This window comes from Pimephales promelas, chromosome 22 (genome assembly GCF_988280905.1).
Source record: "Pimephales promelas chromosome 22, fPimPro1.hap1.1, whole genome shotgun sequence".
In the NCBI taxonomy this organism is placed as follows: Eukaryota; Metazoa; Chordata; class Actinopteri; order Cypriniformes; family Leuciscidae; genus Pimephales; species Pimephales promelas.
Window position 1 is genome coordinate 15,164,987 of NC_142790.1, and position 144,179 is coordinate 15,309,165.

Consider the following 144,179-nt stretch of genomic DNA (forward strand, 5'->3'; position numbering starts at 1 on the left):
ACATTTTTATTGAAGCGAGTATGTGGTAGTTAAAAATACATAAAGTGAGACCACTTTTTATCTCAGAAGTGTCGCAATTTGGAGAAAAAAGTCTGAATTGTAATATATAATCTAGCAATTGTGAGAAATAGTATAAATTGTGAGAAAGTTTCAATTACCTTTCATTTTTTTTATTTTGCAGCGCAACAAGCTTCCATAAAAAAAGGGAGTTAATGAGAGAGAAAATACACAAGTTCATAAAAAAACGACAAAAAAGGTTTCATGCCAGAGGAGGGCTGCATTTAATCTTTTCCATTCAATCATCTGAACTTGCATAGGTGTCAGAGAAACCAGCCTGTCATTCTTTAACAGCATTAGCAAACTGATCATTCAACTAAAAAGACGGCACGAGACTGCAAGGCCTGGTTTCGATACTTAAGAGGATATCTGAAGGATACCAAGAGATGAGATTCTTTTGTTTTAGCCCAACACCCCACCCTAATTGCAACCCGTTCCACCCCATAATTCTCTTCTATTGTTTTCCAAAGCCGTAAAATGCATACAAACTTCACAAGAACAAAGTCTCTCATAGTTTTGACCCCATGTTTCCCCACTTTCGTTAATCAACTTTACACCATCAATTATCATAGACAGTTACGCACACCCCCCCATGTGAACTGACCAATCAGATGGCCTCCTTGGCATTCACTCCCTTCCCCTCCCCTCAGAGTCTGGTTAAACAGGGTAAGGCCACTATACAAGTACACCATGTTCATGCAAGAACACATAACACACGTAACAATATAAGATGTGTGCAATTGGGCCAAAATGGTGCTTTCTTTCTAAAACATGCATACATCATGGCTATACCTCAAGTGCAATTCAATGCAAAATAACCTGTTAAACAAGTTATGAGAATTTTTCACTCAAAACACACACACACACACACACACATACGTCATTAACAATCAATTCCTGGTATCATGCATCTGCAGGGTAAAGTTTGGCTATATAGACTTTCACACTGAGCATATTTACTTGAAGTCCTGTGCTGATGTAATCACTCATTCTGTTGAGAGATTGGCAGAGTAGATACGGATGCAATAAAATGGGATTCAGAAAATGTTTGTACAACATCATTATTTTTGGTTTAAAAGAGATATGATTGAGAGCTAAATATTCCATATTACAGAGGACATATGACTCAAATACTTGCTGTGATCATGGTTTAGCTACTTGCTTATTCATAACCTGTTTTTTAGACTTATACACAACTTAAAAGAAAAAATCCAGTTCCGTGACTTAAGCTATATTTCAGCATTCCTGTACGTGACACACTCAATAACTCTAGTTTGAGATGTGCATAGTACACTATTACATAGTGAGATGTAGCCTAATATGTGGCAAATGTCAGTATTTGGCAATAACAGACTCCAGGACTTTGGATTATTATAATTTACTCTGTATTTCTACATCTATCAATAACCCTCAAATCTACCCTCAAAATAAACTAAAAAGCAAGGATGTTTACCTAGGAAAGAGAAGGGTGTGATACAGTATACTGAATATTTTGAGACTGCAGAAAATCATTACAAGTATGCCTGTTATACTCATACCTTTAATTATTTGTATTCTAACTACTATATAAACAAGGTAATAGGCAATATTACTCTTATATACAGTAATATTATTATATAAAATTATATATTATTGTAACAATATTATTACCTTGTATTAAAGAGATAATTAATGACTAAAAGAGACTCACCTCCGTAGTACTCCAAGGAACAGGCAGGACATATTTCGTGTAAGTGAAATTCGTGGAGTAAACAATAAAATAAAAATAAAACGAAATGAGAGGAGTGACTTGTTCCTCTTCAGTCCTGAGCACCTCTCATATCAGACTGGAGATAGTGATAATCCAGCTCTTGAGGTAGAGGAGAGTAAAGTAAGACCCTTGCACTGTAACACGTGTAACTTATCATCAGCTGATCCCACCCTCAGCTCAGATCCTGAACTAATAATGACGCTCTACTCACAACGAACCAGTCTGGGATGTTTCAATAATAAATTAAGGTTTTTGCTGACAAACGTCCTGGTCGACTAAAATATTTTTAGTTTATGTTAACTAAAAATATAAAATATAGTTTATGTTACTATAAAAAGCGCTCGCTTCCAATAAAACACGGCAAAGTGGAAAAACTAGCTGTTGCATTTCAGTCAAAAAGCTCTAGAGTCATTGAGAGGTTAAATGCTTGTCATTCAAACGTAGGCTACAGCGAATCCCGACTCCCTAGGCTGACCCAAGCGCGCACTGGTTCCTGTATCGACTCCGCGAAGACTCGCTCGCTGTGCTCCGCCCGGCGTCTCTGCTCAATCCCGGCTGCAAACAAAGTTATCCCGGCTACAAAGTTGTGTAGAAGTGAATCTTATTTTTTAAAGTTTTTCTTTTATCGAATTCTGAAGACACGTGAGCGTCGTCACTGTCTGCTTCGTGTCACGTCAGCAGATGTTGATAATAAATTGAGCGTTTTTTTTTTGTTTTTTTTTGTAAAGGCGGAAGCTTAAGGTTGTGACGTCGCGTCATTCATCACATCTGTGTGTCAGGCTCTAGACATTTTTAAATGCATTAAAACTGTCTCACTGTGACATGTGTATGATATTTAACTGATGTTGAAACCCGTGATTGAATTCACAACTGTATTTACCCCAGGGATCGTTTTTTAACGTGTTTTAAGCAATAAAAAGAGACATTTAAATGTAAGATGTAAATGTAAATATGGGTCAAAGCCTTTGATTTGAGTTAAAGGGATAGTTCACTTTGAAATTATTTTTTTTATATGTTTTAGCTTACCATAGGGCATCCAAGATGTAGGTGTCTTTGTTTCCGCAGTAGTTTTAATTTTGATATTTTTAGATCTGTTCTTGTCTGTCAGTCAATGGAGGTCTATGGTCACCACCTCAAAAAGCATGCACAGAGAAGTCCAAATTAAACATGATTTAATGACTTGTAAATGTAAGTACACATGGCCTAAGACACGAAACGAGCGGTTTGTGTGAGAAGTATATTATACAGTAATATCGTTTTTACGATATTGTTGTTACCACAGCCACAAAGTGCCTGCACCCTCAGATCACTTGGACGTGTCTTAGGCTATCAATGTGTAGGCTACCTACATTTATGAATCATTAAATCATGTTTAATTTGGACTTCTCTGTGCATGCTCTTCAAGGTGGTGACCATAGACCTCCATTACATGACTGACAGACAAGAACGGTTTGACCTAAAAATAATAAAATTGAAAATACTGTGGAAACAAAGACACCTACATCTTGGATGCCCCAAAAATTAATTTCAAAGTGAACTATCCCTTTAAAAATATCTAAAAACAACAACATTACATTAAGAAAACAAGGAAGCTATAAACATTTCAATGATTTTTTTAAAATGTATTCGGCTACTATATTTTGATTTTACTTATTTGTCTTTTCTTTTTATCTTAATGTATCCCCCATTTTTTTAAACATTTTTAAATACAATAACTATTGTGATTCCATTAAAAACACATTTCAATGATCATGTAGAGTAATTATCTGGTAATTACTTGAAATAAGATGGATATAAAAAAGTCTTATAGACTACTGTGTGTCTGATTCATATTGCATTCTGTTTACTGTCAAATCGATTAATCTAGCATAAAAGTTTTTGTTATAAAATAAATTTTGTTTTATATTATGCGTTTATTTATGTTGTTTATTTTTATGCATGATATTTGTTTTTTTTCTTATGTATGTTGTGATTATATTATTTTATGATTATTTTAATTCCCCAAAAACTTTTCTATTAGATGTGATTAATTGCAATTAATCAATTTGACAGCACTATTACTAACTCTGTTTTTTATTCACACAATAAGAGTTAAATTTTTAATTTGGTTATAGAGTTATAGCTAATTTCAATGTTCAATATCATTTTATTTCAGTATTTCTGAAATATATATTATTAAATATTTAATTGTTTAATACTATTTTTGAAATAACATGCTAGCCATTGTAATTGTAATTAGTCTTTGTGAGACAATCCAGTTTTTTAGCAAACCAATGTCAGTACCAACCACAGACTGCTGGTAGACACAATACATTTTCTAAGATATGGTGGAAATTTTCATGACGTCTTGACTTTTTTAGGGCACAAATCAGATGAACACTAATGAGAATGTAAAAAAGGGACACAAGTTATAAACTTTACAGTTTACACACAAAAATGACCTTGAGACAGCGACAGCCCTTTTGAAAAACAGACTCCCTTTTGGTTTTATATTTCGTTTTGACATTTTCGACAAGTATCCAAATAAGTTTTGAAGCCATGGACCATGTCACTTAGTGCACACGCACGAAACACAGCTACTGTATGTACTGCATGGTTAATTGCTTGCGAAGTCTTCAGTTCAATGACTTTGATCATTGAGACATTGAGTGAAAACGTGAGAGGGGACAGGAACACTAGGCTAAAGATCACAGTGTTTGTGTGTGTGTGAGAGAGAGAGGTAGATTAGAGGATAGTGGATAAAAAAAAATAAATAAAAAAAAAACCATTGTGGTTAGACTTTAATCTGTGTGAAGTAACAGATCCACTGAAGCCCAATAACACACTTATCATTAAACACATCCAGAGTGAAGATGACTTAATTAAAATAGTTCTGTCATATGCATTCTGGCAGCACATTTCTTGCAAAAGCGGCTCACATGTCCAGAGAGTTTGAGCTGAATCACTGTAACACACTTTTATTAGGCACTATCTGGGTACAATAAATATTTAAAACAAATGATGATAAGGTAATGAATTTGTTAAATGGCTGTGCTTGTGATAGCACTAATTACGCTCATTCACAAACACACACACTACATTTTATGAGAAAAGAGAACTTTGCCCTTTGGACTGTGCAAAAACAAAAACATGCATTACATGGGTCATTTTAAGCAAAATGATCCTATGAACTACTATGCAACTTGCAAATTGTTTTAACCCAAACAAAAGTAACATTGAATGTACTCAATTCAGTTTGACAAGATTTAGAATATGTGTTCAGTCCTTTGATATACAAACAACCCATGTAAACAGTGGATTTCTGTTTAATCAGTGGATATCTGTGACGGAAGAGAGTACTTTTCACTGGATGAGCGGAAAGTTACGAAATAAACAGTTTTTTGATGATTAAATCTAGTGGTGTGCACATAACTGCAGTCTATTTTTGTTTTTATTTATGAGAAACAGCATGCAGTGTATACTCTTGCAGTGTTGTCTCTGTCCTTTGTTGATATCATAACTTTTAGGAATAAATTAGGGAGTCTCTTACATACAAGGTTCTTTGTTCGGCCTTTCCAGTGCACAAAACGTTACTTAGTGGAAAAAGATTATTCAAATGTTCTTCACTAGTTCTGTGGAGAACTCCGAATGGTTCTTCTAACTATGGCATTACTGGAAATACCTTTTGAAAACTGATTTGCACAGACTGTTTTTTTTTTTGTCAGTTACAAATGCAATGGTGCTGACGTCTCCTCTAACTCCTCTACCTCAGCATATGACAGTGTTCAATGTGAGTTGTGGCTTACGATCAGGAGTAATAATGCTGTTGGGTTCCTATGGATTTTTTTTTACTCATGTAGTGTAAATTTAAAAATATTTTTTCCAAGTTTTGTTTAAACTTTCATTTTTATAATATATTACTAAATGTAATTCATGGGCAATGAAATAAGCAGCATTAAAGTCATGGGTTCAGTTCGGAACTCTACAGTAGGTTGCTGATGTAGTGTCTCGCAAATGAATAAGTGAAATAAGTTGAATAATATTTGTAGATTTTCATTCAAATATCAGAACAAATAACTGAATTATAGGCTATCCCAAATATGTTTTAATTGTTGTTGTCATTTATTTTACAGATATGTTTGTAAATACATAAACAGCAACAAAATTAATAAATAAATAAAATAAAACAACATATTTTACATATATTTTACAATATATTACATATACTATTTTTATCTATATATATATATATATATATATATTTTTTTTTTTTTAATTTTTATATTTATATTTTTATATATATATTTTAAAATATGTCAGGATAAATAAATTGAATGCCAAATACATTTATCTTTGTCCTTTACCATTATGCATTTATGCATGTATTTATTTACAGATATATTTAGTTTTTCCCTTATGTATTTTAAATATCTTAGCAGTATTTTAAACCTTGTTCTATACTTTAAAAAAATATTAAATGTATTTTATTTTGTTTATTTATCGGTTTCATTTGAGTTTTTTCTCATTTATTTGAATATAAGTAATATTCTGAACATTTTCTACATTTTTAAAATACATAATATAAAGGGAAAAAATGGCATATAAAACAAATTCTCTTGCATTCCTCATTTACACCATTGATCAGTCCAGTGTTTATATTATAAATAAATATTATGAGTGACAGAACAAAAGCTGCAAGAGTACAAAACAACAGGACTTTTATTCTATTTAGCAAAGCAAAGCCTGTTTCCGTAACTCGCTGAAAGTTTTTTTGATTGTTGTTGCCCTCTTTCGGTGACATAAGGAATTATTCTTTTAATGCGTAATTCACTTTCATTTTCATTCTTTGTGCTGACTAACTGCGACTTCTCGTCGTTTCGTCGAGAACAAGTGCATTTGATCGTCTCTTTTCAGACTAAACCCCACGTTATCCAGTGGGATAAGAAATTAAACGCGTTTGTCTGCAAACAGGTTCAATAAAGTTTTGCCATAGGACAAATCGAAACGAATATCTGCAATAATGACTTCCTTAGACATGAGCCCCGCATCTAAGAAACAGGTAAGCCGCCTAATTTAGGCCCGAAACCTAATTAAAACTCATTTATGACTGTTTATTGAGCAAAAAATGAAGGAATTTGATTTTAACCTGCATATAAATATCACCAGCATAATGAACGCGTGCGTGTTAGTGTAAGTTTGACAAACACTTCCTATCTACTTTTCAGTTGGATGGATTCTCCCAAAAAATCACCAAGGAGGTAATTATAAAAACATTTAGTCAATCTCTTCCATCGCCTTTACAAATGTACCACAGTCATTTTACTTTATGCTAGTTATTATAGAAAATAGTATTACTATAAAAGGAATGAACCAACATGATAAACAGATTCATGAAGCAGTTTGAAGGAGAACCCATATTAATGTATTATGATTTTACACTAGTAATATAGTGAAAGTTTGTTATATGTCAATGTTTCTTTTAAACAGGCTGAACAGTTGATCTCAAACGTCTTCCCTGAGAAAATTGCAGAGATGGATAAAATATTACAGGTATGAAGAAGTCATCCAGCAGGTGCATCTTAAACCATCATACTCATTGAGTCATTGAGAATATGTTTTATTTTTTTAGGGTTCCTGTAGCCTGAAGGATCTGTCTGTCGTCAGGGCTCCTCTGGACATCCCAATCCCAGACCCAGTCAAAGAGGAGCTTAAGAAGAAGAAGAAGAAAGAGGAGGTCAGTAAAACACATTATTTATAATAGACATTTTCTATTTTTACAAACTGTACTATACATGAAAAATAGCATACATTTAGATGAAGGCATGGTAGAAATGAATGACATTCACTTTCAGTTGATCACTCTCAGTGACACTATTGTTCAGTTCAGATTTACCAAAAAATGACACTGATTATCCACATTAATGACTTATTAAATCAATTTAATCACTGCACTGCACCTTCAAGCCAGTTTGTGGTTTAGTTAAAGTAACCTATCAGACTTTAATGAGATCTTATTCACACAGAAAGAGGCCAAAGACGGAAAGAAGGGTGGAGAGAAAGGAGAAGAGGAGGATGAAGGTAAATGTTTTGATAGAATTTCGAAAATGAAACTGAAACTGTTAATTGATCGGTTCCATTTTCCCTGGATCTGAATTCCCCCAAATGCAAAATGACAGTGTGTAATTCACAGCATGAACACAGGCTGGCACTGTTGGACTGTTAATGTCATAGAAACTGTGCAGAACCTAAAGATTTTGAGATGTGCATACTCTCTTGAGTAAATACTAGGGCTGTCAAACGATTAATTGCGATTAATCGCATCCAAAATAAAAGTTTGTGTTTACATAATATATGTGGGTGCACTGTGTATAATTATTTTGTATATATATATGTATATATAAATACACATACATGCATGTATACTTAGGAAAAAATATTATTTATATATGAAATATTTATATTCATACATAATATAAATTATATATAAATCTATATACAGTATATACATGAAAATTATTTAAGTACAATATACAAGCACATTCTTAAATACAAGCATGTGTGTGTATTTATATATATAAAATAATTATACACAGTGCACCCACATACAGTATATTATGTAAACAGATACTTTTATTTTGGATGCGATTAATCGCGATTAATCATTTGACAGCCCTAGTAAATACATATTTTGAATATTGAAAAAGTAATTACTTCACAACCGCTTGTGAATATAATCCGGACATTTTCCATTCACCATTTTGTCATTATCATGTATCCTACAACGTCACCGCCATTCATAAATCCTCTCCCATGGCCTTGTGGGATAGGGAGATCGTATGCTTCGTATACACTTCAAAATCTTGTCAGAAGTTGTAGGTCATCCGGATACTTTTCGTCTTCTGTTTTATGAGAATTTGGACATACTCGTTTTGTCACATACTGTTTTTTCGCATGCTACTGTATATATAGTAGGGAAGTATGTGATTTCGGATGCAGCCAAAGTCTTCCATACATCTCTATCCTTACAAACTGAAGTGGTGATTTGGGGAGCACAACTTTTACTAATGAAATTATTTGTGAACTGAAAGGTCCTCCCTGTGGTCCCATCGCCTGCAATGAGACAGTAGAGAAACTCTTCAAGCTCATCAAGCCTGAGATTCAGATCCTAAAGGAGTGTCTTAACACGGTGAGGGGGTGATATCATGTGGTAGCTATGCAGATCTGAACTTTTACATTTGTCAAAAAGTTAAACCCATCAAAAAAAATAAAAAAATAATAAAATAAAGGTAAAGATGATATTCAAATTTCACTTTTTTGATGATTTGACTTTTTGACATATGTAATATGTATTTTACATAACATATGTAATTACTCAACTGGTTCTATAATTTACTACTTTTAATACTTCCAATACTTTAATTTATAGTTCATTTAATACTGCATGTAGACTCTGCTGGCATCGAGACATTTAAAGGGATAGTTTACTTTGAAATTCATTTTTGGTATGTTTTGACAGCATTATCAATTTCGATATTTTTAGGTCAAACCGTTCTTGTCTTATCAGTTTTATAATGGAAGTCTATGGTCACCACCTCAAAAAGCATGCACAGAGAAGTCCAAATTAAACATGATTTAATGACTCGTAAATGTAAGTACACATTGATGGCCTAAGACACGAAACGAGCAGTTTGTGTGAGAAAACAAACAGTATTTATATCGTTTTTACCTTTACCGTTTTTTTACCAAAAATTAATTTCAAAGTGAACTATCCCTTTAATAAAGCATTTTGGTAAATTGTTGTACATTTTGTTACAATTTGACACCTTTGTGCAGGTATCAATGTGGATACAGCTACAGGTCCCCAGAATTGAAGATGGGAACAATTTTGGAGTGTCTGTGCAGGTCAGTTAACCCTAGATTGTGACAAAATCAAACAACATTTGTTAGTTTAGATTTAAATGTCTGCATATTTGTAAAAGAGCTGAAAGATTTTGAAGAAAAATGTGATAAGTGCTAAATGCGATATAATAATGCTTTAAGTCTGTAAAATCTATTTAAATTATATTTAAAAACAATTACAAACTGAAAAGTTCTGAAAGCGAACAGCAGTGTCTGTACTCTTACAAAGTTCTCAATGCTTCGTTTTGCATGTATGGACCCTCATTATGTTACTGCGTTAGTGTGGGGCTATTTTGAGCCTTGTTAGTGGTATTAACTAGCGATTTCTTTTTACTTAGTAAATGCCCCCATTACTAGCTTTATACAGTAAACAGTTTTTAGAGATAAAACTCTTTACATTTGATTATCATGAAAACAAATCTCAGAGAACGATCAACTTGGTACCGATGTTTTATTAGACCAAAGGTTCATTTTGTGCCGGAGTTCTCCTTTAATATAATTCTAAAGTTGTAATACACTTTTGGCTAATTCAAATATTTTCAAGCAAATAAAATTGTCTGAAGACTGGAGTAATGATGCTGCAAATTCAGCTTTGCATCTCAGGAAGTAAAACATATTGTACTTGAACATATTGATGAGGTTGTGGTACATAAGATAGAAAGGTTGTACTCATTTATATATAGCATGTTGTTTGAAATGTGAAAAAAATAGTAAAAATGTTCCCACAGGAAAAAGTTTTTGAACTGCTTACCAACACCCGCACCAAGATCGAGGGATTCCAGACACAGATTTCCAAGTAAGAGACCAGACAGCATCACGCCACAGTCAAACATTAACCTCACGACGTCTCTATTATTATATGAATGTATTTTCAATGTGTTATATTTCTCACTGTTTGTGTTTACTCAGGTACTACAGCGAGAGGGGAGACGCTGTAGCCAAGGCTTCCAAACAGCCACATGTGGTCAGTTTATTTTGTGTTCGATTTAGACATGTTTTCAAAAATCTTTGCGCTTCTGGTAATTTGATTGTTTTGTTGCTTGGAAACAGGGAGATTTCAGGCAGCTCGTCCATGAACTGGATCAGCACCAGTACTGTGAGTTACGCATCGTAGCACTGGAGATTCGCAACACTTACGTAAGTTCAGTCTCAGCTTGCCCTGAACAAAACGTCTCAGTTTTAATGTTAGTCGGTGCTTCTGTGTGACTGATCCATTCTGTTCAAATCTAGGCCATGCTGTATGATGTCATCATCAAGAACTTTGACAAGATTAAGAAACCCAGAGGAGACTTATCTTCAAAAGCGCTTATCTACTGAGAACTGCTGCCGACACACAAACACACACATTTGCTGAAAAGTAAAACATGTCGTATTGAGTTTCACATCACACGGTCACAGTGCATTGGCTTGAGCTTCAATTACATCAACAGAATCAACTGTAGGAGTTTTTACTCAATAAAGAGTTCTGCTTAATGTGGCATCACTCATGTTTTCATTCATAATGTCAAATAAAACATTATCTTTACAGTTTGACAAAACAGGAAAACAACTATAAATAATTGTTTTAAGTTAAAGAAATTTAGATTTTTATTCAACAAGGTAGCAATAAATTAATCAAAATTGACAGCAAGGAAATTTAAAGATTTTTGTTTCCAGTGCTGTTCTTTTAAACTTTCTATTCATCAAAGATCCTGAAAGAAGTGGATCACGGTTTACACTAAAGCATAAAGCACAACAGATTAATAATAATAAATGTTTTTGATTTCTGAAGGATCATGTGACTTTGAAGACTGGAGTAATAATGCTGAATATTCAGTATATTTAAAATATATTCAGACAGAAAGCCTTTTTTATTTATTTTTTCAATTTCATTTATTCAATTTTACTTTTATTCTTTTTACAGTTTTTTTATCAAATAAATGCAGAGAGTAATCAATTTTAAAAGTTTTTATAAACTGGTAACAATTTACAACAAGGTATTATTAATTAACTTTAGTTAATGCAAGAACCAACATTAATTAATAATGAGCGAGCAACACATTTCTTTGCTGGACCTCTAAATTCAACACAGATACAACTTTTAATTTAAAAAAAATGTATTAGTTAATTTTGAAAATAACACACACACACAAACCAAAAATTATTCAGACACCAGATATAATTTTTTTAGTGGGTGCAGGACTATATTTCATTTGTGTAAGTGAGGATAGCAAAATAAAGTAAACTATGACATATTTAATCCAAAAATTCTTCATACAGTAATATATATAAAAAATCAGAATAGAAACATTATTCAGACACTTTGACCTGTCCATGGCTTGCTTAAGTGTTTTTCCCCCCTTAATTTCTAAAGCGACCTTTGATTGAACAAAATTAAGCATTGCTTGATAATTGGTTGACCTAAATCTGATTGTGTACTTAAATCTAGCTATTCAGCCTATAATTCATTTGTGATAACTCTGAGTTCTAGTCATATGTTGGTTTATATTATGTATATATATATATATATATATATATATATATATATATATATATATACACTGTATATATGTGTGTATATATATGTGTATATATATATATATATATATATATATATATATATATATATTATTCCTGATTTCCTTTACATGCTATTACAGCAGTTTTACTTGTGATGTCCAAATGCAAAGCTCTTTTACTTCCAAGACAGCACCAGCCAGGCTTTAAAACATTACAGCTCTTATAAAGTCCCTTCCACCCCAAATACCCAAGAGCTCCTCCAACCAGCTGGGAAGGGAACTGTGGGAAGTGTGCTAGCAAGCAGAGAATCAGGAAGATCCAGAGACTCATCAACAACACACACAGCATGAAGAGAATCCTCAGTGGCGCTCCCGGAGGCTTTCCTAGAGCCATGCAGGGCCCAAAAACGGCTATTTCCTCAACAAGAATCAAACAACATAAACTTAGAATCAGAATTTCATCAGACACCTCACATCCCTGCCATTGTAGCCCGGCCCTAAGGCAGGCTGCTTTACCCTTCTCCTCTCTCAGTAGTAATAAGGGGCCCGTATCAGAGTCCAGGAGCTCCCCGGGGTTCCTGCAAACTTCTGTGCTGCTTTGTAGTGGCTCAAAACAGCTTCCTGAGGCGTCCACTAGGAAGGAGAGAAGACGACGGAACAGTGTCCACAGGGTCCCGGTCACAGCGAGCCGAGAGAGGTGACGGACTGAGTGAACGAGAGAGTTACTGATGCAGTATGACAGAAGAAAGACGAAAGAGCCGCATAATATGCAGGTCCAGCCCCAGCATGAATGCAGGAATACCCTATGAGATCACAACAACCAGAATCAAATGAGACATCTCAGAATACAATATGTATGCAATATTTATTGTTTATTTTTGCCATGGAAATATATATATATATTTCCAAATATTTTTTTGAAGAAAATTAGCACCATCTGGTTACAGTATGGAGAAAAAGAGTAGAATCATGGTGTAACCACTATGGCATGTACAGCTGAGGCATGTGAATTCCCCAGCTGTTTATGAACACATTTTGTTGTTGTTGTTGGTGGATTTGAATATATAGTTGAAACAATCTCAAAAACTATTTCTTATAAAAAAAAATTGACAAAAAACAAAAATTCACAATTTTTTCAAAAACATTTTTTTTCCATTTTTTTCCAATTTCCCATTCATTTCCTATGGGGGTCATTTTTGACCAAAGACCACAAGTGTGACTATTTTTTTAAGACCACTTAGCATGCTCAGATCATGACCTCAATTTTTTGTGTGTGTTCACATACATAATGCCATAAAAGTCACCAAGTTTCGTAACATTGCGATGAAGCTGTGATTTTTAAAAATTCAAAACACACTTTTTGTAATCAAAATTTATTGGTGTGTATGTATAAAAGTGTGTTTGTGTGTGTGTGTTGGTGGGTGTGTCTGTTTTGCACTCTAGATGTTGTAGAGTGTCACCCCTTTCCTGCGGTGTACTTTTTTTTTTTTAGAATTGTGTCCGATTTGTAGATTGTACATACAAATTTTTTTTTGTCAATTTCCCATTCATTTCCTATGGGTCGGCCATTTTTGACACAAGAGCAAAAGCGTGACTCATTTTTTCACGACCACTTAAATTGCTCGAATCATGACCTCAATTTTTTTGTGTGTTCACGTACCCAATGCCATAAAACTCACCAAGTTTCGTAATTTTCTGGAGAAGCTGTGATTTTTAAATATTCAAAACAGATTTCTTTAATCACTATTTATTGGTGTTTTTTGTGTATAAAAGAGTGTGTGTGTGTGTGTGTGTGTGTGTAGGGGTGGGTATGTCTGTTTTGCACTCTTGATGTTTTAGAGTGTCACCCCTTCAATGCTGAACACTTTTTTTCTGCATCGTGGCCGATTTGTAGATTGTAGCTACACACAAAAATTCTCAAAGTTTTTGTGTTTTTGTCAATTTCCCATTCATTTCCTATGGTCGGCCATTTTTGACCGAAGAGCACAAGTGTGACTATTTTTTTTTACGACCACTTAGCCTGCTCGGATCATGACCTCAATTTTTTGTGTGTGTGTGTTCACATACCCAATGCCATAAAAGTCACCAAGTTTCGTAACATTCCGATGAAGCTGTGATTTTTAAAATTTCAAAACAGAAAATTTTTCGGTCAGAAATGACCGAAGAGCACCTGAGGGTTAAGTGAGATTCCAATTCGAAGGGAACAAACATGTTCAGTTCGAAGGGCACTGCAAACAGCATAGGGAATAAGGGAACATCGATACATCACTTCACAGGAAGTCAGTGAATTCCACTTCAAATGATAAACCGTGTTCAGGGAGTACTGCGTAGGGACCCTGTCGAATGGAACGCACCTTCAGATGTCCAACTCATAGACAGTAAAAGAAATGGACCTAGCGACCCCGTTGATTTCAACGGAGAGAGCTGAAGCTCAACATGGGCACTCACTTCCTGATAGCCAAGAGTTCTGCGCAGGCTCAAACTGAGCTTGACGACGTAGATGTCACGTGAGCAAACTGACTGACTTATAGTAGCTGTGCCAAGAGAAATTTTAATCCTGTACAGAGATGGCGAAGCGCGACCTGGAGCAACTTTTGGTAAGTATTCTGATTAGTTATTTTGTCATGTTGCTTCTATTTATGCCATGGGCTGACTTTAGACAGTAAAAGATTGCCTGCGAGGCTGTGCCAGCTTCTCTTCCTGTCTATACGGTAATTCTCTACTGTGCGACGGACAGTCGAGTGGTTATGACGCAATTTTTAGCCTATTTTTACAAGAACGGCTTCTACGTGGCCATAACGTAACATACAAAGTAATGAAGCCTTTTATACATTGTCGTGTTTCTTTATAAATAAATAATGGGGAGTCTTTGGACGCCTCAGATGTAAAGTTATTCGCTGTCAGAGTGACGCCAAAATGAATGGGAGTCAATGGGATGCTAACAGCAGGCGATAGTATGGATGCTACAATGGCGGCCCCCGGAGGCAGCTTCAGCTTCCGGCTGATGGATTACCCCCTAGGTCCAACTGCTGACCGAACTGAACCGTCTCCAACATTACGCCGGAAGTAATCCCTGAAATGGTGTAAAATAAAAAAGCCCTAATTTTTCATGAATACTTATGCAAACTTATTTCCTAGTGTCTATTGCTGAGTCTCTTGGTTTCTTTTTATTTATTTATTTATTTATTTTGTTTTATTATTATTTAGTTATTTTTATTATTGCTATTTTTTTTCTTTTACAATGTTGTACTCCATGTTCAATTCATGTTGTAAGATTGTCTGAAGATGGTTGTGATGTGCCTTGTTGTATGTTTGATATAAGATTCAAAATAAATAAATAAATAAATAAATAAAAATAAAAAAACATTACACCGGAAGTGATCTTTCGCGCGTCTACATCACGCAATGTTTACATGGAGATTTCGGGAGTTTTATTTACATATATCGAAATCGTCTTCCATTGCCATTTCCCGTATATCTAAATATGTTTAGTGAAAGGTAAAACTTCCGAAATCTCCGTGTAAAGAATGCGTGAGCGAGAGATCACTTCCGGCGCAACGTTGGAGACGGATCAGTTCGGTTCAGTTGGACTTCTGATTCAGATCAGTTCGACGGCTCTTAACAAGAGGTAACAACTATATAAATACTGTTCGTTTTCTCACACAAACCGCTCGTTTCGTGTCTTAGGCAATCAATGTGTAACGTTACTTACATTCACGAGTCATTAAATCATGTTTAATTTGGACTTCTCTGTGCATGTTTTTTGAGGTAGACCCCCCCATTCCTGCATTATATGACTGACAGACAACACCGGTTTGACCGAAAAATATCAAAATTGAAAATGCTGTGGAAACAAAGACACCTGCATCTTGGATGCCCTTGAGGTAAGCTAAAACATATCAAAAATTAATTTCAAAGGGAACTATCCCTTAATAAAAGCTTCATTAAAGTCAATAAGATCTACAATACATTTATAAAATTTACATTAACCAAAGCAAATGCTAAAAAAATATTCTTTACCGGTGATGCATGTTAATAAACAGATCAATTTAATAGGGTCCTCACACAATCATAATTTAATCTTAGTGTTAGTGTTACTAATGGGGCGGCAGTGGCTCAGTGGTTCAAGTATGTCTAACTGGAAGGTAGGTGGTTCAAACCCTGGTTCCACCTGACCAAGTGTCCATGATCAAGACAACTAACCCCAGCTGCATGGCTGACACTGCCGTCGGTGTATGAGTGAATGGTTGGGTGAATGTGTGGCAATATGTAAAGCGCTTTGGTGGCCATTGGGTCTGTAAAAGCACTATATAAATGCAGACCATTTGATAATATTTACAACAAAAATAAGAATTTCTTTTATTATAGAAGAACTAATACATTTTTTATTAGATGAAGAGTTGATGGAAATTAAAAGATAAAATTCACACTTCACACAAAATCTGCAATAAGGTCTCATAATTAAGGAATTTCTAAGTTAACTGAGATCTTGCCTGTACAGGTAGTGATTCTTGTTGGCAAATATGCTGTACTTGGATACCCAAAGACTCAGAACAGGTCCACACAGCACCAGCAGAGAGAGGAGGCAGTGAAAATGTCGTCTGAATAACAAATGACCAAGTATTCCAGCTGTGAGATCAGTAAACAGCACCAGAGCTGAGGTCAGAAGCTTGTTGGCAGAGTTATGGATCTTAAAAAATATCTCCTTTAGTCCACAATAGTCCATCTTGGTTTGCTCAGGGCAGTAGTTCCAGTGAATGTCCAACAAATCCCAAACAAGCACGAATTGAGAGAAGGACAGAAATGAGATTGTTCTACCGTCAGTAAGACCTGTTCAACCAGTTCAACCTGCTGGTATGTCACACTTCTCACCATCTCACTGAGTCCCTGACAATATCCCCAACAGCTCCGAACATTCCCATCTTATCAGCTTGCTGCACACCTCACATGTGTGTGTGTGTGTGTGTGTGATCAGTGTTGGGAGTATCGCGTTACAACAGTAATACATTACAGTAACATATTACTTTTTGCTGTAACACATGCATGTAACTGTGTGCATATTCAGTAAGGCTTGCGTTACAACAGACTTTTACAAGTTTTAATTGTAAAACGATAGCGCCAACCAGGGACGTGCACCGAGATTTTGTGAGGCAGGGGCTCAATTGAAAAAAGGGCACTTCTCATAATTACATTTTTTTTTTAAACAAAAAAGTATATTAACACAACTGTTTTAAAAAAGTTTATTAATTTTACCTTCCTCAAACTCACGTAATTGTTTCATTTTCAAAAGATGTCTACAAAATAATCAGTTCACACAGAAACCATGATCTCCTCAGTATTCATAGGTTTATAGAGCAGCAAAGGACCGTATATACAAAATACAGTAGATTAGAGTTACCTAACTCTATAGGATAGTGATTAAATCCGGTTGGAGAATGAATATTCAGATGCATATACATATAGTTGTTTACATTCTTATTTGTTTTATTTTTCATCCTTTTCTTGTTGTTTTTCTAGCTCGGTAAATGTCCAATAGCTTACCAAATAAACAAAAGTTAATATAAGTATGATATAATAACTCATAATATCTAGAGCTGCAACTAACGATAATCAATAAATCTGTTGATTATTCCTTCACGTAATCTGATAAAAAGTTGGATTTTATTCTATATTTTTTTATCGAAAAAAAAATTGTATTCCACAATCCACATCTAGCTCCAAGCACTGAAAGTTTTTAAAGCAAATAAATTTGTAAATGTGGTGCTGCATAAAGAAAATTGTCATCATCATCTGATAATCAATTTATTATTATTATTTTATTTTTATTTTTTGCAAATTCTTTATAAAGTTTTCTATTTTTACTATTTTCATTACCTTATGAAGACTGATCTGCATTTTGATGTTTGGCCATTGTCTTTCACAAACAGATATTTTGGGTCTATTGACCTTTTCATCTTCACACTAATAATTACTAATAATTAATTCCCTGCTTGTCTTTTTAATCCACCAGCTGTTGTGTAAGTCGAGGTCTGTGCTGTGAACTTACACATATACTTTTATTCTACTACAGTGTCAATTGCCAAATATATATAACATATGACCTGATCAAATCTCTCGTCTTGTTAAAAGACAAACAGTAGAGGGCGCTGCTCACTCAATGCCAGTGCTTCTCTCAACTTCTATGACTCCTTCAGTGTATGCTGACCATTTAAAAATCGGAAGAAAAAACATTATGATCCTTCATGTGAGAACACACAAATGTAAAAAATGAATACGTCAACAATGCGTGAGTACATCATAAAGACATTTTCCATACCGTGTTTTAGGCCACCTAACACTAAACCACAATGGTGAGCCTATAATAGTTATAGGCTGGGCCCGATAGAGCACGATTTTTTCTTTTCTACTTTAGAAAATTTTAGATTCGAAAATGTTTTATACTGATATTTACAGTTATGTCTCCTTAAACCCAGGACTAACACCTAGAATAAATATAACTTGCGGAATAAGGCAAGGGTGTCCAATAAGTCCCAAATTGTTCATTTTATGTACACAGCTACTAGCATATCTGATATTAAATCATCCAAATTTTCAGGAACATTTAAAATAAAGTGGTTGAAAGAGTTTCGACTGAAGCCGGATTCAATATGGTTTCACATTCCAAAAAGTATTTTCAAGATTGGTATTGTGTTGTTGAATTCTGGTGTTCTTGATCTTGATGCAAGTTCCTTTATTACATCTTTAGTTTTGGGGATTAAGTACTTGCCTAATTGGAAAAAGTTCTCTGTATTGCAGCTATTTTTATTTTTGTGCAGGCCATTTTAAAATACTGATTGGTTTTTTTCCCATTAGACAATGATTGAGGCCCATGTTGATGTGAAGACCACTGATGGCTATCTATCTTCTCCGCCTGTTCTGCGTGGGCTTCACCAAGAAGAGCACCAACCAGATCCGAAAGACCTCCTATGCTCAGCACCAGCAGGTCCGTCAGATCAGATCCGCTTGAAGATGATGGAAATCATGACTCGTAAGGTCCAGACCAATGACCTCAAGGAGGTGGTCAACAAACTGTACGTATAAAGTTTTCCATCTCTTTTATGGCATGCAATGTTGTGTTAGGGGAGTCAGGCTCTTCTCCTGGAGGCCCATCTTCCTGTGTAATTCAACATCAGCCCTTATTTAACACTTACAGAACCAGCGACTTATGGTCTTCAGTATCAGTGGGAGATTCCCTCTGGTTCAAATACTTTATACTTAGTACACTTTAAGTGCATATGTGAAAGTACACTAAATACACATAAAGTTATATATTAGTATAATTTTATTATAATTAAAATACATTTACTACAAAAAATTATCCAAAATAGCACATTTCAAGTTAACTAATCATTAACACACTGGAAGTATACTCAGCATATTTTTTTTCGCTAGGGTTTTTATGAAGCCGTTTTATTCAGTATTTAAAATGGTATATTAAACGTGCAAAGATAATTAAATATAAGCATACTGTCATATAATATAAGTCATATAAATTAAGACAAAGAGATTTTGAAAATCAAGAAAACTTTAATATAGTATATCTTGTGTAAATTACATAAGAAATGAAATAAAAGTAAATTAGAAAGATCAGTAAAATGCTATGGCAGAGCTATATTTATACAGTTTGAATTTTTATTACTGAAAAGTACACTATGAATTTTACAACACTAAATAAGTATCACAATGCAATTTTCTGAAAAAATAAAAGTAAGTCTTAGAAAAATAATTTGCAGAAATGAATAATAAATTATTTACAAACTTAGGCCTAAAAATGGCTGAACCAAAGAAACAGAAAAGTTTGAATATCAGATCTTCATCTTCATGTGGACGATCACTTCTTTGAGTTCGACTCATCTTCTACAACTGGGGCTTGTAGTATTTGAAGACCGCTTTATCAGAGGATCTCTGAAAGGGAAGAATAATTAATATCAAATTAACCAATGATTAACATTTTTGTATCCATGTTTTATATACAATTATTTGCATAGAAATGCATTAGAATTCTGTTGACTTCTCAGTTTACCTTTAAAAGCTTTGGCTATATCCTCCTCATCAAGCTTTATCCTCTTGTCTGTCATCACTGTACAGCGCTCTACGAGTTACATCAAACATGAGATTAGAAGAAGCCCAACACAATTTACAGTGAGCAAAGTCAAAGAGTCACTGATGTAGTTATTTGCAGCAATGAAGCAACCTGTGAGTATTAGAGGATATGTTTTATATTGATAATTGTGGTTCATTTAAAACCTAGGGTATTTCCCATGAACCTGTCTATTGTAAAGAAAGATCTAAAGATTTAAGGAAATTAGAAATTGTTCAAAATATTGTATGCCAGGACAACTTGGACAATTGAATTATAGCTTTACTAAAAAACAAAACAATTAAATAAAAGGATTTTTCCGTGAATGACTCAAAGGCAGCACAAATTCGACACCTGAAATGGACACGTTGCTAACATTTTCCTAACTGTCACCCGCCGTTCAATAGGCCTGATTCAAAATCTCCATAACAGAGGTGATATGAGATCAAAACATACTTACTACTCTCTTCTTCCCTTGTCTCTGCACTCAGATTTCAGTTTTTCTTCTGTAGCAGCTTTCTGAAAAACAACTAATGTAAATATGAAGAAAAATAAAAGAGTTATATATGCACGGCAATAAGGTTGTCGAGCCTGAACTATAAACGCCAATCAACACACACTACCATTATTGGTCAGCTCAAGACAAAGTAACTTTGTTCATAAAATGTATTTTGTCCCCCAAACTTTTCAAAGAAAGATCATTTACATAACGGAGCCAATTTATTCAGGAAATCAGAAATAAAGACACAGCTTTATTTTACAAATAAAAAGAATGTTAATGCATTGTTGTACATGTTATAATGACTAATTATGTTTTTTTTTTTTGCAGATGCATTGGACAATGTTTTGTATTTGTTTTAAGACAAAAAAATGTCTCCACATAGATTTTAAAAAGATTAAGATGAAAAAACTAAACAGTGAGCTTTTTATTTATGCAATCAGCAACTAAACTTACTAGTAACTTCTGAGGCAGCATCTCCATCTCCTCTGCATCTCCATCTTTTCTTGCATCTCCATCTCCTCTGAATCTCCATCTCCTCTGCATCTCCATCTTAAGAGATTTGACAAGATACTTAGCCTGCCGATGGTCATCTCCTCTGCATCTCCATCTTTTGTTGCATCTCCATCTTCCCTGAATCTCCATCTTAAGAGATTTGATAAGATACTTAGCCTGCCGTTGGTCATCTCCTCTGCATCTCCATCTTTTGTTGCATCTCCATCTTCCCTGAATCTCCATCTTAAAAGATTTGACAAGATACTTAGCCTGCCGATGGTCATCTCCTCTGCATCTCCATCTTTTGTTGCATCTCCATCTTCCCTGAATCTCCATCTTAAAAGATTTGACAAGATACTTAGCCTGCCGATGGTCATCTCCTCTGCATCTCCATCTTTTTACTTGCATCTCCATCTCCCCTGAATCTCCATCTCCTCTCCATCTCCATCTTCCCTGTATCTCCATCTCCTCTGCATCTCCATCTCCTCTCCATCTCCTCTCCATCTTCCCTGTATCTCTATCTCCTCTCCATCTCCATCTTCCCTGAATCTCCATCTCCTCTGCATCTCCATCTCCTCTCCATCTCCATCTTCCCTGTATCTCCATCTCCTCTGCATCTCCATCTCCTCTCCATCTCCATCTTCCCTGTATCTCCATCTCCTCTCCATCTTCCCTGAATCTCCATCTTAAGAGATTTGACAAGATGCGTAGCCAGCCGATGGTCATCTCCTCTGAATCTCCATCTCCTCTGAATCTCCATCTCTTCTGAATCTCCATCTCTTCTGAATCTCCATCTCCTCTGAATCTCCATCTCCTCTGAATCTCCATCTCTTCTGCATCTCCATCTCCAGCTACTAGACTGAGATCTTCTGCCAGAAACATCAGGTCAGTCTGCTCTTGTCCAGAATCAGGTGGTTTGTCTTCGTCTGGCACCTCAGCTGAGACCTGTCCTCTATGGGTGACCCTACCAGTAGTTGTGAAGTACCAGAGGCGTAGCTCTCAGCATCACTGATGCACACAAGCCCTCACAGCACGTCAAGCTGCAAACCGAGTGAGGGACCTTAACCTACCCTAACCAACAACAGCAACCGCATATCAACCAACCACTCTAAACTTCCTGACAACGACATCAAAGCATGAACAACTACTCGGAAAATCCAGCAACCGTAAAACAACACGCTGACAACCGCACAAAAATCCTTCAAACGCATGACAACACACAGGAAACCGTCCAAAACATCCCGACGCCTACAGAGCAAAGCACCAAAAACCACTTCGAACAACCCGTGAACCGCAAATCAACGCAATTGACAACGACCGAAAACATCCGAACACCCGCACAACAAAACACCTCCAGAAAATAAAACTTACTCATAAAACTCTAAAATTACTGTACAAAATAAAACTTACTCCTAAAACTCCAAACTTAAATGAAACTTATAAAACTCTAAACTTACTCTATAGTAACTATTTACATTCAGTGGTCCCGCTGTGTGATACTCCGGGCTCCATGTGACACTGTGATGACTCAGTGTCTGGGCTTCTTTCTTCGGGGCTCCTCAGGCAGGGGCTCTTCGCTGATGTCCACGTGGAACCGAGGAGCGAGGCGTCTGCTGGGTGTGGAGAAGCTCTCCGTGATCAGGACACGTCCGTCAGGCTGCTCCGTCTCCTCCACTGAAGGGCAGTTGAGGGCCTTCCACAGTCGCTGCTTGATCTTCAGTCCCAGCTCAAGGCTGTAGGGACGGCGCTGACCACTGGGTGTCTTCAGCATGGGCTCCACCACAGAGCGGTAGATGTCCTGGTACGCCTCGATGCTGTGGCCGTGGATGGTAACGGGATCTTCCTCTTGACAGGCGTCCACTGAAGACACTGAGGCGGCTGGACAGATGTCGGGAAGGACAGCGACGGCCGGACAGATGTCGGGAAGGACAGCAGCGTTGTTCAGGTAGCGCTCTTCCAAAACTGTGGGTCGTGGAGCTCTGGCAGAGCTGCAGCTGTAGGTGTGGTCCAACCTGACTGCCAGCTGTGAAGGCTCACATGGGTCTGATCGCGAAGAGACGTCCTCCACCACGAATCCCCTCAGGTGTGCGGGAAGAGTCCTGGATCTTCTTGACCGACGCTGCTCCATGATACTGGATCAAGTACAACTACAAAAACTGGACAAATCACTAAGACTTACCAATTTCGTAAGTTGTGAAGAGCTTGATCGAGTTGTGAGGAGATTGATCGAGTTGTGAGGAGATTGATCGAGTTGTGAAGAGCTTGCAGCAAGTGTGTGCAGGCTTCAAGGCTTCAGAAAGAGTTGTGATGATTTCAAAAATCAACACAATCTACTGGACTGACATGCAGTGCTGAGGATCATTTAAATGTAAACAACACTTGATATCAGCAGAAGTCAGCTAGAGCTCTATGTTACATGTATTATATAATTCTCCAATTATCGTTATCATCTTCATTTATTCCTCTATGTATATATACACTCATTACTCATCTTTGTGTGTATGTAGTGGTGTTTGTTAAGGCCAGCATCACTGTTAGGAACTGGGTTCATGAATGAATCTGTGTTGAAATTCATCTTTAAAGTGAACACACCATTCTTCCATCGCCTCATTTCTTTTGTTCACTAAAGTGTCTTATTTTTGAAGAGCTCAACTGCTTTGGTGGCTTTTCCTTCCTCCACAGAATAGAGCACAAGCCAGTTTTATTGGAGTGCGGCCTGTGAGGAAGCATTTGGTTGGTTGTGAATCTACTAAATAACTCTGTATCTGATTAAATCCAGTTGGAGAATGAATATTCAGATGCACATACATATAGTTGTTTACATTCTTAATTGTTTTATTTTTCATCTTTTTCTTGTTCTTTTTCTAGCTCTGTAAATGTCCAATAGCTTACCAAATAAAACAAAAGTTAATATAAGTATGATATAATAACTCATAATATCTAGAGCTAACGATAATCAATAAATCTGTTGATTATTCCTTCACATAATCTGATAAAAGGCGATTTTATTCTATATTTTTTATCGAAAAAAAATTGTATTCCACAATCCACATCTAGCTCCAAGCACTGAAAGTTTTTAAAGCAAATAAATTTGTAAATGTGGTGCTGCATAAAGAAAATTGTCATCATTATCATCTGATAATCAATTTTTTATTATTCTTTTTTTTTTTTTTTGCAAATTCTTTATAAAGTTTTCTATTTTTTACTATTTTCATTACCTTATGAAGACTGATCTGAATTTTGATGTTTGGCCATTGTCTTTCACAAACAGATATTTTGGGTCTATTGACCTTTTCATCTTCACACTAATAATTACTAATTAATTCCCTGCTTGTCTTTTTAATCCACCAGCTGTTGTGTAAGTCGAGGTCTGTGCTGTGAACTTACACATGTACTTTTATTCTACATAACATATGACCTGAACAAATCTCTCGTCTTGTTAAAAGACAAACAGTAGAGGGCGCTGCTCACTCAATGCCAGTCGCAACTTCTATGACGCTTCTTTGTTAATTCTAGGACAACATTCCCATCAACCAGTCAAGTTTTGAGGGACAAGTTTAGGTTTAAAAATCCAGTTTGAGCAGGCGCAATTCAAAAGTGTAGTTTTTTTGTCCGTGTATTGTATGGCCCTAACCCATCCTTGTGTTTTCCTACAGTACAGTGTAACTAATTAAGTTAATCAATGGTTCTAGGAGTATAGGGCCGTTTGTGCTTTCAAACGATGGTGTCCAGTTTTAAAATGAAAGACGTTTTTCACCATACGTTATAGAACTAGATCGTATTTTAAACGTATTAGTTGGATTAATGCTTGATTTATGTTTTTAAAAGTTGTTTTTGCGATAGGCCTATTTCATAAAATGGCGACCGAGACCGGAAGTAAGGTAGCACTCCATGTCTATGTGATTGGCTCGCCGCGAAGCAATCAGCCTGACAGCCCCATTCGTGTCAACAGACAGAGAGATATTCATTAAGGTAAGGTATCATCTTAAATTTGATCAGACATAACACGATTCATCTTTTAATAACCTTTTAATGACTTAATAGTGACTTAAAATGGCGACCGAGACCGGAAGTAGGGTAGCGATACTTGTCATCGTGTTGAATGGATTGTGTCGATAAGAAACAGTGAACTCCTCGTTGTAAATACAGCTGCTATTTTAAGAGTATCTTTGTTTGTAAAGGTGAATGTTTCATCATAATCTCTAACTATGTTTAAAATACATGTTAACGGTGCAGTAAGATGCAATGTGCAGTAGAAAGGAGGACCAATTAAAAATGAACGAATTAATGAATAAAAAGCTAAATAAATAAATAAATGTGGTAATAGGAAAATAAATAAAGGAATAAACGACTTGATAAAATATGATTTATTTTTAATCAAATGTATTTTTGTATAATTTTCCCCTTAATTTTTTATTTAATTGTATTTATTTATTATTTTGTTTATTTGATTGTTTGTATATTTATTTATTCAGATATTTATATATTTCCAGATATATTAGTTTTAAGTTTTGACCGTTAACGTTTATTTATTTCAATTTACTTCCTTTAGTTCTATTAGTTCTATTTATTCTTGCTTTTATTTTTTTTGATGTGCATGATAATTAGGTTGGTTGGTCTTGTTTACTAAATATAAATATTAATGAACAAATAATTAAAAGCAGGGGGGGGGGGGATTAAAAATATTTTGATTAAAAATAAATTATATTTATTTATAATATATTATTTATTAAGTCGTTTATTCCTTTATTTGTTTTCCTATTATCAAATTTATCTTTTAGTTTATTTACATATTTATTTGTTGTTATTTTTTTTATTTCTGCTAGTTTGGTCCTCCTATAATATAATTAATATCATACACACATATATTACATTTAAATTACAATATATATATATATATATATATATATGTGTGTGTGTGTGTGTGTGTGTGTCTGTACAATTTATTGGTTTAATTGAATGGATTTATTGGAATACTTTAACATTTTTATTTTAGTTAAACTTGTTAACTTAATTTAATGAATGAGTATTAAATAATACAAATTCAATAAACACTACTTGCTCTAAGGCTGCATTTATTCAGTTAAGAAACAGCAATATTATGGAATATTATGGGATTTTAAAATAATTTAAAATAAATTTTACTTTGCTACTGTAAGTATTTAAATGGTTTTGCTGAGACACTAATAAATACATTCTGATTTTAGAACATCAACCAGTCAAGATGAATCAGAACATCAACCAGTCAAGTTTGAGGGACAAGTTTAGGCTTACGACCAGAGTTAGGTGCTTCTACATGTTATTCATCTATCAATTCCCTCTGATTTTAGGGATAATTATGGGAAGGGTTAGGTTTAGGGGTATGCATTGCCTACATTTTCAGACAGAAATGAAGAAAAATCCAGTTTGAGCAGGCGCAATAGCTGGGTTTCAGTCACATGATTGTGATGACGTGCGGAATTCAGATGGAGGGCAGGGAGTGAAGAGCGCAATGGACGAGATGGAGGAAAGTCCGTATTGTACTACTTTATACGCTATTACAAGAGAAAGATATAAACAAAAAATCAAACATATGTTGGACCTTACGTTCCTTATGTTATGAAGAGGAGCGATTTTTCAACTGAATTGAAATATTTTCTTGCAATCGAGGCTGTGGATATCAGCAACTACCTCGCCTTACAGACATACTTTGACTTTACAAAGTTCGGAAACGTTACACAAACAGACAGTTATTTAAGTTTTATTAACACACCTTTGACGAAGTGATCACTAACGTTACACACACAGGCATTTTTCCATTCGGCTCCTCCCGACCGCAGATGTAGGTTTGCAAGCCGTTTTTTTTTTTTCGAGTTTTTCGATCAATTTCTTGCATTTCCCCCCCTTATGAACAACAACTTTTGGTACAAGATAAAAACTCCTTGTGTTTTGATCGATTTAAGTAACCATAAATGACTCAAAACACAGGCATTTTGAGTTTGTTATAGTGCTTTCTAAATACAGCAAATCACTTCCTGCCCTCCATTTGTATTTCGCACTATGGCAATGCAGTGGCGTGACGTCATATGAAAACAAGCTATTCAAAAGTGCTGATAAGAGTCATATGACATCTGAAATGATGTGAGCAATACACTTTATTTCACATAAAGCTCCTGCACAGTTTGAAAAATAACAATATTATACTGCAATATTATATAGAAAAATGTAAGGAGATTTTTAACCAATGCAGTGTATGCTGACCCTTTTAATGCATGCTAATAAAGTTGATCTGTATCAAAAATCTGAAGAAAAAAAAAAACATTATGATCCTTCATGTGAGAACACCACACAAATGTAAAACATTAATAAAATGTCAACAATGCGTGAGTACATCATAAAGCCATTTTCCATACCGTGTTTTACCTTACACTAAACCACAATGGTGATCCTATAATAGTTATAGGCTGGGCCCGACAGAGCACGATTTTTTCTTTTGTACTTTAGAAAATTTTGGATTCGACAAAAGTTTTTGTTCAGTGATCAAAATGTTTTATACTGATATTTACAGTTATGTCTCCTTAAACCCAGGACTAACACCTAGAATAAATATAACTTGTGGAATAAGGCAAGGGTGTCCAATAAGTCCCAACTTGTTCATTTTATGTACTCAGCTACTAGCATATCTGATATTAAATCATCCAAATTTTCAGGAACATTTAAAATAAAGTGGTTGAAAGAGTTTCGACTGAAGCCGGATTCAATATGGTTTCACATTCCAAAAAGTATTTTCAAGATTGGTATTGTGTTGTTGAATTGTGGTGTTCTTGATCTTGATGCAAGTTCCTTTATTAGATCTTTAGTTTTTGGGGTTAAGTACTTATAATTGGAAAAATTCTGTGTACTGAAGCTATTTTTGACATTTTTGTGCTGGCCATTTTAAAATACTGATTGGTTCTTTCCCATTAGACAATGATTGAGGCCCATGTTGATGTGAAGACCACTGATGGCTATCTTCTCCGCCTGTTCTGCGTTGGCTTCACCAAGAAGAGCACCAACCAGATCCGAAAGACCTCCTATGCTCAGCACCAGCAGGTCCGTCAGATCCGCTTGAAGATGATGGAAATCATGACTCGTGAGGTCCAGACCAATGACCTCAAGGAGGTGGTCAACAAACTGTACGTATAAAGTTTTCCATCTCTTTTATGGCAAACAATGTTGTGTTAGGGGAGTCAGGCTCTGCTCCTGGAGGCCCATCTTCCTGTGTAATTCAACATCAGCCCTTATTTAACACTTACAGAACCAGCGACTTATGGTCTTCAGTACTGAGACAGTACAGTGGGAGATTCACTCTGGTTCAAATACTTTATACTTAGTACACTTTAAGTGCATATGTGAAAGTACACTAAATACACATAAAGTTATATTTTAGTATAATTTTATTATAACTAAAACACATTTAGTACAAAAAAAATTATCCAAAATAGCACATTTCAAGTTAACTAATCATTAACACACTGGAAGTATACTCAGCATATTTTTTTTCGCTAGGGTTTTTATGAAGCCGTTTTATTCAGTATTTAAAATGGTATATTAAACGTGCAAAGATAATTAAATATAAGCATACTTATATAAATTAAGACAAACAGATTTTGAAAATCAAGAAAACTTTAATATAGTATATTTTGTGTAAATTACATAAGAGTAAAAAATGAAATAAAAGTAAATTAGAAAGATCAGTCAAAAATGCTATGGCAGAGCTATATTTATACATTTTGAATTTTTATTAGTGAAAAGTACACTATGAATTTTACAACACTAAATAAGTATCACAATGCAATTTTCTGAAAAAATAAAAGTAAGTTTCAGAAAAATAATTTGCAGAACTGAATAATAAATTATTTACAAACTTAGGCCTAAAAATGGCTGAACCAAAGAAACAGAAAAGTTTGAATATCAGATCTTCATCTTCATGTGGACGATCACTTCTTTGAGTTCGACTCATCTTCTACAACTGGGGCTTGTAGTATTTGAAGACCGCTTTATCAGAGGATCTCTGAAAGGGAAGAATAATTAATATCAAATTAACCAATGATTAACATTTTTGTATTCATGTTTTATATATAATTATTTGCATAGAAATGCATTAGAATTCTGTTGACTTCTCAGTTTACCTTTAAAAGCTTTGGCTATATCCTCCTCATCAAGCTTTATCCTCTTGTCTGTCATCACTGTACAGCGCTCTACGAGTTACATCGAACATGAGATTAGAAGAAGCCCAACACAATTTACAGTGAGCAAAGTCAAAGAGTCACTGATGTAGTTATTTGCAGCAATAAAGCAACCTGTGAGTATTAGAGGATATGTTTTATATTGATAATTGTGGTTCATTTAAAACCTAGGGTATTTCCCATGAACCTGTCTATTGTAAAGAAAGATCTAAAGATTTAAGGAAATTAGAAATTATTCAAAATATTGTATGCCAGGACAACTTGGACAATTGAATTATAGCTTTACTAAAAAACAAAACAATTAAATAAACAGATTTTTCCGTGAATGACTCAAAGGCAGCACAAATTCGACACCTGAAATGGACACGTTGCTAACATTTTCCTAACTGTCACCCGCCGTTCAATAGGCCTGATTCAAAATCTCCATAACAGAGGTGATATGAGATCAAAACATACTTACTACTCTCTTCTTCCCTTGTCTCTGCACTCAGATTTCAGTTTTTCTTCTGTAGCAGCTTTCTGAAAAACAACTAATGTAAATATGAAGAAAAATAAAAGAGTTATATATGCACGGCAATAAGGTTGTCAAGCTTGAACTATAAGCACCAATCAACACACACTACCATTATTGGTCAGCTCAAGACAAAGTAACTTTGTTCATAAAATGTATTTTGTCCCCCAAACTTTTCAAAGAAAGATCATTTACATAACGGAGCCAATTTATTCAGGAAATCAGAAATAAAGACACAGCTTTATTTTACAAATAAAAAGAATGTTAATGCATTGTTGTACATGTTATAATGACTAATTATGTTTTTTTTTTTTGCAGATGCATTGGACAATGTTTTGTATTTGTTTTAAGACAAAAAAATGTCTCCACATAGATTTTAAAAAGATTAAGATGAAAAAACTAAACAGTGAGCTTTTTATTTATGCAATCAGCAACTAAACTTACTAGTAACTTCTGAGGCAGCATCTCCATCTCCTCTGCATCTCCATCTTTTCTTGCATCTCCATCTCCTCTGAATCTCCATCTCCTCTGCATCTCCATCTTAAGAGATTTGACAAGATACTTAGCCTGCCGATGGTCATCTCCTCTGCATCTCCATCTTTTGTTGCATCTCCATCTTCCCTGAATCTCCATCTTAAAAGATTTGACAAGATACTTAGCCTGCCGATGGTCATCTCCTCTGCATCTCCATCTTTTTACTTGCATCTCCATCTCCCCTGAATCTCCATCTCCTCTCCATCTCCATCTTCCCTGTATCTCCATCTTCCCTGAATCTCCATCTCCTCTCCATCTTCCCTGTATCTCCATCTCCTCTCCATCTCCATCTTCCCTGCATCTCCATCTCCTCTCCATCTCCATCTTCCCTGTATCTCCATCTTCCCTGAATCTCCATCTCCTCTCCATCTCCATCTTCCCTGTATCTCCATCTCCTCTGCATATCCATCTCCTCTCCATCTCCTCTCCATCTTCCCTGAATCTCCATCTCCTCTCCATCTCCATCTTCCCTGAATCTCCATCTCCTCTCCATCTCCATCTTCCCTGTATCTCCATCTCCTCTGCATCTCCATCTCCTCTCCATCTCCTCTCCATCTTCCCTGAATCTCCATCTCCTCTCCATCTCCATCTTCCCTGAATCTCCATCTCCTCTCCATCTCCATCTTCCCTGTATCTCCATCTCCTCTGAATCTCCATCTCCTCTCCATCTCCATCTTCCCTGCATCTCCATCTCCTCTCCATCTCCATCTTCCCTGCATCTCCATCTCCTCTCCATCTCCATCTTCCCTGTATCTCCATCTTCCCTGAATCTCCATCTCCTCTCCATCTCCATCTTCCCTGTATCTCCATCTCCTCTGCATCTCCATCTTCCCTGAATCTCCATCTCCTCTCCATCTCCATCTTCCCTGTATCTCCATCTCCTCTGCATCTCCATCTCCTCTCCATCTCCTCTCCATCTTCCCTGAATCTCCATCTCCTCTGCATCTCTATCTCCTCTCCATCTCCATCTCATCTGCATCTCCATCTCCTCTCCATCTCCATCTTCCCTGTATCTCCATCTCCTCTCCATCTTCCCTGAATCTCCATCTTAAGAGATTTGACAAGATGCGTAGCCAGCCGATGGTCATCTCCTCTGAATCTCCATCTCCTCTGAATCTCCATCTCCTCTGAATCTCCATCTCTTCTGCATCTCCATCTCTTCTGCATCTCCATCTCTTCTGCATCTCCATCTCCAGCTACTAGACTGAGATCTTCTGCCAGAAACATCAGGTCAATCTCCTCTTGTCCAGAATCAGGTGGTTTGTCTTCGTCTGGCACCTCAGCTGAGACCTGTCCTCTATGGGTGACCCTACCAGTAGTTGTGAAGTACCAGAGGCGTAGCTCTCAGCATCACTGATGCACACAAGCCCTCACAGCACGTCAAGCTGCAAACCGAGTGAGGGACCCTAACCTACCCTAACCAACAACAGCAACCGCATATCAACCAACCACTCTAAACTTCCTGACAACGACATCAAAGCATGAACAACTACTCGGAAAATCCAGCAACCGTAAAACAACACGCTGACAACCGCACAAAAATCCTTCAAACGCATGACAACACACAGGAAACCAAAAACATCCCGACGCCTACAGAGCAAAGCACCAAAAACCACTTCGAACAACCCGTGAACTGCAAATCAACGCAATTGACAACGACCGAAAACATCCGAACACCCGCACAACAAAACACCTCCAGAAAATAAAACTTACTCATAAAACTCTAAAATTACTGTACAAAATAAAACTTACTCCTAAAACTCCAAACTTAAATGAAACTTATAAAACTCTAAACTTACTCTATAGTAACTATTTACATTCAGTGGTCCCGCTGTGTGATACTCCGGGCTCCATGTGACACTGTGATGACTCAGTGTCTGGGCTTCTTTCTTCGGGGCTCCTCAGGCAGGGGCTCTTCGCTGATGTCCACGTGGAACCGAGGAGCGAGGCGTCTGCTGGGTGTGGAGAAGCTCTCCGTGATCAGGACACGTCCGTCAGGCTGCTCCGTCTCCTCCACTGAAGGGCAGTTGAGGGCCTTCCACAGTCGCTGCTTGATCTTCAGTCCCAGCTCAAGGCTGTAGGGACGGCGCTGACCACTGGGTGTCTTCAGCATGGGCTCCACCACAGAGCGGTAGATGTCCTGGTACGCCTCGATGCTGTGGCCGTGGATGGTAACGGGATCTTCCTCTTGACAGGCGTCCACTGAAGACACTGAGGCGGCTGGACAGATGTCGGGAAGGACAGCGACGGCCGGACAGATGTCGGGAAGGACAGCAGCGTTGTTCAGGTAGCGCTCTTCCAAAACTGTGGGTCGTGGAGCTCTGGCAGAGCTGCAGCTGTAGGTGTGGTCCAACCTGACTGCCAGCTGTGAAGGCTCACATGGGTCTGATCGCGAAGAGACGTCCTCCACCACGAATCCCCTCAGGTGTGCGGGAAGAGTCCTGGATCTTCTTGACCGACGCTGCTCCATGATACTGGATCAAGTACAACTACAAAAACTGGACAAATCACTAAGACTTACCAATTTCGTAAGTTGTGAAGAGCTTGATCGAGTTGTGAGGAGATTGATCGAGTTGTGAGGAGATTGATCGAGTTGTGAAGAGCTTGCAGCAAGTGTGTGCAGGCTTCAAGGCTTCAGAAAGAGTTGTGATGATTTCAAAAATCAACACAATCTACTGGACTGACATGCAGTGCTGAGGATCATTTAAATGTAAACAACACTTGATATCAGCAGAAGTCAGCTAGAGCTCTATGTTACATGTATTATATAATTCTCTAATTATCGTTATCATCTTCATTTATTCCTCTATGTATATATACACTCATTACTCATCTTTGTGTGTATGTAGTGGTGTTTGTTAAGGCCAGCATCACTGTTAGGAACTGGGTTCATGAATGAATCTGTGTTGAAATTCATCTTTAAAGTGAACACACCATTCTTCCATCGCCTCATTTCTTTTGTTCACTAAAGTGTCTTATTTTTGAAGAGCTCAACTGCTTTGGTGGCTTTTCCTTCCTCCACAGAATAGAGCACAAGCCAGTTTTATTGGAGTGCGGCCTGTGAGGAAGCATTTGGTTGGTTGTGAATAAATACTAAATAACTCTGTATCTGATTAAATCCGGTTGGAGAATGAATATTCAGATGCACATATAGTTGTTTACATTCTTATTTGTTTTATTTTTCATCTTTTTCTTGTTGTTTTTCTAGCTCTGTAAATGTCCAATACCTGACCAAATAAAACAAAAGTTAATATAAGTATGATATAATAACTCGTAATATCTAGAGCTGCAACTAACGATAATCAATAAATCTGTTGATTATTCCTTCACATAATCTGATAAAAAACGATTTTATTCTATATTTTTTATCGAAAAAAAAAAATTGTATTCCACAATCCACATCTAGCTCCAAGCACTGAAAATTTTTAAAGCAATTAAATTTGTAAATGTGGTGCTGCATAAAGAAAATTGTCATCATCATCATCTGATAATCAATTTTTTATTATTATTTATTTATTTTTTGCAAATTCTTTATAAAGTTTTCTATTTTTTACTATTTTCATTACCTTATGAAGACTGATCTGAATTTTGATGTTTTTCACAAACAGATATTTTGGGTCTATTGACCTTTTCATCTTCACACTAATAATTACTAAGAATTAATTCCCTGCTTGTGTTTTTAATCCACCAGCTGTTGTGTAAGTCGAGGTCTGTGCTGTGAACTTACACATATACTTTTATTCTACATAACATATGACCTGAACAAATCTCTCGTCTTGTTAAAAGACAAACAGTAGAGGGCGCTGCTCACTCATGCCAGTGCTCCTCTCAACTTCTATGACGCTTCTTTGTTAATTCTAGGACAACATTCCCATCAACCAGTCAAGTTTTGAGGGACAAGTTTAGGTTTAAAAATCCAGTTTGAGCAGGCGCAATTCAAAAGTGTAGGTTTTTTTTTTTTTTGTCCGTGTATTGTATGGCCCTAACCCATCCTTGTGTTTTCCTACAGTACAGTGTAACTAATTAAGTTAATCAATGGTTCTAGGAGTATAGGGCCGTTTGTGCTTTCAAACGATGGTGTCCAGTTTTAAAATGAAAGACGTTTTTCACCATACGTTATAGAACTAGATCGTATTTTAAACGTATTAGTTGGATTAATGCTTGATTTATGTTTTTAAAAGTTGTTTTTGCGATAGGCCTGTTTCATAAAATGGCGACCGAGACCGGAAGTAAGGTAGCACTCCATGTCTATGTGATTGGCTCGCCGCGAAGCAATCAGCCTGACAGCCCCATTCGTGTCAACAGACAGAGAGATATTCATTAAGGTAAGGTATCATCTTATATTTGATCAGACATAACACGATTCATCTTTTAATAACCTTTTAATGACTTAATAGTGACTTAAAATGGCGACCGAGACCGGAAGTAGGGTAGTGATACTTGTCATCGTGTTGAATGGATTGTGCCGATAAGAAACAGTGAACTCCTCGTTGTAAATACAGCTGCTATTTTAAGAGTATCTTTGTTTGTAAAGGTGAATGTTTCATCATAATCTCTAACTATGTTTAAAATACATGTTAACGGTGCAGTAAGATGCAATGTGCAGTAGAAAGGAGGACCAATTAAAAATGAACGAATTAATGAATAAAAAGCTAAATAAATAAATAAATTGTGGTAATAGGAAAATAAATAAAGGAATAAACGACTTGATAAAATATGATTTATTTTTAATCAAATGTATTTTTGTATAATTTCCCCCTTAATTTTTTATTTAATTGTATTTATTTATTATTTTGTTTATTTGATTGTTTGTATATTTATTTATTCAGATATTTATATATTTCCAGATATATTAGTTTTAAGTTTTGACCGTTAACGTTTATTTATTTCAATTTACTTCCTTTAGTTCTATTAGTTCTATTTATTCTTGCTTTTTTTTTTTTTTGATGTGCATGATAATTAGGTTGGTTGGTCTTGCTTACTAAATATAAATATTAATGAACAAATAATTAAAAGCAGGGGGGGGGGATTAAAAATATTTTGATTAAAAATAAATTATATTTATTTATAATATATTATTTATTAAGTCGTTTATTCCTTTATTTGTTTTCCTATTATCAAATTTATCTTTTAGTTTATTTACATATTTATTTGTTATTTTTTTTATTTCTGCTAGTTTGGTCCTCCTATAATATAATTAATATCATACACACATATATTACATTTAAATTACAATATATATATATATATATATGTGTGTGTGTGTGTGTGTCTGTACAATTTATTGGTTTAATTGAATGGATTTATTGGAATACTTTAACATTTTTATTTTAGTTAAACTTGTTAACTTAATTTAATGAATGAGTATTAAATAATACAAATTCAATAAACACTACTTGCTCTAAGGCTGCATTTATTCAGTTAAGAAACAGCAATATTATGGAATATTATGGGATTTTAAAATAATTTAAAATAAATTTTACTTTGCTACTGTAAGTATTTAAATGGTTATGCTGAGACACTAATGAATACCTTCTGATTTTAGAACATCAACCAGTCAAGATGAATCAGAACATCAACCAGTCAAGTTTGAGGGACAAGTTTAGGCTTACGACCAGAGTTAGGTGCTTCTACATGTTATTCATCTATCAATTCCCTCTGATTTTAGGGATAATTATGGGAAGGGTTAGGTTTAGGGGTATGCATTGCCTACATTTTCAGACAGAAATGAAGAAAAATCCAGTTTGAGCAGGCGCAATAGCTGGGTTTCAGTCACATGATTGTGATGACGTGCGGAATTCAGATGGAGGGCAGGGAGTGAAGAGCGCAATGGACGAGATGGAGGAAAGTCCGTATTGTACTACTTTATACGCTATTACAAGAGAAAGATATAAACAAAAAATCAAACATATGTTGGACCTTACGTTCCTTATGTTATGAAGAGGAGCGATTTTTCAACTGAATTGAAATATTTTCTTGCAATCGAGGCTGTGGATATCAGCAACTACCTCGCCTTACAGACATACTTTGACTTTACAAAGTTCGGAAACGTTACACAAACAGACAGTTATTTAAGTTTTATTAACACACCTTTGACGAAGTGATCACTGACGTTACACACACAGGCATTTTCCCATTCGGCTCCTCCCGACCGCAGATGTAGGTTTGCAAGCCGTTTTTTTTTTTTCGAGTTTTTCGATCAATTTCTTGCATTTCCCCCCCTTATGAACAACAACTTTTGGTACAAGATAAAAACTCCTTGTGTTTTGATCGATTTAAGTAACCATAAATGACTCAAAACACAGGCATTTTGAGTTTGTTATAGTGCTTTCTAAATACAGCAAATCACTTCCTGCCCTCCATTTGTATTTCGCACTATGGCAATGCAGTGGCGTGACGTCATATGAAAACAAGCTATTCAAAAGTGCTGATAAGAGTCATATGACATCTGAAATGATGTGAGCAATACACTTTATTTCACATAAAGCTCCTGCACAGTTTGAAAAATAACAATATTATACTGCAATATTATATAGAAAAATGTAAGGAGATTTTTAACCAATGCAGTGTATGCTGACCCTTTTAATGCATGCTAATAAAGTTGATCTGTATCAAAAATCTGAAGAAAAAAAAAAACATTATGATCCTTCATGTGAGAACACCACACAAATGTAAAACATTAATAAAATGTCAACAATGCGTGAGTACATCATAAAGCCATTTTCCATACCGTGTTTTACCTTACACTAAACCACAATGGTGATCCTATAATAGTTATAGGCTGGGCCCGACAGAGCACGATTTTTTCTTTTGTACTTTAGAAAATTTTGGATTCGACAAAAGTTTTTGTTCAGTGATCAAAATGTTTTATACTGATATTTACAGTTATGTCTCCTTAAACCCAGGACTAACACCTAGAATAAATATAACTTGTGGAATAAGGCAAGGGTGTCCAATAAGTCCCAACTTGTTCATTTTATGTACTCAGCTACTAGCATATCTGATATTAAATCATCCAAATTTTCAGGAACATTTAAAATAAAGTGGTTGAAAGAGTTTCGACTGAAGCCGGATTCAATATGGTTTCACATTCCAAAAAGTATTTTCAAGATTGGTATTGTGTTGTTGAATTGTGGTGTTCTTGATCTTGATGCAAGTTCCTTTATTAGATCTTTAGTTTTTGGGGTTAAGTACTTATAATTGGAAAAATTCTGTGTACTGAAGCTATTTTTGACATTTTTGTGCTGGCCATTTTAAAATACTGATTGGTTCTTTCCCATTAGACAATGATTGAGGCCCATGTTGATGTGAAGACCACTGATGGCTATCTTCTCCGCCTGTTCTGCGTGGGCTTCACCAAGAAGAGCACCAACCAGATCCGAAAGACCTCCTATGCTCAGCACCAGCAGGTCCGTCAGATCCGCTTGAAGATGATGGAAATCATGACTCGTGAGGTCCAGACCAATGACCTCAAGGAGGTGGTCAACAAACTGTACGTATAAAGTTTTCCATCTCTTTTATGGCAAACAATGTTGTGTTAGGGGAGTCAGGCTCTGCTCCTGGAGGCCCATCTTCCTGTGTAATTCAACATCAGCCCTTATTTAACACTTACAGAACCAGCGACTTATGGTCTTCAGTACTGAGACAGTACAGTGGGAGATTCACTCTGGTTCAAATACTTTATACTTAGTACACTTTAAGTGCATATGTGAAAGTACACTAAATACACATAAAGTTATATTTTAGTATAATTTTATTATAACTAAAACACATTTAGTACAAAAAAAATTATCCAAAATAGCACATTTCAAGTTAACTAATCATTAACACACTGGAAGTATACTCAGCATATTTTTTTTCGCTAGGGTTTTTATGAAGCCGTTTTATTCAGTATTTAAAATGGTATATTAAACGTGCAAAGATAATTAAATATAAGCATACTTATATAAATTAAGACAAACAGATTTTGAAAATCAAGAAAACTTTAATATAGTATATTTTGTGTAAATTACATAAGAGTAAAAAATGAAATAAAAGTAAATTAGAAAGATCAGTCAAAAATGCTATGGCAGAGCTATATTTATACATTTTGAATTTTTATTAGTGAAAAGTACACTATGAATTTTACAACACTAAATAAGTATCACAATGCAATTTTCTGAAAAAATAAAAGTAAGTTTCAGAAAAATAATTTGCAGAACTGAATAATAAATTATTTACAAACTTAGGCCTAAAAATGGCTGAACCAAAGAAACAGAAAAGTTTGAATATCAGATCTTCATCTTCATGTGGACGATCACTTCTTTGAGTTCGACTCATCTTCTACAACTGGGGCTTGTAGTATTTGAAGACCGCTTTATCAGAGGATCTCTGAAAGGGAAGAATAATTAATATCAAATTAACCAATGATTAACATTTTTGTATTCATGTTTTATATATAATTATTTGCATAGAAATGCATTAGAATTCTGTTGACTTCTCAGTTTACCTTTAAAAGCTTTGGCTATATCCTCCTCATCAAGCTTTATCCTCTTGTCTGTCATCACTGTACAGCGCTCTACGAGTTACATCGAACATGAGATTAGAAGAAGCCCAACACAATTTACAGTGAGCAAAGTCAAAGAGTCACTGATGTAGTTATTTGCAGCAATAAAGCAACCTGTGAGTATTAGAGGATATGTTTTATATTGATAATTGTGGTTCATTTAAAACCTAGGGTATTTCCCATGAACCTGTCTATTGTAAAGAAAGATCTAAAGATTTAAGGAAATTAGAAATTATTCAAAATATTGTATGCCAGGACAACTTGGACAATTGAATTATAGCTTTACTAAAAAACAAAACAATTAAATAAACAGATTTTTCCGTGAATGACTCAAAGGCAGCACAAATTCGACACCTGAAATGGACACGTTGCTAACATTTTCCTAACTGTCACCCGCCGTTCAATAGGCCTGATTCAAAATCTCCATAACAGAGGTGATATGAGATCAAAACATACTTACTACTCTCTTCTTCCCTTGTCTCTGCACTCAGATTTCAGTTTTTCTTCTGTAGCAGCTTTCTGAAAAACAACTAATGTAAATATGAAGAAAAATAAAAGAGTTATATATGCACGGCAATAAGGTTGTCAAGCTTGAACTATAAGCACCAATCAACACACACTACCATTATTGGTCAGCTCAAGACAAAGTAACTTTGTTCATAAAATGTATTTTGTCCCCCAAACTTTTCAAAGAAAGATCATTTACATAACGGAGCCAATTTATTCAGGAAATCAGAAATAAAGACACAGCTTTATTTTACAAATAAAAAGAATGTTAATGCATTGTTGTACATGTTATAATGACTAATTATGTTTTTTTTTTTTGCAGATGCATTGGACAATGTTTTGTATTTGTTTTAAGACAAAAAAATGTCTCCACATAGATTTTAAAAAGATTAAGATGAAAAAACTAAACAGTGAGCTTTTTATTTATGCAATCAGCAACTAAACTTACTAGTAACTTCTGAGGCAGCATCTCCATCTCCTCTGCATCTCCATCTTTTCTTGCATCTCCATCTCCTCTGAATCTCCATCTCCTCTGCATCTCCATCTTAAGAGATTTGACAAGATACTTAGCCTGCCGATGGTCATCTCCTCTGCATCTCCATTTCCTCTGAATCTCCATCTCCTCTGCATCTCCATCTTAAGAGATTTGACAAGATACTTAGCCTGCCGATGGTCATCTCCTCTGCATCTCCATCTCCATCTTCCCTGAATCTCCATCTTAAGAGATTTGACAAGATACGTAGCCAGCCGATGGTCATCTCCTCTGAATCTCCATCTCCTTTGCATCTCCATCTCCTCTGAATCTCCATCTCTTCTGCATCTCCATCTCTTCTGCATCTCCATCTCCAGCTACTAGACTGAGATCTTCTGCCAGAAACATCAGGTCAATCTCCTCTTGTCCAGAATCAGGTGGTTTGTCTTCGTCTGGCACCTCAGCTGAGACCTGTCCTCTATGGGTGACCCTACCAGTAGTTGTGAAGTACCAGAGGCGTAGCTCTCAGCATCACTGATGCACACAAGCCCTCACAGCACGTCAAGCTGCAAACCGAGTGAGGGACCCTAACCTACCCTAACCAACAACAGCAACCGCATATCAACCAACCACTCTAAACTTCCTGACAACGACATCCAAGCATGAACAACTACTCGGAAAATCCAGCAACCGTAAAACAACACGCTGACAACCGCACAAAAATCCTTCAAACGCATGACAACACACAGGAAACCAAAAACATCCCGACGCCTACAGAGCAAAGCACCAAAAACCACTTCGAACAACCCGTGAACCGCAAATCAACGCAATTGACAACGACCGAAAACATCCGAACACCCGCACAACAAAACACCTCCAGAAAATAAAACTTACTCATAAAACTCTAAAATTACTGTACAAAATAAAACTTACTCCTAAAACTCCAAACTTAAATGAAACTTATAAAACTCTAAACTTACTCTATAGTAACTATTTACATTCAGTGGTCCCGCTGTGTGATACTCCGGGCTCCATGTGACACTGTGATGACTCAGTGTCTGGGCTTCTTTCTTCGGGGCTCCTCAGGCAGGGGCTCTTCGCTGATGTCCACGTGGAACCGAGGAGCGAGGCGTCTGCTGGGTGTGGAGAAGCTCTCCGTGATCAGGACACGTCCGTCAGGCTGCTCCGTCTCCTCCACTGAAGGGCAGTTGAGGGCCTTCCACAGTCGCTGCTTGATCTTCAGTCCCAGCTCAAGGCTGTAGGGACGGCGCTGACCACTGGGTGTCTTCAGCATGGGCTCCACCACAGAGCGGTAGATGTCCTGGTACGCCTCGATGCTGTGGCCGTGGATGGTAACGGGATCTTCCTCTTGACAGGCGTCCACTGAAGACACTGAGGCGGCTGGACAGATGTCGGGAAGGACAGCGACGGCCGGACAGATGTCGGGAAGGACAGCAGCGTTGTTCAGGTAGCGCTCTTCCAAAACTGTGGGTCGTGGAGCTCTGGCAGAGCTGCAGCTGTAGGTGTGGTCCAACCTGACTGCCAGCTGTGAAGGCTCACATGGGTCTGATCGCGAAGAGACGTCCTCCACCACGAATCCCCTCAGGTGTGCGGGAAGAGTCCTGGATCTTCTTGACCGACGCTGCTCCATGATACTGGATCAAGTACAACTACAAAAACTGGACAAATCACTAAGACTTACCAATTTCGTAAGTTGTGAAGAGCTTGATCGAGTTGTGAGGAGATTGATCGAGTTGTGAGGAGATTGATCGAGTTGTGAAGAGCTTGCAGCAAGTGTGTGCAGGCTTCAAGGCTTCAGAAAGAGTTGTGATGATTTCAAAAATCAACACAATCTACTGGACTGACATGCAGTGCTGAGGATCATTTAAATGTAAACAACACTTGATATCAGCAGAAGTCAGCTAGAGCTCTATGTTACATGTATTATATAATTCTCCAATTATCGTTATCATCTTCATTTATTCCTCTATGTATATATACACTCATTACTCATCTTTGTGTGTATGTAGTGGTGTTTGTTAAGGCCAGCATCACTGTTAGGAACTGGGTTCATGAATGAATCTGTGTTGAAATTCATCTTTAAAGTGAACACACCATTCTTCCATCGCCTCATTTCTTTTGTTCACTAAAGTTGTCTTATTTTTGAAGAGCTCAACTGCTTTGGTGGCTTTTCCTTCCTCCACAGAATAGAGCACAAGCCAGTTTTATTGGAGTGCGGCCTGTGAGGAAGCATTTGGTTGGTTGTGAATCTACTAAATAACTCTGTATCTGATTAAATCCGGTTGGAGAATGAATATTCAGATGCACATACATATAGTTGTTTACATTCTTAATTGTTTTATTTTTCATCTTTTTCTTGTTCTTTTTCTAGCTCTGTAAATGTCCAATAGCTTACCAAATAAAACAAAAGTTAATATAAGTATGATATAATAACTCATAATATCTAGAGCTGCAACTAACGATAATCAATAAATCTTTTGATTATTCCTTCACATAATCTGATAAAAGGCGATTTTATTCTATATTTTTTATCGAAAAAAAAATTGTTTTCCACAATCCACATCTAGCTCCAAGCACTGAATTTTTTTAAACCAAATAGAATATGTATGAATGTACAGTATGTGTTTGTACATGTGGTGCAGCATGAAGAAAATTGTCATCATCATCTGATAATCAATTTATTATTATTATTATTATTATTTATTTTATTTTTTTTTTTTGCAAATTCTTTATAAAGTTTTCTATTTTTACTATTTTCATTACCTTATGAAGACTGATCTGCATTTTGATGTTTGGCCATTGTCGTTCACAAACAGATATTTTGGGTCTATTGACCTTTTTTTATCTTCACACTAATAATTACTAATAATTAATTCCCTGCTTGTCTTTTTAATCCACCAGCTGTTGTGTAAGTCGAGGTCTGTGCTGTGAACTTACACATATACTTTTATTCTACTATAGTGTTAATTGCCAAATATATATAACATATGACAATATACCTGAACAAATCTCTCGTCTTGTTAAAAGACAAACAGTAGAGGGCGCTGCTCACTCAATGCCAGTGCTCCTCTCAACTTCTATGACTCCTTCAGTGTATGCTGACCATTTAAAAATCGGAAGAAAAAAACAATATGATCCTTCATGTGAGAACACACAAATGTAAAAAATTAATACGTCAACAATGCGTGAGTACATTATAAATCCACTTTCCATACCGTGTTTTACCTTACACTAAACCACAATGGTGAGCCTATAATAGTTATAGGCTGGGCCCGATAGACCACGATTTTTTCTTTTCTACTTTTTTTTTCTAAAGTTTTTGTTCAGTGATCAAAATGTTTTATACTGATATTTACAGTTATGTCTCGTTAAACCCTGGACTAACACCTAGAATAAATATAACTTGCAAGGGTGTCCAATTAGTCCCAAGTTGTTCATTTTATGTACTCAGCTACTAGCATATCTGATATTAAATCATCCAAATTTTCAGGAACATTTAAAATAAAGTGGTTGAAAGAGTTTCGACTGAAGCCGAATTCAATATGGTTTCACATTCCAAAAAGTATTTTCAAGATTGGTATTGTGTTGTTGAATTGTGGTGTTCTTGATCTTGATGCAAGTTCCTTTATTACATCTTTAGTTTTGGAGATTAAGTACTTATAATTGGAAAAATTCTGTGTACTGAAGCAATTTTTGACATTTTTGTGCTGGCCATTTTAAAATACTGATTGGTTCTTTCCCATTAGACAATGATTGAAGCCCATGTTGATGTGAAGACCACTGATGGCTATCTTCTCCGCCTGTTCTGCGTTGGCTTCACCAAGAAGAGCACCAACCAGATCCGAAAGACCTCCTATGCTCAGCACCAGCAGGTCCGTCAGATCCGCTTGAAGATGATGGAAATCATGACTCGTGAGGTCCAGACCAATGACCTCAAGGAGGTGGTCAGCAAACTGTACGTATAAAGTTTTCCATCTCTTTTATGGCAAACAATGTTGTGTTAGGGGAGTCAGGCTCTGCTCCTGGAGGCCCATCTTCCTGTGTAATTCAACAGCAGCCCTTATTTAACACTTACAGAACCAGCGACTTATGGTCTTCAGTATAAGTGGGAGATTCACTCTGGTTCAAATACTTGATGGGAAATTGTATTGATTGTGGTCAAATGATTTCTTAACTGTTTTAAATTGTGATTGGTGACTATATTATATAGGAACTTACCCATAAAGTATCTTTAGCATAACTTTGGATTGCTGATGTCATGAATACCTGGGTTTTAAACCTGAAAGCTGTGAAAGCTGGTTCTCTCTGATATTGTTGCGCAGTATTCCTGACAGTGTTGGCATAAGGACATTGAAAAGGCCTGCCAATCCATCTATATACCTATGGAGGAGTGATTCAGCTTTAATCAAAAATATCTTAATTTTTGTTCTGAAGATGAATGAAAGTCTTAGGGGGTTGGAATCAGTCTTTCAGTCACGAATAGTTACAGACGTGTAACTATTCGTGGACATCTTGCTCTGGAGGCAGTCATATGCAAATATATTTGCCCGTGCGATGTCACAGATTCTGCAATATCCATACAACCTGTTTTTGGAGCTTGATTAGGCTGTTTTAAATTATGAAAATTGCAGGATGTTTTAATGGTCCAAACAAAGACCTCTTTAGTTTTTAGGGTTCAGTTCTCACTATTAACACATTTAATCGGTTATAAGCATGCACATTACTAGGATATTGGTTGTTTATTAGTACTTACAAAGCATATATTAATGCCTTATTCTGCATTACCATTTTCTACATCCCTTAATACTATTCCTACCAAATACATACGTTTATCAACTACCTTACTAACTATTCACACACAGTATTTAGGAGTTTATTGAGGCAAAAGTCATAGTTACAATTGGAACCTAATCTAAAGTGTAACCCACCTCTAATATGTCAAAAGACCAAGGCAATTTTGATTTTAGTGTTTTTAAAAGAAGTCTTTTTTGCTCACCAATGCTGCATTTATTTGAAGCAGAAATACTGTGAAATGTTATTACAATTTTCTAATTTCATATTTTTTTAAATGTGTATGTTTTTTGTAACTTTTGATTAATATTACGGACTCCACGTTTGAACAGTATTGTATGTGTTCACAGATCAAGTTAAGAAAAGAGCATGTTCTCTTTAGTTTTACCTACAATCATTTCAATTTAGCAAACTCTTGAACAGACAATGTGAGACACTGTGGCAATGCGAGTACATAAAATCTGACCTCCCCATAAATTGTTTGAAAAATTATTTTGATTGCATGTAGGACATGAGAAATTGGCTTAAAATGCAACCCAACTGTATTGCTTGCTGATTTATAGTCCAAACAAACAAAGTTGTGCGCATACGTTTAATTATTCTTGTAAAACAATTCTGAGTGTTTCAATGAATTCTAAATGCACGTGAATCATACACAAATCAAACATCCACGCATAAAGAAACACACTCCCACACCCATAAACCCACGACTATATCTCCACACACACTTTTAACACACATTCAGTTTTGACAAAGTTTTTTTTTTTTTTTTTTACATTGTACTACAAAATCAAATCCTGAACATTAATAGCAATAAAATATCGTACAATATTTAGAATTATTCCCAGAATTCTTTTTGCACTTTTAGAAACATGTCCATTTTGTCTAAATTATTTTGCTATATTACCGTACAGCAATTTTTCAAGCAAAGCAGTTGTTTTGTGCCTGTCTGAATTCATGCGTCCTGTATATCGGTGAAATTCACTTTCACTAAAGCTTAAACCTGCAGTTAAAAGCTCACCTCCGAGCTGAAAAAGAGGTGTAACAGTAGGCGTAAAAGAAAAACGCCCTGTCCATTAATTAAATGTCAATGATTCTTTTAGCTTAAGCACATTTGTATCATCTCTTGTGCCGGTAGGAGGAGCAATGTGGAATCAAACAAAAAACACTTGAAGATCCTGCCAGACACTATATCAGTGTGATTTTACTAAATTCTCTGCTCAAAATTAGTTGTCTTTTGTGATTTATTTCCCGTTTCTCTTTATTCCTTCATCATCTCATTCCCGCTGTGACGGCACCATCTAACTCTGATGTCATCAATGGCCTTTTGCTTTCATCTCCGTCACATCCACGTTCATCCTCTCTCTGTCTTTGTCCAGAGGAAGGTTCTGTGTGTGTTCCCACAAACGTATGGCGCCATCCCACTGAGCGAACATGAGAGAAAAGAGTGCCAATGAGTACAGTGTTGATGACGCACTTACATTTTTTTTGTATTTAGGGCTGCAACTAATGGTTATTTAGTGGATTCATCTAATAATTATTTTTGTGATTAATCCATTTATGATTTTCTGATGGTCAAATAATCCTAAAGCATTTCATCTGTCAGATATTTTAACACCCAACAGAAATCTTAAAGGGTTAGTTCACCCAAAAATGAAAATTCTGTCAGTATTTACTCACCCTCATGTTGTTCCAACCCCGTAAGACCTTCGTTCATCTTCGGAACACGAATTAAGATATTTTTGATGAAATCTGAGAGCTGGATCACTCCTGCATACTAGTCCATAGGCTTCTTGAGGGATTGAAACTTGCCGGCCTCAAAGTTATTAGAGACATCGTTAAAATAGTCCACGTGACTCCAGTGGCTCAATCTTAACTTTATCAAGCGACGAGAATACTTTTTGTGCGCAAAAACAAACAAAACAATTCTCTTCCTTCTCTTTGGGCAGTTAGTCAGTTAACGTAGTGTGATAGTACGTCACTTGTATGCTCACTGTTGGCCCACGCTGGTCATGTGTGTGATGCGTGTGACGTACAACAACAGATCAGACGCTGTTAAACTAGTGAACTCACTCGAGGCCCACAGAGAAGGATATGAATAGTTGAAATAAAGTCGTTATTTTTGTTTTGTTTTTGCCCACAAAAAGTGTTCTCGCCGCTTGATAAAGTTAAGATTGAGCCACTGGAGTCACTTGGACTATTTTAACGATGTCTTTAATAACTTTTCCAGGCCGGCAAGTTTCAATCCCTCAAGAAGCCTATGGACTAGTATGGTGGAGTGATCCAGCTCTCAGATTTCATCAAAAATATCTTTATTTGTGTTCCAATAAAAAAAAAAGTAAATACTGACAGAATTTTCGTTTTTGGGTGAACTAACTCTTTAAACGCTTTGTAACTGAGTGTAGAAAGTACGTCTGGCAGCTCTGGTGAATCTTCGGATAATTTCTTGCTCTCCGTGAGTAATTTACCCCTCAAGCCGCCTTTCCCCTGCACACGACAAAAGACCGCCGTCGGACCGGAAGTCATTAATTTCCAATGGAGAGTCGTATGGGAGCTCCGATCATATGCGTATGCGGAAAATTCGGATCCGTTTTGAGCTTTGGATCCGTTGAAATATCTGAACATCTGCGGCTAGACCGTATGCGACCGGCCAACCGGAAGTGATGTATTCTAATAAAAACTATGAGCGCGAGGCTAGAATTACCAATATTTTAACTCTTTAATGTTTTTCTGTAAACGCTCGCTCTGTAAAATGTTGGTTATAATTAACTATAGCAGAAAATATATTTTATAATTATTAAACCAATATTTATACTACTATATTTTTATTTCAGATGAATTGAGGGTCATTTGTTTTGTGTAGATATATTCATGCATGCATTACATTTATTAAAATCATTAATTTTACCATTGTGAATATCCTAGGGTAACGGTTGCTTCACGACCAATTTCAAAGTTCTGTGCGACTGACACTAGGGGGCGAAATGCGACAATCGTATGCGAATGTCGTGTGCAGTGGAAAGGCGGCTTCATGATTATACAGTCAGTGTGTCTCTTACATTATATGAACTTGACAGACAACTATTTGACGTGGTATACAACTATTTGCATTCCAAGCAAATCGACACATCAATTATGTCCACATGTCGTAACAGCCCTTATAGTATTAAACGGTGCTTTTACTTACAGAGCTGCTGACCATGTTGTTGTGATACGGGTGCCAGCTGACGTCCCTCACACATGCGTCATGATTAGACAATTTGCACTCGACGGCTCCCGTCAACACGTTGTAGACTACCAAAAAGACGAAAGGAAATGAAAACAGGCACATTTGAATAATACGACTGTTTCGCACCTTGTTGTGCATTTTGTTATCAACTTACTGACGATTTTGCCTGTTGAACAGCCTGTGTAAATAAACTTCTGTCCAGTTGTGAATTCCGGGGAAAAACGGCACCGAATGAGCGTGTGCAAAACCCCGTGACCCCTGTAGGTCATCACAGAGGTGTCACCGCTCAGCTTATGCCTCTTTAGTGCTGCAGGGCAACAAAATAACGAGTGAAAACAGGTGCTTTGTGTTTATGTGTACAATTAAGGTTGTAAATAATTAAGGTTGTCTATTAAAGTTCCTCTAGCATGCTACTGTAACACACCTCTCTGGGGAACCTGCTGCCAGCGGTAGTCCCAGTTTTGTTGTGTGACAGCGAGTCGTGATGCCGCGAGTCCTTCTTTGGGTGAAAACTTCCTCACGTCCCACAGCTTAATGCTCTGATCTTTGGAGTTGCTAATCAAGTATCGAGCGTCGCCCTACAGGACAACATGTAAAAGCTGCTTAAAAAGTGCTTGAAGGGAAGCAACTAATGTATTGCAATTATATTCAGAGGGCAATAGTGGATTTTCTGCAACTGTACAACAGGATTTGATGCTTTTTGAGAACAGTTCTGCTCTTTAACTTTTTAATTACCTTCATCTTGTTCGCTGTGACATATACTATATGGCCAAAACTGTTTGTTTTTAAGCAAATGGGTGCAGCTGGAATAGTAAAAGCCATTAAATAGAAGTGTGTATCCACATATTTTTGGCATGTAGTTTAAATAAATACTTCATATAAGGTAGCTACACAAAAGGCTTCTCTGATATCTTGAGTGTACGGTTATGGAGGACCAGGACCACTTAACAATACAATACAGAAATCAATCAATCAATCAGTGCATTCATTTAAAAAAATAAATGTAAATTTTGTTATATTATTAATAATTACATTAGTAATAATATCCATGTTTTAAAATGTAGTTAAAATGTATTTTAAATTTAAAAATTTAAATTTTGACACGAAACGAGCAGTTTGACTGAGAAAACGAACAGTATTTCTATCGTTTTTACCTCTTGTAACCAGTCACGTCCAAGTGATCTGAAGGCATGGGCGTTTTGCTCTGCGCAAGCGCCGGAAGTGATCTCTTGCGCGGTTGCGAAGAAAAATCAACGTTGTCTGTTGATATATCGAAATCGTCTTCCATTGCAATTTCCTGTACATCTAAATATGTTTAGATCTACACAGTGAAGGGTAACACTTCTGAAATCTCTGTGTAAACAATGAGTGACGTACACGCACGAGAGATCACTTCCGGGGCTTTCCGGCGAGGACGTGAATATGATTACAAGAGGTAAAAACGATAGAAATACTGTTCGTTTTCTCACACAAACCGCTCGTTTCGTGTCTTAGTCCATCAATGTGTACTTACATTTACGAGTCATTAAATTATGTTTAATTTGGACTTCTCTGTGCATGCTCTTTGAGGTGGACCCCCTAAACCTTCATTATATGACTGATAGACAACGGTTTGACCGAAAAATATCAAAATTGAAACTACTGCGGAAACAAAGACACCTACATCTTGGATGCCCTTGAGTTAAGCTAAAACATATCAAAAATTAATTTTAAAGTTAACTATCCCTTTAAACTAGAACTGTAGAGCGTATTGCACTGTGGTGATTTATAACAATAATTTAGCTTACATTTACACCTGTAAAAGAATTGTGCAATGGAATAACTGTATTGTAAATCACAGTGTCTGGACAATGACAGTATGGATTGCTATTACACCTTGCTGTGTATGAAGGTGATTCCATCTCTGTGTCCAGCCAGTTGACCCACAGGCTGTGGTCTGTCTTCTCTGAGTGTACGTCTGTCCCATACTTTACAAAGAGCATCATCACTGCCTGAGAACAGCAGCTGCGATGAACTGTCTGCAAATGCCACAGCATTCACGTCATCCTCATGAGCATCAATCTGAAAGATTAAGAGATAAAAAAAATAAAGAAATACATATGAGTCATTCTACAGAGGGCAATGTCTGGATAATGTTCTCACTAAATCTGTCATGCTTTATCAAAGATCACATTCAGTTTAGAGGCGAAAGACCTTTGCTTTGATGCACTGAGACCGGGAAGCTGTAAAGGTTATGCAAGGAATAAGATCACAGGATGGCTGAGATTTATAACAGATTGACAGTAGAGCTAACTTATTTTGAAAAAGAAATAACGATCCATTAGAAGGTAAAAATCACATTAATCCAAGGGGAAAAAAGCCCACAAATATAGTAATTCAGATGCCAATGGAAGAGAACAAGTGAAGCAGGTGAAAGGTGACAAAACCTTTTTGGGTTTTCATTTACTGATGATAGGGTTTTTGTCACTTTTTAATACTCTAAATACAATTTTTATCTGTAATGCGTGTTTTTCTTTTTCTACGACTTTACAACATGTGAACCATACCTTTAGAGTTCTCTTGTTTTGTTCACGATCAAACACATACAGGCAGCCATCGTTTGCACTGTTTGATAGAGATAAAGGTATTTCAGGAAGAGTAGAAGAGTATTTTAGACATACACTTTATTTTTTCGAGTTAAGGTAGGTAGTTATTATACCTGTTGATAGATAGATGGATAGATAGATAGATAGATAGATAGATAGATAGATAGATAGATAGATAGATAGATAGATAGATAGATAGATGGATAGGTGGATAGATGGATAGATAGATAGATAGATAGATAGATAGATAGATAGATAGATAGATAGATAGGTGGATAGATGGATAGATGGATAGATAGATAGATAGATAGATAGATAGATAGATAGATAGATAGATAGATAGATAGATACAGACAGACAGACAGATAGATAGAGACACAGACAGATAGATAGAGACACAGACAGACAGACAGATAGATAGATAGATAGACAGACAGACAGATAGATAGAGACACAGACAGATAGATAGACAGACAGACAGATAGATAGACAGATAGATAGATAGATAGAGACACAGACAGACAGACAGATAGATAGATAGATAGACAGACAGACAGATAGATAGATAGACAGACAGACAGATAGATAGATAGATAGATAGATAGATAGAGACACAGACAGATAGATAGACAGACAGACAGACAGACAGACAGACAGACAGACAGATAGATAGATAGATAGATAGATAGATAGATAGATAGATAGATAGATAGATAGATAGATAGATAGATAGATAGATAGATAGATAGATAGATAGATAGGGAAGTTGAGTTATTAAAGGACAAGTATGATGGCCATAGTATAAGATACTGACCCGCCTAAAATCTCTTTTCCATCTGTGGATGCTGTCAGTGAGAAAACACAGAACCTCCTTTCATCAGGACTGAAAGAAGAAAAGACTCATGTCAGCATCAGCAACATTGAACATGAAAAACTACAGTCATTTCTTTGGCAGTTAAATATACCTGATAGGCTATCTTGAAACAAATACAAATCTTTGAACATAATAAAGTATTTCCATTCACACAGCTCTACCTGACTTGGGGATGAACAGAGCAAGACCAAACCTCTAAAAGCATAATATTACAATTATGACAGCATTATCACAGCATAGTCACTAAATGTCATGCAATGCAGAGAAGATGTCAAAATGGTTATGTGAATTTAATGGGAGAGGCAAAAAGACACGCTGGAAAAGTCATCAATTGGCATTATTAGCATAGTTATGACAGTTTACTTAATTTAAATATAGGAGGGTTGCTGTTCTTACATATCGAGAATCGAGTGTTACTTTTGCAACACTTCCTTCAGATTTCACTTTGCCAGCGTGTTCGATTTTGGTTAGCTCACAGTCATGTGATGTTGTTGTAATGAACGGTTATGGAAATCTAATCTACTGTCTGTCATCCACATGAAGAGGAAGCGTACCGGTGATTACCTGAATTTTAATGCTATAATGTACTATGAGGAAACACTAACTTGAGGTCCAGAGCGGTGTGTGTTTCATTGTCCCCATCTACACTGCACACATGAACTAAAGAAAGAGAGAGCACATACACATGTGCATTAGAACAGTCAATGACAGCAGTGGCAACAAGACAGCTTAAGTGACCTGTCCCTGTCTTACTGTAGTCAGACCAACTGGAGTAAAGCACACAACGTGCATCAGGTGTAAAACACACATCCAGAATGCTCCAGCCCACGTCTCTGGCCTTCACTGTCTTCTTTAGAGCAAAACGACCCCTGCTAGTATCATATAACCTGATATTCTGGTCTATAAAAACAGAGACAGAAAAAATAGGTTATAAGTCATGGACTATCATTCAAAAGTTTGGAGTCAGCAAGTTATGTTTTTGAAAGAGGTGTCCTAAGCCTGGGCCATCGTTTCACAATAGAAAACTAAACTAAAGAGACTAAACAACAAAATAGTTTGCAACTTAAATAGACATTGAAAAGTGCTTGTGTATTGACACAATTTTAGTTTAAAAGAATACAAAGACATTTTATCAGTAATTACTTATGGTGAAAAATAGCACACCCTGGACAAAGATTAGACTTTCTAGAGTGCATGTGTCGATCGCCCGCGTTCACAGAAATATTTTCAATTTTAATATATTTTATAAAACGATTAGTTCCAATCCTTGATCCTCATTGGCCGATAGCTGATTCTAATGGGCTCTATGCACGGCTGCTCGATAACTTCCGCCGATCGTAGAGTCCAATACAATATCCAGAATTTATATTGAATTTTATACTCCATGGTTATACTAAAGAAACGTTAGTCACAAAAACAGACAAAACAGACACCCCTCGTTGTGTTTATGCTTCTTTTTAAAATTATATTAAATAATCATAACTATATATAAAATTACATCTAAACATATAAAAGTTTCGTTTCAAAGACTGGAGGACAGTAAATTTTGAAGACTCTGCCATAATCCTGTTTTCCCCGGTTTTCCTCCGCTTTAATCTCCACAACCGGAAACTGACGAGCATCCTTACGTCAAATGTGGAACTTATGCGTGCATATAGCCCATTGGTCGATATTCATGATAAAGCACGACTATGACCGCTTCATCCAAAGGTTCTATTTATCACTGCGCAACACTGCAGTTCCTATGTTGTTTTTATTTGAGCTTTCATGGATATTACACATTGAAACGTTGTTGCTGTTCACGGTCAGGAACTATTTTTTTCTCGAGGAAAGAAGGCTTTTAGTGGTTTTACGTTATGAAAGTTGCACGAATACATATTATTTTTACTTTAATATTTTTATTGTGTGGTAACCGTGTTATAAAAGCAAGGCAAGTGCTGTATCGTGAATAAGTAACGGCTGTAGGGGTTACTCCACTTCACGTCGTGCCTAACAACGCCCTTCAGCCGTTACTTATTCACGATACAGCACAGCCTCTCACCTTATTGCTTTTATAAAATGCATTTTATTCCTGCAAAGCTAAATTTTCAGCATCATGACTATTTCTTATTATTATCTAAGTTGAAAACAGTTGTGTTGCTTAATATTTTGGAGGACTGTTCAAGATTATTTGATAGGTATAAAGTTAATTTGAAATAGAAATCTTTTGTAACATTATAATTGTCTTTATTGTCATCAATTTCATTGTTATTTAATTTAATTGTTCAATTGTTAACAATTTAAGTTAACAAAATTAAAATGAACAAAACTAACATTAAAGACAGAAATGTTTACACCACAGGACTTTAGTAGAGCTTTGTTATGTACTTGAACATGTCTGAGATGTGCATTTGGAAAATACTAAGCATAAAAACAACACTAATAACAAAGTCTTGATTTGCAATTTCACCTTGGCATGCAGACAGGAACATGTTTCCCTCATCACTGTAGACTCCACAAAAAACTTTCTGCTGATAAGTGTCCTTGTAAACCACATGATTGGGCAAGAAACTATGAAGAAACAAATATGGATTACTACATGTTTGCAAAGACTGATTTTAGGTTTTAGAAGGAGAAAGAATTCGAAATGTGAAAATATCTGTGCCAGTGTATCTCTGAGTATCTATGCCCGGTTTCATAAAGCACCTTAAAACAATATTAGTGACTCCACTGACACAATTGAATAATAAAATAAGCACTATTATTGTTGTAGCACAGCATTTATATTACACTTACTGTGAGCGGATACGGCTGCACTCTCCATGAGAAAAACTTGACCCACGACAACGTCCCTGTTCCCGCTTTAGAAAGAAATACACAGATAAATTATAGCAAATTGTACACTTCTGAACTCAACTATGCATATTTTTTGATAATTTGGCTGCAGCCACATGTGAAAATATAAATTTTCTGAATTCCTTATCATAGCTGATAACTCAAATAACTCCGACTCATTGTATTGTTAGTAGAAATATCCTGTAAATGAAAGATACACAAGTATAAACACATCTTACCTCTGCCAGCATATGTGTGAAACTGTATCTGCCCTTTAAGCCTGAGGAAGCAGTGGCAAGCATGATCTGAGTGTGGATCTCACTGCGGTCCACTTCCTGTGTGTCTGGTTGGGCATCCACTGAGTGAGAATAAATAAGGCATAGTAAATTACCACAGAAGTGTGTATGCAGAGGTATTCATGGCACCATTTCTCACTTTTATAGACAGAAAACTAGGCCAAAGAGGCTGTTGATTCTTTTAAATTATTTTTTTTTCTTTTACTTGATTATTTTAGATTTTTTATATTAATGGTTGAATATATCCTTGTAAATGATCCTCACTTTTCTAAATAACAACGAAGGCAGGAATTGAGTCTGTGCACACCGAGTTTCTACAGAATATTAAAACAAAGTGTTAATAATGAGTCCCAGAAGCTTTAAATACCTTTAGCGTAAGCATGGATTGCTTTGTCCTGCTGTGGGACACTTCCTCAAGATTTAATTTAGAGCTTAATTTTCTTACAGTTTCCATACACTGAGCTAGTAGCAACTAAGGGCTAAATGTGTTGGCAATTGTGCATAGAGTGAATTATACTTACCTGGAGGATCATATCGATGTCCTAACCGCCCATCCCAGGCCCCATCGCTGTCCTCATCAGAGTCTGAATATGACTGCACAAGCTGCAGGCCTGTCGCTCCACTTCCATGGACCAGGCGCACCTGGCCCCTATAGTAGAGGAAAAAAAAGAAACAATTTGAAATATCAATTTGAATAAAAAAAGAGGAAGTGGTAGGGTTGCAAAACGTGTATAAAATGCAGCCGAGGAAAGGGTATCTCTAAATAAATGTCATGTGGGTTTTTTACCTCCGCAGTAGGTACGCCAGAACTTGAGCTAAGTCAACGTCCTCTTCAGATTCTGCCTGTCTCTCTGCCTGTGTGTTACCCGTCTGATTAGAGTTCTGGTTGGGTTCGGGTTCTGACTGGTCTGGGTTGTTACCAGAGCCCCGACCGGACATCCCAGAACTGGACTGAGAGCCCATAGACTGATTGTCTGGAAAAAAAAAAATACTTATTTAGTCATAAGCAATTCAGAAATTCACATTCATGACATTATAAAAAAGCAAAATACAAGGCTAGAATTTCCTTAAAGACATTGAACACCAGTAATTAAGTGAATAATATGACATACGCTCAAACAATAAAACATTTTTAGCATCATTATTCTTCAGTGTCACATTATCCCTTTAGAAATCATTTTAATATACTGATTTGCTGATTTAGAAACATTTCCTATTATCAATGATGAAAATGGTTGTGTTGCTTAACATTTTTCAGGATTCTTTGATGAATAGAAAGTTCAAGAACAGCATTTTTTTGACGCAAAAATCTTTTGCAACATCATAAATGCCTTTACTTTCACTTTTGATCAATTTAATGCATCCTTGCTGAATTAATATCTTTCAAACAAACTTCTTTCTGGACAACAGCGTACTTTAAATTAGTGCCAAAAAAGATAGAAAGATGGACTTTAAAATGGCTTTGTTGTGCATTTTAACATGTCTGAGATGTGGATTTGAAAAATACTAAAGCATAGATAATTTAAAGAAAAGATACGAAGCATTTATTATAAATAAGGCAAGGATTATTAAGATATTGAACATCATATTTTAGTATTACTGCAAAAAAAGAGGATATACACCCAAGATATACCTGTCTGTCCATAAAGTTGTGATTAACATGTCACAATGCATTTTATATCACGAAAAAAACACTGATGTTATGCATTTATTGAGGGAGTGCGTCAGTACTTTTGTCTTGAGAAATTTTAACACGAAAGAGGCGATTTAAATTAGGTAACGTTAAACAAATGCTGACATGCAGCTGACAAAAGTCTGTGATATAACTGACAGCCGACCATGCTAAAATGACAGGCTAGAATTGCAAACAAACAGCAATTGACATGGGGCGAACACTTCATATAGTGGTAGTATATTTACAAACTAAGAGTTTAAAAGAGCAAAATACGTAAAACCATCCTAATTACAGTAAATATATATCCAAAACAACATTTTGTTTAAAAGTTAGCGCTCACGCTAGCACACTGTAAGCGACCTACAAAAGAGAGACACCTACCAATTTATTTGATAACAGCGCTTTGACAGCTCTTTTACTCCTTTGTTTTCTTCCTGCAAAACCTCGGTAAATAACCACAAAATAGTGTTGTCAAAAATGAAGCTTGTAAACGTGGGAGTTCAGTATCCCGAGCGATTCTATTTCCCTGAGTTGTTTTTAAGATTCTCCTGGTTCGTAACGCGCCATGTTGTTTACGATCTCGAGAATCGCCTTCCTCTGGTCACATGACCCACTCAGAGCACACACACACTAAAATAATAGAAACAGTACATTGACATAAGAGAATGTGGGTCATTGACAGTGAAGCCGTGTACTTTTTTTAAAAATATTTATTTTCCAGCCAAAAAACCTTTAGCACTGTACTACAAATAGGCAGAAATAGCCTGCTTTGTCATGGCCTTGCTCCCCAAAAAATCCAAATGTGCTATAGTGTCCTTACTAAAATGTCAACTGCTAAACTACGTTTAGAAAAAAAAAAAAAAAACTAGCAACAATACACTAAGCTATATTTGACAAAAAAATTGCTAACTTTCTTAAACTACCATATTTGTAGCTTTAATAAATTGGCTTTAAAAACATTAAATTTAGCCTTCTGTATGTTCTATAGAAAAATAACTACATAGAACAGAAATAAGTTTTAGCTTTCATGAGCCTAATTACCAAAAAGAAAATTTGATATTATTTATAATTATTAATTATTTATTATATTATAATAATTATTATATTATAATTATTATAATTATTATTAAATAATTATTATTAAGGACCTATAGTAGCAAAAGTCAAAAGATAAGATCTTAAAATACCATTTCCTGTTTTGAAAGAAAAAGACCTGTGGATGACTCAAGCAAGACCTAGCAAGACTCAAATCATCAGTCACCATTATACTGAGCACTGAGCAGTGACTCCATCAGATGCCGTCAGTCTTGACGATTTTGGTTGATAGTTGTTGACACAACCAGAAACAGAGGGAAAGTTTGCATTCCCAGACAGTCCTGTTGACTCTGGATACACTTTTAAGTTCAAAGCAGCAGTCCACAACAGATAATCTACAGGGAAAATGTTACTTTAAAAAATATTAATCATTGTCATGAATAAAAATCGTTATTTTGTGTGGAAAATGTATGCCTTTTTTACTTTTTGTCCAAAAATTCACTGAAATTCATATGACCCACCCCACAGTCATGAAAATGCAGTACTTAATTATGACCAATAATGCTATGGAAAGAGAAATCATATCAAAATTTTGTATTTTCATATCAAGATTTTATATTAGGGCAATTTTTTTTTAATGGATGTTAGTTCTGTTTCTAGTATGGGTACAATTTGCACCTGCTGTTGGCCTTTTTTATTTTTATTATTATGTTGTTGTTTTTTTGTGCTATTTATATGTAGAATGCAACTAAACTAAGAACTAAATCTGCAGTGTGAGTTTCTGCGCTTACCTTTGTTAGAATAACTTGTATCAGTATATTAGAATTACATAATTATTTCAAGTTATTTAATTAATTTCTAATGTTTCCGAAGATTGTGCAAAATTAAATCCCATTTTTGAATTTCACACGCCATGGTTCAATTACACATAGGGGGACTTTTATTTATGAGGGACATTTTTGAACCGGAAGTGTTCAGTTGTACTCAGCGCCTGTGTTTCTCAACTTGTTGTAAATTCGTGGTAAGTGTGACAGTTGTACATTTTTTATTCACAATAATATAGATTGGTATTAATTGATCCACTCAGAGAAGAAACGATGTGATATTGCGATTTATCGTTTTCAAAATTATTCGTCAAACGCCCCCTGCTATTTACTGTTTTGACCGTGACAATGTTCACTTATGAGACTGTTTAAAGAATAAGAACACATGAAATGGCCAAGTACAGCAAAAGAGAATAATTACATAAAATAACTAATATTTCGAGAAGACTTTCGCGGTTTTGGTTACTGTTCACGCGTTAATAAGTAAAAAAACCCTAAGGTTTCGTTTGTTAACATTAGTTAATGTATGTTAATGTTACGAACTAACCATGCGCAATACATTTGTTACAGTAACTTATCTGTTAATCTTTGTTAAAGTTAGTTCATAAAAATAGTGCTGTTGTTCATCGTTTGTTTATGTTTCTTAACTTTTGATTTGAATAATGTATTAGTAAACGTTGAAATTAACAAAGATGAATAAATGCTGAAGAAGAGCAGTTCATGTTAAGTAATGTAGTTAATTTAATATGAACTAATAAAACCTTATTGTAAAGTGTTACCAAAAAACCTAATAAGGATTCAACCTGGTCATCATATAATATCTCACAATTTTGTTTGAAATTCATAACTTTCTATTTCTCTCTCCTTCACATATGCTGACTAATAATAATTGATTATTCTGTTGTTTGCAGGAATAACACAGTGCCTGTGAAACAATGGGTTTGTATTGGACTGTTATTTATTTGCAAATAGGAAACTGTACTGTCTTGATAAGCTTGTGTACTATTTGCAGAGATGCTTTTAATGGTTGGATCCTCATCAATTCATTATTCATCCATTCATTCTTGTCAAAATGATCTGTTCTGGTAAATGTGAGTCGGTTTAGCTTTCATTTACCCCTAAAGTGTTCATATAACATTTTCCAGCAGATATTGAAGAAAGGACTTTTGGTGGTTGTGAGGGCCCAGATGCCATGTATGTAAAGCTGATCTCTTCAGACGGGCAAGAGTTTATTGTGAAGCGAGAGCATGCGTTAACCTCTGGCACAATCAAGGCTATGCTGAGTGGACCTGGTGAGTATGGAACATGTTCAAAGTCCTGCTGTGCTGAAACAGCATTTGTTTATTGTGGAATTCTTCCATCACTTATTTTTTTGTGATATTTGATTAGAAGGAGGACGTTCTAACATTTTACATGTTTACTTCAAGGTCAGTTTGCTGAAAATGAAACCAATGAAGTGAACTTCCGGGAGATCCCGTCTCATGTTCTCTCCAAAGTTTGCATGTATTTTACCTATAAAGTGCGTTACACAAACAGCTCAACAGAAATCCCAGAATTTCCCATTGCTCCTGAGATTGCCTTGGAACTCCTCATGGCTGCGAACTTCCTGGACTGTTAGATTGGAATAGGAGTATGTGTTATGCCGTGACCAACATTCATGCCATTTGGTTGCCATAATGTTTCAGTGATATTTGAGTTTGTATTTATAAATGATTCGCTTTATTGGTCAATTTAGTTTTTTGTTGTTATGTTGTACTTTGAAATAACTAGAGAGTTTGTTTTGTATGCAGAGTTTTTAAATGTCTTACATTCATTTTGTATTTGCAAGTCGTTTGCAGTTGTCCTCGTCTCGCAAAAGGAATAAATGTGGATGAACCAACACCTCAGAGTCACACCTCTTTTTGTTTTGGCTGTGTCTTTCTGTTTTACAGCAAAAACCAAAAATACATAATGGTGTGCATCTGAACACAGGGTAAAGGAAATAATTTAAATATTTTACAAATATTTATTATGTCCTTCAAATTATGACATGATTATGGCAACATTAAAAGGATGTTGATAAAAAAGTTACCCAAAAATGTTAAAAGTCGCTCCAAACCCAGGTTACTGACTTTCTTCATTCACTGAATAATTAATTAATAGACTTAATATGTATTAATAGATAATAATATTAATGAATTAATATTTAATGAACAAATTAAAAAGATAATACACCAGAAATAATAAAATCTTAAAAATAAATAAATAAATATTGAATACTTCGCCTGAAAAATAAATCTGTATTTTGAAAGTTGTTCAAAAATGTGGCCTTCTTTGCTCTGACAATTTTTTTACAGAATAATTAAATAATGTACATTTATATTTATCAAAAAATTATATATGTTTATTAATTATAACTATTCAATATAATAAACCATTATTAATGAATTAATAATAATTAAAAAGTGTAAAAAAAAATCTGTTTATTGAAAGCAAGTCATTCCAAATGTGACTTTCTTCTGTGACAGACTAATAAAAAAGTAATATACATTTATATTAAAAATAACAATATTTATGAATTACAACTATCCATAATGAATAAACACACGATTAACTTATTACGATTAAAACGAATACTTAAACCGAAAATAAAATTGTTGATATTGAAAGTCTGTCGAAACCCGTGACTTTCTTCTGAATAGTGAAATAGGTATTTATTATTTATTATCGCTATGATTATTTAACATTTAACTAGTATTCAATTATTAGCGTAATTTTGGACTATCATACCTTCAGAGCGTGTTTTCAGAAAACAGGAGCTCTCGTGTGTCACGTGACGGTGACGTCAGTCGCTTTGCGTTACTGTGCGCCACTGATGCAGGGGGATCCATCATGGCGTCGATGCAGGTAAGACCACAGCTGACAACTAACCCTGTTTAATCTATCAATCACTTCTTGATCAGGTGTCGAGTGTGTCGTCTCTGATAGTGTAAATGGTGTTTTTTGGATACGCCTAATAAGGGGATCGAATATTGCTGTGTTATTTCTGAAATCATAACTTGTCCTCCTCGCTGTTTCTGAGCTGTCAGGGTGAGAATTATCGGTGCTTTAAAAGCAACAGCTGGCGAGCAGGACTCACATAAACTACTGATTTACCACAAACACAGTGGATGTAATGAGTAGAATCAACGCTTTCTTACTACAACTTTCAGGTGTTTGCTATTTTAACTGCTTGAAATCATAATATCAATGTCTACTTATTTTTATCCAGCCTTGCAAGGTTATTTGTGACTGCAGACATGACGTTATATTTTCATTCAACTTGACTTAATATTATTCAGCATCACTGTTTTATGTTGAATAGAATTTTGGCAATTACAAAAAATAGGCTATGTTTGTTGCCACACTTCTCAGTGGTTATTATTGCTGTCAAATCGATGAATCGAATCTAACTTAAAAGTTTACACACACACACACACACACACACACACACACACACACATATATATATACACACTCAAACACACAAAACATATATTTATAACCTTTTGTGTGATGGGATTAATCAATTTGCAAATATAATATCTACATTCAAATTAATGTTTTGAAACTGTGAATTATAATAGTTTTACAATACTGTGATGTTGCAATGCACAAATTAGTGCTATTAAATCAATCACATCTAATATAGTTTTTGTTTATGTAATATTTGTGTAGTTAACATATTATTATTATAATTATACACAAACTTTTATGTTAGATGTGATTAATCTTATTGTAATAATATTTTCTTAACAAATATTCAATAAATATTTTTTTTATTTTTCTATTACTTAATGTTTAATTTGAAGAGCTATTTTGGACTGATATATTCCTGGCATATTCTTAAGATTAAGGTGTTTTATTTAATTAATAACCTCTGCTTTAGATTCTTTTTTTTTCTTTCCTTTCTTTGTTCAATACTTTCTCTCAATTTCTCAACAGAAAAGGTTACAGAAAGAACTGCTAGCCTTGCAGAATGATCCACCCCCTGGAATGACCCTAAATGAGAAGAGCGTACAGAACACCATCACACAGTAAGGCCAACACTTCCCGACCCTTTGTTTAATCTTATACCCATGTGTGTGATCACGGTGTACTTATTAACAGGCTGGATTTCTCATCTCAAGCCACCCTGTATCAGGGATTGTCATATTTTAAAGTGAAAAATGACACTTTGCATTATGCTATTGTTGTTTTGTCTCACCCATTGTGGGCATATGTTCTAAATTTTAAACAAAACATTTCCCATGTGGTGTCATGTGTTAGGCTGCTGTGCCCGATGTACAGTGATGTCTGCTCTGACTAATCAAAAATTAAAGCTCGAGAGGGTAGTATTGCTGTAACAAACCTTACTGACCTCTTTTTGGCTTGTGCATGGTCGTATCTGTGTCTAGAAATATATATATAGCAGTCTTTTGAGAAAAAACTGTCACAAGGCAAAAAAGATGCATCACATTGTTCCAGAAAGGATTACATATCTGAATCTCAAATATAATCTAGTCTAGTGCACAGTGGTGCATCTATGTGGAAACGAGCTGACTTCACGTACAGTATGCGTTTATGTCTTTCTGTGCTGCAGTAATAATGAGAATAAATGATTGACATAATTACTCGGTTTCAGAAAGCTAAACTTTGACAGCCAAGGGTTATAAGGTTTTGACAGCCAAGGTTTTCTTTTACGTAACTCTGGTCGGTGTTACGGGAACATAATGTAATGTGGGTTAGCCTATTTTATTCAGCCTTGTAGCCTTGTCTTGGTTCGTGTTTTGTCAAAAAAAATGTCAGGTATGAGCTAAAGTTTAGCAGCTTGCCAAACGTGTTTGTCCTGTCTAATTGGTGTAATTGTTCTAAGTTTTTTGGAGGATGTTATCTGTGATGTAGATTTGATTTGAGAGCAGTTGTGGTGGGTTGAAGCAAGCCCAACCCAATCCAACCTTGTTTTAAGATGCATTTGAACAGTATTACCTGTAGCGATTTGATAACATGTTTCATCATGGTTATACAATTTAATTGCAAATATTTTAGATAACTGCAATAATTGTGCTGATTAATTTCAATCACATATTGGAGGGATGCTGCGATCGATCGGTATCAGACGATAATCACGTTCTATGGGTGTATGGATCGCGATCCTCTCCCTAGTTCAGTAGTCAGGGCACTAATTAGGGCGTCGGCCATTAAAGGGCTGTCTTAATCGCAAAATCCTTCCAGTGCACTGGAACATTCCCTAAAAAATCCCACAATGCATCTTAAAAACCAAGGAGCATCAATACTCAATATGCTCCCTTAACGTAAATTACGTCAAATTTCTGAATCTAAAACCCATGAGCCAACTCAATAAATATAATGAAAGGCAATAGAAGGTTTGTTGAAAAGAACAGGAATCATATTGGACTCCAGGTTTAGCCTATTTCTTGGGGAAATCTTGTTAAAGCCAAAATTTATTGAAGACATTTAATTCGGAATAAAATGTAGCGTCACATTCTTTGATGAGCAAACATTTACCACACTATTTAGATTTTAATTTAGGTCAAATACATGCTATTTTCTTGCATGCATTACTTTAATGACAAGACAAGGGATGTAGCTGTTGTGGAAAAAACTAATAAATAAAATCAGTCACAGCAGCAATCGTTCTCCCCTCTGCTATATTTAAAGGTGCAGTATGTAATGTTGACAGCTAGTTGTTGAAATGGGTACTGCAATTCAAATTAAAATATTGGGCAGAGTTTTTTTTCCCGGCCCCTCCTCAAAAATGGATACAATTTATGTTTAATTATGTTCCTGAAAATTACAATCGTAATTTAGCTCTCTGTGCTGCGCATTTTAGGAAGACAGCTTCCAGAATCACCACGAATTCAACACCTGATTCAACAAGAAACTGTTACTAAAACATGAAGCAGTTCTAACTTTAAAACTAAAGGCAGCTGTTGTTGGGCCACAACCTATAAGTAGGCTAAGATTTAATCATTTTAAATGTGTTTGCATGTTTCAGACGTAATGTTTTAGTTTTATCAAATGCCAGTGCTGGCTTTATAGCCACTTATTTATACTATTTCGTGTCTACAACAAACGCGTACAAACATTTTAGACCTGAAATTGTATATGTACTAATTTTGTAAATGTATTTTTTATGTATATATACTTTGTGGTGTTGTTTTTCGATTTGATCCAAAACGTAAACCAATGCCAACGCTGTTTGTGTGTATAGTAGCCAGTCAGTTTGATGCTATTGTGTAAAACAAACGTGTATAAAGTTGAAAAATATAGGCAAATTACCATTCAGAAATGTTTTGTAAGAGCCGTGTGTGGTGAGGTTCTGCTTGTCTCTCTTCATCGCCGCTTTCTGATTCTGCCTCATACTAGAGATTGAAACTGCAGTATCGACACCATTATTTACATTTGACAGGAACACATGCAACTTTCGCCCATAAAGGTAATGGGCGTGACTTTTCCGGACAACCTGAGCTACAGTTTAGCCAATCACAACAAACCCGCCCAAACTAACCAATCTGAGCCCACTGCCTTTTTCTGAGGGAGTGGTTTCATAGACTCAGGAAGTCAATCAGTCGTTCAAATGACAGAGGAGAAAGCGGCTAATAATAAAGGTGAAATTTATGAAAAATTACTTTTTAAAAAAGAAAAATCACGAATACATGTTATATTGCACCCCATAAACACAATCATGCAAAGAAAAAAAAAAGTAAACCACCCCTTTAAAATTGAAAAGTTATATGAGATATATTATTACTTTTCAAGCAATAGAATATCTCATTACAATATTAAAGTGTGTGTAATTCTGATATGAAGGCAGCATTAGTTTGAAGCGCTTTATGTAAAGCACCTCTCATGTTTAAGTTAACATGGATCGTGCACTTATCCGCCACCAGCTCAATTTGTGTCCTTTTCAGATGTGGTCGCAGCATCAATGTGTACATCGATATAAACGATATTGTCCGATCCTAGGGGAAAACTTTGAAGTTACGTTCCACACAGAGAAGTTCTCTACATATGTGTACTATATATATGTGTATAATGTTACAACAAATTCGCAACTTGTTTGACAAAAACAATGACAACTTGACTGATGTTAGAGAACGTTTCCCAGTTAATAAGTATCAGTCTGTAGACAACAGTTTTACAGCCTGACAACACCTGCTCAGAACAAGTAGTCTAGGCCTAGTCATATTTTCCTTAATACACGATGACTGACATATTGTCACATTATAAACATCTCTCTCTCCAAATAGGCTTAATACTTTTATTAGCACTAGATAAATTAAAGTGTATTGCATTGTCGATTTTATAGGTCACTTTTAAAATCATGTCATATTTTATTATATCCTGGCCAAGGATGCATTAATTATTGCTTCTGTCTTTCAAAGATGTTCGGAAAAAAAACAATTATGAAAAAGCTCATTCACCTTGAGAGGAAAGCCCCCTTTTTGCAAAAATAAACAAAAACACAAAAATCGTAGATTAGAGTTAATGTGACTGATGCTGAATATATATATATATATATATATATATACTGTATATATATTTAAATGTAAAAAAAAATATAATGGAAATTCAAATACAGCTACTGTGACTGATACTGAATATGTAATGCAAATGTAAAAATATAATGGAAATGCAAATTGTTGGATAATTATAAACATGGTATTTTGCTTGTTTATGCCTTCAGTGCAGTGCAGAAAATGATAAGGTCTAAATGTAACTGGCCTCTCTAACAGTACAACTGGCCCCAGCTTGGACCCCCCCCCCCCCCCCCCAGTTGAAATGGTCTAGAATCGCCACTGATCACACCCCTACCATCTATGAAGGCATCTTCTCTCATGTGAAATAATGTTCCATTCAACTAAGGCAGAAATGTGAGCTCCTGTGCCGACGCAGCACTGATGGTCCAGGAATATTTTCACTTTGCCTCTGGAATGTTCTCACTCTTCTGAAAACAAACTGCTGCTGTTGAAATGATAATGCTGTGGCAGGAAAATGGCCTTGTGGATGTCACTTGACTTTATCTGACGCTGCGGTTACTTACAAGAATTTTCTATTTCCAGTTGTTCTGACATTGATATCGCCAATTTAAATGTATGCTTGTATTAGGGGTGTGCTTCTACTAAATTAAGTTGTGATTCATTCATTAAATATGGGTAAATCTGTCGATAATATATTTTTAAATGCATATATATGTATTTGTTACATTTTAGGCTAACATGTCAACATGAAATTATCTGCATTTCTGTTCCCAAAAACTAAAGTTTGTCCATTTAACCAAATTTATATGGCTCTCTGTGCCAGATGTTTCCTCCAGTGATATCAGGCCTTTTATGCTAGTAATCTCTATGCTTTTGCATTAGTGAAGGACACACATGTGAGCTGTGAGCACACAGAGATATTATATCCCAGTGAGTCCCATGTGTCGAGTCAGGAAAATCCCCTCCCTCTTTAGTTTTCTGTCCATTTTCACTCTCACTTAAATACCTTTGTCGCTAGGAAGGCTTGTCTAATTGCTCTCTATAAGTTTATGATAGCCAAAATGACTGAAAATTGACCTGAATATCCCAGAGTGTCTTGGGTCAAGTATTTTCTGCCAGGAAGAGCCATCATCTGTTTGACCGCTGACATAGTGGCACTTCCCTTATTGTGTATATCTGGATATTTAATGGTTGTCTTGTCTTTCATTGCTCATTATTTTGCTACTTCCTGTCTCTCTCTCTTTATGGCTGAAGTTAAAGGTTGTATCAGCGATTGTGGGTAACATCACTTCTGTTTGTGTTTGGAACGAGATCCCAAACAAACCAAATTAGCTCGCCCCTCCCTCTCGTTTCGTGCATCATGAAAAAAACGATCATGCACACGCATTTCTTAAAGCGACAAAAACACACTATTTTCAGATTGACGGTCTACCCAGCCCTCATCCTTTAGCGTCATATAGGTGATTAACAATATTAATGATATTAATTAACAATAACGGGTTCCATGTGTGTAGTATTTCACTGTTTTTTCATATAGCGTCACCTATATGATGCTAAAGGATGAGAATGCGTTGGTCTACTTCAATGATGGCTCTTTCTGTGAGCAGTAAAATGTAAACTTGGCTGCTTTGGATTACAAAGTTTAATGATGTATATAAAATCTGCAGTCGAGCCACGTCATATCCAGCCCGGTCTCATCCCCAAGGCATCATATAGGTGACGGTTTTGACATTGCGTCTACATCTGACACACATGGATGGCACCCTTTATCATCAATGTGAAACAGATTTATATAGGCCAGAAGGCGCGTCCTAGTCACTACCCCAGACCTAAACCTACCCATATTGCAATAATCTTGTGTTTGAAACGATAGTGGACTGAAATGTGTATAGCTGTTATGAACGCATGGGATCAGGTTTTGAAAGAATGACTAGCTGTGTTACAAGTGTAATCAGTTTGGATTTTTTTTTGGCTAAATGTGCACCTAAAGTACCAAAGCGAATAAACAAAGTGTAATGTCTTTCTGCTTGTCTTTACAGATGGATTGTGGATATGGAAGGAGCATCTGGTACTCTTTATGAAGGGGAGAAATTTCAGCTTCTATTTAAATTTAGTGGTCGTTATCCTTTTGACTCGCCTCAGGTAATTCTAAATATTTTTTATTAACTTTATTTGATTCTAAATAAAGTGGATATAATATAACGTAGTCTAAATATATATTTTTAGAATATTTCTTTATTTGCAATATTAATTTTTTTCTGGCCAGTGTTATTTATATACTATTATAGTTTTTTTTTATTAACATTTTGAATTGGCTTTTATTTTCTTTCAGTTTTCATTTAGTAGTTTAGTAGTGCTTAAGTATCTTTTTTAAAAATATATATTTGTAAATGATTTATTGAAATTTTAGATTTATTGGTTATTTTAATATTTTAACCAATACTTATTTCATTTAAAAATCCATTTGGTTTTTCATCTAATAATATTTATATTTTATTTCATTTAAGCTTTCGGTTAACAAAAAATGTAGACAGAGACAACTCAAGTACACAAGTGTGATCGCTCATGGTAACATTAATTTCTCACCCATTTGCTTACACTCAACTACAATCACTCACAGTAGACGGATGTACCTGCTCATTTGCATAAAATCAAACTTTGTGCATTGCTATACTCACTTTAATATTCATTTGTAGTAGCTAAGTTTACATTATAGGGTCAACTAAAGTCTGTTTTGCACCTACAACAGTAAAATAATAGGATCAATCTGCACAAGATTGAACTTGTAGACTGCGGATTTAAAGGCCACATTTGAAGGGATTAGCCCTGATCTTATTTTACATATCAGTCCCACTATAAATAACAGACCGGTAGACCAAATTAGATAAACAAGCGCACATGCCACTTTAGAGTTAAGAACTGCATGACTCTATGGAGGCAGGGACTGTTATAGTCGAAAAAAATCTATTAGAACAAGTGACAGAAATGCTGTTAATGGTTTAGAGCTGATACAAAGTCTAAATGGAGCTAAGGTAAGATGACTTTTACATGTGATAAAAGAAGCACTTAAGATTAAAAGTGACTGATGAACAACCTTTTTGTTCCTGAAGTAGCCCTTGCAGAGTTTGTGTGCATTAAGTGCATTTAATCGGAAGTGAGACACCGGCTGTATTATGATCACGAGCGCTCTATGCTTTTCTGTATGTAAGTCCGGATCTGGCGCCGGCTTCTCATTCAGCCGGCTGTCTCTGTCTCCACCTCCTAATCTAGTGGCCTCATGCCAATTGTGAGGACTAAGCACTGGCTTATGATTTAAAGGGATAGTTCACCCCAAAATTAACATTCTGTCATCATTTGCTCGTCCTTGTGTTGTTCCAAATCCAAACGACTCTCTTTGTTATGTGGAACACAAAAGGAGAAGTTTTGAAGAATGTGCATGCTGCTCTTTTCCATGAAGTGAATGTGGACTGAAGCTCTCAAGCTCTGAAAAGGACAAAAATGAGCATAAAAGCATCATAAAATTATAGTCTATACTAAATGCACTAAATATCAAGTCCTCTGAATTTATATAATAGCTTTGTGGGAGGAACACGTTTTTGTTAATGGAAAATATTGCTTAACCAACATAGTCAAGTCAAATCACCGCTTTATACAATACAGATTGTTTCAAAGCAGCGAAAAAAAAAATCAATGATGCAAACTTCATTAAATATGAGACATTTTAAATTCTGCTGTCATTATTCAGCTGAAACACTTTCTCAGTTCAGTTCAATGACTCTGTAAAGGCCATAATGAAATTAGTTAGCAGAAGACTATAGTGTTATTCATTTGAGTCAGTTCAATGTTAATTCAATTTAGTTCAATTCAATCTGGGTTGGGTACAAGGCAGCTCTCCAGTAAACTGTGGTGTCATCGTCGTTCAAGTTTTCTTCAAGTGTCTATCAATTATCAGATGGTCACCATTTATTGTCATTGTATTGAAAAGAGCAGCTTGGAGCAAGGTAAGCACATATGGTCATATAGTGTACCATATTGAAAGATTTTTTTGTTTTTTGACAGGTAATGTTCACAGGAGACAATATACCTGTCCATCCCCATGTTTATAGCAATGGCCACATCTGCCTGTCCATCTTAACGGAGGATTGGTCACCAGCTCTTTCGGTGCAGTCTGTTTGTCTTAGCATTATTAGCATGCTGTCTAGCTGCAAAGAGAAGGTAAGTGTCTCGCGCTACAATGCAATAGTTTTCTTGATTTGTACTAGAACTGGATAAATTGAGAATCACAGTTTAAATAGAGCTCATGGTTCTCCCACTATTTTGGCAAAAATGTTAATTGCTATAGTTAAAAATGTATGATCTAAATGGTATGATTGTATGACTTTTCACCTACTGTTTTATATTATTACTAAGAATTCTGACATACTTTTACTACTCAGTTCACATGCCTACCATAAACTTTGGAAGCATATTCAGACACAGCGAGCGTTTTTGAACGAATCTCTTGAATGAATGTTTCAATGACAAACACATGTTTTTAACTTGTCGCCATCTACAGGTGTAATATAATTAATACAATCTTTATTTGAAGCATCAAATTACTTTCAAAAGGTGGTTTCTTCTATTTATCACTAACGTAGATATCAGTGTTTATATCCGAACTATAAACCTTTATCCCAGTACTTCTGTGATCATTTAAATTACTGTAACACAGAAATAATGATACTGTCTGGTTGAAAAGCTTGTTTGTGACGCTGTTTCATACCTATACAAATGCTGTCTCTGGATTTGAGTGTTCCCTGTGATCGTACTTGTCAAATGTTTAATACACAAAGCCAAATCGTTGTCATTTAGGGATAAAATCATGTGGGTGTTAACATTGAGATTGCGATCTTTTAGCTTTTGGTTATTGTATCTTTTTTGGATTCTAAAGTTACAGTGCAGATAAATGTGTAAAGATGGCACATTAATATGGGACAGATATGTTTGTTCATAAGTTACAATAGTAAGACATTAACCGCATCACACAGCTATATTTGGTGCCTTTCTGAATCAATGGCTTACTTATTATAAACGTGTCTTAACGCTGACTTTTTGACCGTTTATACGACCTTAGTGACAGGAATTTTTTTAGGCATTTGTAATCGGTTCAATTCGCCCACTTATTCAAACATTTTTCTTGACAAAATGTAAAAGAAACTCCAAAATGCTTAAAAGCTTCATACATTCGCATTGATTTTTGCAAACATTGTCTCTGTAAACTAGTTTCGTATATGTAGTATATACACTACCATTCAAAAGGATATATATATATATATATATATATAAGAAATTAATAATTGATACATTTATACTTTATACTGCAAGGATGCATTAAATTAATTAAAAGTAACTGTAAAGACATTTATAAAGTTACAAAAGTTTTCTATTTTAAATAAATGCTGTGCTTTTGAACTTTTTTTAAGTCATTAAAGAATCATGAGAAAAATTCAGCACAACTGTTTTCTGTGGAAGCTTGTTTCCGCCACTGAATAAAAAAAAGAAAAAAATAATTGCGACTTTTTATCTCACAATTGCGAGATATGAAGTCAGAATTGTGAGAAATAAAGTCGCAATTGCGTGTTATAAAGTCAGAATTGCGGGATACAAAGTCAGAATTGCGAGATATAAAGTCACAATTGCGTGATATAAAGTCGCAATTCTGAGAAAAAAAGACAGAAGTGCGACTTTTTATCTCACAGTTCTGACTTTTTTTCTCACAATTATGAGTTTACATCTCACAATTCTGACTTTATAACACATAATGGCGAGTTTATTAGGGTTAGAGTTATTCAGGCCAATTCTAAGGGGGAAAAAATACTAACTTTTTTCCCCCTCAGAACAGTTCTAAATCTCACAGTTCTGACTTTATATCACGCAATTCTGACTTTATATCACGCAATTCTTTCTGACTTAATAACATGCAATTGCGACTTTATATCACGCAATTGTGACATTGTATATCGCGCAATTGACTTTATATCACACAATTGTGACTTTATATCACGCAATTTTGACTTTATATCACACAATTGTGACTTTATATCTCGCAATTCTGACTTTACATCTCGCAATTCTGACTTTATTTCTCTGAATTGCGAGATGTAAAGTCAGAATTCTGAGAAGAAAAAAACGTGCAATTGTGAGAAGAAAAAAAAGTCAGAATTGTGAGAGAAAAAGTCCTTTTTTATTTTTTATTCTGTGGCGGAAACAAGCTTCCATAGTTTTCAAAATTGATAATAATCAGAAATGTTTCTTGAGCATCAAATCATCATATATGAATGATTTCTGGTTCACGGGACACTGAAGACCGAAGCAATAATGTTGAAAATTCAGCTTTCGGGAGTAAAAATCCATTAAAATGTAAAAGGTTATGTTAAACAAAACATATATCACAATATTACTGTTTTTACTGTATTTTTGATCAAATAAATGCAGCTTTAGTGAGCATAAGAGACTACTTTCAAAAACATTAAAAAAGCAAGCCTTCCTCAAACTTGAATGGTAGTTTATATAAAAATATATATTTATTGTAATTATTTTTATTTATTTATGCTTTTTTCTTTCCAGCGGCGGCCACCTGACAACTCCTTTTATGTACGGACATGTAATAAAAATCCAAAGAAGACAAAATGGTGGTATCATGGTAAGAACTAATGTTTAATTTTAAAATTGCTACAACATTTCTAGTGGAAATGCATTTTAAATGTATTTAATACATGCCTTTTTTCACAGATGATACCTGTTAATATGAACTTTCTAGAACTCCCAGAGGGAAGAAGTCCTACTGACCTATAAAAGCACTTTTTTTTAAATCATATGGTCTCTGAACTTTAACCTTGGACTCAAACTCAAGCATGGACTCAGACCACAAACATGGGAGATGATGTCAGCTGTGTTACCGGTAACCAGTTGGATGCATGTTTAGGGGAGAATAAAAAAAACGATGAAGAATGGAAATACATTTTAGAGAGGATGGAAACGGACCCATCGTTTGTTTGGTGTGGAGAACTTTAAATTTATCCAGGAAGAGTGAATTCTTTTCATAGTGAGATTATTGTTGTCGTCTTGGATCACACATGTTCCTGTTCTGATTCATCATTGGTATATTTTAAGGTCCATGTGTCACGTGCAATAACAAGAATGGCTGCATAGCAGGGCCAATAATGAGAAATCCAAATCATTGTAGAAATCCAAAACAAATCTGGATAAGATTGTAATGTCCCTTTGATTTTCTTTTTCCTTTTATTCCTACGGAAATAATGTGCACTGTGAAACAATCTAAGAAAAGGACCGTTTATTGTTCTGCAGTTCTATTGATGGCGAGCCATTCCAGCAGGGAGAATTTGGATGCTCCACTGTAAATAGTTTAATTATCTCCAGTTCTGACATCACTGCATATGGCGGTTTCATTATCACTTATGGTTGTTGGAATTATATTTGGTCTGCATGAGCGTTAGAATCAATCCTGACCATCCATAACTCATATTTACCTCTACCAAGTCATATGGGATGGAACCAGTGTTCTGTGTAGTTTTGGCATTAAAGCTAAGCTAGGTAACCCAATATATTGAATGTTGGCAAGAACGTTCGGTTTTCTTATTTGTATAAAATGTTTTGTATTGAGATGTAAGCTCAAATCTCTTTAAACTATTCCATCTTTAAAGTTTTCTTCCACATGCTTTTACTTTTTTTGTGCAAGTAATGAAAAAGAGTTGACGAATGGCAGTATGTTTGGGAGTGTATGTCTTATTTAATTCTGGGTACTTTATTTTCTGTAACCTCAGATGGTTTGGAAGTTATTGTGGTTATCCTTATTATCCTGGTCATACTTGTCTGGCTCAGGTCTTTTTTTTTTCAAGAAAAATCACAAATATTCCGAAATATTTTCCATTCGCTTATATTTTCCCTTAAAGGACTGTTACATAGTTTAATAAAAATGTATGCATAATATTACTCTTAAAAGTGATATTAACTAAACTGGCAGCATGGTCTACATGTAGATAGACAAATCATATAAATGCAGAGCACATATTTGATAATGTTTGGATCCTGCAATTTTCCCGCAAAGATTAGTGTTATAGGGTCAAAAGATTATCAGTAGTTTGACATTTGTCATCTGGAATAATAATAATTAATAATAAAGAAAATCTTCTGTCCCCAAGTTATATATGTTTGATGTTAAGGTTTTATTTTACACTATTGAATAACTTCATACACTCCAAAGATGTATTTTTTAGCCATGATGTATTCAGAAATACTTGAATATCGAAACCTGGTTGGCTTGTCTTCTTTCCCATTGTCGGTGATACTTCCAAGTGAATGTGTTGGAGTAGAAAAAAAATGGAGATGGCCATGATTCTTCCCTCTGCACACAATATCAGGATACTTTATTTTGTGTTAACACATGTAATTGTCCTTACTACTGAAAGAAAATGTGTAACAATAGGGCTAAACTTGAATGTGTGATTGGTGGTTGAGAATTATATTGGACACCTGTCAACATTTGAAAGGATGCCAATAAATGTACACGGTTAAGTCGAAACTTTTTTTTTTTGTTTTGTTAAAAAAGGGTTCTAATTAAATTTTGGGTCGCAAGTTATAGGATGTAATAGGAGTTATTGTTTTTCTTATTCTTTTTTTTTGTATGTACAAATTATGTAAGTTGTCCCTTTTAATTTAAAAATAAAAATACAGGTTTTGAGTGAGTCTTTATCATTTACTCTGCATAACCACAGACTGTAAAAAATATTGTTGGTTTAACTTAAAAAATTAAGTAACCTGGTTGCCTTAAAACTTTAAGTTGATTGAACTGCAAAAAAGTGAGTTAATACAATGAAGGAGGATAATTTAATCATTAGGAACTTAAAATAATAGGTTATCTAAACTAAAAAAAAATTATTTAAGTTGATTTGACAAAAGAAAAAATGTTGTGACAATGAATCTTTTGAACATATTTTTTTAGTCAAAATATTAGTAAAAATAATAGTGCAGTAAATATTTTTTTTTCAGATGCAAAAGCCTTCAAGTGCCATTTGAATTTTTCTTCTAAAATTAACATTTTTATCAAGCTCGTACACTGTATAAAAATCTTTTCATGATTAGTAATCACGCCATTTTTTCTTTTGTCAAATCAACTTAAATAATTTATTTAGTTTAGATAACATATAAATTTGAGTTTCTGATGATTAAATCAATCTCCTTCATTGTATTAACTCACTTTTTCCATTTCGATGAACTTAAAATTTTTTTCTTACGGTGAAATTACTGTACTTATATTTTCATGATTTGTAACCACAACATGTTTTCTTTTGTCAAATCAACTTAAATAATTTATGTAGTTCATATAACTGTTTTGAGTTTCTGATTCTTAAATCAATCTCCTTCATTGTATTAACTCAATTTTTCCATTTCAATGAACTTAATTTGAACTTGTGTGTATTTATATATATATATATATATATATATATATATATATATATATATATACTATATATTATATGTACTTGCAAGTGTATGTATCCAATCCAGCACTTCATCACAACATTACAATTTTAGCTGGGTTCGTCAACCATAACTCCATCTCAGTCAGGAACCTTGGAGTTGTGACTGACGATAAATCACATTGCTAGAACTGCCCCGTCCTGCATATTTGCCTTTCACAACTTTAGAAGGATCAGGCAGGCCCTTCCTATTCGGAGCATGCTACTCCATGTCCAAGCTCTTGTTCTATCCAGACTGGACTATTGTGAATGCTCTCTTAGCTGTCCTAATTCCAGCATCAACTGTCAAACCTCTGAAACTGATCCAGAATGCTGCATCACAGAATCCACATCACACCTCTCCTCGTAAAATTGCGTTGCAATTGCCATTCGCATCAAATTAGGTAGCCTATGTTTGCAGAACAGAACAACCACTGGCTCTGCACCCCTGTATCTTAACTCATTATTCAGACCAACGTGCCATCCAGAAGCTTGCGTTCTGGAACCCATCCCAAAGAGGCACAAAATCTCTTTCACAGACCTGTACCTGCACTCTTCCAAGCTGGTGGAATGACCTACTGAGACTTGAGCCATCTTCAAGATTCTGCTAAAGACACATCTCTTTTGCCAACATTTGACTCAATAATACTACCACTTATTATTCTATATTTTTAAAAAAATCCTTGCTACGTGTGTTGTGCTGGTTTAGCTGAGACTGGTGATGACATTTGCATATTGTTGGCCTATTGTTGATTTAACTGCTTTTTATTACTCTCTTCATTTGTAAGTCGTTTTGGATAAAAGCCTATGTTAAATTATTAAATGTAAATATATAATGACTATTAATATATAATTAGGCTATATAATAATAATATAATAATAATTATTATTTTTTTAAAAATTAGTATGATTCATAGGCTGTTTTGGGGGACCAAAAATGTAGCCATAAAGAAAACAGCTGATGAATAAAGGTGACTAAATTGTTTCTTTTTTTAAATCATCAACATTATACATGTTTTTACTGTTACTTTTGATCAATTGAAAACAAGCAAACAAACACAAATACACACACGCGCGCACAGACTCTCTCTCTCTCTCTCTCTCTCTCTCTCTCTCTCTCTCTCTCTCTCTCTCTCTCTCTCTCACACACACACACACACACACACACACACACTCTTTTAAACACGATTTAAAAAGTCATGTAGTGTGGTATTTAAATGTACAGAGCATGAATTCATCCCTAGTCGGTACCAGGAAGCCGGACTGTACCATCTGTGCGATAGGGAGGGGTGCACTCTTTTCGCTGTCCTCAAAGAACTAAATATAAAATTGACCAAAACTGTGCTTATTATAAGCTTAAACACATACAAATCACAAAGTAGTGCTGTGCCGTCGTCATATTTGTCTATTTCTAGGAAAAAAACGTGTAGTTAATATGTTGGTTTGGTCCTGGTACCATCAGTTCTCTTTAGTGTTTGCCAATGTTGGAGGTGTAACTGGGGTCTGGCCCTGGACGAAGGTAAACTATTATTATTGAATGCGTTATGATTTGAAGAAGCGGTGAATTCAGAATTGCACTTGAAACTGCGCTCTGTCGTTTGGTTGTTTAGCGGCAGCTCAGGCACCGTGCATCGATGAGATGGGGTATTTAGTCGTTCAGCCATGATGTCTGCACATTCCCAGCTGAGTTCAGACCGGTGGCCTGTGTGCTGGAAAGGAAGGTTGTGTTTTCAATACCCAGATTAGGGTTTGAGACAGCCCTAGCCTTGTTTATGTTATTGTTTAAGAAAGAATAACACATCCTAGCATCGTGTGTTGTTAATTATAACAGACCTTTGAAAATGACAATCTCAGTGAGTGCATAGTCAGAGACAACTGGGAAGAGAGTGACCTCACTTTTGAGAGTCAGGTTTACAAAGAAAGCTGTCTTGTGATTCTCTGCCTAATAATGTCCAGGATCAGGATGGATCCTAGTGGTCAAATGTCACTCCACTGTCTTGATGCTGACTTGCTTCCAGTCCGTCATTTGTCACACTAGGTTTGCTTGTTAAAGGATGGATGTCATGCAGTAGCATTTGATTTGTAGTGTTAAAATGTATAGTACATTATGGAAATATACAGGGCTTTTTAAAGGGTGATTTCCCTTTTTAAAGAAGTGATAAAAACACCAGTAAAGATTATTGTGGAAGTCACTGACATTTATTTAGTAAAAATATGTTTTCCTATGACACATTTAAAATGCCTAGAATTTGGTCTTTTCATTAATTTATTAACTTTTTTTTTTTCATTTTCATTATTAGCATTTTCATTCATAATTGTTTCTGGAGCTGGTAGTATATCCAGCACATTTCTCTTATGCAGAAGTTTTATTTTAGTATTATTTATATGGTATTAGTTTTTATTAATATTTTTTTAAATTAGCTTTTATTTATTACTTATGCTTTATATTTTCAGTTAGCATTTTAATGTTAGTTTAAAGGGTTAGGTCACCCAAAAATGAAAATAATTTGCTCCAAGTTGTTCCAAACATGTAGGCCTATGCATTTCTTCTGCTGAATACAAAAGATCTTTTTGATGAAATTGAAATCCGAGAGCTTTCTGTCTCTCTATTTACAGCTACACAACTGACACTTTGACACTTCAAAACGTTCATAAAGAGGTTGTAAAACTAATTAGGGATGCACCGAATATTCAGGCACCGAACATTTTATCACCGAAAAACAATATGGCTGAAATGTTGTGAGAAACTGCAACCTGCACGTGCTTGTCTGAAGCAACATGTCTGCAGTGTGGACGTATTTGCCCGCGAGGACACGAAAGCCTTCCTCCAGATACTTTCGCCTACCTCCACAGCGAGAGTCTCCACAGACAGCGCACGCACCTCTCCAAACGGTCGAGGCGTTTATACTTTATCTATACGCCCTTGCTGTTGTACTATTCTTTGAAACGACAGGGGACGACTCAAGTAACTGTCCTTTAACCATCAGGAATCGGTGAGAAGATAAAGATAAACGTGACAAATTGACAATGTTTATTTTTTAGTATACCACCACCAATACAAAAATAATCATGTATAACGTCTCCGGTTACTTTTGTAGCCTTCCCTTCCCAGGGTTCCCTGAAAGGCAAGGAACGAGATGTTACGGATGTCGTATATGGGAACTCCTCCCCTTCTTCACTTCTGCTGAAATCTTATAGGCTACTGTTGCAGTAATAATGCAGATGCAGCGTGAATTTCCTAGAATCGAACAAACGCTAAAGATTAATACAGGATAATACTAATCATAGCAGGATAATACGCCACTGATGACAGAACCCAATACCGAGACCGTCTCCCCAGCGAGCAAGCATCTGAGGTTGACCAATAGCGAACCAGTAAGCTCTGATAGGTCAAAATAGGCCACCGAGGGTATCCAACTTGTAAAATCTGGCAAACGTGTTCTGAAAAGACCAGCCAGCTGCAAGACATAAATCCTGAATAGACATACCCTTAGTCCAGGCCCATGAAGAGGCGATCGCCCTCGTCGAATGGGCCTTGATGTTAAGGGGGCATTCCTGCCACAGGCAATCATAAGCCAAAACAATAGTGTCCACAATCCAGTGAGCAAGCCTCTGCTTAGAGGCCCCCCTGTCCTCTGTTGCATCCACCAAAACACACAAACAACTGGTCTAATTGTCGAAAAAGTGGCCGAGCGAAAAATGTATTCCCGTAGCGCTCTAACCGAGCAAACGGCACTCTGAGCATCCTAAACCTGAGAGGTTGATGGCTCGGCAGACAGGGCAGGCAGAGAAACAATCTGCACTTAAACAATCTGGATATAACCTAGCCTTGGCATGAGAGTCACATTACAGTTTCCCGGTCAGGGGCTCGAAAGGCAGTCGTGACAAAGCCTCCAAAACCAAAGCCAAATCCCACGGCGGCACCGAAGTTGGCCGTGCGGGGCATAACCTCCTGGTCCCCTTGAGGAACCCGATCACCGATGCATGTCTGCCGATAGACTGCCCGTCAACAGGGGGATGAAACTGGGCGATAGGGGCCACATACACCTTCAGAGTGGATGGAAGGCTCCCCTCTTCCATTCTGTACTGAAGGAAGTGCAGAATATCTGACACATAACAACTCCTTTGCTTGACTCCATTTTGAAAAAACTCCCCACTTCAGGGCATACAGACGCCTGGTGGACGGGGCTCGCGCTTCTGCGATAGTGATCAAGGCTCGAGAGTGCAGCACATCCAGCGACCCTGCAACGGCCACACATGGAGGCTCCACAGCCCGGGGTTGGGATGCCAGATGGATCCGGTCGCCTGAGACAGCAGGTCCTTCCTGAGCGCAATCTCCCATGGCCACCCTGTCAGTAACTCCACCAAGTCCGCAAATCATGGTTGGTTCGGCCAGTTTGGGGCTACCAGAGTCACTGCCACCCTCTGCTCCCTGATTTTGCACAACATCATGGGCAGAATTTTCACCGGAGGAAAAGCATAGAGGCAAACTTTCGGCCATCACGCGGTCAGCATGTCCTGCTCCCGTGAATAACCGGACAGCGAGAAGAACGTCTGACAATGCGTTGTGAAGAGGTCGACCTCCACTTTTGCCGAAACGCTTCCATATCAGCTGAACCTGGGTGAAGCCTCCATTACCCTTGAGAAACCCCGCTTCTCGAGAGCATGTCCGCCCTGCGATTCAGAACACTGGGGATGTGAGCCGTATTCACCGAGAGGAAAAACCGGTCCGCCACAGCATAAGAGGTTCTGCCTGCTTTAATAGGGCTCTGGAATGTACGCCTCCCTGGCGCTTTATGTACAAGACCACAGATGTGTTGTAGGTCTGAATCAACACATGCCGCTGCTCCAGCTGAGACCGAAAGGCTTAAAGAGCTAGAGAGACCGCCTTTAGTTCCAAACGATTTATATGCCACTCTGCCTGCTTCTCTGACCACCGACCCGAAGCAGGCTTGCCCAAGCAGACCGCTCCTCATCTGGTGGTCGATGTGTCCGTCAGGCCCTCCACACGCCGTGTCACGATGCCCAGAGGGACACCCGATCTGAAAAGCTCCGGGTTCTTCCACAGAGCCAGAGCACGTACGCAGCCACGAGTGACCATATTGCACTTGTGGCCGGAATACCACGCCTCGAAGGGACTCAAATCTCTTTCAATTGGGCGAGAAAAACAGCCGGTCGGCTAGACAGTTCAATTGCGCGTGCATTCCGCTAGACCTCAGGGGTGAATGCATCGCGTCCACACATTTTGAAAAAGGTTGGGGCCTGAGGGCTAGTCCAAACAGAACCACTGTGTATTGGTACACCGAATTCTCGAACGTGAACCTCAGGAATCGCCTGAGACTCTTTACTATCTGGATATGAAAGTACGTGTCCTTTAAATCCTCTGAATTGAACCAATCCCCAGGACAAATTTGCACCAGGCTTTACTTCAGATTTACTTACATTCTGATGGCACACTTGTGGCACGCTCTGTTGATAGGTCTCAGATTCAGTATGGGGCGAATACCTCCTTTCTTCGGCACTACAAAGTGGCGGCTGTAAAACGGGGGAACTGATTCTATTGCTTTCTTCTCGAGCAAGTTGCACACTTCCTGCCTCAGTACATCGTGTTTTGGAGAAAAGTTAATGTCTGGATTACGCCACGGAAGCAGGGTGGTCTGCGTTTGAACTGATGTGTGTACCCGTGCCGAATTACTGCGTACGTGCCGATTATATTAATTTATGCAATTGCAATGCCTTGATTTTAGTAGCATTTATGCGCAGTCATAGCCATATAAATGCAATGGTTCTAATAATTGGCATAATTTATTTCGGTGTTTTGGTTTTCGGCCTTGGTCTCCTCTTTTTCGGTTTTTGGTTTCGATTTCAACCTGTTTGACGTGTGAGAACAAACCTCTTGCAGAAGTTCAAACGTGCTGCGTAACACAAGAATGTGCCTTATTTGTTCTTGAGGAAGCTCACATGTGCTGCGTAACATGAGAATGAACCTCATTGGTTCTTGCGGAAGCTCACATGTTCTGCGTGACACAAGAATGATCCTCATTTACCCCTTTTCCACCAAGGCAGAGCTGGTGCTGGTTCGGAGCCAGAGACTAGTTTCAAATCGGTTCTTTGTTTTTCAACCACCAAAGCACCAGCTCCGAACCAGTATGAGTGGTTCTTAAGTAGCACCAAATCATTGCTGGTCTCGATGTAAGAACCACTTACGTCAGCGGCTGTGGGCGGGGTTACCGTGACCAACAAGACGAATAGAAACTTGTGACTGCCATTTTTTAAATAGCAGCTAATCATGCTAATAGCAAATCGATTGTAATCTCCGTTAATGCAAGTTTCGGCGAGCAGCACAGACGTGCTGGATTTGCCGTGTTTGGATACCGATGTAGGTTTGCAAAGCCATGAGCATAAATGGTAACGCAACAACCCCGATTGTCGAACCAACTCCGAACCAGCACTAGCTCTAGGTCTGAACCAGCACCTGGTTCTTGTTGGTGGAAAAGGGTTAAGAGTTTCTCGCTGAAGCTTGCATACTGCGTACCACAAGAATGTGCCTGATTGGTTCTTGCTGAACCTCGCGGCATAACACAAGAATAATCCTGATTGGTTCTTGCTGAAGCTCACATGTTCTGCGTAACACAAGAATGAACCTCATTTGTTCTCACACATCAAGTGAATTTGCTTGCGCTTCCGTTTACCATATCTGATGAGTGAGTTGACGAATGTTTATGAATAAAAGTTCAGTTAGTTCATAATTTAAAGCTATCGTGTCTCTTTAGAAAAAGTAGGACTAAACCACTCGATTTATATGGAATTTAGGACTAAACCGCTCTATTTACATGGATTAGTTTTACGATCTCTTTTTGAACTTTTTGAAGAGTCAAAGTGTCATTTGCGTAGCTGTCAATGGAGGCACAGAAAGCTCTCAGATTTCATCAAAAAGATCTTCATTTGTGTTCGGAAGATGAACGAAAGTCTTGCGGGTTTGGAACAACATGAGGGTGAGTAATAAATGACAGAATTTTTGGATGAACTTAACCCTACAAGGCTTAGTAATTTTATGTTACTTTAATCATTTTTCAGTTTAGCTTTAATTTATAAAAAATGTTCATGTTATATTTATATTTAATTTCTGCTTTCTCAATGACAAAGATACTTTAATAGTTGTGGTCTTAGTTTTAGTTAACAATAACACTGAAATAGTCATATTTTACAATGATCGTATCCATTTTAGTAGTTGTTCAGTTTGAATAGACCCCAATGTTTGTACTGTCCCTTTGTTTGACATCTACTTAGACATAATACTGATCTGACAGCGTGCCACGGAGTTAACTTTAAGTTAAAGAAGTTACAGCCTTGTTTGTTTTAAAAAAATAGTGTGCTTGGCTTATCCAGTTTGAAATGATTTCATGGCCTTGACCACGTCTGTCCTATAAAGGGCTTTTGACTTGCAACCTACAATACTACAGTTGACATAGTTGATGTTGAGATTGTTTCATGTTGAATCATGTTGTTTTAACAGCGATAGAGCATGGCTCAAGTGAAAGTGCAGACCTCAGCCCCCTTGTCTGGACCTGGCCTGACCGCCGTGGTGCCCGCTGTGGCCATGCCCAGCCCAGGAGCTCTGGGTCTGCAGCCCACCATCAATGGCACAGTGCCAGCCACAACGCCCACCTGCCCCAGCCCTGCCTCTGGCTTTGTGGACTCCACTGTACCATCCAGCCCAACAGGTACCAGGATGCTGAGTGCAAACCAATCTGATGCATTTTGCCTGTTTAGCCAAAGTACCTTTAAAGGCCTCGATGTTGTTTGAAATTACGTCATATCAGTTCGTTCTTCAATTCTGCTTGAAGAATATCGGGGCCTTTAGAAGGTTCACTTCATAATTAAAATTTACTCATAATTTACTCACCTCCATGTCATCCAAGATGTTCATGTTCTTAATTCTTCAGTCGAAAATAAATTAAGATTTTTGAGGAAAACATTCCAGGATTTTTCTTCATACTGTATATTGGTCCAAATTTGCAGTTTCAATGCAGCTTCTAAAAGCTCTCACATCTTATCTAGCAAAACAATCCATCATTTTCAATAAAAAAAAAAAATGTATATAGACTTTTTAACCACAAATGCTCTTCTTGCACGTCCACGACTTTACGCATAACATATTCACATTGTAAAGGTCAGGCGGTAACCTGACATAGGTGGAAAATATAGAGTAGGGTGAAAAACTCCATCTCATTTCCTTCTCCAATTTCAAAAATGTGTCCGAATTCATTGTTTTATCCTTTTTTTTTGTTGTAAAGGGCGATTGACTTAAGCCCTATTTGTACGGCATTAGTATTATCTGGGGACCTCATGTGAATTTGGAATTACCACCCCACATCTAAATTTTGTGTGGCGCATTCGCATGGGATAAGCAAAGCCTGTGATTTTACACAAATTTACTGACTTATCTCCTGGATGATGTCATTAGGCTATTGCTTGGAAATGTCTTGTTGTTATTATGTCTAGCTGTATCATATATAATAAATGGAAGAATTGTCCTCACCACATGCTGTAATACATGTCATTCATCTCCATAATCATTCCTTTTGTTTTTGCTCTTCTGATGGTTTTCAGCTTTCTCGTTCTGCAAACTGTATAGCGATATGCTATCCAAAATATAAATGCTATCCAAATATATAGCCAAAATACTATCAAAACACTCCAATGCAGCCCCTATTCTTTGTGAAAGATGTATAAAAAAGTGCACAGGAAACAAAAACCTTGAAAAAATTATAAACGACCCCCGCCAAATCACAGAGATGCCGATTCACAAGGGACTAATATTATCACAGGACCTTGGTGTTCGGCGAAATATGGTAGGTCATTTGCGGGGGAATTTTTTATTTACAAATTAGACATGGCCGAATCGCGCGGGATTAAGATCGCAGACAACCTCTGCAATTATTACAAATGACTAGATGTCGCCAGGTAATACTTATCTATGTGACCTTTCAATGTGAATATGGCGCATCACAGCTAGTGCAAGATGTATTTTATATATACAAAAAAAAAATCCTGGAATGTTTTCCTCAAAACCCTTCAATTCTTTTCGACTGAAGAAAGAAAGACATGACTTTAAAACTAATAATGAAATAAAAAATAAAAAAAGGAGATAAAAACTAGGCCTTTTTTCACTACATATGCATCAAAATGATAGGTGCATAATATGTAAACAATTACGGTCAGACCCACTGTGCTGGTTTAAATTATGCTGCATCACACTTAAACAGTTAAAGTCGAGAAATACAAATAATCCAATTAAATAAAATAAGTATTTTACCAACCAGAATCGAAATGTGTAACGGTACACTATATATTGCTATTTGCTTAGTATCCATTCTTCTCACTTCACTGCTGCAATCCAGGTGCGGTTTTCGAAAATCTAAACGCTTTGATTTCCGAGAGCATAATAGTTCCGGATCTGAGAGAACATACAACCACTGAACAATATGCTACTAATTTTAATTTTGACATGTTTTATTCGCATGAATAAGAAAATTATCACACAATTGCGGTAAATAAGCGCCTCCCGCCGTTGTTTTCGAATGTGCGCGCTAACTAACCGTAAACGTCTGAGGGCCAAACACGTCACTTCCTTACATGTACAAATAGCCGTTAAAATGGTCTATACATGGCTGTCAAATACTTGTAAAATACTGTGGAAAAACTTGACATGCATTTGTTCATTCTTTCTGACAGGCCCTCCTCAAGAAAACATGGCAAACCCTAAAGAGAAAACTCCCATGTGTTTGGTGAATGAGTTAGCCCGTTTCAACAGGATTCAACCTCAATACAAGCTGCTGAATGAGAAAGGGCCTGCACATGCTAAGGTACTGTGAAATGGTCATGAAACCCCAAAACCCTATTTTTTTTGTACAGGATGCACATCAATGAAAAAATCAATAGCACTCATTATGTTTATTATTGAGGGAAAAAGTGGCTATTACGTGTATATATACATTCATTCGAAGTGGTGAGGGGCTGGATCAGTTTTTGAGCATTTCTCTGCATTATTCATAAGAATGAACTATTTTAATCCAATCACTGCACTGTATTAAGCATAAGGTTGCCTTACAGTGGAGAAATCAAATGTCACCTGCCTGTATATTAAGTATACAAAGTAGAGTATACTGTATGGATACTGTAAATATACAGTTGAACAAAAGTGTTGTTTGCATTTTTCTCATGATGCGGTCAGAGCTGCAGTTTGACTGCCAACATATGGAAAATATGGCTAACAATATTTAACACGCACATGAGAACGGTTTCTGCATGGAATGCTATGATGAGTTTAATATAGCCTAACTCGCAACACAGATATCACAGTATGGATTCAGACCGTTTTTTAATGGACACATTTCTTATACTCTAGTGCTCTAAACATGAATCACATATTTCACGTGTCTTCTTCAATTGAAATAAATTAGTGCAAAAAGGACACTGATGCAGCGGTACGTCTGATCATAAATGCAAATTATTCTGATACACAGAAGAAAATGTAGACTGAAAATTAACTAACTAACTATTCTGTGTGTGTCATTTGTTCAGAGATTTTAGTGCTTGTAAATGTAATTCAAATATTTTAGACCTTCCTAATTTTTCATATAGACAAATATCTCTGCCAATTTATAATTCTGATTTTTTGATATTTCGAAGAATAATAATTATCATAATGTATTTGATTTATTAATAGTTGTTAGTCTGTTAAAAGATTTTTGTGAGTTTGTTGTCATAGAGTTACAGTATCTTTCTAAAATACATGGGTGGCTCCAACTCTGTTGTTTGTTTTCTCTGCTCATATTTTAATATTCATTTGTCTGTATTAGATTAGATTAGATCAGCCTTTATTTGTTGAGAAATTTCATCATAATAAGTTTGCTGTAGGTCTGTGTTTGTTATTGACTCACCTCTTTCCACCCTTTACTCTCCCATTTTTTCCACAGCTTTACACGGCTGTTTCTTGAGTCTTTTTCAAATCTGAGGTGTGACGACATACATTTTGATGATTAAATATGTATCGACTTAAACTAATGAAAAATTTGTTGACTTGAATAGTGAAAATATGTTCTATTAATAATGTAACATGTTTTTTGACTGAGCACACAATAATCAGCATATAGTATGTATGTACAGGGTAAATATAAAGTGTTATATTAAGGCCAAAAAGGGTAAAAAAAAATTAGCAAGAAGGATATGTCCTATCACAATTCAATATGCAAATGATGTCATCATTGCTTTTACTGCATTCTGAATGGTGAACATTTTATTAATGGAGACAGTGGGAGATTTTAGTCTTAAACTGAATATATATAACCTGAATATAATTAATCGGTAACACTTTAGAATAAGGTTTTATCTGTTAACTTTAGCTAATCACATTAAAAGCCAAAGTTGTATTTGTTTACTTTAGTTAATGCACCGTGAACTAGCATGAACAAACAATGAACAATTATATAGCATTAACAAAGATTAATAAATGCTTTGTTAGTTCATGTTAGCTAATATGCTAATGTTAAACTTTAGCGATAGCAAGTTAGCTTTGACAGCAAAAGATCTCACCCTCCCTTCAAAACATCTCCAAAGCCAGGCCTTCTTCAAAACACATGAACACATTGAGCAGGGAGCAAACAAAAGCGTCACGAGACGAGAGACGGTGTTAAATTACCTCATGTCTCAAAGCACATAACATTAGAATAACAATGAAAAAAGACAACTTAAAGAGCACTGAGCTGTACCACCTGACTACTACAGATTCATTTAGGTGTCAATAGTGTTGCCATTAAAATGCATAAATTAGAGTCACTAAATGCTTTGAGTACAACGTCACAGGTTTCTATCTTTCCAGATTATAGTGGTTATGGCAGGAGGGCAGCATAAATCGTTGTTTTGGATCAGGCTTTTTCAGTGCTCGGTGACTAAAGCTATTCGGACAGGATTAGTTTTACATGGAGAGGTGGGGTAAAGTTATTATTACGAGAGCTTCTCTGTGAATTTTGTCCTGTCTGAATGTGCCATCTTAGCAATCATTACGGACAATGCCAGTTAAGATTACGGTGACTTTTACCTTTTGTAAAATGGTCTGGAAAAATTACCTCAGGTAATGCCAGTCCAGTCTGAATCCGAATGTCTTGAATGTTATTGCTGATTGTTATTTCTATTGTATTATCCTAATGCTTCCTCCTCGTGTGCTTTTTGACCTGACCTGAGCTACCGTTTGGACACCAGTCTTCAGCATGCTTTCATTTAATTTCAATATGGATGGTATCTGATGAAATTATAATATTATCCAAATTGCAAAAAAAAAAAAAAGGTCAAGTAAGAGTAAGATGCTTGTCTAGCAAGGTCTGCACATGACGTTCTGTAACGCCCACTTCTAGAAAAACACACACTCACACCTGTAAAAAACACAGAGAAGTCCCGTCCAAATTGGTTCATGAAATCAGAGACGTCAAGTGATAATAAATTGTCGTTTAGAAAACTAGTTCCATCTGAATAGGGCTTTACTTCGCATAACGTGAAACACTGATGATGTGAGATGTCTGCTTGAGTAGGTACGCGGAAGTATGGAAATACATACGTTGACGGGCATGTAGGACATCATATCATTGCATTGCATTCGGACCGAATACAAAGACTGGATGAACATTTTATGGTCCTACACCTTCATATACTGTATATATACATATAAATCCATTTAGACCTTAACTTCGTGATTGCTATCAGGATATGAAGACACTTTCAACCGGCATAACAAAAAAACAACAACAAAAAACAAGAACAAATCACATACCCTGCCTTTAACAAATGAAAACTTATTGTAAAGTCTTACCAATACATTTAATGCTAATTAATTTAATTAGCACATTAATGTAATATATTCAACTTAAATAATTGTATTTTGTTGTCTTGCAAGAACTCAAATCATGTCACTAAAGACAGTCCCTCAGGTGATCCATCTTGAAAAAGTTAGGTGCTTTGCTGCCAAAAGCCCAAATCTGTAAAAAATGCTAATCAAGTATGGGATAATGTGCAGTCATTGATATAAAATAAAACCTGACATGGCAATCAGGATCTTGCATAATCTTGAATGATTTTGTAACTTGCTGACGGTTCATTATCCCACTTATCACATGGCTACTTAGCTAAATTAATAAATACCAAGATGTGAAATTGATTTAAAGTTATTTTGTTATCTGTAGACAATGTCAATATTAGATAAGAACTTTCACTAAGAAAATAGTCCACTATAACAGAAAACAATCAGCCTAGCTCTCCTGCTGGATTGTGTGTGCAGATCTTCACGGTGCAGCTGTGCTTGGGGAACCAGGTTTGGGAGTCAGAAGGCAGCAGCATCAAAAAGGCCCAGCACTCCACAGCTACCATGGCCCTGACAGAGAGCAGTCTCCCCCGACCTCCTCCCCGCTCCCCTAAAGTCGACAGCAACAGCAACCCAGGTACACGCATCTCTCAGGGACATTATATTATACTGCACAGATGCGTTCTTCACCGGTGACCAGGGTGGGATTGTAGGTAAAGCATTTGAAAGTGTTTATCTGCTATAAATATTTAGCCAAATGTAGGATAAAACAAAAAAAAAACAAAAAAACAAACTCAGGGGCACACTACAATTGATCATAATAATAATAATTATAAATATAGCTGCGAGCAGCGATGGCGGGCCCAAGCCGGTGGCACCGCAACCCCGGTTCCTTTAGTTACCTAAAGGCACCCGGGTGGCGGTGCCGAAGGCTTTGGCCCTTTTATGATTAAAGGTTAAAACGGCTTGCCATACTCTGTCATTTCGACTATAGTAACAATTATGTTACAGATATCTTAAATGATAATACAAACTATCCAAAATGTAATTACGAATAGACAGAAAGACGTTGTTGATATCTACAATGTTAATTCCGGACAGGCAAACTTAGCTTTTAAATGTTAAAAGGGCTTGCCATACAGGGACGTAGGCTCAGAGAGAGGCTCACCATATTCAAACCAAAATATCGGACTTCCTCTTGGTCCGAGCTAATGACTATGTATTAGAAAGTTGTCCGGCTTGAGGAGTACAATGTATATACCGATTTTTGTAACTGTAGATAAAACTAACAACCCCACTTTTAAGTATATATATGGTGCCTTTAGTGTTATTCTGCACGACGTGCAAAAACTTAACCTCCGCATTGACTGTCGAAGAGAAGTGTGCAGAAGAGCTTGCATCAGTGAGGGCTTTGCAAAATATATATACATACAAACACACACACACACATATATAAATGAGGTTAGTGTTTTACAATATTAAGGAAAGCAAATGTATTGAAATATAGCACATTAATTTTAAATTCATTCAGCTTCAATTACCAATTTGTAGTTTACCAATTTATCTTACTTTTATTTAAAGCAAACTATACATTTAAAAGATTAGGGTTATATGCATATTTTGTCATTTAAAAAAATACAAAATTGTTATGCAAAAAGATAAGGACTTGCAGAAAAAATCTACAGTCAGCAACACACACACACACACACACACACACACACACACATAAACGCAGACACCAGCCACCCCCCCCCCCCTCCCTCTTCCCCACACAGACACTGATAGAGACAAGATACACATCCAAACTGCAATATCTGACTTTCTTTTGGTCTGAGCTTCTTACTGTTAATTAGAAAGTTGATCGGCTTGACAAGAACAATATACGTGGCATGTTTTGTAATTGTAGGTAAAACGAGCAAAGTTAACACATTTTATGTGTCCTTTTTTAGTCATAAAATTATTTTCCTCGCCACGGCCAAACCGTTCGAGATATCAAAAATCCGTCCGGAATTGAGCATCCTCAATGTCTTGACTTCATGCACACCGAGTATGGTGGTGATTGGTAAACACATGCGTTGTAATTTGATGTATTTCTCCTAGGAGATTTATTCAAACGACACATAATTCCCAACTTCCATTTGAACTGTCTTAAAACTTAGAGCAGAGATGGGCGCAGGTCACGCAAGTCTCAAGTCTTAACCGTCAAGTCTCAAGTAAGTCCCAAGTATTTTTTTTTGGGGGGGGGGGCAAGTCAAGTCAAGTCACAGGCTATGTCAAGTCAAGTCAAGTCTTGTAGTAGGTTAAGTCAAGTGCAAGTCAAGTCACCTTATTATTTTAATTTTACATGCAGAATCTGATCTTAATAAAATGAAAAGACAAGATAAGTATTTGCCAGTAAATTACAATAATTTGCATTGTAAATACTCATGTTCAGTAAAATACACCATGGAATCAAACAAAATTGTAACTTCTTAAAATTATTTATTTTTCACTTCTGCCAACAGTGTGTTTGAAATGTTTTAAATTTTCAACATTGAGTCCATAAAACAAATAACAGCTTAACATCCTACAGACTCTCTGAACACCTTCCTCTCTCTCAAACACAGTTTACAAACAATATTAAACTTTGTTACATTTCTCCTCTCTCTCTCTCTCTCTCTCTCTCTCTCTCTCTCTCTCTCTCTCTCACACAGTGGCGGTTCTAGACCATTTCAACTGGGGGGGCCAAGCTGGGGCCAGTTGTACTGTTAGAGGGGCCAGTTACATTTAAACCTTATCATTTTCTGCACTGCACTGAAGGCATAAATAAGCAAAATACCATGTTTATAATTATCCAACAATTTGCATTTCCATTATATTTTTACATTTGCATTACATATATCAGTCTGTATTTGAATTTCCATTTTATTTTTTTACATTGAATATACAGTATGTATATATATATATATATATATATATATAATTTTTATAAATTAATCTACGATTTTTGTGGGGTTTTTTTTTTTTTTTTTGCAAAAAGATCAGCAAATTATCCTCTAAACTGGCCTTTTTAGGGGGCTTTCCTCTCAGGGTGAGTGAGCTTTTTTATAATTGTTTTTTTCCTGACATCTTTGAAAGACAGAAGCAATAATTAATGCATCCTTGGCCAGGATATAATTATAAAATATGACATGATTTTAAAAGTGACCTATAAAATCGACTATGCAATGCACTTTAATTTATCTAGTGCTAATAAAATTATTAAGCCTATTTGGAGAGAGAGATGTTTTAAAATCGACTATGCATTACACTTTAATTTATCTAGTGCTAATTAGGGATGGGTACCGAAACCCGGTATTAAACGGGCCCCGGTACTGAATTTTGAAAGACCGCTGTATCGATAAGCTCGGACGTTAACGGTTCTGCTGTCGGTACTGGAGAAATTATTTATCATTCCTATAAATACGTTATCTTGAACATGTTTATATCGCCAGCCTTTTCTATATATAAACTATATTTTAATTAAACCATTTGTCTGTGATGCAAATTTGAAATTCGCAGTTCAGAAGAGAGAGAGAGGAGAGAGAGTAATCTCTCACGCAAAGCCACAGCACGCGCAACACGACAGCCCTGCTTAATGAGTGACAACGAGGACAGAACTAAACATTCAACGTGGTTACACTTTAGATCTGGGATATTATTCTAATATATTTTGTATTTCGGCTTCCAAAGATTATATAAAGAAGATATTTGAGATAAAACCGTTAAAAAACAAGACGCATGATCTGTCCAGCTTAACTTCCTTTACTTCACAGCACTGCGGAGCGCTGTACCCAAACGTACCGTCAGAATCAGCACGATCGGCGATTGTTGCAAAATGCTGTCTTCTGCTGTTGCAAGATCAAAAATGGCTATTAAAAACACAAAAGCCTGCGCAAGAGACGCTGTTCACAAGGCGGTGCGCGCTCCGAAACGGACTGCAACGAGACAAGAAAAGTAGCCTATACTTTGGGCTTCGTGTGTCCTCCTTAACTATCAAATATACATACAAATGTCAAAATGACCAGCTCTGAGATTCGCTTAAACACAGTTTATTCACTTAAACACAATTATGTCTTAAATGGACGTAAATAATAGGGAGAAAATGATGGTGCTTCAGTTACCGGTTACCGATTAGATTTGGTCTCGGTCTTAAAGGGGCAGCAGTCTAATAGCCTAAACTTGCTGACGATTCAGCCATTAATGCAAATCAAACAACAAAAGGCAGAGAAAATCACTCACAGCTTTTGAATAAGTAACTTTAGATTTAATAAGCATTAATCTATCTATGATAAACTAGTGCTATTTTATATTTGATTACTAAATTAGGTTTCTTTTCAGACAGAAACAATTACCTGAAAAGATATGTTAGTACACCTTCCTGAAATTAAAGCACTTTTGTATATAATTTGTATCTTTGATTGATTTTATTCTTGTGTTTGTACTTGTTTTTTTTTCTTATGTGTCCTTTTTTTATTAACAAAAAAGCCTGCACATTGCTGCATAACAAAAATATATTTTTCTTCGTTTTGCTTTTTCTATTTTACATTTCAAAATATAGAGTTTAATTATGTTCTTAATTCTTAAAAAAAAAAAACACCAAAAAGAACCGATAAGAATACCGTTAAAGTACCGGATCGATAAGCGGTATCGGTAAGAGTAGTAATACCGATAAAACCTTAACGATACCCATCCCTAGTGCTAATAAAATTATTAAGCCTATTTGGAGAGAGAGATGTTTATAATGTGACAATATGTCAGTCATCGTGATTCGTGTAATAAGATGACTAGGCCTAGACTACTTGTTCTGAGCAGGTGTTGTCAGTGAACAGGCTGTAAAACTGTTGTCTAAGTTACAGACTGAAACTAATTAAATAGGAAACGAATCGATTACCTAACGTAACCTCGGTTCTCTCTAGATGAGGGAACGAGCATTGCGTAAGCTAGCTTACGCTACGGGAAAGATTCATCTTACATCAGTCAAGTTGTCATAGTTTTTGTCAAACAAGTTGTGAATTTGTTGTAACATTAAAACAGGAGATCATGACTTACTCCGTGCTCCAAGTGATGTTCGGAGCTCCAGTGATTAGTTTCATCTGTGGGACGGGTGAAGAAACTTTCGGAAGATGTTGTAACAGAATCATATGAACAATTCCAGGATATGCTTTTTTTTATTGGTTGTTGCGTTAAATTTTACCCAGATACAATAGTGCCCTTTTCTGATTGGCTATTAAGTAGCACTTCTCTTTTTTTGATTGGCTGATGCGTAGCAGGGTCGACTGCTGAACTCCAGGCGAGACGCGCTTGATTCTCACGTGAGAGCGGCGCGGCCAGAGAAATTGCGTATATTAAATATATTATTAATAGTTTTTCCGCATGAGAAATACAATGTGTGACGGGAGTGTGAGACAAAAGACTGAAACGAGTGACTGTCATGCTCAATGCGTGACACACTATAAAAAAAAATATTTCACACTGACTCCATATTTAGGGGGGCCACAAGGGGGTCCAAGCTTGTTGTCGCAGGGGCACTGGCCCCCCCAGCCCCCCGCCTAGGACCGCCACTGCTCACACACACACACGCACACACACACTTTCTCTCTCTCAAGAAGCAAAAACATGACTGCTAAAGGTTGTATCAGCGATGGCGGGGTAACATCAATTAACATCACGAGTGATATTCCCTTAGGCCACGCCCCCTTGTCTCCCCAAAGTATTATAAGCAATCATGCGCATCCCGTGTGCAGAATGATGCACTTGAAGCAACACCAAGTCACAGCACGCAACGCTTCACATTGAAAAGAACATAGCGAAGGGATGGTATCTATAATCTATGCTTAGTAGGGCTGCACTATTTGGGAAAATGTCATATTGCCATTATTGAGCCAATATTGCAATTGCGATTTGCGACTCCGATATAATAAAATGGTTTCATGAGTCCAACTTGCTTGGTTCTAAAGTAAAATGCACACACAGATTAATGTTTATTTCTCAACTCAAACTAAAAACAACAACAACAATAAATGATTGATAACACCTATAATGATCAATAAACCATCAACCAAACCAACATTACAGTGATTCCATCAATTGAAAGCCATCAACTTTTTAAAAAATTATTAGGCTTAAAAAAATATATAACAGCTTTTAAATTAAGTGAACTTCAAACAATCCCCACATAAACCCATAATAAAAAACATATGAATAAAGTTATCAAACAGTCTGCGCTGCCTGAATCATAAATTATATATATAATAATCCTTATTAAAGCTACAAAAGTTCTTTACTCAAGATCAGTGAGTAATTTTCTAATTTCCCTTTGTTCTTTTAACTTTCCTGAAAGAACGCTTTATTCGCTGCTGGCCCTTTAAGAGAACCCGTTGCCGAGACGCGGATCTCACGCGCCTCATAGCACAACTCTTTTCATCCAGACTTTTCTTATGTTATGAAGATACTAGACAAAACCACATTTTGGCATAATTGTGTGTGCTATTGTTCGTTCAAGCTCGAAAGAGAACTGTTTATTCTGGGCTGGCACACGGTCAGTGCATGCGCATTATGCGAGTATCATCTATTCTAATCTAGGGCACTCACAGGCAGCTTTTCACTTCTTGTCGTGCAAAATGCGAAAAGGCATTTGAACCAATAAGAGGGGGATCTTGTAACACTAGTCAAAGGATGACATTAGCTGCGCTAATAGCCCTACTTTGTTTATTTCATATAAAATCGCGGCATTTTGCGTTATATAATTGCATAGGTTTGAGATCGCTATTACGACTGCGATATAATTAATCGTGCAGCACTAATGCTTAGTGTATTCTAAAGGGCAATAAACTCCACTCCAGCAAGATAGTCATTTTATGCAAATCATAGACCTTTATGCTTTATCTACAAATAAAGTATAATATTGGGAACATTGATCTTGAAGAGAGTGTCGTCGTGTTACTGTCGCAACCGAATGCGACGCGCTGTGTGAAGCTGATGCATGGAGAATGACTGAGGCGAGATGACTTTCCGTTAACTTTAACTTAGAGACTAAAATATTAATTTTACCACACATTAAGCTATTGAATGACTTTAGAAGTCTTGGAATATAGTGTGAAAACTTGATTGTGCTTTACAGTTTTTTATGCTTTTAGTGGGGCTTAACAAAATAACACAATATGCAGAATGTCGGACGTCACTTATAGGCTAAACTGTTTTTATAGATAAAACTATTTACATTCGGCAGTCATGAAAACAAATCACAGATAACGGTTGACTAGGTAACAATGTGTAATTTTGCGCCGGAGTTCTCCTTTAACTTACATTAGCTAGCTAACTACGAACGAGCTAACCAGATAACATTAACAAATTGACAAGCACTTACTGGGCAGAATATGGCTCTTCAAATGACGGACGAAATTGGAGGTTGTCATCTGACTGTCCGCGATCTTAACGTTGCATGTCTTGCAAAGCGCTGTTCTTTTGCCATCTTGTTGTAAGAAATTCTTGAATCCAAAAGCGACGACGACCCTCGTTATCCCTCCGGCTGACATGTTGATGTGATCTGATGTAAGTGGGCGTGGTGTGCGCGTAAGGTATGAGAAGGCATGACTGATGATCTCTGATCCAGTCATGACAGCGCTATTCTCAGCCTGCGCTCCAGCTGGATCAACTTTATTTTTTTTACATAATTTATATATTTTATATTCAAACTGAAAACATGATGTGATTAACACTCAAGTCATATTATTACATGCAAGTGTGTTTGATTTATGGACCAAATTTTCAGATCAAGTTTATGGACCAAGTTAATTTAATTAATAAACTAATTATATAAAACTATTAATGCACTACAATTAAACTGGTTATATGCCTTTACTTATAAAAAATAAAAAAACTTATTTAAAAAAATACCAGGCTTAAGGCATTTATTTTTTATGCAGGCCATACACACAGGAGTGAAATGGTTAAGCCCCCTCCCCCTACAAACACACACACATACACAGACACACACAGACAGGCAAAGACAGAGATGTAGGCTCACATTGAGCAAGACCACATTCAAACAAACATATCTGACTTTCTGTGGGTCCTAGCTAATGAGTGTCGATTAGAAAGTTGTCCGGCTCGAGGAGTACAATATACATACCGATTTTTGTAACTGTAGATAAAACTAACAACCCCACTTTTGTCAAAAGGTGGCGCTACTGAGCCCTCACCACGCCCGTTTCTGAAACTTTGCACGTGTCTACTGGCTAATAAATGTGATGTGTCTGTCGAGTTTCATGCAATTTCAAGCATGCTAAGGGTCTCAATAGCATCCTAAAAGAATGGTAACGTTTGATGCGTCGCCACGGCAACAGTTTCAAAGATATCAAGAAACCATTCACAGGTCTACATCTGCCGTATGTTTACATTATACAGATGACGTTTGAAGCAAATCGGGTAAAAATAAAAGGGTGATATCAAAGCATTTTGAAAGTGACACACTTCCTGCTGCCAGTTGGTGGCACTATAACTTTGACTCACAATAGTCACATCCATGTGATCGTCCTCTTACAGCGAACACACTGCTGAAGTTTCATCAAGATCAGTTAATGTATGCTGAAGTTATAACACACTTCCTGGTTCACGTTTCTCGCCATGATTTCGTTTCCTCGCCACGGCCAAACCGTTCGAGATATCAAAAATCCCCTCGCAAACTTTCATCCTCAATGTCTTGACTTCACGCTGACCGAGTTTCGTCGAATTTGGATCAAAGCTCTAGGAGGAGTATTTAACATTCCATTGCGAGCGTTTTACAAACAAACCTCAATAGCCGACTTCCTGTTGGGCTGGGGTAAAAAGTAAGAGTGTGAGGTATAGATGAAACGATGAGATCAACATGTGCACCGAGTTTCATATTATTACATACAAACGTGTTTGAGTTATGGACCAAGTGTTCGGACCCCGTTCCAGGGGGCGCTGACGAGCCGCCCTGCCACGCCCGGGTACCAGCTTCAGCCCGGCTCTGATGGCCGCGGGTTCTGACCCGTGTGCAAAGTTTCAAGAGTTTTCGAGCACGTTAAGGGCCCCAAAAATGCCCAAAAGGTTACAAAATAATAATAAATATAGCTGCGAGCAGCGATGGCGGGCCCAAGCCGGTGGCACCGCAACCCCGGCTCCTTTAGTTACCTAAAGGCACCGGGGTGGCGGTGCCGAAGGCTTTGGCCCTTTCATGATTAAATGTTAAAACGGCTTGCCATAGTCTGTCATTTTGACTAGTCACAATTATGTTACAGATATCTTAAATGATAATACAAACTATCCAAAATGTAATTACGACTAGACAGAAAGACATTGTTGATATCTACAATGTTAATTTCCGGATAGGCAAACTTAGCTTTTAAATGTTAAAAGGGCTTGCCATACACGGACGTAGGCTCAGAGAGAGTCTCACCATATTCAAACCAAAATATCTGACTTCCTCTTGGTCTGAGCTAATGACTATGAATTAGAAAGTTGTCTGGCTTGAGGAGTACAATGTATATAACGATTTTTGTAACTGTAGATAAAAATAACAACCCCACTTTTGTCAAAAGGTGGCGCTATTTAGTCCCTGCACCATGCCCGTTTCTGAAACTTTGCACATGTCTACTGGCTAATAAATGTGATGTGTCTGTTGAGTTTCATGCAATTTCAAGCATGCTAAGAGTCTCAAAAGCATCCTAAAATAATTTCAAAGTTTGAAGCTTTGCCACGGCAACAGTTTAAAAGATATCAAGAATCCATTCACAGGTCTACATCTACCGTATGTTTACATTATACAGATGAAGTTTTTCATCTGTTTTTCATCATTATACAGATGAAGTTTTTCATCTGTTTACATTATACAGATTAAGTTTTTCATTCATATTATTACATGCAAGCGTGTTTGATTTATGGACCAAGTTTTCGGACCCCGTTCCAGGGGGCGCTGTCTAGCCCCCCTGCCACGCCTAGGTACCATCTTCAGCCCGGGCCTGATGGCTGTGGGATATGACCTGTGTGCAAAGTTTCAAGAGTTTTCAAACCCGTTAAGGGCCTCAAAAGCCATTAAGAGTCTCAAAATCATCAAAAAAAAGAATTTTAAAGTTTGATGCGTTGCCATGGCAACAGTATCAAAGATATCAAGAATCCATTCACAGGTCTTTATCTGCCATGTATTTACATTATACAGATGAAGTTTGAAGCAAATCGGGTAAAAATAAGAGGTTGATTTCAAAGCATTTTGAAAGTGACACACTTCCTGCTGCCAGTTGGTGGCGCTATAACTTTGACTCGAAATAGTCACATCCATGTGATCGTCCTCTTACAGCGAACACACTGATGAAGTTTCATCAAGATATGTTAATGTATGCTGAAGTTATAACACACTTCCTGTTTCACGTTTCTCGCCATAATTTCGTTTCCTCGCCACGGCCAAACCGTTTGAGATATCAAAAATCCCCTCACAAACTTTCATCCTCAATGTATTGACTTCTTGCACACCGAGTTTGGTTGTGATTGGTAAACACATGCGTTGTAATTTGATGTATTTCTCCTAGGACAACTATTCAAACAACCCATAATTCTCAACTTCCATTTTAATTGTCGTAAAACTTAGAGCACGAAAGTTGTTTGGCCTGATGTGATCTATAATTGTACCGAGTTTCATATTAATTCACGCAAGTGTGTTTGATTTATGGACAAATGTTCGAATCCCAGTCCAGGGGGCGCTGTCGAGCCGCCCTGCCACGCCCGATGACCAGCTTCAGCCCGGCCCTGATGGCCATGGGTTCTGACCCGTGTACAAAGTTTCAAGAGTTTTAGAGGATGTTAAGGCCCCCGAAAATGCCAGAGAAGTCGCACACAGCAAATAAAGGGTTAAAATTAACCTGACAGGCGCCCCTCCTCTCACTCACACAGAGAGACACTGAGAGACTGGCAAAATTCTAAGATTTTCTCTACATTCAAACAAAGATATCTGACTTTCTGTGGGTCCTAGCTAATGAGTGTCAATTAGAAAGTTGTCTGGCTCGAGGAGTACAATATACATACCGATTTTTGTAACTCTAGTTAAAACTAACAACCCCACTTTTGTCAAAAGGTGGTGCTACTGAGCCCTCACCACGCCCGTTTCTGAAACTTTGCACATGTCTACTGGCTAATAAATGTGATGTGTCTGTCGAGTTTCATGCGATTTGAAGCATGCTAAGGGTCTCAAAAGCATCCTAAAAGAATGGTAAAGTTTGATGCGTTGCCACGGCAACAGTTTAAAAGATATCAAGAATCCATTCACAGGTCTACATCTGCCGTATATTTACATTATACAGATTAAATTTGAAGCAAATCGGGTAAAAATAAAAGGGTGATTTCAAAGCATTTTGAAAGTGACACACTTCCTGCTGCCAGTTGGTGGCGCTATAACTTTGACTCACAATAGTCACATCCATGTGATCGTCCTCTTACAGCGAACACACTGCTGAAGTTTCATCAAGATCAGTTAATGTATGCTGAAGTTATAACACACTTCCTGTTTCACGTTTCTCGCCATAATTTCGTTTCCTCGCCACGGCCAAACCGTTCGAGATATCAAAAATCCCTTCGCAAACTTTCATCCTCAATGCCTTGACTTCATGCTGACCGAGTTTCGTGCCGTGTGTTTGAATTCTCTAGGAGGAGTATTGCACATTCCATTGCGAGCGTTTTACAAACAAACCTCAATAGCCGACTTCCTGTTGGGCTGGGGTAAAAAGTAATAGTTTGAGGTATATATGAACGATGAGATCAACATGTGTACCGAGTTTCATATTATTACATGCAAGCGTGTTTGAGTTATGGACCAAGTGTTCTGACCCCGTTCCAGGGGGCACTGTCTAGCCCCCCTGCCACACCCAGGTACCATCTTCAGCCCGGCTCTGATGGCTGTGGGATCTGACCTGTGTGCAAAGTTTCAAGAGTTTTCAAACCCGTTAAGGGCCCCAAAAGCCGCTAAGAGTCTCAAAATCATCAAAAAAAAAGAATTTTAAAGTTTGATGCGTTGCCACGGCAACAGTATCAAAGATATCAAGAATCCATTCACAGGTCTTCATCTGCTATGTATTTATATTATACAGATTAAGTTTGAAGCAAATCGGGTAAAAATAAGAGGGTGATTTCAAAGCATTTTGAAAGTGACACACTTCCTGCTGCCAGTTGGTGGCGCTATAACTTTGACTCACAATATTCACATCCATGTGATCGTCCTCTTACAGCAAACAAACTGCTGAAGTTTCATTAAGATCAGTTAATGTATGCTGAAGTTCTGACACACTTCCTGTTTCACGATTATCGCCATAAGTTCGTTTCCTCGCCACGGCCAAACCGTTCGAGATATCAAAAATCCCCTCGCAAACTTTCATCCTCAATGCCTTGACTTCCTGCTGACCGAGTTTCGTGCCGTGTGTTTGAATTCTCTAGGAGGAGTACTTCAAATTCCATTGCGAGTGTTTTATGAACAACCCTAAATAACCGACTTCCTGTTGGGATGGGGTAAAAAGTAATAGTTTGAGGTATATATGAACGATGAGATCAACATGTGTACCGAGTTTCATATTATTACATGCAAGCGTGTTTGAGTTATGGACCAAGTTTTCGGACCCCGTTCCAGGGGGCGCTGTCTAGCCCCCCTGCCACGCCCGGGTACCATCTTCAGCCCGGCCCTGATGGCCGCGGATTCTGACCCGTGTGCAAAGTTTCAAGAGTTTTTGAGCATGTTAAGGGCCCCAAAAGTGCCCAAATAGTCGTATAAATAATAATAATAATAATAAATATAGCTGCGAGCAGCGATGGCGGGCCCAAGCCGGTGGCACCGCAACCCCGGTTCCTTTAGTTACCTAAAGGCACCGGGGTGGCGGTGTCGCAGGCTTTGGCCCTTTCATGATTCAATGATTAAATGTTAAAACAGCTTGCCATACTCTATCTGTCATTTCGACTACTCACAATTACATTACAGATATCTATTAAATGATAATACAAACTATCCAAAATGAAATTACGACTAGTCAGAAAGACGTTGATATCTACAATGTTAGTTCCGGATAGGCAAACTTAGCTTTTAAATGTTGAAAGGGCTTGCCATACAGGGATGTAGGCTCAGAGAGAGGCTCACCATATTCAATCCAAAATATCTGACTTCCCCTTGGTCCGAGCTAATGACTATGAATTAGAAAGTTGTCCGGCTTGAGGAGTAAAATCTATATACCGATTTTTGTAACTGTAGATAAAACTAACAACCCCACTTTTGTCAAAAGGTGGCGCTATTTAGTCCCTGCACCATGCCCGTTTCTGAAACTTTGCACATGTCTACTGGCTAATAAATGTGTCTGTTGAGTTTCATGCATTTTGAAGCATGCTAAGGGTCTCAAAAGCATCCTAAAAGCATCCTAAAAGAAGGGTAAAGTTTGATGCGTTGCCACGGCAACAGTTTAAAAGATATCAAGAATCCATTCACAGGTCTACATCTGCCGTATGTTTACATTATACAGATGAAGTTTGAAGCAAATCGGGTAAAAATAAAAGGGTGAGTTCAAAGCATTTTGAAAGTTACACATTTCCTGCTACCAGTTGGTGGCGCTATAACTTTGACTCACAATAGTCACATCCATGTGATCGTCCTCTTACAGCGAACATACTGCTGAAGTTTCATCAAGATCAGTTAATGTATGCTGAAGTTATAATACACTTCCTGTTTCACATTTCTCGCCATAATTTCGTTTCCTCGCCATGGCCAAACCGTTCGAGATATCAAAAATCCCCTCGCAAACTTTCATCCTCAATGCCTTGACTTCATGCTGACCGAGTTTCCTGCCGTGTGTTTGAATTCTCTAGGAGGAGTATTGCACATTCCATTGCGAGCGTTTTACAAACAAACCTCAATAGCCGACTTCCTGTTGGGCTGGGGTAAAAGTAAGAGTGTGAGGTAGAGATGAAACAATGAGATCAACATGTGTACCGAGTTTCATATTATTACATGCAAGCGTGTTTGATTTATGGACCAAGTTTTCGGACCCCGTTCCAGGGGGCGCTGTCTAGCCCCCCTGCCACACCCAGGTAGCATCTTCAGCCCGGCTCTGAGGGCTGTGGGATATGACCTGTGTGCAAAGTTTCAAGAGTTTTCAAACCCGTTAAGGGCCCCAAAAGCCGCTAAGAGTCTCAAAATCATCAAAAAAAAAGAATTTTAAAGTTTGATGCGTTGCCACAGCAACAGTATCAAAGATATCAAGAATCCATTCACAGGTCTTCATCTGCTATGTGTTTACATTATACATATTAAGTTTGAAGCAAATCGGGTAAAAATAAGAGGGTGATTTCAAAGCATTTTGAAAGTGACACAGTTCCTGCTGCCAGTTGGTGGCGCTATAACTTTGACTCACAATAGTCACATCCATGTGATCGTCCTCTTACAGCGAACACACTGCTGAAGTTTCATCAAGATCGGTTGATGTGTGCTGAAGTTATGATACACTTCCTGTTTCACGTTTCTCGCCATAATTTTGTTTCCTCGCCACGGCCAAACCGTTCGAGATATCAAAAATCCCCTCGCAAACTTTCATCCTCAATGTCTTGACTTCACGCTGACCGAGTTTCGTCGAATTTGGATCAAAGCTCTAGGAGGAGTATTAAAAATTCCATTGCGAGTGTTTTACGAACAACCCTAAATAGCCGACTTCCTGTTGGGCTGGGGTAAAAAGTAAAAGCACGAGGTATAGATGAAACGATGAGATCAACATGTGTACTGAGTTTCATATTATTACATGCAAGCGTGTTTGATTTATGGACCAAGTGTCCGGACCCCGTTCCAGGGGGCGCTGTCTAGCCCCCCTGCCACGCCCGGGTACCATCTTCAGCCCGGCCCTGATGGCCGCGGGTTCTGACCCGTGTGCAAAGTTTCAAGAGTTTTTGAGCATGTTAAGGGCCCCAAAAGTGCCCGAATAGTCGTATAAATAATAATAATAATAATAATAATAATAATAATAATAATAATCCTAAGGAAAACAATAGGGCCTTCGCCCTTTCAGGGCTTGGGCCCTAAATATAGCTGCGAGCAGCGATGGCGGGCCCAAGCCGGAGGCACCGCAACCCCGGTTCCTTTAGTTACCTAAAGGCACCCGGGTGGCGGTGCCGAAGGCTTTGGCCCTTTCATGATTAAATGTTAAAACGGCTTGCCATACTCTGTCATTTCGACTAGTCACAATTATGTTACAGATATCTTAAATGATAATACAAACTATCCAAAGTGTAACGACTAGACAGAAAGACGTTGTTGATATCTACAATGTTAATTCCGGACAGGCAAACTTAGCTTTTAAAAGGGCTTGCCATACAGGGACGTAGGCTCAGAGAGAGGCTCACCATATTCAGACCAAAATATCTGACTTCCTCTTGGTCCGAGCTAATGACTATGTATTAGAAAGTTGTCCGGCTTGAGGAGTACAATGTATATACCGATTTTTGTAACTGTAGATAAAACTAACAACCCCACTTTTAAGTGTATATATATGGTGCCTTTAGTGTTATTCTGCACGACGTGCAAAAACTTAACCCCCGCTTTTTTAAGTATATATATATATATGTGTATATATATATATATATAAAGAGGGTTATTCTGCACAACGTGCAAAAACTTAACCTCCGCATTGACTGTCGAAGAGAAGTGTGCAGAAGAGCTTGCATCAGTGAGGGCTTTGCAAAATATATATACATACAAACACACACACACACACACATATAAATGAGGTTAGTGTTTTACAATATTAAGGAAAGCAAATGTATTGAAATATAGCACATTAATTTTAAATTCATTCAGCTTCAATTACCAATTTGTAGTTTACCAATTTATCTTACTTTTGTTTAAAGCAAACTATACATTTAAAAGATTAGGGTTATATGCATATTTTGTCATTTAAAAAAATACAAAATTGTTATGCAAAAAGATAAGGACTTGCAGAAAAAATCTACAGTCAGCCACACACACACACACACACACACACACATAAACGCAGACACCAGCAACCCCCCCCCCCCCCTCCCTCTTCCCCATACAGACACTGATAGAGACAAGATACACATCCAAACTGCAATATCTGACTTTCTTTTGGTCTGAGCTTCTTACTGTTAATTAGAAAGTTGATCGGCTTGACAAGAACAATATACGTGGCATGTTTTGTAACTGTAGGTAAAACGAGCAAAGTTAACACATTTTATGTGTCCTTTTTTAGTCATAAAATTATTTTCCTCGCCACGGCCAAACCGTTCGAGATATCAAAAATCCGTCCGGAATTGAGCATCCTCAATGTCTTGACTTCATGCACACCGAGTATGGTGGTGATTGGTAAACACATGCGTTGTAATTTGATGTATTTCTCCTAGGAGATTTATTCAAACAACACATAATTCCCAACTTCCATTTGAACTGTCTTAAAACTTAGAGCAGAGATGGGCGCAGGTCACGCAAGTCTCAAGTAAGTCTCAAATCTTAACCGTCAAGTCTCAAGTAAGTCCCAAGTATTTTTTTTTGGGGGGGGGGGGGGCAAGTCAAGTCAAGTCACAGGCTATGTCAAGTCAAGTCAAGTCTTGTAGTAGGTTAAGTCAAGTGCAAGTCAAGTCACCTTATTATTTTAATTTTACATGCAGAATCTGATCTTAATAAAATGAAAAGACAAGATAAGTATTTGCCAGTAAATTACAATAATTTGCATTGTAAATACTCATGTTCAGTAAAATACACCATGGAATCAAACAAAATTGTAACTTCATAAAATTATTTATTTTTTACTTCTGCCAACAGTGTGTTTGAAATGTTTTAAATTTTCAACATTGAGTCCATAAAACAAATAACAGCTTAACATCCTACAGACTCTCTGAACACCTTCCTCTCTCTCAAACACAGTTTACAAACAATATTAAACTTTGTTACATTTCTCCTCTCTCTCTCTCTCTCTCTCTCTCTCTCTCTCTCTCTCTCTCTCTCTCTCTCTCTCTCTCTCGCTCTCTCTCTCTCTCTCTCTCTCTCACACACAGTGGCGGTTCTAGACCATTTCAACTGGGGGGGCCAAGCTGGGGCCAGTTGTACTGTTAGAGGGGCCAGTTACATTTAGACCTTATCATTTTCTGCACTGCACTGAAGGCATAAATAAGCAAAATACCATGTTTATAATTATCCAACAATTTGCATTTCCATTATATTTTTACATTTGCATTACATATATCAGTCTGTATTTGAATTTCCATTTTATTTTTTTACATTGAATATACAGTATGTATATATATATATATATATATATATATATATATATATATATATCATTTTTACAAATTAATCTACGATTTTTGTGGGTTTTTTTTTTTTTTTTTGCAAAAAGATCAGCAAATTATCCTCTAAACTGGCCTTTTTAGGGGGCTTTCCTCTCAGGGTGAATGAGCTTTTTTATAATTGTTTTTTTCCTGACATCTTTGAAAGACAGAAGCAATAATTAATGCATCCTTGGCCAGGATATAATTATAAAATATGACATGATTTTAAAAGTGACCTATAAAATCGACTATGCAATACACTTTAATTTATCTAGTGCTAATAAAATTATTAAGCCTATTTGGAGAGAGAGATGTTTAAAATGTGACAATATGTCAGTCATCGTGATTCGTGTAATAAGATGACTAGGCCTAGACTACTTGTTCTGAGCAGGTGTTGTCAGTGAACAGGCTGTAAAACTGTTGTCTAAGTTACAGACTGATACTAATTAAATGGGAAACGAATCGATTACCTAACGTAACCTCGGTTCTCTCTAGATGAGGGAACGAGCATTGCGTAAGCTAGCTTACGCTACGGGAAAGATTCATCTTACATCAGTCAAGTTGTCATAGTTTTTGTCAAACAAGTTGTGAATTTGTTGTAACATTAAAACAGGAGATCATGACTTACTCCGTGCTCCAAGTGATGTTCGGAGCTCCAGTGATTAGTTTCATCTGTGGGACGGGTGAAGAAACTTTCGGAAGATGTTGTAACAGAATCATATGAACAATTCCAGGATATGCTTTTTTTTATTGGTTGTTGCGTTAAATTTTACCCAGATACAATAGTGCCCTTTTCTGATTGGCTATTAAGTAGCACTTCTCTTTTTTTGATTGGCTGATGCGTAGCAGGGTCGACTGCTGAACTCCAGGCGAGACGCGCTTGATTCTCATGTGAGAGCGGCGCGGCCAGAGAAATTGCGTATATTAAATATATTATTAATAGTTTTTCCGCATGAGAAATACAATGTGTGACGGGAGTGTGAGACAAAAGACTGAAACGAGTGACTGTCATGCTCAATGCGTGACACACTATAAAAAAAAATATTTCACACTGACTCCATATTTAGGGGGGCCACAAGGGGGTCCAAGCTTGTTGTCGCAGGGGCACTGGCCCCCCCAGGCCCCCGCCTAGAACCGCCACTGCTCACACACACACACACACACACACACTTTCTCTCTCTCAAGAAGCAAAAACATGACTGCTAAAGGTTGTATCAGCGATGGCGGGGTAACATCAATTAACATCACGAGTGATATTCCCTTAGGCCACGCCCCCTTGTCTCCCCAAAGTATTATAAGCAATCATGCGCATCCCGTGTGCAGAATGATGCACTTGAAGCAACACCAAGTCACAGCACGCAACGCTTCACATTGAAAAGAACATAGCGAAGGGATGGTATCTATAATCTATGCTTAGTAGGGCTGCACGATTTGGGAAAATGTCATATTGCCATTATTGAGCCAATATTGCAATTGCGATTTGCGACTCCGATATAATAAAATGGTTTCATGAGTCCAACTTGCTTGGTTCTAAAGTAAAATGCACAAACAGATTAATGTTTATTTCTCAACTCAAACTAAAAACAACAACAACAATAAATGATTGATAACACCTATAATGATCAATAAACCATCAACCAAACCAACATTACAGTGATTCCATCAATTGAAAGCCATCAACTTTTAAAAAAATTATTAGGCTTAAAAAAAATATATAACAGCTTTTAAATTAAGTGAACTTCAAACAATCCCCACATAAACCCATAATAAAAAAACATATTTACCTGTGCCCTTCCTGTCTTAACAGGTACAGAAATTGAATAAAGTTATCAAACAGTCTGCGCTGCCTGAATCATAAATTATATATATAATAATCCTTATTAAAGCTACAAAAGTTCTTTACTCAAGATCAGTGAGTAATTTTCTAATTTCCCTTTGTTCTTTTAACTTTCCTGAAAGAACGCTTTATTCGCTGCTGGCCCTTTAAGAGAACCCGTTGCCGAGACGCGGATCTCACACGCGCCTCATAGCACAACTCTTTTCATCCAGACTTTTCTTATGTTATGAAGATACTAGACAAAACCACATTTTGGCATAATTGTGTGTGCTATTGTTCGTTCAAGCTCGAAAGAGAACTGTTTATTCTGGGCTGGCACACGGTCAGTGCATGCGCATTATGCGAGTCTCATCTATTCTAATCTAGGGCACTCACAGGCAGCTTTTCACTTCTTGTCGTGCAAAATGCGAAAAGGCATTTGAACCAATAAGAGGGGGATCTTGTAACACTAGTCAAAGGATGACATTAGCTGCGCTAATAGCCCTACTTTGTTTATTTCATATAAAATCGCGGCATTTTGCGTTATATAATTGCATAGGTTTGAGATCGCTATTACGACTGCGATATAATTAATCGTGCAGCACTAATGCGTATTCTAAAGGGCAATAAACTCCACTCCAGCAAGATAGTCATTTTATGCAAATCATAGACCTTTATGCTTTATCTACAAATAAAGTATAATATTGGGAACATTGATCTTGAAGAGAGTGTCGTCGTGTTACTGTCGCAACCGAATGCGACGCGCTGTGTGAAGCTGATGCATGGAGAATGACTGAGGCGAGATGACTTTCCGTTAACTTTAACTTAGAGACTAAAATATTAATTTTACCACACATTAAGCTATTGAATGACTTTAGAAGTCTTGGAATATAGTGTGAAAACTTGATTGTGCTTTACAGTTTTTTATGCTTTTAGTGGGGCTTAACAAAATAACACAATATGCAGAATGTCGGACGTCACTTATAGGCTAAACTGTTTTTATAGATAAAACTATTTACATTCGGCAGTCATGAAAACAAATCTCAGATAACGGTTGACTAGGTAACAATGTGTAATTTTGCGCCGGAGTTCTCCTTTAACTTACATTAGCTAGCTAACTACGAACGAGCTAACCAGATAACATTAACAAATTGACAAGCACTTACTGGGCAGAATATGGCTCTTCAAATGACGGACGAAATTGGAGGTTGTCATCTGACTGTCCGCGATCTTAACGTTGCATGTCTTGCAAAGCGCTGTTCTTTTGTTCTTTTGCCATCTTGTTGTAAGAAATTCTTGAATCCAAAAGCGACGACGACACTCGTTATCCCTCCGGCTGACATGTTGATGTGATCTGATGTAAGTGGGCGTGGTGTGCGCGTAAGGTATGAGAGTGCATGACTGATGATCTCGTGATCCAGTCATGACAGCGCTATTCTCAGCCTGCGCTCCAGCTGGATCAACTTTATTTTTTTTTTACATAATTTATATATTTTATATTCAAACTGAAAACATGATGTGATTAACACTCAAGTCATATTATTACATGCAAGTGTGTTTGATTTATGGACCAAATTTTCAGATCAAGTTTATGGACCAAGTTAATTTAATTAATAAACTAATTATATAAAACTATTAATGCACTACAATTAAACTGGTTATATGCCTTTACTTATAAAAAATAAAAAACTTATTTAAAAAAATACCAGGCTTAAGGCATTTATTTTTTATGCAGGCCATACACACAGGAGTGAAATGGTTAAGCCCCCTCCCCCTACAAACACACACACATACACAGACACACACAGACAGGCAAAGACAGAGATGTAGGCTCACATTGAGCAAGACCACATTCAAACAAACATATCTGACTTTCTGTGGGTCCTAGCTAATGAGTGTCAATTAGAAAGTTGTCCGGCTCGAGGAGTACAATATACATACCGATTTTTGTAACTGTAGATAAAACTAACAACCCCACTTTTGTCAAAAGGTGGCGCTACTGAGCCCTCACCACGCCCGTTTCTGAAACTTTGCACGTGTCTACTGGCTAATAAATGTGATGTGTCTGTCGAGTTTCATGCAATTTCAAGCATGCTAAGGGTCTCAAAAGCATCCTAAAAGAATGGTAACGTTTGATGCGTCGCCACGGCAACAGTTTCAAAGATATCAAGAATCCATTCACAGGTCTACATCTGCCGTATGTTTACATTATACAGATGACGTTTGAAGCAAATCGGGTAAAAATAAAAGGGTGATATCAAAGCATTTTGAAAGTGACACACTTCCTGCTGCCAGTTGGTGGCGCTATAACTTTGACTCACAATAGTCACATCCATGTGATCGTCCTCTTACAGCGAACACACTGCTGAAGTTTCATCAAGATCAGTTAATGTATGCTGAAGTTATAACACACTTCCTGGTTCACGTTTCTCGCCATGATTTCGTTTCCTCGCCACGGCCAAACCGTTCGAGATATCAAAAATCCCCTCGCAAACTTTCATCCTCAATGTCTTGACTTCACGCTGACCGAGTTTCGTCGAATTTGGATCAAAGCTCTAGGAGGAGTATTTAACATTCCATTGCGAGCGTTTTACAAACAAACCTCAATAGCCGACTTCCTGTTGGGCTGGGGTAAAAAGTAAGAGTGTGAGGTATAGATGAAACGATGAGATCAACATGTGCACCGAGTTTCATATTATTACATACAAACGTGTTTGAGTTATGGACCAAGTGTTCGGACCCCGTTCCAGGGGGCGCTGACGAGCCGCCCTGCCACGCCCGGGTACCAGCTTCAGCCCGGCTCTGATGGCCGCGGGTTCTGACCCGTGTGCAAAGTTTCAAGAGTTTTCGAGCACGTTAAGGGCCCCAAAAATGCCCAAAAGGTTACAAAATAATAATAATAAATAATCCTTAGGAAAACAATAGGGCCTTCGCCCTTTCAGGGCTTGGGCCCTAATAATCGTTAGGAAAACAATAGGGCCTTCGCCCTTTCAGGGCTTGGGCCCTAATAAATAATCCTTAGGAAAACAATAGGGCCTTCGCCCTTTCAGGGCTTGGGCCCTAATTATAAATATAGCTGCGAGCAGCGATGGCGGGCCCAAGCCGGTGGCACCGCAACCCCGGCTCCTTTAGTTACCTAAAGGCACCGGGGTGGCGGTGCCGAAGGCTTTGGCCCTTTCATGATTAAATATTAAAACGGCTTGCCATAGTCTGTCATTTCGACTAGTCACAATTATGTTACAGATATCTTAAATGATAATACAAACTATCCAAAATGTAATTACGACTAGACAGAAAGACATTGTTGATATCTACAATGTTAATTTCCGGATAGGCAAACTTAGCTTTTAAATGTTAAAAGGGTCTGCCATACACGGACGTAGGCTCAGAGAGAGTCTCACCATATTCAAACCAAAATATCTGACTTCCTCTTGGTCTGAGCTAATGACTATGAATTAGAAAGTTGTCTGGCTTGAGGAGTACAATGTATATAACGATTTTTGTAACTGTAGATAAAAATAACAACCCCACTTTTGTCAAAAGGTGGCGCTATTTAGTCCCTGCACCATGCCCGTTTCTGAAACTTTGCACATGTCTACTGGCTAATAAATGTGGTGTCTGTTGAGTTTCATGCAATTTCAAGCATGCTAAGAGTCTCAAAAGCATCCTAAAATAATTTCAAAGTTTGAAGCTTTGCCACGGCAACAGTTTAAAAGATATCAAGAATCCATTCACAGGTCTACATCTACCGTATGTTTACATTATACAGATGAAGTTTTTCATCTGTTTTTCATCATTATACAGATGAAGTTTTTCATCTGTTTACATTATACAGATGAAGTTTTTCATTCATATTATTACATGCAAGCGTGTTTGATTTATGGACCAAGTTTTCGGACCCCGTTCCAGGGGGCGCTGTCTAGCCCCCCTGCCACGCCTAGGTACCATCTTCAGCCCGGGCCTGATGGCTGTGGGATATGACCTGTGTGCAAAGTTTCAAGAGTTTTCAAACCCGTTAAGGGCCTCAAAAGCCATTAAGAGTCTCAAAATCATCAAAAAAAAAAGAATTTTAAAGTTTGATGCGTTGCCACGGCAACAGTATCAAAGATATCAAGAATCCATTCACAGGTCTTCATCTGCCATTCATTTACATTATACAGATGAAGTTTGAAGCAAATCGGGTAAAAATAAGAGGTTGATTTCAAAGCATTTTGAAAGTGACACACTTCCTGCTGCCAGTTGGTGGCGCTATAACTTTGACTCGAAATAGTCACATCCATGTGATCGTCCTCTTACAGCAAACACACTGATGAAGTTTCATCAAGATATGTTAATGTATGCTGAAGTTATAACACACTTCCTGTTTCACGTTTCTCGCCATAATTTCGTTTCCTCGCCACGGCCAAACCGTTTGAGATATCAAAAATCCCCTCACAAACTTTTATCCTCAATGTCTTGACTTCTTGCACACCGAGTTTGGTTGTGATTGGTAAACACATGCGTTGTAATTTGATGTATTTCTCCTAGGACAACTATTCAAACAACCCATAATTCTCAACTTCCATTTTAATTGTCGTAAAACTTAGAGCACGAAAGTTGTTTGGCCTGATGTGATCTATAATTGTACCGAGTTTCATATTAATTCACGCAAGTGTGTTTGATTTATGGACAAATGTTCGAATCCCAGTCCAGGGGGCGCTGTCGAGCCGCCCTGCCACGCCCGATGACCAGCTTCAGCCCGGCCCTGATGGCCATGGGTTCTGACCCGTGTGCAAAGTTTCAAGAGTTTTAGAGGATGTTAAGGCCCCCGAAAATGCCAGAGAAGTCGCACACAGCAAATAAAGGGTTAAAATTAACCTGACAGGCGCCCCTCCTCTCACTCACACAGAGAGACACTGAGAGACTGGCAAAATTCTAAGATTTTCTCTACATTCAAACAAAGATATCTGACTTTCTGTGGGTCCTAGCTAATGAGTGTCAATTAGAAAGTTGTCCGGCTCGAGGAGTACAATACACATACCGATTTGTAACTCTAGTTAAAACTAACAACCCCACTTTTGTCAAAAGGTGGTGCTACTGAGCCCTCACCACGCCCGTTTCTGAAACTTTGCACGTCTACTGGCTAATAAATGTGATGTGTCTGTCGAGTTTCATGCGATTTGAAGCATGCTAAGGGTCTCAAAAGCATCCTAAAAGAATGGTAAAGTTTGATGCGTTGCCACGGCAACAGTTTAAAAGATATCAAGAATCCATTCACAGGTCTACATCTGCCGTATATTTACATTATACAGATTAAGTTTGAAGCAAATCGGGTAAAAATAAAAGGGTGATTTCAAAGCATTTTGAAAGTGACACACTTCCTGCTGCCAGTTGGTGGCGCTATAACTTTGACTCACAATAGTCACATCCATGTGATCGTCCTCTTACAGCGAACACACTGCTGAAGTTTCATCAAGATCAGTTAATGTATGCTGAAGTTATAACACACTTCCTGTTTCACGTTTCTCGCCATAATTTCGTTTCCTCGCCACGGCCAAACCGTTCGAGATATCAAAAATCCCCTCGCAAACTTTCATCCTCAATGCCTTGACTTCATGCTGACCGAGTTTCGTGCCGTGTGTTTGAATTCTCTAGGAGGAGTCTTGCACATTCCATTGCGAGCGTTTTACAAACAAACCTCAATAGCCGACTTCCTGTTGGGCTGGGGTAAAAAGTAAGAGTGTGAGGTATAGATGAAACGATGAGATCAACATGTGTACCGAGTTTCATATTATTACATTCAAGCGTGTTTGATTTATGGACCAAGTGTTCGGACCCCGTTCCAGGGGGTGCTGTCTAGCCCCCCTGCCACACCCAGGTACCATCTTCTGCCCGGCTCTGATGGCTTTGGGATCTGACCTGTGTGCAAAGTTTCAAGAGTTTTCAAACCCGTTAAGGGCCCCAAAAGCCGCTAAGAGTCTCAAAATCATCAAAAAAAAGAATTTTAAAGTTTGATGCGTTGCCACGGCAACAGTATCAAAGATATCAAGAATCCATTCACAGGTCTTCATCTGCTATGTATTTACATTATACAGATTAAGTTTGAAGCAAATCGGGTAAAAATAAGAGGGTGATTTCAAAGCATTTTGAAAGTGACACACTTCCTGCTGCCAGTTGGTGGCGCTATAACTTTGACTCACAATAGTCACAGCCATGTGATCGTCCTCTTACAGCAAACAAACTGCTGAAGTTTCATCAAGATCAGTTAATGTATGCTGAAGTTCTGACACACTTCCTGTTTCACGATTCTCGCCATAATTTCGTTTCCTCGCCACGGCCTAACCGTTCGAGATATCAAAAATCCCCTCGCAAACTTTCATCCTCAATGCCTTGACTTCATGCTGACCGAGTTTCGTGCCGTGTGTTTGAATTCTCTAGGAGGAGTACTTCAAATTCCATTGCGAGTGTTTTATGAACAACCCTAAATAACCGACTTCCTGTTGGGCTGGGGTAAAAAGTAATAGTTTGAGGTATATATGAACGATGAGATCAACATGTGCACCGAGTTTCATATTATTACATGCAAGCGTGTTTGATTTATGGACCAAGTTTTCGGACCCCGTTCCAGGGGGCGCTGTCTAGCCCCCCTGCCACGCCCGGGTACCATCTTCAGCCCGGCCCTGATGGCCGCGGATTCTGACCCGTGTGCAAAGTTTCAAGAGTTTTTGAGCATGTTAAGGGCCCCAAAAGTGCCCGAATAGTCGTATAAATAATAATAATAATAATAAATATAGCTGCGAGCAGCGATGGCGGGCCCAAGCCGGTGGCACCGCAACCCCGGTTCCTTTAGTTACCTAAAGGCACCCGGGTGGCGGTGCCAAAGGCTTTGGCCCTTTCATGATTAAATGTTAAAACGGCTTGCCATACTCTGTCATTTCGACTAGTCAAAATTATGTTACAGATATCTTAAATGATAATACAAACTATCCAAAATGTAATTACGACTAGACAGAAAGACGTTGTTGATATCTACAATGTTAATTCCGGATAGGCAAACTTAGCTTTTAAATGTTAAAAGGGCTAGCCATACAGGGACGTAGGCTCAGAGAGAGGCTCACCATATTCAAACCAAAATATCGGACTTCCTCTTGGTCCGAGCTAATGACTATGTAATAGAAAGTTGTCCGGCTTGAGGAGTACAATGTATATACCGATTTTTGTAACTGTAGATAAAACTAACAACCCCACTTTTGTCAAAAGGTGGCGCTATTTAGTCCTTGCACCATGCCCGTTTCTGAAACTTTGCACGTCTACTGGCTAATAAATGTGATGTATCTGTTGAGTTTCAAGCAATTTCAATTTCAATTTGACTGTTGAAAAGAAGTGCGCCGATTAGATACTCAGGATCGGTATCGGCTCTGACACTGCCATCTTTGACGAGGCTGATTCAAATTCTATATTGTGCATATACTATTCTATGTAAGGCACAAAGGCACAAAAACTTTCTAAAGTACCATAAAGTTTTTGTGTACTGTATTATAAGTGTTCTGAAGCTATTATGTGATACAGAAATTAATATTTAAGTCATTAAATTCAAGAACACGTAAACTTTTCCCTCTCTGCGCCTGTCAGTCATTCTCCATTCAGCATTCAAACAGCACGTCGCATTCGGTTACAGTCAATGATGAAACGATCTTCAAGATGATTCAATGTTAATCCTATTATACTGGGTCTTTAAGATAAAGGTCTAAAGGTCTATATTTTCGAATGAAGAAACTTTTTCTTGCTGGACTTTATTGCTGTAACTTAATCGTGTTACTTTCTACCGGGTGTCGGACGCTGTCGGTTAGATCACAACACTAGAGTCAGAGCACTATAATTGTTCTTCACGCACACAGTAACTGAAATTTAAAACCTTTAAAAGAAAAGGCTCAATAAACTATTGCATAGATAGATAATGTATAATACACTGTTCATAAATATGTATTTCCTTTGTGCTTTGAACTTTTCAATACGGACTCAATGCGCTGTAACTTCAAGTGGCTTCAAGCACATCATTCTCCGCTCGGGATGCACATAAGTGCTTTGTGCTGCACCGTATTAGAGCCGTAATATCATAATGCAGTGACGTAATGACAGATTATTAATTGCCTTTCAATTATATGTTGCTGCGTCATTAAACATCTGTCCTATGCATTTCAAACATTTATAGCAGCCATGGCTATATCTTTTTATGTTTTTTGTTATCTTGTTTTTCATGAATGTATTTTTTAAAAATAAGAGCAATGTGTATTATCTATTATTAATATAGTTTATAACAGCATTTTTGTCATAGATTATGACAAAGTAATCATATGATCCACCAGCGAGGAACCAGCAGAACAGAGTGAACATTCTTTCTGTTTAGTTCAATCCTACTTAATAGGAATTTATTTAAAATGCTCGCTCTACTCCACACCATTAATGTCTTGTGCGGACATCCGTATTTTGACTTTCGGTTTTAAGTAAGCGATTTAAAAGCTCCCAAGTCCCAGCGGAGTCACACGTTGATTAACCGGTGGGAATATACACAATAGGCCTACCTGATATTGAACACAAGAGGGCAGTATAGCACTACGTATGACTCAGATTATTATTTTTTTCTGAATTTTACAACAATTCTGGCTGTTTTTGAACGTAAACATAATTCTTAAATGAAAAAAGGGAAAAATTGGGGAAGTTATAATATTTGTATAATTTAATTTAGAAACAAATGATGTATAATTACATTTTTAGAAGATATGAGGCTTTTAGTGTTTACTTTTTTGACATTACTTTAATATTTTGCCATAGTTGCACATGTCTACTGGCTAATAAATGTGATGTATCTGTTGAGTTTCAAGCAATTTCAAGCATGCTAAGAGTCCCAAAAGCATCAAAAAAGAATGTTAAAGTTTGTTTCGTTGCCACGGCAACAGTATCAAAGATATCAAAAATTCATTCACAGGTCTACATCTGCCGTGTATTTACATTATACAGATGAAGTTTGAAGCAAATCGGTTAAAAATAAGAGAGTGATTTCAAAGCATTTTGAAAGTGACACACTTCCTGCTGCCAGTTGGTGGCGCTATAACTTTGACTCACAATAGTCACATCCATGTGATCGGTCTCTTACAGCGAAAACACTGCTGAAATTTCATCAAGATCAGTTAATGTATGCTGAAGTTATAACAGACATCCTGTTTCATGTTTCTCGCCATAATTTCGTTTCCTCGCCACGGCCAAACCGTTCGAGATATCAAAAATCCCGTGGCACTTTTTTCATCCTTAATGTCTTGACTTCACGCTGATCGAGTTTCGTCGAATTTGGTTCAGTGCTCTAGGAGCAATAATTTAAATTCCATTGCATGTGTTTTAAACACAACCCTAAATAGCCAACTTCCTGTTGGGCTGGGGTAAAAAGTAAGAGTGTGAAGTATATATGAAACGATGAGATCTATATGTGTACCAAGTTTCATATTATTACATGCAAGTGTGTTTGATTTATGGACCAAATTTTCAGACCAAGTTTATTGACCAAGTTAATCTGATTAATAAACTAATTATATAAAACTATTGTCAATTCACTACAATTAAACTAGTTATATGCCTTTACTTATAAAAAATAAAAATAAAAACTTATTTAAAAAATACCAGGCTTGAGAAATGTATTTTCTTTATGCAGGTCATACACACAGCAGTGAAATGGTTAAGCCCCCTCCCCCTGCACACACACACTCAGACAGATACACACACACATAGACAGCCAAAGACACAGAGACACAGAGACATGTAGGCTCAGAGTGACCATATTCAAACAAAAATATCTGACTTTCTGTGGGTCCTAGCTAATAAGTGTCAATTAAAAAGTTGTCCGGCTCGAGGAGTACAATATACATACCAATTTTTGTAACTCTAGTTAAAACTAACCACCCCACTTTTGTCAAAAGGTGGCGCTACTGAGCCCTCACCACGCCCGTTTCTGCAACTTTGCACATGTCTACTGGCTAATAAATGTGATGTGTCTGTCGAGTTTCATGCAATTTGAAGCATGCTAAGGGTCTCAAAAGCATCCTAAAAGCATCCTAAAAGAAGGGTAAAGTTTGATGCGTCGCCACGGCAACAGTTTCAAAGATATCAAGAATCCATTCACAGGTCTTCATCTGCCGTATGTTTACATTATACATATGAAGTTTGAAGCAAATCGGGTAAAAATAAAAGGGTGATATCTAAGCATTTTGAAAGTGACACACTTCCTGCTGCCAGTTGGTGGCGCTATAACTTTGACTCACAATAGTCACATCCATGTGATCGTCCTCTTACAGCGAACACACTGCTGAAGTTTCATCAAGATCAGTTAATGTATGCTGAAGTTATAACACACTTCCTGTTTCACGTTTCTCGCCATGATTTAGTTTCCTCGCCACGGACAAACCGTTCGAGATATCAAAAATCCCCTCGCAAACTTTCATCCTCAATGTCTTGACTTCACGCTGACCGAGTTTCGTCGAATTTGGATCAAAGCTCTAGGAGGAGTATTTGACATTCCATTGCGAGCGTTTTACAAACAAACCTCAATAGCCGACTTCCTGTTGGGCTGGGGTAAAAAGTAAGAGTGTGAGGTATAGATGAAACGATGAGATCAACATGTGTACCGAGTTTCATATTATTACATACAAGCGTGTTTGAGTTATGGACCAAGTGTTCGGACCCCGTTCCAGGGGGCGCTGACGAGCCGCCCTACCACGCCCGGGTACCAGCTTCAGCCCGGCTCTGATGGCCGCGGGTTCTGACCCGTGTGCAAAGTTTCAAGAGTTTTCGAGCACGTTAAGGGCCCCAAAAGTGCCCAAAAGGTAGTAAAATAATAATTATTATAATAATAATAGTAAAGAAAAATAATCCCAAGGAAAACAATAGGGCCTTCGCCCTTTCAGGGCTTGGGCCCTAAATATAGCTGCAAGCAGCGATGGCGGGCCCAAGCCGGTGGCACCGCAACCCCGGTTCCTTTAGTTACCTAAAGGCACCGGGGTGGCGGTGTCGCAGGCTTTAGCCCTTTCATGATTAAACGAAATGTTAAAACAGCTTGCCATACTCTATCTGTCGTTTCGACTAGTCACAATTACATTACAGATATCTTAAATGATAATACAAACTATTCAAAATGTAATTAAGACTAGTCACTTTTGTCAAAAGGTGGCGTGTTGATATGTACAATGTTAATTCCGGATAGGCAAACTTAGCTTTTAAATGTTAAAAGGGCTTGCCATATAGGGACGTACAGTAGGCTCAGAGAGAGGCTCACCATATTCAAACCAAAATATCTGACTTCCTCTTGATCCAAACTAATGACTATGAACTAGAAAGTTGTCCGGCTTGAGGAGTAAAATGTATATACCGATTTTTGTAACTGTAGATAAAACTAACAACACCACTTTTGTCAAAAGGTGGCGCTATTTAGTCCCTGCACCATGCCCGTTTCTGAAACTTTGCACATGTCTACTGGCTAATAAATGTGATGTGTCTGTTGATTTTCATGCAATTTCAAGCATGCTAAGAGTCTCAAAAGCATCCTAAAATAATTTCAAAGTTTGATGCGTTGCCACGGCAACAGTATCAGATATATCAAGAATCCATTCTCAGGTCTTCATCTGCCATGTATTTACATTATACAGATGAAGTTTGAAGCAAATCGGGTCAAAATAAAAGGATGATTTTGAAGCATTTGGAAAGTGACACACTTCCTGCTGCCAGTTGGTGGCGCTATAACTTTGACTCACAATAGTCACATCCATGTGATCGGCCTCTTACAGCAAACACACTGCTGAAGTTTCATCAAGATCAGTTAATGTATGCTGAAGTTATAACACACTTCCTGTTTCACGTTTCTCGCCATAATTTTATTTCCTCGCCACGGCCAAACCGTTTGAGATATCAAAAATCCCCTCGCAAAATTTCATCCTCAGTTTCTTGACTTCATGCTGACCGAGTTTCGTGCCGTGTGTTTGAATTCTCTAGGAGGAGTATTGCAAATTCCATTGTGTGTGTTTTATGAACAACCCTAAATAACCGACTTCATGTCTAGCTGGGGTAAAAGTAAGAGTGTGAGGTATATATGAAACGATGACATCAACATGTGTACCGAGTTTCATATTATTACATGCAAGCGTGTTTGATTTATGGACCAAGTTTTTGGACCCCCTTCCAGGGGGCGCTGTCTAGCCCCCCTGCCACGCCCAGGTACCATCTTCAGCCCGGGCCTGATGGCTGTGGGATCTGACCTGTATGCAAAGTTTCAAGAGTTTTCAAACCCGTTAAGGGCCCCAAAAGCCGCTAAGAGTCTCAAAATCATCAAAAAAAAAAAGAATTTTAAAGTTTGATGCATTGCCACGGCAACAGTATCAAAGATATCAAGAATCCATTCACAGGTCTTCATCTGCTATGTATTTACATTATACAGATGAAGTTTGAGGCAAATCGGGTCAAAATAAAAGGGTGAGTTCAAAGCATTTTGAAAGTGACACACTTCCTGCTACCAGTTGGTGGCGCTATAACTTTGACTCACAATAGTCACATCCATGTGATCGTCCTCTTACAGTGAACACACTGCTGAAGTTTCATCAAGATCAGTTAATGTATGCTGAAGTTATGACACACTTCCTGTTTCACGTTTCTCGCCATAATTTCGTTTCCTCGCCACGGCCAAACCGTTCGAGATATCAAAAATCCCCTCGCAAACTTTCATCCTCAATGCCTTGACTTCATGCTGACCGAGTTTCGTGCCGTGTGTTTGAATTCTCTAGGAGGAGTATTGCAAATTCCATTGCGAGTGTTTTATGAACAACCCTAAATAACCGACTTCCTGTTGGGCTGGGGTAAAAAGTAATAGTATGAGGTATATATGAACGATGAGATCTATATGTGCACCGAGTTTCATATTATTACATGCAAGCATTTTTGATTTATGGACCAAGTTTTCGGACCACGTTCCAGGGGGCGCTGTCTAGCCCCCCTGCCACGCCCGGGTACCATCTTCAGCCCGGCCCTGATGGCCGCGGTTTCTGACCCGTGTGCAAAGTTTCAAGAGTTTTTGAGCATGTTAAGGGCCCCAAAAGTGCCCGAATAGTCGTATAAATAATAATAATAATAATAAATATAGCTGCGAGCAGCGATTGCGGGCCCAAGCCGGTGGCACCGCAACCCCGATGCCTTTAGTTACCCAAAGGCACCGGGATGGTGGTACCGCCGGCTTTGGCCCTTTATCGCTGCTCACAGCTATATTTATATTTAATATAAAGCCGGTGGCACCGCCACCTTGGTGCCTTTAGGGTTATTCTGTACGACGTGTAAAAACGTAACCCCCGCTTTGACTATCAAAAAAAAGTGTATTGTAGAGCTTGCATCAATGCAGACTCGATGCGCTGTGCGCTGTAACTCCATGTGGCTTTAAGCGCATCATTCTCCACTCGGGATGCGCATAAGCGTTTTGTGCCACACTGTACTGAGCCTTTCATATCATAATGCAGTGACGCAATGACAGATTATTAATTGCCTTTCTTGTTCTGTTCCATATATTATATGTTGATAATAGATAGGACAGAGCACTAAAAACCTCAAACAAAGCACTAAAAACTTAAGCTGTTTGCTGTGTAGTCTGAGAATGAGCTGTTTGATTTGCACCCTCTTCCTCTTCACTGTCCTCCATAAAAACCAGCTATCCAGGTCCATGTTGTTCTAGAAAGTTTGTATGTTGCTGCCTCAATTAACATCTCTGCTATACATTTAAAACATGGCTATATCTAAAATAATTTATCTTTTTGATTTTTGTTATCTTGTTTTTCATGAATATTTTACAACAATACAAAGAGCAATGTGTATTTTCCATTAATATAGTTTGTAATGGCTTTTTTTTGTCATAGATTATAATCATATATTTTTTGGATTTGTTATTTATCTTTATAATAAAGTTGTCTGTATTAAGTAGATTGTGTTTAACACACACAAGAGTGATTTATTAGTTCAACACATAGTTATAGAAATTCTACTTTATCTAAAAAAACCCTGCACTTTATACACACACACACACACACACACACACACACACACATAAATACATGTAAATAAAAATACCACATTTGATGTGTTTTTAGTCAGAGTATTATTTTATACAGAAACAAATATTTGTAATTCAGATAAGAATGAAGTTAGTGTTTTAAAATCTTAAGGAAAACAAATATATTGAAATATAGCACATGAATTTTAAATTGATTCAACTTCAATTACAAATACAATCTTACTTTTATTTAAAGCAATCTATACATTTAAAAGATGGGGGTTATATGCCTATTTTGTCATTTTAAAATATTGTTATGCAAAATTGTTATGCAAAAAGACAAGGACTTAGAGACAAGGACTTGTAGGAAAAATCACAGCCAGCCACACACACACACACACACATAAACACAGACAACAGCCCTCCCCTCCCCACACAGACACCCACACCCACACCCACACACACACAGAGAGAGAGAGAGAGAGAGAGAGAGAGAGAGAGAGAGAGAATCGCAGGGGAAATAAATCCATTCAAACTACAATATCTGACTTTCTGTTGCTCAGAGCGAATGACTTTAAATTGGAAAGTTGATCGGCTTGACGAGAACAATATACGTGGTAAGTTTTGTAACTGTAGGTAAATTGAGCAAAGTTATAACACACTTTATGTGTCCTTTTTTAGTCATAAAATTCATTTCCTCGCCACGGCCAGACCGTTCGAGATATCAAAAATCCGTCCGGAATTGAGCATCCTCAATGTCTTGACTTCATGCACACCGAGTTTGGTTGTGATTGGTAAACACATGCATTGTGATTTGATGTATTTCTCTTAGGACAATTATTCAAACAAACCATAATTCATAATTCATAAATAACTTCCATTTGAACTGTCATAAAACTTAGAGCACGAAAGTTGTTTGGCCTGATGTGATCTATAATTGTACCGAGTTTCATATTAATTCATGCAAGTGTGTTTGATTTATGGACAAATGTTCGAATCCCAGTCCAGGGGGCGCTGTCGAGCCGTTCTGCCACGCCCGGTTACCAGCTTCAGCCCGGCCCTGATGGCCATGGGTTCTGACCCGTGTGCAAAGTTTCAAGAGTTTTCGAGGATGTTAAGGCCCCCGAAAATGCCAGAGAAGTCGCACACAGCAAATAAAGGGTTAAAATTAACCTGACAGGCGCCCCTCCTCTCACTCACACAGAGGGACACTGAGACACTGGCAAAATTCTGAGATTTTCTCTACATTCAAACAAACATATCTGACTTTCTGTGGGTCCTAGCTAATGAGTGTCAATTAGAAAGTTGTCCGGCTCGAGGAGTACAATATACATACCGATTTTTGTAACTGTAGATAAAACTAACAACCCCACTTTTGTCAAAAGGTGGCGCTACTGAGCCCTCACCACGCCCGTTTCTGAAACTTTGCACATGTCTACTGGCTAATAAATGTGATGTGTCTGTCGAGTTTCATGCATTTTGAAGCATGCTAAGGGTCTCAAAAGCATCCTAAAAGCATCCTAAAAGAAGGGTAAAGTTTGATGCGTCGCCACGGCAACAGTTTCAAAGATATCAAGAATCCATTCACAGGTCTACATCTGCCGTATGTTTACATTATACATATGAAGTTTGAAGCAAATCGGGTAAAAATAAAAGGGTGATATCAAAGCATTTTGAAAGTGACACACTTCCTGCTGCCAGTTGGTGGCGCTATAACTTTGACTCACAATAGTCACATCCATGTGATCGTCCTCTTACAGCGAACACACTGCTGAAGTTTCATCAAGATCAGTTAATGTATGCTGAAGTTATAACAAACTTCCTGTTTTACGTTTCTCGCCATGATTTCGTTTCCTCGCCACGGCCAAACCGTTCGAGATATAAAAAACCCCCACACAAGCTTTCATCCTCAATGTCTTGACTTCACGCTGACCCAGTATCGTCGAATTTGGATCAAAGCTCTAGGAGGAGTATTTCAAATACCATTGCGAGCGTTTTACAAACAAACCTCAATAGCCGACTTCCTGTTGGGCTGGGGTAAAAAGTAAAAGCGCGAGGTATAGATGAAACGATGAGATCAACATGCGTACTGAGTTTCATATTATTACAGGCAAGCGTGTTTGAGTTATGGACCAAGTGTTCGGACCCCATTCCAGGGGGCGCTGACGAGCCCCCCTGCCACGCCCGGGTACCATCTTCAGCCCGGCTCTGATGGCCGCGGGTTCTGACCCGTGTGCAAAGTTTCAAGAGTTTTCGAGCATGTTAAGGGCCCCAAAAGTGCCCGAATAGTCGTAAGAAAAATAATAATAATAATAATAATAATAATAGAAAAGAATAATCCTAAGGAAAACAATAGGGCCTTCGCCCTTTCAGGGCTTGGGCCCTAATAATCCTAAGGAAAACAATAGGGCCTTCGCCCTTTCAGGGCTTGGGCCCTAAAAATGTATTACATTTATATAGCGCTTTTTCTCTGTACTTAAAGGAGTAGTTCACTTTAAAAAAAAAAACTTTAGATAAAAGATGCCCATGTCATTATTTCTTCAGTTGAAAAGAAATTAAGGTTTTTGAGGTATTTTTAAGGTATTTTTCTTCATATAATGGACTTCAATGGGAACCAAACGGTTCAAGGTCCAAAAGACAGTTTCAGTGCAAACTGTTCAAAGGACTTTAAACGATTCCAGACGATGAATAAGGGTCTTATCAAGCGAAACGATCGCTCATTTAAAAAAAAATTAACAAAGTTTAATTTTTATAAGCACAAATGGTCGCCTTGCTCTGTTCTGTGATGTGCGTTCGTTACTCTCCTGTTCGAACTCGTTTATCAAAATGAACGAATCTTTTTTCGTATCATTTGATTCATTCAAAGAACGAAATAAACGAATTGACTCGGAAAAAGATTTGTTCATTTTGATGAACAGGAGAGTCACAAATGTGCGTCACAGAACAGAGCAAGGCAACCATTTGAGGTTATAAAACTTAAACTTATTCATCGTCTGGAATCGTTTGAAGCCCTTTGAACAGTTTGCAGTTTGCACTGAAAGTGTCTTTTGGACCTTGAACCGTTTGGTTCCCAGTAAAGTGCATTATGTGGAGAAAAATCCTGGAATGTTTTCATCAAAAACCTTAATTTCTTTTCGACTGAAGAAAGAATGACATGGACATCTTGGATGACATGGGGGTGAGTAAATTATCAGCAAAAGTTTTTTTTAAAGTGAACTACTCCTTTGGATGAACGTCAGCCATATTGTGCCAGAACGCCCACCAAACACTAGATTATTAGTGGAGAGCAGACAGAGTGATGAAGCCAAAAAGTATGGGGATGATGAGGAAGCCATGATGATGGACAGAGGCCAATGGGCCAATTTGGCGAGGATGCTAGGGTTTCAAGGACATCCTGGGATTTTTAATGACCACAGAGAGTCCTCATTTTAGCATCTTATCCAAAGGAGGACATTGTCTTTTGAAAGTATAGTGTCCCCATCACTATACTAGGGCGTTAGGACTCACACAGACCACAGGGTGAGAACCCCCTGCTGGCCTCACTAACACCTCTTCTAGCAGCGACCTGGTTTTCCCAGGAGGTCTCCCATCCAAGTACTGACCAGGCTCAACCCTGCTTAGCTTCAGTGGGCAACCTGGGCTACAGGGTGAAATGGCTGCTGGCGCAAACTAATAGGCTGTAAAGTAGTGGAGTGTTCTTCATTGGGGGTCCAGCATGGATTTTTATTATTTTAGGTTAACCTGCAGAAAGGGTATAACCATTATAAATATTTATCCAAATGCACGATAATACAAAAAGAAAAAAGAAAGAAATAGAAATCAGGGACTAATTTGTTGTTGTAAGCTGTAAAGTAGATCAGCATTCTTCAGTCGTGGTCAGGATGGTAGTGAAATCAATTGAAAGGGTTTAATTTTAATTGTTTGACCACTATAAATATTTAGCCAACTGTGAGATAATAAAAATACAAAAACACACACACAAAAAAAGGTTGTGTTGAGTACAACAGTGCCCACTCACTTTTTTTCCCAGTCATTGGTTCTGGAAGTATCTTTTCCATTCAGTTCTATAGGGATTTTAAAAAGTCTTTGTTAAAGAGTTATAAGCCATGAACCAAAGCAACCTAAACACACTGATTTGAGGCAGGAATTTCAAAATTGGACAAAAGTACAAGACTGTGTACTTAATGGCTTTAGTGAGGGAGAGAACTATAATCCCATATGGATTGGCAATACATGGAGAAAAATAAAACTAATCATTTAAAATCAAAGGTGTTTTACCACTATAAATGATTAAGCCACATGTGGGATAATAAAAATACAATTTTAAAATCTAATAAAATACAATAAAAAAAAATTAAATAAATTATTTTAATTATAATTATTATATTTTTCTTTTTTGTACATTATTAAACAGGGGGTCTCTTGATCCATCTTTTTCCTTTTTGCAGGCAGCATCACTCCTACAGTGGAGTTGAATGGCTTGGCCATGAAGCGAGGGGAGCCAGCTATCTACAGACCCCTGGACCCCAAACCCATTCCCAACTACAGAGCCAATTACAACTTTAGAGGAATGTTCAACCAGAGGTATGTGCTTCTGCCTGAGAATTTTTTTTAATCTCTGAAGCAGAACTGTTATCATATCATATTATTGTTATTACTGCCATCCAGTGGTGTCATACTTGTGTTAGGTCAAACATAAAGCACACAGTAAACTCAGATTGGCTGCCCAAATAGGGTTAACTAGGGGTTGACCACTGTATTCAACATTTTTTCAACAGATTAAAATGCCTGGTGTGATTTTGTACTAAGCTTTCACTATTGGTCAAGAGAACAACTTTTGGGAATGTGATAGTAATTTTGCTCATTACCATAAGGTGGCAGTATTGCCCTTTTTTTCTTGTGTAAGAGGACTTTGACTGCACCCATATTTTACATAAGACATCAAGAGGAAACCCAACACACTAACAGAAATATAAAAGTAAACACAACTGACCTTAAAATCAAACAGTGAAATGTATTAATATTGCCATATGTTTGGATGATGATGATGTGTTGGAAAAACTTACTTTCATAGTCTTCATGCCTTTTTTGAATGTTTGCTTTCTAAATATCTTTTGAATCGTGATGCTTCATGCTCTTGACAGACAATAATTTACAACATACACACATTGTGGTTGGCATGAATTGCAAGGGAACTCATATTTAATGTAGTCCGGGTCATATTTTCTTGTACCTTTCATTGTTTTTGAGGATGAAGGCTTGTCTCACAACCTGCCCAGAAAAATTTGAATTTTTCTGCAAAATATCTAATTAGATATTTAATTCTATTTCTAGGGATATTTTTTGAAGATTCACTATACTTCTGTATATGCTTAGAGCTTGAGTGAACATTTAGCTCCGCAATTTTGCATAAACATCTAATTTATGTTTTTGCAAACTTTGAGCCGCTATTTGTTGCCACGGTTTATTCCAGCTGAACTGGCAAGAACGAAAAGAAACACGCCGACACTGACGTATTCGTTCGCTAGAAGGCATGAACAGCGAGAAGCAACGTTGACGCTAATCGGAAAACTACACATTACAAGGAGCACATTACCCCTTAATCCTGTTGTCATTTGAAGCTTTTATTTAGGCATTTGCTTTCGATTGAAGCTCTATGGACACTGTGAGAACAAAGACGAGGTGAGAAACCCGAGTCTTGTAATGCTAAGATCTCAACCTGATATCAAACAGCGTTAAAGGGCCTGCGTGTAGTGATTTTATGGAAAGAAATGCATATACGTTTCTTCGCTGCACATCTAGAATTTCTGTGATGTAGTCTTTGAAATAGTAATACAACAAGGAGCCAAAGTAAATCGGATCCTCCGTGTGATTACATCATTTTGGTGCGGAGCCTGCCCGGAGACCACCGTGAGGGACTGTTGTAGATATTAACGGTGTTGCAAATGTATTCTACCCTTGAGTTTTCTTCCCTCCCCTCAATCAACAAAGATTCTCTCAGAGGTGTTACAAGCCTTGCTCTCTAATTGATGGGCTTTATTATAGTATGGATGTTGTGTCTGTACTGGTCATTATGGAGAAGAGTAATTGTGTGGCTGTAGTGAATTGAGGGATTATGAGACTGACTCTGAGAGTAAAAATGTCTTTTGATTTATGAATTGGTTAAATGGGTATCACATATCATTAGGATTCTTTTGAGATATATAATAACATAGTCTGACTTCTGTAAATCAGAGTAAGCCTGTTTTGTGCTTCTGAAACTTTGTTAGAGAGCTGAATAAATTAACAAGTTAATAAGGAAGAAGTGGGAAAATCTAAGTTTAATGTAGCACCTACAGCTCTGCATATCCTCCTCAAAGATCCCAGTGACAGATTTTTCTTGGGTTAATTTAAATAAAACACATTTTAATAACTTTATAAATGGACCAGTGATCAAAATTTTAAGTATAAATTAAATACTTTAAAAATGCATTAAAATATGCTTTTTTTTCACCGCATTTACATTTACATTTAATAGTTTGATTTTAGTAATCTGGCACGCATACGTTGATCAAGTTTAATTTTTTTTTTATAATGTTTTTGAAAGAAGTCTCTTATGGGTACCAAGGCTGAATTTATTTGATTAAAAATACAGTAAAAACACTCAAAGTTGTGAAATATTTCTAATTTAGTATATTTTTCTAATGTAATTTTATTTCTGTGATTGCAAAACTGAATTTTCAGCAGCAAATCATTTCAGAAATCATTCTTATGCTGGTTTGGTTCTTATGAAAAAGTTCTTATCAATGTTGCAAACAGTCGCTTAATATTTTTGTGGAAACCATGAAACATTTTTTATGATTCTTTGATGAATTGAAAGTTCAAAATAAAAGCATTTATGTGAAATAGATATATTTTGTTACTATCATCTTTTGAATTGCAGTCTATTATGGTGGCAAATTAATGCCAAAAATAACCGAGCGCACAACGGATGCTGGCGCGCGTTTTTTGAATGAGCTCGTGAGTTCCCGTTTCCTCGCGTGTCGATCTGTTATCCTCTCGCGGAAGTCATTTACCGCGCGGCAGCATCAGTTGTGCGCTCGGTTATTTTTGGCATTAATTTGCTGCCATAGTCTACTTGGAAGGAAAGGTTTAGCTCGGTTATACCTTTGCTTGTATACTGATATCCACTCATTACAGTCCCGGCTAACTGAGTCTTAGCTCCATTAACTCACTCGTTATTTTCTCTCTCAGTCCACAGAGACTGCATTGGTGCAGATTAACAAAAGCATCTTTTCTGAGAAACAAATCATGTACCCAAGAGTTTAAAGCGGAGCTGTAAATTCCTCATTATTCCCAGCTTAGTTAGACTCAGACCAAATCTACACTCACCCTGGCTCAGCTTACGTGTGGATCCGAGTATGAATTAAGCTGCAGTCAGGTAGCATCACACAGTTACCTCATTTATTCAGGCCTTTCCTCTCACTAACATCAGCCTTTGTGTTCCTAACAACATTCTGTATTCATCTGCCTTGGGGAGAGCCTGCATTCTTTCAGAGTCAAAATTTGGATGTGTTTTTTTCCGGGACGACTTCACCTTCTCTTATTTGGGCATGACAGTAACGTTGTGTCTGTGCTTTACTGTTACAATGAGGATAATTACTGTTGAGCCTGATATTTCCTGGTCTGATATTGAGCTGTGGCTGCAAAGACTGAAAGCTCAGTAGAAGAGAGCTAGCCAAGCCGGCGTAGTGGAGGTGGAAATGCGTCACTGTCTAGGCCAAATCAGCACCTTGGTTTGTTTTGATTGCAATAAAGATAAAATGGCTCTGAGATAGGGTTGGCTCAATACCAGATTTTGCCTTTATTCTGGCACCCCAGCATCCATACATTCTTCCATACAAAAAGATGGTAGGTATAGGCCACTAAATATGGGTGATAGATTTGCATGTCATTTAAGTGGAATGTTTACTGATAGGCTAATTGAAACATGAGGTAAGGTCAAAGGATGTACAACTATCCATTAATAGTGTATACTATTTATTTAGATAAATGTTATCACAAGGTGTGCATCTCAGCATATTTTCACATTAAACTTCCAAATTGGAATTTTCTATATTCCAGAATGCAAATATTGAACGTTACCTTGCTGAAATAGAAACACTTGAATATGAACCATTACTGTGTGTGCTCGACAGGGAGTTCCTTAGGGTTCAGTGTTGAGCCCAAATCTGTTTAGCATAGATGCTTCCACTCTGGCGTATTAATAGGAAGTATGGCCTTGGGTATCACTGCTATGCTTATGATACTCAAATTTGCATCACCACTAGCCCTGATGTCAGCTGCACGTTAGCTGTTTTGAGGGAGTTACTTAAAATCAGAATTTGAATGCAGCATAATTTCCTGAGACTGAATTGCTCCAAAACTGGGCTTATGCTGATTTGTATGATGGCGGCTTCCTGAATGTTGATTTATATTAGTTTGGTTGTCGATTCCAGTATATTTCCCACTTTCCATGGAATTTGGGTGTCATTTTTTTCAATCCTCACCTAACATTTAATGAGCATACAAACCATATTTCAAAAATATTGTCTGTTTTTAAACTTTTCGCTGACATACTTGTTTTTATTATGTCCAGATTTGACTGTTGTAATAATGCTCTGTTCTCTGGCTTTCTAGCTAAATCTTTGAATAGGCATCAGTACATTAAACTCTGCTTGCTCGTGTGCTTGCTCACCCATACTTCTCCACGCGAACAAATGACACTGGCTTTCCATTCCCACTCAAATTTATTTCAAAAGTTCAATTTCAAAGTTCTTGTTTTAACATTAAAAAAACGTATCTTTTTGTGATCTCATTAATTGATATACTCCACTCCACCATGGTCACTCTGTTCTGCTAACACTTTCTTTTCATCAGCCTTCATGTGAATTTCATTGTAAAAAGGGAAAAAGTCATGATGGGGGAAAAAGTTTTTTCCTATATGGAATGCTCTTCACTTCACTATCAGGTATGCTCCTCTGGAACATTTAGAAAAGTGAAATCACATTTATCTAAGGTTTTTTTTTTTTTTTTTTTTAACTAACTTACTGTTTTCTTTTATCTCTTTCATCCCTTTTGCTCTGTCATTTTTATCATGCAATTTCAAGAATAAATGTTGTTTTGACATTCTTTAATATGGCATACTACCATATCACATTTTTGACAGGGTTTGATATTTTCTGAACTTTAAAATGTTCCATTTTTCCTACCGTGTACCCCACAAACTTACACGGAAGAGCAGAGATTAAGAGATAAGTATAGAAACCTGTTTATTTCTCTTGTAAGATGTGACTTTCAGAATGAAATCTGTCCTTCATGACCGACAGTTGTTTCGTTTTTAGTTGGTTGCTTTTGTTATCGCTTTGCCACCTGTTTTAGATCCTCTGAATATACTGGAAAATAAAAGGAGGATTTATGTTGCTTGTGGCATTACTGTTAGCAAGATAAGATAGGACGGTGCTTTACACTGGTGGATTTTTTCCCCTACGCACCTGACTTTGAACCAGGTGTCCTTGACACTTGAAAATATTATTCTCAGTTACCTCTGAATACGTGGGTTGAAGCCACAATCTAAAACCACCTAAGAGTCTCACAAAGAATCGAACGACATCTCGCCCCCTTTCGAACACTGGATAAGGTCTTTAGTGTTTCGCTAAATAACTGTTTTGATTGATTGAATTTATTATGGATAGTTCCACTAACTAACTTTGAAAAAAGAATAATACATAACCGGCCGGAGGATCTCAGACAAATTTCAGAGAGAATCCAACCCAAAAAGAATACATAAGGTTTTAGGATAAAGACGGACACAACAAAATAAGACCGTTGTGACTTAAATGTCACCTTCTATCAATATGATTGGTTCAATTGGTAAAGCAAGCTCCCGCCTTTTTTCCCTCTGTTACTGGCATAAGCAACTTGACAAAACATCGTTTAGGGTTCAGTTGATTACTCAATATATCATGACATAATATAGAGAGTATATTTTTGATTTTGTCATGGTCAGCACTTCAGAATTTTCCATAAATGGAAAAAAGAATACAACGCTTTGGTACATTTTGTCCAAAGTGTTAGAATGTTAGACCTGAAAGGGGAAGCAAGGTTAGATGTATACAGTTTACTATTTTATTAATTAAAAAATTCATCACAACACTTAACAACTACTCCCTGAAACCTGAGAAAAAAACACTGGCTTACAAAGAAATGCATTGTTTAGTCAATACACTATTATTCCTGATTTCAGTATTTCAGTGTTTCTCATCCAAATTCGTTTTGGTGAAGGGGAAATCTTTGTTCAGTGGAAGTGATTTAACTTTCCCGTTACATCTGAGTCATATTTTAGGAATCAGGTTGGTCACCGTCAAACATTCCAAAGATAAAGCCGGTGGCCATGACTGGCGTTAAGATAAGCGTTAAGTTAAGAGTCATAACTGGACTCTTTTGCTCTAAACAGAGGAAGACGAGTCAGCTGTTTACAGGGCTATCATAGTCAACTAAAACTGAAACTGAAAACATTAAAAGAAAAAAAAGCTACTTAAATTAAAATAAATAGTATTAAAATAAAGCGTATAGTGTGTGTGTGTGTGAGTGTATGTGTATATATATATATATATATATATATATATGTGTGTGTATACAGTATAAGATTTAGTTTTAGAAAATATAAATATCAAAAATATTTTATATATATATATATATATATATATATATACAGTGATGTGAATAAGTTTAGACACCCATGCTAAAGTTGCCTAAAAAGAGGAATAAAAAATCATCTTTTGGAAATTGATCTTAATTGAAAAAATGAGGAAAAATCCAACCTTTAAGGACACCAATTTTCTTTGTGTATCAAATAATGTATCATAAATAAATAAATGTTCTTTTTTAAAATACAGGGTGCATCAGTCAGGACACCCCAATGTTAAATTCCCATAGAGTCAGGCAGGTTTTTATTTTTAAAGGCCAGTTATTTAATGGATCCAGGATAATATGCATCCTGATAAAGTTCCCTTGGCCTTTGGCTAATTATAATATCCCCACATCATCACACACCCTTCACCATAGAACCCAGCCATTGAATTTACAAGGGATACAGAGCTGAAAACTAGGCCAGCAACAGCAAGAAACTTCCAATTAACTTCTGTATGATGTCTCACTAATAATCAAGTCATGACTTATTTCATACATAAGTATTCATTAACCGGTGGCCAGGACTGTAACCTTATGAAGCCCCACCAAACAGCACTTTGGAGAATCCATTAAGCATTCCAGCAATATGATGTCTGCGTCCAGACGTACATCCAGGAGGCTGCCAGAATCCACAGTTCATAAACGATTAAATAAAAGTGCTGTTATTAGGGTTCTGTGTTTCTCGCATAAGCAGCTGCCAGAATAATCACTTATTTACCCAATATCAGTATCAAATGCAGAAATGACCCCGGCCCTGCTTCTGTTTGAGGGCTTCAGGCAGAAAATTGTGTCATCAGAGCAAATTGCCAGAAACTCATAAAACAAAGGTTTATTTGCAAGTCTTGGGTTGCGGTGTAATAGTGCATGATTCTGGAACTTTAAAAAATGGACTTCTTTTAATTGATTGTTTAAAATGATCTTGTGGATCACTTTTCTATTTTTTATAGGAACACAACTTTTTTGTACTTTAGCTTATTTACCGTAAGTCCATACATGCCTTTTTCATCTCTGTCTGTAACTCTGTCTGACCCACCCACCGCTAGCCTAGCTTAGCACAAAGACTGGATGTAAATGGATACAGCTAGCATACTAATCTCAATAAGAGACAAAATAACACAAACATTTTCCGGTATCACTCTGGTATTTCGCTCGATGGTTTCGTTTTCGCCTCATACATGTGTTTACAGTATAAGTTGATGCGGCTGAGCTGGTGAATAACACGTCATAACCAAACTTTATGTGATTGGCTTATGGGTAACCAATGATTTTATGCTTTAGACAAAACTATGTAAACTATGCTTTTACTATCTAGTAATTGCTGACTCTATTACTCCAATTTCCTTACCACAGTGTGTCTCAGGTTCTGCGGTAATTACTCCGCCCAAGTAGCAGTGCTTCGCCTTCTGAGAATATAGTTCCCAATATTTATACGGTTAAAATAAATCTGTGTCTCATATGACCTTGTTTTTTTGTACACTCTGTGACTATACAAATCACAACATGTAAATAGGAAAAAGATTCTGTTATTTCGTCACTTATTGGGATTAGTATGCTAGCTGTATCCATTTACATCCAGTCTTTGTGCTAAGCTAGGATAGCGGTGGGTGCGTCAGACAGAGTTACAGCACGCACGATGAGATGAAAAAGACATGTATGGACTTATCTAACTCTGAGTGATACGGTGAATAAGCTAAAGTCCAAAAAAGTTGGAGTGTTCCTAAGAAAGTCTGAATTTCACGTGCTTGATAAGAGTCAGAGTGTATTTTTTTTGTTCTTCCATTGCCATGTGGTTGCTATGGTGTTCCGGGTGGTTGCTAGGGTATTCTGAGTGCTTACTGGCCCAAGTAAAACGAGTCTTTATGATATTTTGGTCTCCAGGTATAATTTTAAATGCAAATCTGGGATTTTGCCCCATTTATAATCTGCAGGTAGGGATCTTTAAGCGTACTAGTGGTGTTAGTATTTTTCTCCCCAAAAAATGCTTTTAAGCGGTACCTATATATTGTGCATCCTTGTGGCTTTTGAAACTCTTTTTCTTGGCATGTTTGCCGTCAACATACAACCCAGCTGCAGAGCTGCTCCACGTAATGGATCTCCCAGGTCAAATGAGGTCTTTTTTGTGTGAGCTGGAGCCGTGTGAGGCTAGCTCATTGTTCTGGAGGTCTCATGCTCAGCCCAGCTGTTGTGGTCCAGCCTCATACTTGTGGTTTGTAAGCATGAATCACTCCAAAACTCACATTTATATTAAAAGGCCGGACCAGCGACTCCTCCATAGATTCGGTGGTTCCTTTTCCGCTCTTATCTTGTTCCTTTCTGAGGGGCGTCAGAACACATGACTTCCTGTAAATGATGAGGTGAGGGGTGTTTTTTTTGGAAATGTGTGTTTTGGAGTACTCAGCGGCGACCCTCCCTGTTGTTGCACAAGCCATGTGCCTCCCTTCACACAGAGGAGGAGTTACTATGAAAATGCTTTTTTTGATGGTGGCATTGTTTTGCTTGGGCGAGTCATTAATGCGTTTGTGGCTTGCTGTTGGAGGACAGCTGCTTGTCTTTAAGTCATACAGTTTGTTGCCCTTCTGTGTTTGGCTCCAGGTGCTCGCTGCTTACAGAGCCACACAGGTGTGTCTCACAAGGGGTCTGTTTTGGTGTCTGTCCTTCTTTATGGTTTGATCTCTCATGGCAACCACCCAACTTGTACAGTAAAGTAAATGGTAACTGGGGATGTCCCGAGCTGATCTCAAGGAGAACGGTGTTAAGCATTATTTAACTGATGGGTATCGGCTATCCTAAGCCTGATCCTTTATTTTACACCAGCTGTCACGCGGGTGTTGTGCAGTAGGTTGTGGTAAGCACCACAAGTGGGTTTGTCAACCTCCATTAAAAGAAAAAGAAGAAGCTTGAATGTGTGTGAGACACAAAAGATCCAATGAGGTCTGTTCTAGAGATCGTTTTTTTTTTCAGCCCGATGCCGATACCGATCTTTTGAAATCTGGGTCGGCCGATGGCCGATTAATTCTGCCGATTTATTTTGGCCGATATTTGCTTGGTTTTTAACCTCTATTTGAAAGATAAAATGTAAAGAAAATGATAATTACTTAACATAGACAAACTTTCTCAACAAAAACATTTTATCCTCTCAAAAAATGTCCTGAAACATGTATTTTTGGTTTGTTTTTTTTGTTGATGGACAAAGACAAATGGACAACCTAATTATCACAAAAAAGGAGAAAAAGATATATATAAGATTTATTATATTTGATTTAATTTAACTTCTAACAATAACGTATTTCACTAGTAAATTGCTGTTGAACGACAAAAACAACCATCAGATGGGAAAATTATTATATTTTACAAAAACTTTAAAGGGTAACTAAACCCCTGGTCAGAGCCTGACTCCACCCATTGGCAATATTTGAAAAATGCTGGAAAAGTGGGCAGAGCCCAGCGGAGGGGGGCGTGCACCTGAGACGCATCTCTTTGTATGGAACTTGCCTACGTCACCAACAACCGCTGTGTCACGTACCACCGCAAACATCCAATAGGAAAATTCAACTGCAGTAGCCACCGTTCAACCTGAAGAGGGCAGCACTAAGACGTTTTTACACCATATATTGTAGACATAGAACACTTTATAAACAAATGCCAAAAAGTTACTCGAATCAATGACTGGCATTAATAAAGATCCATTCTTACAGATCATTAACCAAAAAAAGTTGGTTAAGTGTTTAGTTACTCTTTAAATGCACCACAACGCACTGTCCGTCTGTTGTTCTTCAGACAACGGCATCCCGCTGTTGGACCTTTTAGTCGATAGTGAAATGCAGTCACACTTTACACTGTTTGGCCAGCATTTTAACCATGTTTAATCCAGCTACTAACTAACGGTCAGTGTTGTGCCTGAACGCGTTCATATTTAGGTCTGCTGCTCACTTGGCTGGAAAATGACTCTAGCGACAGCGTGGGTGAAACATGTCTTCCACGACAACACTAGGCTGCCCACAGATGCGCCTGCCTAATAATCGCTTGATATACTTGGATATTGGCCGATGCCGATGTGTTAAAAAATGCCAAAAATCGGCCGATTAATCGGTCTACCTCTAGTGTGTTCTAGCACGTCACACACATTTAATGCACACTTTTGTAACGAAACACTTAACTTAATTAATTTATTCACTGTTTATTTTAATCTGCCGTCAGAATACCTGAGGTGTCGTTGCCATAACACAGCCATGGCATCACTACAGGTAGGGCTTGACATTAAAAGCCGCCAACTTTGGCGGGTTGAATTTTATATAAATATATAGATTTTTAAAAAGGCATCGATATCAATACTGAAATACCTGAAACGCTTCCAATACTCATTTTCCGCAGATACACGATACCAGTAGCCTGGGAAAACCCAGACAACTTCCGGCAAATTTAGATTTGCTCTGAAAGTTAGTCAGGCAAAGAGCTCATTCAAGCCCATTTCCAATCTGTCGAAATCGAGGCACCAATCAGAAACGTTGGGGCGGGCTTTACACGATGACGACAGCGCTGGGATTTTGTAGCCTACATTACAATGAATGTCGCCGTCGAACATCACTCGTTTGAATCAGCTATCGCGTCTGTTTTAAACGATTTGAACGTTTCCTTTTTGTTAAAAACCGAGCAAAGAACAACACTCCGAGATGTTTCTGTAACTCTGCAAACGTCATGTCCTTCATCACTGGGGTTGGTTTTAGGTCTATCCGCGACGTCCTTTGGTGGCGCCCCTCTGGAAATGATTTGTCTATGACGCTTTGCCAGACCATAACTCGGTTACAACTGAGAATGGTTTGGTTTTAACCAGGCTACGATACCAGCTTTTTCACACGTCTCAGCGAATTGACACACAAACTGGTCTCCTCACTCACTCGTTTCATTTGCTGCGGATTAATATTGTTGGTGTTAAAGGGTTAGTTCACCCAAAAATGAAAATTCTGTAAAATTTCATTTTTTCGCAAAAAAACAACAAAAATAACGACTTTATTTTAACTATTCGTTTATTTCTCCCTCTGCGCGAGTCAGGTTACTAGTTTAATAGCGTAAGCTTCTGTTATTGTACGTCACACGCATCACACACACATGACCAGCGTCGGCCAATAGTGAGCCTACGTGTGACGTAGCTCTACGCAATCACACTACGTTAACTGACTTACAGGCTCATGGAGAAGGAAGTGAATAGTTGAAATAAAGTCGTTATTTTTGTTGTTTTTTTGCGCACAAAAGTGTTCTCGTCGTTTGATAAACTTAAGATTGAGCCCCTGTAGTCACTTGGACTATTTTAACGATGTCTTTAATGACTTTTCGGGGACAGCAAGAGCCAGTCCCTCAAGAAGCCTATGGACTGTATGCAGGAGCGATCTTAATATCTTAAATATCTTAATTTGTGTTCCGAAGATGAACGAAGGTCTTACGGGGTTGGAACAACATGAGGGTGAGTAAATACTGACAGAATTTTCATTTTTAGGTGAACTAACCCTTTAAAGGGCTTGAATTTCGCCATTGCGCATCATTTTACTCATTACCGCAGATTTTGTGCTCACATCGAAAGTGTACACACAAAGCTGCCTCTCAGTTCTAAATTGAGATCTGCTGCTTTTTTAGCTGCTTATTGCACTTAACAGTCAAATACACACTAAATATGCTGGTCTTGGCGAGTATTCACATAAACACAGTCAGTTGTGATTTAAGTGAACATAAACAGTTGAGAAAGAAAACACATTATAATATAATATATAATGGATCCGTGCATCAGGTCTTTAACTGATAGCAGCCTAATAAACCTGCTGTCAAATTATGAGAAAATATGAAATATATATATTTTTCATGGCAGTTTTCCCCCATGGTATCAATGTCAAAATTGTGGCTTGTAACTTTGGAAAACCACTAGTCACAGTGGATGTTGAGCAAAAAAGTTGATTACAAGTCCTGATTACATGTATAGTCTATATGAGCTAATGATGCATGGACCCTGATAATCGCTGTTTGTGGCTATATTTTAGTTGATTTGACTATTTTGGTTGACAGACGGAGTCTGTAACACCTCTGAACGATTAAATAACTGAGTCTGATTCAGATCACCAGCTGTTTCATGAATCAGGATTTTGTGAATCTTTTTGACTGACTCATTCAAGTTAAACCGTTCATAAGAGCAATTTGTTTTTTGGCCTTCTCCCAAATGGAACCCTAAGCCCTTGGGATCTTCCTCCAATTCCACATTTTGGTGATGTAATGCCACTTTGACTGTTGGGTAAAAGTCTGTTGCAGATTTTTAGTGTGGGCTTGGAAAAAGTGTGCATCGAGGGCTCATATCAACCACAAAGGGAGAGTTTGCGAGCACCTTTCTGAATCCTAAAATGACAAACGGGACATCCTGTGGTCTTGTTGACACGTGGCTGGCACAGAGGCCAATGTCCAAAAGACCGCATGTGCTCATTAAGTGTGCCATTTGGGACATGGCCTATCATCAGAACAGTGTGAATCTTTTTAGATAATTCAGTAAAAAGAACTGGTTCATAAGAGTCATTAAAACAATCAGCTACTAGAATTTAAACTAATACTGTTAATGAGGACACAAGCAGCTGTGCCAGACATCAGTCCAGCTTAAAACCATAGTTGCAAAGTCGTTCATTAGCAGTAAATGGACTGACACCAAGCACTCGTTGTCCAATCTGAAGAGTTTGATGTACGAGACAAGTTATATCAGCCAACGCCTCTTCCAACAAATGAGAATAACCTGAAGTCCAATTAAAACTCGAGATGTGCAAACACAATCTTAATAAGCCAGTGCCATTTTAAATCAACACTTATGAACCGAGGAGGGAAGGAATTTGACTCACTGCTGCATTTTTGAAGTGATAAAACTGGGGAAGCCTACTGATTAAACAGCAGAAAGCTTTGTAATCTCATGTTTGCATGAGGAACCATAACACACACTGCAGAGGAATTTGGGTTTAGTTGACCTTTAATTAACATTATAAACACTGAAGTTCTGTACTATGTTAACCCGAAATGCAGACCAGGGGCTTTTTAAAGGGGTATGTGGCTTATTTTGCCATTCTGGCTTTAGTCTCTATTGTTAAGGACCATCAACCTCTGCTACAGCCCAGTTAATGCCGGACCATGAATACGTGGCCGTGATTTTATACAGGTTGGATTGGATTCAACACCACCTGCCGATTTATTACAACGCTTTTGAAAGTGGCATGTTACCAAAATAAGTCTTTTGTACTACTTTAATACCAGCCAAGTGTTTGTTTCCTGTGTATTATGTTGGTTTAATACAGTCATTCTGTTGTAAAGCCGTTGTGTGTCAGTGGATGGTGTTTTTGAAGGCATCTTCCTTTCTTCATGGGGGGTTTGGTTTGCTCCATGGCATGCCTGTTGCCTTTCCATATCCCCACCTGTGAGAAGTCTCATGTAGGAGGTCTTCACCCCCTGATGACAAACCTTTTGTACTCAAGTGGGACATTTAGTGGTATCATTTTGTCCTTTACTCACATTTGTGGAAAAAAGCTCCAGCAATGTTAAATAAATCGACACATGGAGGGGATAACAGGAAGAAGTATCCATTTTTTCCCTACTTTCTCAGTGGTACGTTGTCCTTTCTTCTGCAGAGGTTTTGAAGTAAATCTGTTCCACATGGACATGACCATGATCCATAAAGTGCCAAAGTTGACCCATTTGATTGTAATTTCCCCATTTGTAGAGGGTGTTTTTCACTTTCTGAATGCCTGAGCTATATGACTATGGTTGTTTGGCTCCCCAGACATTGATTGTGTCACAGTTTGACAGTACCAAATTGGTTATTGGCCAAAATATTAGAAATACTATAATACTATATAATTAATGCTAAAATGACTGATTTGGTGGTGGCTAAATTCACTTGTAATATTTAAAATGATTTATTTAGAGTTTGTTTAATTTCTTATATTTAGACAAAATAATGTAGAATTTTAAGAATCTGTGCGCCAAACATCTATTTTATACAGGCAAGCACATCTTGCTTTTTCTTTTTCAGAAAATGTCAAAATGAAATTGTATTTGTTTCACTTTCAGCACTTACATATTCCATATCACCTTTAAAGGGTTAGTTCACCCAAAAATGAAAACTCTGTCAGTATTTACTCACTCCCATGTTGTTCCAACCCCGTAAGACCTTTATTCGTCTTCGGAACACAAATTAAGATATTTTTGATGAAATCTGAGAGCTGGATCACTCCTCCATACTAGTCCATAGGCTTCTTGAGGGATTGAAACTTGCCAGCCTTGAAAAGTTATTAAATACATCTTTAAAATAGTCCAAGTGACTTCAGTGGCTTAATCTTACTGTAACTTTATCAAGCGACGAGAATACTTTTTGTGTGCAAAAACAAATAACGACTTTATTTCACCCTCACACAAAATTCCCAAATGCACGGATTCACGGATTCATGCACTGGACTTTGCATATGAAAATTCTCAGAGCAAGGGTACATGTTACAGCACCTTTAGTTTAGACAAAGGCTTACAGTTTACTTTCCAGTAGTTTTATTTAGGCATTTAACTGGAGAGACCCATCTTTGGGTTAGTCAGTTTTATTATGCTGCTGGCGGATCTATAACACCTGTTAGCATGTTGATTATCTCTTTCTTTAATCCTCACAGGATTTTCATTCCTCTACACTGAAAATTCACTAGTGATGTTTATATATGTCTATGTAAAGGAGAACAAAATTGCGGTGGAGGCCTCCTGTTAGCAGTTAAAATGGCAAGAGATAGATTGAAGTCATCAGAGGCCCAGCATGTGCTGCTAGCTCTTAGGTTATGTTAGTAACATGGATGATCAATCAATGATGAGAAAAAGAGATATTCTGGCATATCGCCTGGCTGTTAAAAAGCTTGTCCAGTTGACTGATCAGTTGTCAAGACCCAGTTTATCTACTGCTTCTGTGTTTACTCCAAGTCATTGTACTGCAAGCCAGTTGACTTGGCGGCCATCTTGAAAACAGCGCCAGACGATTACTTCACTAAGCCCAAAGTATACTTAGTAAAAGTTTTGACATGAATGTTCAGTATGCATACAGCCAAACGTATAGAGTTTGCAAAAGTATACTCTGCGTGATAGTGTGCGAAAAACACAGGTGCTTGACACCATGCACATTTGGATGTTTCGTCTTTCGGGCTGTTTCTCTCCAGATGTTATGAGCGATAAAAATGTATTTCAACTCTTTTGAACTCGTTTCCCCTTCACGCAAGTGCTCATCAACATCTAATACTTCGGAATCGGGATCTAATATTCTGAAACAATAGCCCAGTCCAGGGACAGAATAAGTAATTTGAAGAAAAGTTATGTTTTAATTTTTTGTTTTTAATTTTTAAAATATTTTGCTGCATCCTGATACATAATACTTTGACTCATTCGATCACAGATTGATTGATTTTAAATCAAAGATTTTTGCTCCTAAGTGAGAGTTATATAAATTGTCAGATTATAACTTATATAGTTATAGTTATTGTCAGAAGATGACAAGCTAGTTTTTTTCATGGTAAATTTAAAATATTCAGACTCTTTGTGTTGTATTAAAATTAACCATTAATCCTGCATGGTAGCATACATTTAGATCATAAACACAGTTAAAACCACACATTTAGCCCCTCACTACCCATAGACATATACACTAGACGTCACCTTGGCTACAGCAGTTCATTAGAACGAAAGCGTCAATAGAGACGCCATCTTGAAACAGGGGAGCCCCTCCAGCGTCAATGTAGATACAGGTTTAACGGAAATAAAATCACCAGAAATCATCATGAATATGAGTTTTTGCATTTTTTTGGTTTGTTCCAATGGTCAGACATGTATTTATCATTGATTCCAGAATTTTTTTTTTAAACATTCTTCCTAGTTCAGATTTCATCCGTGAACATCATACGCTGCATACAAGTCCACCACCATCAATGAATTCAAAGTAAAGGCAGAAATAGCAGCGTTACCCAGCTACTTAAATGACAAGACCCCTGTTCCAAGATGGCGGCGGTTTTGGCGCATGCGTAGATCCCCAAGGTGACGTCCAGTGTAAATGTCTAAGCTCACTACTTTGGTGAAATGTAATGATATGGTTTCTATGGTATTTGTATGAAAAACAGTAGCCTAAATACATTTAGTATAAACAAATACAATAGCTTAATCACAAAAAACTGTAATTCTATTCCATTACTCCTTTAATACATTTAATACATATCTACATTAATATATAATAAAATTCGATATGAATATCCCACATTTGTGCCACAATGCCATGGTGCAGTTAGTGATACTGTATTAAATCCATGGGAAATGATGGTGATTTGTAGATTGAAAAGCCTTCAGATTATATTGTTAAACTCATTGTTTCTCCTGTATGTTAGCGCTGTTTCGCCTAACGCATTTGTAGTAAGCTCGCTCTGTGCTGCTATTTGAGTACATGGTTCGTGTTGCGTGGTTCAAATACAGTAAGTTGCGCAGTATTGTTCTGCCTTTGGCGCATAAACATTATATCGAACATTTATCGATAATTATCGTTATCATTAATGATTAATTCTTCAAAATCATACCCAATGACATTTTTCACAACATCTAAAACTGTAGAGAAGATCGCCAGTACATCCTGGCCAATGCTGAAATAAAATCCTACATCTGGGTTAAGGAACTCCGCTCGAGATTTGGGCGTGAGCCTCCTCTCGGGGGAGTTGAGGTGGTTTTATGCTTTAATAACTACAGGAAGGGAGTCTTGCCTTGTTTTTGAAAGGATACATGAGCTTTTGTTAAAAAAAAAATAATGTGTTTGTGATGATCCATGTGCGAATGAAACTTGAGGGAGTAGTTTTGCATGTTGATCACTAGTCACAGTCACAAATCATGTCATTTATTGACTAAAGAGTTTTTAACATAATAAAAGTACAAACATCTATCAATTCGTAATGTGTAAATGCTTTCTTTCCTAAAAATGTGGCAGATGTGACCTTGATTGGTTTTGATGACCTCACACGAATGTGTAGCTCTTTTCTTTGAATTGACAAACTATAATATCTAAATCTAAATGGTTCTCCTATCTGATGTTTTCTTTGAAAGCAAGAATCAATTAAGATGTCTTGCTGAGAAGTGTATTCTGGAATCACAAAAAAAAAAAAAAAAAAAAAAATTGGAAATGTCATCTAAATGCTGAGCTAGTATCGGGTTGCTGTATCCTGATATATGTCGTGTTTTTTGGAAAGCAATACTTTAATGACTCATTAAGTCATAAAGGAAGAGTTAACCCAAAAATATAAAAATAAATGGTTATCATTTACTCAACCTCATGCTGTGCCAAACCTGAAGAAGGTATGTCTCAGTGTTTTGGTCCCCAATGTCACTCATTGTATAGACATTGTATGAATTTTTCTAATTGTATTTTTAATGTGTTTTTATTGTGTTTCTTTGTTGGAATGCACAATTTGGACAAAAAAAAGTTTTATAAAAATGGCTCATGGAATTATTATATATATTATTTTTTGGAAAAAAATCAGTAATATTACAATTGCTTAATTTTTGTTATTTTTTGTGTGTTCCATAAAATGAAGAAAGTCATATAGGTTTTGAACAGCATGAGGGTGAGTAAATAATGACAAAATTAAATTTTTTTGGGTAAACCATCCCTTTTAAATGTCACAACAGTCTCTTTCTGATTGTGTCTCGATAGGTTTCAGTCATCGTTTCGCAGGTTAGCTGTTCCTGAAACCACATCTTCAAAGTCTTTTTCATAGTCATTTGTTGTGAGTTGTCATTTTATTGAGTCATTCCCCATCTCTTTTCATCGTTCCTTCTTGCTCTGTTCTCTCATCCTGTCTTCAGGCGGCCACATTCACACGCATAAATAAAAGACAACACTAATGATTGCCTTCCAGTGGGTTTCTCTCCCTGTCCTCTCACTAGGTGTTCCCGCTTTGGCTTGTGTTCCTTTCTAATGCAGACCAGACAGGCCTGGCTGGTGTGTGTGCTGATAGATTATTGGGTCTAATGTGGCTCAGAGTGTGTCAGCAACGACTTTCCCACGTTGCACAAAGGGGCCTCCTACGAGCCGGGGCCGCAGCCACTCTCCCTGCACCTGTAACCAGAAAATTGACCGCCCCAACATCCTGGCTGGGTCCCATGTTG

General features: G+C 37.2%; 7 protein-coding genes and 5 long non-coding RNA genes across 20 annotated transcripts in view; 6 read left to right on the plus strand and 6 right to left on the minus strand.

The window, feature by feature from the left end:
* Nucleotides 1-1,568, plus strand: part of LOC148969594 (uncharacterized) — a 3,582-nt gene extending 2,014 nt beyond the window's left edge. The window contains exon 3 of the long non-coding RNA XR_016149122.1: nucleotides 182-1,568. This is a non-coding gene — a long non-coding RNA (uncharacterized LOC148969594). The remainder of the gene's footprint in view (nucleotides 1-181) is intronic.
* Nucleotides 1-2,476, minus strand: part of pck2 (phosphoenolpyruvate carboxykinase 2 (mitochondrial)) — an 11,449-nt gene extending 8,973 nt beyond the window's left edge. The window contains exon 1 of the mRNA XM_039666695.2: nucleotides 1,748-2,476. Coding sequence (XP_039522629.2) covers nucleotides 1,748-1,779 — 32 coding nt within the window. The 5' untranslated portion in view covers nucleotides 1,780-2,476. The remainder of the gene's footprint in view (nucleotides 1-1,747) is intronic.
* A 4,067-nt stretch (nucleotides 2,477-6,543) lies between these two features.
* On the plus strand, nucleotides 6,544-11,158 carry psme1 (proteasome activator subunit 1). The gene is made up of 11 exons (XM_039666696.2): nucleotides 6,544-6,845; nucleotides 7,012-7,044; nucleotides 7,274-7,336; nucleotides 7,416-7,520; nucleotides 7,810-7,864; nucleotides 8,875-8,972; nucleotides 9,620-9,688; nucleotides 10,414-10,481; nucleotides 10,595-10,649; nucleotides 10,736-10,822; nucleotides 10,916-11,158. Exons 1-11 carry the CDS (start codon nucleotides 6,807-6,809, stop codon nucleotides 11,000-11,002), a joined length of 759 nt encoding a protein of 252 aa, XP_039522630.1. The 5' UTR covers nucleotides 6,544-6,806; the 3' UTR covers nucleotides 11,003-11,158.
* A 1,110-nt stretch (nucleotides 11,159-12,268) lies between these two features.
* On the minus strand, nucleotides 12,269-17,011 carry fitm1 (fat storage inducing transmembrane protein 1). The gene is made up of 2 exons (XM_039667083.2): nucleotides 16,677-17,011; nucleotides 12,269-12,986 (listed from the first exon to the last, which is right to left on the minus strand). Exons 1-2 carry the CDS (start codon nucleotides 16,907-16,909, stop codon nucleotides 12,293-12,295), a joined length of 927 nt encoding a protein of 308 aa, XP_039523017.2. The 5' UTR covers nucleotides 16,910-17,011; the 3' UTR covers nucleotides 12,269-12,292.
* A 2,961-nt stretch (nucleotides 17,012-19,972) lies between these two features.
* LOC120476140 (uncharacterized) lies at nucleotides 19,973-21,393 on the minus strand. 2 transcript variants are annotated; one of them, XR_016149313.1, is made up of 4 exons: nucleotides 21,258-21,393; nucleotides 20,763-20,832; nucleotides 20,246-20,314; nucleotides 19,973-20,127 (listed from the first exon to the last, which is right to left on the minus strand). It is a non-coding gene; the product is annotated as an uncharacterized LOC120476140 (long non-coding RNA). The 2 variants fall into 2 exon arrangements; XR_005622071.2 differs by lacking the exon at nucleotides 21,258-21,393 and having other exon boundaries at nucleotides 20,763-20,972.
* A 3,489-nt stretch (nucleotides 21,394-24,882) lies between these two features.
* LOC148969595 (uncharacterized) lies at nucleotides 24,883-31,221 on the plus strand. 2 transcript variants are annotated; one of them, XR_016149180.1, is made up of 3 exons: nucleotides 24,883-25,268; nucleotides 28,242-28,450; nucleotides 30,333-31,221. It is a non-coding gene; the product is annotated as an uncharacterized LOC148969595 (long non-coding RNA). The 2 variants fall into 2 exon arrangements; XR_016149181.1 differs by lacking the exon at nucleotides 24,883-25,268 and adding an exon at nucleotides 26,502-26,582.
* LOC120476117 (uncharacterized) lies at nucleotides 29,192-36,977 on the minus strand. 4 transcript variants are annotated; one of them, XR_016149174.1, is made up of 4 exons: nucleotides 36,639-36,977; nucleotides 29,964-30,022; nucleotides 29,447-29,515; nucleotides 29,192-29,328 (listed from the first exon to the last, which is right to left on the minus strand). It is a non-coding gene; the product is annotated as an uncharacterized LOC120476117 (long non-coding RNA). The 4 variants fall into 4 exon arrangements; XR_016149176.1 differs by having other exon boundaries at nucleotides 29,964-30,033; nucleotides 36,639-36,728; XR_016149177.1 differs by lacking the exon at nucleotides 36,639-36,977 and adding an exon at nucleotides 30,459-30,595.
* Nucleotides 36,978-38,781: 1,804 nt separating this feature from the next.
* On the minus strand, nucleotides 38,782-40,407 carry LOC148969596 (uncharacterized). 2 transcript variants are annotated; one of them, XR_016149179.1, is made up of 4 exons: nucleotides 40,049-40,407; nucleotides 39,554-39,623; nucleotides 39,037-39,105; nucleotides 38,782-38,918 (listed from the first exon to the last, which is right to left on the minus strand). It is a non-coding gene; the product is annotated as an uncharacterized LOC148969596 (long non-coding RNA). The 2 variants fall into 2 exon arrangements; XR_016149178.1 differs by having other exon boundaries at nucleotides 39,554-39,612; nucleotides 40,049-40,404.
* Nucleotides 40,408-45,462: 5,055 nt separating this feature from the next.
* dcaf11 (ddb1 and cul4 associated factor 11) lies at nucleotides 45,463-56,977 on the minus strand. Its single transcript, XM_039666697.2, has 15 exons — nucleotides 56,739-56,977; nucleotides 55,470-55,656; nucleotides 55,204-55,331; nucleotides 54,626-54,744; nucleotides 54,348-54,412; nucleotides 54,022-54,122; nucleotides 52,326-52,472; nucleotides 52,178-52,232; nucleotides 51,513-51,581; nucleotides 50,660-50,717; nucleotides 49,989-50,174; nucleotides 48,538-48,691; nucleotides 48,268-48,420; nucleotides 48,072-48,178; nucleotides 45,463-46,308 (listed from the first exon to the last, which is right to left on the minus strand). Exons 2-15 carry the CDS (start codon nucleotides 55,643-55,645, stop codon nucleotides 46,201-46,203), a joined length of 1,626 nt encoding a protein of 541 aa, XP_039522631.1. The 5' UTR covers nucleotides 55,646-55,656; nucleotides 56,739-56,977; the 3' UTR covers nucleotides 45,463-46,200.
* A 1,352-nt stretch (nucleotides 56,978-58,329) lies between these two features.
* On the plus strand, nucleotides 58,330-60,097 carry eloca (elongin C paralog a). 2 transcript variants are annotated; one of them, XM_039666699.2, is made up of 4 exons: nucleotides 58,330-58,413; nucleotides 59,128-59,155; nucleotides 59,365-59,508; nucleotides 59,644-60,097. In XM_039666699.2, exons 2-4 carry the CDS (start codon nucleotides 59,152-59,154, stop codon nucleotides 59,832-59,834), a joined length of 339 nt encoding a protein of 112 aa, XP_039522633.1. In that variant the 5' UTR covers nucleotides 58,330-58,413; nucleotides 59,128-59,151; the 3' UTR covers nucleotides 59,835-60,097. The 2 variants fall into 2 exon arrangements, with proteins under 2 accessions (XP_039522633.1, XP_039522632.1); XM_039666698.2 differs by having other exon boundaries at nucleotides 58,331-58,413; nucleotides 59,362-59,508.
* Nucleotides 60,098-60,987: 890 nt separating this feature from the next.
* ube2wb (ubiquitin conjugating enzyme E2 Wb) lies at nucleotides 60,988-72,765 on the plus strand. The gene is made up of 6 exons (XM_039666700.2): nucleotides 60,988-61,102; nucleotides 62,180-62,271; nucleotides 67,758-67,860; nucleotides 69,778-69,933; nucleotides 72,325-72,400; nucleotides 72,490-72,765. Exons 1-6 carry the CDS (start codon nucleotides 61,088-61,090, stop codon nucleotides 72,501-72,503), a joined length of 456 nt encoding a protein of 151 aa, XP_039522634.1. The 5' UTR covers nucleotides 60,988-61,087; the 3' UTR covers nucleotides 72,504-72,765.
* Nucleotides 72,766-76,615: 3,850 nt separating this feature from the next.
* The window catches only part of stau2 (staufen double-stranded RNA binding protein 2), a 174,880-nt gene continuing 107,316 nt past the window's right edge, over nucleotides 76,616-144,179 (plus strand). For both annotated transcript variants that reach the window (XM_089125989.1, XM_089125988.1), the window contains exons 1-5: nucleotides 76,616-76,755; nucleotides 82,753-82,960; nucleotides 84,975-85,105; nucleotides 88,570-88,729; nucleotides 125,741-125,876. In XM_089125989.1, coding sequence (XP_088982115.1) covers nucleotides 82,762-82,960; nucleotides 84,975-85,105; nucleotides 88,570-88,729; nucleotides 125,741-125,876 — 626 coding nt within the window. In that variant the 5' untranslated portion in view covers nucleotides 76,616-76,755; nucleotides 82,753-82,761. The remainder of the gene's footprint in view (nucleotides 76,756-82,752; nucleotides 82,961-84,974; nucleotides 85,106-88,569; nucleotides 88,730-125,740; nucleotides 125,877-144,179) is intronic.

Excerpts from the sequence above, each read along its gene's own strand:
- psme1 (XM_039666696.2), top strand. The coding sequence starts at position 6,807 with ATGACTTCCTTAGACATGAGCCCCGCATCTAAGAAACAG. Across the intron at positions 7,521-7,809 it reads AGAAGAAGAAGAAAGAGGAG|AAAGAGGCCAAAGACGGAAA; the intron begins GTCAGTAAAACA and ends TTATTCACACAG. Across the intron at positions 7,865-8,874 it reads AGGAGAAGAGGAGGATGAAG|GTCCTCCCTGTGGTCCCATC; the intron begins GTAAATGTTTTG and ends GTGAACTGAAAG.
- fitm1 (XM_039667083.2), bottom strand. The coding sequence starts at position 16,909 with ATGGACTATTGTGGACTAAAGGAGATATTTTTTAAGATCCATAACTCT. Across the intron at positions 12,987-16,676 it reads AAGAATCACTACCTGTACAG|GGTATTCCTGCATTCATGCT; the intron begins GCAAGATCTCAG and ends GTGATCTCATAG.
- dcaf11 (XM_039666697.2), bottom strand. The coding sequence starts at position 55,645 with ATGGGCTCTCAGTCCAGTTCTGGGATGTCCGGTCGGGGCTCTGGTAAC. Across the intron at positions 54,413-54,625 it reads TCACACATATGCTGGCAGAG|CGGGAACAGGGACGTTGTCG; the intron begins GTAAGATGTGTT and ends TTCTTTCTAAAG. Across the intron at positions 52,233-52,325 it reads CTCCAGTTGGTCTGACTACA|TTCATGTGTGCAGTGTAGAT; the intron begins GTAAGACAGGGA and ends CTCTTTCTTTAG.
- eloca (XM_039666698.2), top strand. Across the intron at positions 59,509-59,643 it reads GGCTATGCTGAGTGGACCTG|GTCAGTTTGCTGAAAATGAA; the intron begins GTGAGTATGGAA and ends GTTTACTTCAAG.
- ube2wb (XM_039666700.2), top strand. Across the intron at positions 62,272-67,757 it reads GTACAGAACACCATCACACA|ATGGATTGTGGATATGGAAG; the intron begins GTAAGGCCAACA and ends TTGTCTTTACAG. Across the intron at positions 67,861-69,777 it reads ATCCTTTTGACTCGCCTCAG|GTAATGTTCACAGGAGACAA; the intron begins GTAATTCTAAAT and ends GTTTTTTGACAG.